Here is a 144,179-nt window from a genome sequence, read left to right as displayed (position 1 = left end):
AAATATCTTCACGATAAGTATAATGTGCTTTGCTAGCTGTATTACATATACATTGAAACCAAACCAACACCAAGACCAAACTCCTTATCCAAGGTTAAACTTACATTCTTGAGGTGTATGATGGAGTAAAAAATTTCAAGCAATGTTTCCAAGTCCTAAAACATATTTTCCCCTTTAAAACCCAAGCCAATAGTTTCCTATATGCATATACCAAGACACTAGTAGATGTATGTCTAAGACACTAGCATATGTATATATTAAGACACTAGCATATAATATACAGAGACGCTAGCATATGTATATCTAACTCTAGCTCATCCTTAACAAGCTTGTACTATGATTGAAAGACTTATCTAGTGTCATGATGGTACAACTAGATTGTGATATCCAAGTATAGGCTAGCTCACTTATGAGGATGCTAACTCCTCATTCATATAAGCCCATGGAAACATTAGAGCTACATCTCACAGAATAGTTAGAGAGGTTGCAACACATTCTACTCACATTTGTTGTAAGTGCAACAAAGGAGTCCCACTATAGGCACTCAGGATTGCACACACAATCATGAAACATATATATTGATAAGTAGTTTGCTACAAAACAAGTGAAGCAGGTTACATTGTGGAAACTCTCTAATGCAGCTAATGAAAAGGGACTCTAACTCATAGAATAAGTCCATTGTGTTGCAAAAATTTGTTGAAAGCTATTACTTTTTAGTGGTTTTAGAGCAATACTGATGCTCTTGAAATACTGAGTAGACTCATGAGACCTCAAATTCTTGCAAAACAAGGATTTTGAGACCCTCTAATCACTTGGTGGGATGGGGATCTTACCTACCACAATGTAATGTGGCAACAACCCTTGGGAGAAAATATCAAAATGCATTTGCATTCTCTACACACATCAAGTAGACATCTGAAGAAAAACATCATACTCTAGCCTTAATTGTAGCTTATTCTTGGGTAATGTGCCCATGTATGTGTGTGTGTTGTTGTATTAAGATAGTACTTATATACAAAAGAACATTTTGGAGGATTGGCTTTAGATATTAGGAAGGTGGTTTGCACAAAAATGATTTTTCATTCAACTCATTTTTGTACAATGTAATCATAATGAAATAACATTCGAGTTAACATACATTATGTCTAAATTAGTAAAAGAGGATGAAATATGCCTTCATCTCGAAGGTCGGATTGCACCAAGACTTAATCTTTTTAAGAAAAGATAGAATTCTCACTTGCATCCATATAGACAAGACAATAAATTTTGTTAGAGTTGGCTACGTATGGCAAGTGTCATCAAACCTATGAGTTGTTATTCATGTCCTACTTAGAAATTATTATCCTAGCTACTATCCTAAAAGTGAATAAGTAAATTAAGTACAAGTGAATGGAGGCCTTTTTGTTAGGGTAAGCCCACACTTGTGGCACCACATGGGAAAGACCCCTTGTCTACTAGGATTAGAGAGACTAGGTTAGGGTTTAGGCTATGCCAAAAGCAAGATCCTAGAGAGAGAGAGAGAGAGAGAGAGAGAGAGAGAGAGAGAGAGAGTATAGACACAATGATAGGACTCAAAGTGCAAAGATCTAGTGGCCGATCGTTGCACAAATATTGTAAAAATAAGATAAGTGGTGAGCCTCTCATCGTCGGCGATCACCTACACATCTATTGGATCGACAAGCCCGGTCCATGACTCTACCAAATACAAGAATCTATTGAGATGAAGCTCGTTCATCGAGGTGGAAGAGCATTTGAGATGAATGTCCCTAGACTTCTTTAGTCACTACAAAATCAAACAAAATTGGCATAGTAATTGCATTCTCATATACAATTAAAAAGCATATGCAGTTGTAGGCAGACAAATTGATTGGTAACAAAATATTAAACAATTTGTTAGCAATAAAGATTAAATTGTAATATAATCAAACTCATAAACAATTGTAAAGGTCAAAAACTAAACAAGTCTAGGGTCGCTAATTTAATGGTTGAAAGGGACTAGAGGTCAACTATTAATACCATGGGCAAGCTTCTCGATTTTCTCTGGTCTATTAAGTTGTTTAATTGTGAGAGCCAAGCATTTCATGTCCGAGGGCTGACTAGAGGCTATACTTAGAAGACCTTGTAGTTAAGTTACGAGAAAAGGAATTACTCATGAAATCATCGCTTGACTATTTTCTTTTCTTTGACTCCCCAAAGTCTTTTCACATTGATTCAATTTTGATGTGTGTGCTTATTTTGTATGCCTTGGGTTTTTTCTTTTCAAGGAATAGCACCCACACTGGGAACCTCTAGGGCTCTAGTACCATAGGTGATACATGTGAGTGAAGTACCAAATCAAGATGAGATATCTCTTCCACCTTTAGATTCTACATTGTGTCACTTTGATTTTTTTGCTTGTTCGTTTTTAGCATTCTAATTTTGTAACTTTGGGGGGTCATATAACATTGTTACCCTCCCCAAGCTCATCACACTAGTAGACTCTCTTTACAATAATTAAGCTAAAGGTCAATAGGGACTAAGCCCACTAGAAAGCCCTAGTACATTGCACACAATGCTGCCTAAATCGGATTAAGAACCTAAAGTAACCATTGATTATTAGGAAGGCATTCCCCATGGTATTACGAGAAGATCTCAAACTAGCTTAGTCAGACTACTTGATTCTGAAAACCTCTATACAAGGGATTATGACAAAAAATTATATAGAATATAATGTTTAATCTAAGAAAATGTATGGAATATTATGCTACAGATCACAATTAATGCAGACAAACATGGATTGCAAAAAAGACAAGGGGCAATGCTAATGGACAAGAAACACTTGTTCGTGTTGATGATCATGCTTGATTGAAGAGTGAATGAGAGAAAGACTCCATGAAGGTCCAAATCCTAACAACAACAACACGTTCTTGTACATACTAGAAAACACAAATAATACCTCTAGGAGGCACATTAGTGGGAAGAGACACCAACCCTTATTGAACACAATCAAAGAACATAAGGAACCCTAACCTAATTATTTGAACTCCCCCTAGAGAGTCAACGGAATAGGAATTGTAGAGATTGGGGGGGGGGGGGGCTAAGGCTAAACCCCTATCCTTGTCATCATCAAGATAAAAAAATTCATCATCTGTGAGACCATATATGCCATCCGTGTAATCATGTAGCTCTTCCTCATCATTAGAGGCACAGATGTTCACTAAGACCATCACTAGACATCTATTTTCATCTTGATCAAGAGGGTAAGTTTTTGCAATTGGAGAGACGTCCTCTACTAAGTATGGATCAATCATGGTCAAGAGACGTATCAGCCATTCTAACTCCTCGCGATTCCTCTCACACACTAGCGTATCTACAAAATTCCATTCACATGCAAGCACCGGGTAGACTATGTGAAACACTTGTGCAAAGTAAAGAGGGTAACTCTGACCCAAGGTTGGAGTGGATGACTCTATCATCCTATCCATATATGTACCATTAGGCAAAATTTGGACTCACAAAGGGGCCCTTTGAGAAGTTTGACTTTACCTCTCTCTACCAAAACAGGCGCATGGATAAATTTTTGCAAAAAAACTCCAAAGTTGGCGGAGGTTTGACAGTTAGAATTTCCTCTTCAAGCTCTATCTATTGATATATAGCACGCCATGAGATTCCTCATATTTTAGAAGATTCTTTTTTTGATTCACCTATGATGTGACAACTCTGTCGGAATCTAAGTGAATAAAAAAAAGAATCTTCTAAAATATGAGGAATCTCATGGCATGTTATATATTAGTACATAAAGCTTGAAGAGGACATTCTCACTGTCAAACCTTCGCCAACTTTGGAGTTTGTTTGCAAAAATTTATCCATGTGCCCGTTTTGGTAGAGAGAGGTAAAGTCAAACTCCTTAAAGGGCCCCTTTGTGAGTCCAAATTTTTCCTAATGACACAGATAGATGATGGTTAGAGTGAAAATATTATAAGGGTCGTGTCAAAAGATCGTGTCCTTGTGCATAATGTGTTTTTATGATTTTATGTTATGTATAGAACTCATAGGTTTCCAGATTTTTGTTTAGTGGCTCTTGCTCTTTTACTTTTTTATTTTTATCTTGTGAGTATAAGGTTTATATATACATTTCCTAAGATTGGAGATTGAGAGGTCAAGGAGGAAGGTTAAGAGGGGAGTAAGTGAACGATGGCTCTTAGCAAACACTCCCCCCTTCCTTAGGTAGATCATACCTTTTGGAATGATGTCGTCACCTTTTGAAACCAATTGTTCCAAGTTGTTATGGGTGAAGGCTTTAACCAATAGTTTTTGACCACCCTATGTGTATCATCTAGTTGCAAGGGTGGTAAGGTACTCTCCCATGATTCTATTTGCAATGTTGTTGTAGGTGGTGAACTTACAACGGGAGGTGTAATTTCTTTTTTGTTTGTATGGATATGCACAATGGTAGGTGGAGGTTGTGTCGAAGCTTCTATTTTCATATATGAACTACATGAAGAGCAAGAAGCTTCATTTGACTTCCCAATTCCTAAGCTAGGTGGAACAAATTTTTCTTTCTTCGGTACCCAAACTAGCTCTCGAGCAAGTGTGTAGCATTTTGTGATTTTTTCCTTTCCGTGATCTTCAATTCATTTTGGAGCTACAGGATTGGGCTCACATGGGTCAGGTGGTGACAGGTAAGAGCACAATTTACATTTTGGCACCCAGATTTGAACATTTCCTTCATAGTAGCCTTGGGCTTCCAAAAGTTTTTTAGGAATCCAATGCAACGTTTCTTTATATTTCTTGGGACAAGTGGGACTGAAGGAGTACGAGCGGAAGTGCGACGCGAGAGAGAGTGCAAGAAGAAGAGCACGACGATATGGTGAACTCGCTCTACTATAATGTGTAGAGCATAGTGAGTTCTTATTAGGTTTTTACAAAAGAATATGTGTACATACCTAGTGGCCCGCCCACTTACCTGGGTGACCACATTGGGCTTTATACCCCAACAACCTCCCACTTAAAGTCCAATGTGGTACTTTAAGTGTGAGAGAAGCTACTATACAAGCTAATATACAAGAGATGTAGAGAAGTGATGTACTACCCTACACCTAACTGCTTGCGAAAATGCGCAAAGCTCTCTGAGGGAAGTCCTTTTGTAAGTAGATCAGCAGGATTTTTTGTGGTGTGAACTTTGACAAGCTGAAGTTGCTTATCCTCGAGCATTTCCCTGATGAAATGATACTTCACATCCACATGATTTGTCTTTGAGTGATAAACTGGATTGCGAGCCAATTGTATAGCACTTTGACTATCACAATATAACACAGGCATCTCTTCTTTGATTCCCAAACCTGTTACTAGTCGATTAAGCCAAATTGATTCTTTGCATGCCTCTGATGCTGCAACATATTCAGCCTCTGTAGTAGACTGAGTAACACAATCTTGTAATCTAGAACGCCATGATACTGCTCCACCAGCCAGTGTAAAGACATACCCTGACGTAGACCTTCGGTTGTCTAAGTCACTTGCATAATCTGAGTCTGTAAAACCCTTTACACTTTACTCCTGACTCCCATAGCGTATACGCATACTCTTTGTAGCTTTCAGGTATCTCAATATTCCTTTCACTGTCTTGTAAGCATAGACTGCGACAATGCCTCAACGGCAGTAAAGCAAAGATGCAATCCCAACTGTCTAACTCATAGTCAATACATCCTAGCTGCCTATCTAAGGGTGCTCGAGGGATCGCTCCAAGACCTGTATCACTGAAAGGATCTCAACATTTGAGAATCCCCCAGCTCAATAAAACCTCACTTGACCCTCAACAAAGGCTGCAGTAAATCTGACAGTACATAGACTTCCCACAAAGTCATACATCCACAAATTTCCACTGTATGCTGTAACCGCTGCGGCGGTTGTTTGCTGCGTGACTCACAGCCAGCAAACCCTCAACAAACATACATCATCTCTGACAATACATCCCATGTGGAAGTACCTGCAATGTCAAGATGAAATCTGGAATATCAAGCAGCAAACACAAGCTACCTGATGAACTAGTGGATGTCGCCTACAGTCTGTGTGTAGATGCGCCCGTGTCGTATGTGACACGCCTCCAAGAACTGTGAGCCGTCCTTCAATGTGTAGACAGCCACAAATCAACACTCTGGGAGTGTCGATATCCTGAGCACCTGTAGTCGTAGGCTGAAAACCCCAAATTTGCAGAGTCGGATCTGCACCCGCTGAGACCACGTAGTCGAAAATGACCTGCGCAGAACTTTATCGAAGCCGAATGGTGACCAAGATGACCTCAGAATGAAATTCTAAGCACACCAAGCCCTACGGGTTCTCCCATAAGATTTGGGGCCGTGTCTTTGCCTGTCGAATTTCACTCCAATCTGAGCTGGTGACTCTAGCCTCCTGCAGTGTTGCCCCGAGCCTCGATCTGAGCTCTGATACCAGTTGAAGGAGTACGAGCGGAAGTGCGACGCGAGAGAGAGTGCGAGAAGAAGAGCACGACGATATGGTGAACTCACTCTACTATAATGTGTAGAGCATAGTGAGTTCTTATTAGGTTTTTACAAAAGAATATGTGTACATACCTGGCGGCCCGCCCACTTACCTGGGCGACCACATTGGGCTTTATACCCCAACAGGGACGTCTCTTACTAGGCTCCTATTTGATAGCACTAGCTATGGTCACTAAAGAAGCTTTAGGGACCCACTTGTATGTTTTTTGTGCTATATTAGGATGGGTCTTGTGTATCTCAAGCTTTTACAGAAGTTGAAACTCTAGAGAGTTGGGCTACACGGACATATGATTCAACCTCTTAGACATGCAATGTTTTGGGTTTAAATTCCTTAGAAGTCAATATCTCAGGGACTATGGCTTGAGTGGCAGGGCTATGAATTGGTTTCTATGTTGTGGCACCCCCAGTCCCCCAATCTATAGTGCATTTGGTGTCTATCATCCACGTGCGTCCTAGGTTTATATTACCCTCCATAGTTCCAACAGGCATGACCAAAAAGTCTTGAGCTACATTGTCATAACTGACAGAAGTGTGCCAGATACCAAAAAATGTGGTTTTTTTCTTGCTAACACCCTTGACTTGGATAATACTCTCATATAGAGATGGATTCCCTAACTGACACCACAGGCCATATGATAGCAGATTATACTTAGCACCCGTGTCCAATAAGGCGTCATATAGCACTTTTCCATACGTGCTATTTAGCTCAATAGGGTATCATAGAGGTGTGTCAGAGTCCAACCAATCATCCTTTGTTTCAACATGGAATGTATGCATAACTCCCAGTTTGGCCTCTCATTGGCGTCTTATATGTTGTTGTCGCTCCTTAGCCTCATCTTGAGCTTATATCTTCTTCAACTTGGCTTGTGCCTTGGCTGCCTTTTTTTTATGGATGGCACGTAGCTCCTCTTGGCTTAAAGGATCATAGTATCTTTAAAATTTGCTCCCATTGAGGAATCCAATGGTTTCAACTCCATCAAGAGTCTCCATATGAATGGTACCTTGTGAGGTGATTTCACATACTCTATATAGTCCTTTTCCCGCATACTTTAACTTTTTCTTGTCATTATGCACTCCATACATAAGGACTTTATCACCAACATTGATATCTTTGTCCTTTAGATGACGGTCAAACCATTTCTTTCTTCTATCTTTCTCCACAAATGCATTTTTCATAGCCAATTGTCTTTTTTCATCTAACCTCTCAAGGATATATAAACACTCAACTAATGGGTTACCGTCCCAACCTTCTTGTAAATCGACGTGTAGACTAGGAATTACAAACTCCCATGACATAACTACTTCTTGGCCATACATACCATTTTGAATGGTATACAATTAATATCCACTTTGTAAGAAGTACCATAATCCCATAGAGATGAAGTCAGCTTCAAATCTGTGTGATGAGCTTCCACCATATTGGTCAAGATAGAAATTAATGTCTTGTTGGTACTCTCAGCTTGTTGGTACTCTCAGCTTGGCCATTTGCTTGTGGATAATAAGGTGTGGACTTATGGTGAGCTATCATGAAGTTGGTAGTGAGTCCTTTTATCACTCCGTTTATAAAATGAGTGCCATTGTCACTCACAATCTCAAAGGGACAACCAAATCTTGTAATAATGTTCTCAAAGAGAAACTTGGCAGTTGACCTTGCATCAGCCTTATGTGTCACCTTGGCTTCCGTCCACTTTGTCACATAGCCACTGGCAATGATATTATATCGAGATTGAGTGTTACGAGATGCCGGACTAATTGGGCCTACAAAGTCTAAACCCCATTTTTCAAATGGTTGAATCACTTTAATAGGATGTAAGGACATCTTATCCTTTCATTGTGTGATCTTGTAATGTTGGCATTCATCACATCCTTTTGCAAAAAGTGATGCATCCTTGAATAAGGTAGGCCACCAACAGCCTCATTGCAACACCTTTCTAGCAGTTAGTTCTCTTGAGAAATGTCCTTCGGCTATACCCATGTGGGCTTCTTGCAGTATGTATATCCTCACAAGCACAATGTCTAAGAATATCATCCTTCCCTAGCCTGTAGAGAGTTCTTGCAATGAGAGAATAAGGTTCACATTCTTGTAACAGTTTTCAAGCTATATCCTTACGAAGCTCTTTGGGTGGAAAACCATTAACTAGAAAGTTCGAAATCTCTCACTCCATTCACACATGGTCTCGATTAGAAATAAGGAAGTATTGGGCAATTCAGCATCGACTCCAGTAGGGGCTTCACCATTTGGTATGCAAGACAAATGATCCGCCATGGCATGTCTTTTACCAGGTCTCACCACAATGATAAAATCAAACTCAAGGAGAATTAACAACCATCGTGTAATTGTTCCCATGGAACAAAGTCTATTTACTAGATACAAAAAGGCTTGATGATCCACATAGAAAACAAACTTGTTGGCAAGAAGGTAATAGCAAAATTTCTTCATTGTGTAAATCATATAGCTAAATCTTCCTACTCTGTAGTGGTGTAGTTTCTCTCGGCATCATTCAATTGATGACTTGCAAAGCTAATGGGGTAGTCCAATTTATGTTCTTCTGGTTGAGCTAGAACACACCCAATAGAAAAGTTTGATGCATCAATATGCACATGGAAAATTATATTCCAATCGGGCACTCATAAAATAGGAGCGCTTGTCAAGGTCTTTTCAATGACTCATAAGCATGATCATACTCCGCGGTCCAGTGGAACTCAATAAGAAGCTTGTACAAAGGACGATCTATTTTGGAAAAGTTTAAAATAAATTGTCGGTAATAGCCAACATGGCCCATGAACCTTTGAAGTCCTTTATAGTTTGTAGATGGTGGCAATTCAGCAATGGCTTTAATTTTTCCTTCATCTGTGGAAATCCCATTGTTGGACACTATATGTCATAAAATGACTCCATGTTTAACCCAAAATTGGCATTTGAAAGGTTTTAAGGATGTTAAGAGGGTGGAAACACCTCTTATGAGACTGTTCTCACAGAAATGTAGAGAGAGAGAGAAGCACAGCATTGGAGAGAGAGAGTAAGAGAAAGGAAGACATTAGCTTCCATGATAACTAAATTATTAGAAAGCCCGATACAGCGTACAAGGAGGACTCCTCCCTTATATAAAATAAAGGCACCCTTTGATATCCAATTGTGACCTGTCAAGATGCCCTTTGGTTACACTCTTTGAGATCCCCTTCTACTAAGAGTGCATTCCCACATGAAGGTACGAAGGCACTCCCAACACTCCCAATATACAATGCGGTCATGTGCGGTAGATTTTGGGCACATACACTTGGCATGCATGGTGGACTGTGCGAACCCTCAAGTGCATCCCTTGATTGGTTCTTGTGAAATTCGAGAAGTGTGATGCAAGTATGATCATCGAGGCCGCACACTGGCACTTTGGCTCTTTGCTCCCATGCTGATCATCTCCATCTACGCCGCAACCCGAACTCAAACCAGAAATCTCCACCACAAACTTGGACTTGCAAACTTGTTGCCCATACTGCCGCATTGATGCACAGATTGCCTTCAATATGTGCACATGTTTTATTTACATCAAACCTTTTTTCTACTTCTCCTTTGATGAAAAATTGCAACGCTCTCGGCTCCTGTAGGCCTCGTCCTCCATCTGCTTCATCTACCCTCAATTTCCTCTTCCAACTTTTGCTCCTTCTTTCGCAAGCCCTTCAATAGCTTGTATTTCATATTACCTTTTTCTTTGAGCTCTTGAACAAAGCCCTCAATGTCCTTCTCTTTGTCTGCAAGCTGCTCCATCACGGTTTCTACATGACTTACCTTGTCAGCCACCACCTCCGCATACTTCTCATTCTTCTTCTTGATTTGATCTTCCTTGGCTTTCATTTCTTGCTTTACCTCAGTCATCAGAGTAATGGTTTGAGCGACCTTATTCTCGAGTACTTTGTTTTCCTACCTGAGAACCTCCGATTGGAGCCTTGGGTTATCCTGTAGGATGGATGATGACTCCACAAGTAATCTTCGGAGTCTTTCCATGTCATTCTGAATTTCGTATGCTAAACCAAGAGCATTTGTGTCCTCAATGTTCTTGGGCACTACATCTTCCTCTTGAGTTTCTGTGAATGCTCCATGCGGATCCAACCCTCTCTTGTAAGACACAATGCACTGCCGGCACGACACTATTGAATCAACTAGCTTGTCCTGAGAGGCCTTCAAGTCAGACAACTCGGCCTCTCTCTCCTTCACAGACCCCTCTAATTCCCCGCCCTTCTTTGGCACCTCCTCAATGCTGCAATCTAGACAAAGAGTCATATTGTGACCATGCATAAAGTTCCCACATGCTGGAGGAACCCCACAATGCAACAACACCCGCATGCTTCTCCTATTTCCTTTGACTTTCATGCCACTTTGCAATAGCCTGGAACGATTTTTTCCTCCTGGTCTCCTCACACATGCGCTTTCACTGGAACAGGCCTTATTATAGAGTAGAAAGAGCGCACACACCTTCTTGTTCCAGAACACAGAGATGGTTTCTCACCAAAGGAAGGAGATTCGAATGTACATGGTCGCCAAGTGTTCAGAGGATGGCAACACCTCTTATGAGACTATGCTCACAGAAATGTAGAGAGAGAGAGAGAGAGAGAAGCATAGCATTAGAGAGAGAGAGTAGGAAAAAGGAAGACATCAACTTCCATGATAACTGAATTATTAGAAAGCCCGATACAGCGTACAAGGAGGACTCCTCCCTTATATAAAATAAAGGCACCCTTTGATATCCAATTGTGACCCATCGAGCCTTTGGTTACACTCTTTGAGATCCCCTTCTACTAAGAGTGCATTCCCACATGAAGGTACGAAGGCACTCCCAATATACAATGCGGTCATGTGCGATACATTCTGGTCACATACGAAGGAGATGCGATACAATCTGCACTTCTCAAACACTTTTTGTAAACATGATAGATGTTCTTTCCAAGAAGAATAAACATAAAGTTCATCCAAGAAATCTTCGCAAAACTCCCTCAAATATTCTCTAAAAGCGGTGTTTATTAATCTTTGGAAGGTAGCAGGAGCATTGGTTAAGCCAAAAGCCATAACACAAAATGCGACCACTCCAAATTCGGTTATAAAACACATTTTAGCTTGGTCCTCTAGCACAATTGTGATTTGATTGTGTCATAAAATCTAATATCTAACCAACCCAAATGATTTTCTCATATTAAATTGATCACTTAATGTGGGAGAATAAATGGGAACAAGTGTTAAGATATAGATATGTGCTTATAGATCTATCTCAACACGGGGCCAATAGTAAAGGGGCCCAAATGGGAGATGGTCTATCAAGAGCAAGGCTAACCAATGGAGCATAAGACCTTAGGGTTAGCTTCATTGAAGACCTCCAATAATGTGTGTAAAAGCACTTTGACCTTAGGTAAGCTAGGGCTAAGCTTGAGGTGGGAACCCGGCCCAAGCTCGAGGTGCTTGTCGTGCTTGAGGTGCTTGTCCTGCTTGAGGTGCTTGACTTGGTGCATGATTAAGGTGCTTGAGGTGCCTTGAGAAGCTTGCCTGAGATGCTTGTGGGAACACCCCCTACTTCAAGTGCTTAGTCATGCTTGATGACTAAGGGGCTTGCTCATCCAAAGTCAAAAATATCCCTACAAGGAGGGGGCGAGCCTACAAGGGGGGGGGGGGATGAGAGAGAACACACACACACAAGGGAAACCCCAGCTTGAAGAGGCAGCAAGGACACTTGTCAAGTTCCTCCCCATGTTGCCCTCATGGTGTACTTGAAGCCTATTGGTTGGCCACCCAAGGGGTCCAATGATAATTTAGGATATTTAATTAATTGATTTTGCATTTATCAAGTCCTCTCTCTCAAAGGGGAAAGGGGGACACTTGTCCCAAGGCTATTTTGCATTAATTGATTGATTGATTAATTTAGGATATTTAATTAATTGATTTTGCATTTATCAAGTCCTCTCTCTCAAAGGGGAAAGGGGGACACTTGTCCCAAGGCTACCCATGTTGCTTGTAATGGCTCCTGCTTGTGATTGGCTAGGCTTGGAGGGGTCCAATGAGCTTCAAGCATGAGCTACAAGGGGGGGTCAACCCAAGCAAGCTAGGGGGGTGCTTAGGGGGTATACTCACCCACACACACTCACAAACACTCTCATTGTGTACTATGCAAAGTCCAAGAGCTCCCTCTCCTGCTCCAAGCAAGTAGAGGTTGAGAGCCTACACCAACACTCTTGGCTATGGAGTGCAAATCCATCCAAGAGCCATGCTTCAATGCTTGAGCTTGCCATCTATTTCTTCTTCCTTAGTATGCTATTATGTATGCTAGCACAAGAGTTATGATAAGTGAGGAACTAGCTCTTTCTCGTATGAAATGTTTCTTCTTCCTCTTCCCTACCCTCATTCCCTGCTAGCTCTCTCCACCTTCGAAGGTGTTTGAGGTCTTGGGACTGAGGCTTGGTATAGTTAAAGATTTCTTCAAGTTTAGGTTATGCTATGATGGTGATGCATGAACCTTTCCATCTTCATTGCTTCACCTAGGTCACAAGGAACACAAAGAATGTATTGTAACAAGTCTCTCTTTATGGGAGAGATCATAATACAAATGCCTATTGGAGGGGGGACCGGGTCCACATAAATCCGGTCCTCAACTGTTGTCATGTTCTCTAAATTCTCTCTCTTGCAAAAGTATTGTCCATGCCAAGTTAACTAATTGCTATAATTATGTTGCTATCTTCAATTATGTCTACCCGCTATGCTCACAAAATCATTTCTTGAAAGTACTCTCATTAAATTCCGCTACTCTCAAATTGAATAGGCAAATTCCATTACATTGGTATCAGAGCATTTGGTTTCTCTTTTCTTGCTTAAGAAGAGAGTTCCTTAAGTAGCCTATAAATGGTTGATGTTGTTAATTATAATAGAGTAAGTGGAACTGGGATCTAATATCGGTTTTGTTAAGCCCACTATGTGGGGGATGGTGCACACCTCGGGAGCTATGGACTTAATAATGGAGTCTTTTTAGACTTGCCTACAGCTTTACCATTATTGAGCCATAAGAAGTCCGAAAGGAGCTAGCCCTTGGCAACTCTGCTTTTAGACCTACTCCTCTACTCTCTATAATTAACCACTTTGAGCCGTGGGTGTAGATACTTAAGAGCCAATTTTCAAAGGCTAAGAGGAGTGGCAACTAAGGTTTTGAACTGCCAAAGCATACACTAAGTATAAACATAAATTTTGTTAGCATGGCTGACAATAATCAAGAGAGTAGAATGAACATTGATAGCTTTGATTTTTCACATGAAGGTGCTAATGATGATGCTCCCATGTTTGTGAATTATCTCGTCGCTAGGTTGCAGCAAGCTATGGGCAACCCTGCTTTGCAAGCTGAAGTTACTCAACAACTTCGTGCTTATGGAATATCCCTTCCTCTCCCAGAGGAGAGAGAGCTTAGGAGGCCTCTTGAAGAGACCCCCAAAAGAAGACTCTCTCCCATTCGAGAGGAGGAATCCAAAGAGAAATAAAGCAATGAAAGTCTAAGTTCTTCTGAAGAGGTGGCTCCACGAAGACGGCGGTCTAGACGATCGCCTACTCCTCCCAAGAGGAAAAGAGCAAACTATAGTCCTTCTCCTCATCACTCTGAAAGGCAAGAGAGGAAACAAAGGAAGAAAAGGACTAGGAAGAGGTCACCCTCTTCTCTTTCTTCTTCACCTTCCTCCTCTTCCGATGAAAGTTATGGCTATGCTCCTAGAGAATACAAGAGGGGAGGACATCGCAAATCATTTCCTGCATGGCGAAGGTCACAAAAGCTAAAGAAGTTCAAGGAGGGAGGAAAGAGTATCTCTTTTCTCACCTACGATGGCACCTTTGGTGCTACCGACAAAGTGTTGGCCTTCATCCAGCAGTTCGATGAGGCCTTTGGGGACGAGGGCTTCACAGAGTCCTCCAAGCTACGCCATGTAGCTATGCACTTCCAAAAATCAGCTCGTCAATGGTGGGCTAGCCTTCGTGGCAATGGAGAAGCCCCAAAGACATGGAAAACTCTACGAGTTTCCATCATGAAGCAATTTCTTCCAAGCGATACTAAAGATAAAGTTCTTACCGAATGGCGCCGCTTGAAGCTTCTCTCTCATGAGTCTATCAACAAGTATGTAGACAAGTTTTGGGATTTACATCTCAAAGATACTGTCTTTCAAAAGATAGACTTTGCCAAGCAAAGACAGCAATTCTGTGTGGGATTACCTAAAGAGATGGTCAAATACATCAACTCTCAACGGCCTGGTACTATAACCGAAGTAATCCATCACACCATGGTTGCTTCACGCATCAATTTCCATCAAGGGGCTAGACGTAATGTCAAGCCCATGGAAAACAAAGATAAAAATGATGCAAAGGGGAAATCCAATGCACAAAATAATTCCCAAGGCACTTCCAACAACAACAATAACAACAACAACAACAATCGGTCCAAGAAGAAGGGAGTTTACAAAGGTAAAAACAAACTCTCTCCTGAAGAGCTTGAAGCTTTTCGCAAGGACCATAAATGTTTCAAGTGTGGGGAGCAAGGACATGGCTATCGTTCTTGCCCCAAGAAGAATACTCGCAATGAGACTCCTAGGGCTTCCACCATCGAAGCTTCAAAAGAGGATGCTCATTGCAAAGGATCATCACTCTCCTATGCTTGGGGAAAGGTAAGAGAGCATGATGCCTTCATCTTCTTTGACCCTGGCTCTACTCTCAACTTCTTATCAATAGAGTTGGCCACCAAGTTGGGCATTCAAGCTTTTGAGATGGGAGATATAGTAACAGCTGATGCAGCTTTCAAGGGACAACAAGCCTCCGTTACTCCCTTGATTGGGAAGTTGATGCTTCATGTCCAAAGCTATGTCGACAAAGAAGACTTCTTCAAATATCCTCTCCAACATCAGGATGTTATCCTAGGGGCACCATGGTTTGATCGCATGGCTGCCAACATGAAGTTCCTTGAAAGGAGAATTTACTTCACCTACAGGGGAAAGAACATGTATATAGATGCTAGTGAGCGTGGTCGCACTATTCCACTTGTAAATCCTCTTTCTTTTGATAAATCAATGAAGAGCTCAGTTTCTGCGTACATGATTTATGTCAAAGAGTCTCTAAAAGCTAATAATGTTTCATCAAATGAAAATGATAGGAATCAAGAAGAGTTAGACTTGTCTACTTTTCTAAAAGGATTCCAAGATGTGTTCATCGATGATATCCCTATGGACCTACCTCCAAAACGAGGGGATGATGACCATCGTATTGAGCTCCTTCCAGGAAGCTCACCGCCTAACAAACCTCCTTATCGAGTCTCACAAGCTCAACAAGAGGAGATTATGAGGCAAGTACAGGAATTGGTAGACAAAGGGATGGTGAGGCCTAGTTCCTCTCTCTTTTGTTCTCCAATCCTTTTAGTGCAAAAGAAAGATGGTACATACCGTATGTGTGTGGACTATCGAGCACTAAACCATATCACTATCAAAAATAGATTTCCCGTGCCTCGGGTAGAAGATCTGTTTGATAAGCTACAAGGCTCTACCTACTTCAGTAGGATTGACCTTAAGAGTGGCTATCATCAAATAAGGATAGTGGATGAAGATATCCTAAAGACTGCGTTTCGCACAACATTTGGTCTTTATGAATATCTAGTCATGCCTTTTGGCTTGACTAATGCACCAGCTACTTTCAATCGTCTCATGGAGAAACTTTTTAGACCATATCGTAAATTCACTAGAGTGTTCTTTGATGATATCATCATCTACTCCAAATCTTTGGAGGAACATAAGCAACATCTCCAAGTGATTTTTCAATCCTTGAGGGAAAACAAACTTTTTCTCAACCAAAAGAAAAGTGAATTCTTCCTTCAAGAGATTCAATATCTAGGTCATATTATCTCTCACGATGGTATTCGTATGGATCCATCAAAGTTAGAGGTAATAAAATCATGCCCTAACCCAAGGAATCTACATGAGCTAAGAAGCTTTATTGGTATGTGTGCATACTATAGACGCTTCATAGCAAAATTCTCTCAAGTAGCAGGACCACTACACGACTTAACAAAGAAGAACGTTAAGTTTGTATGGACTGCTAAGGAGAAAAATTATTTTGAAAAACTCAAAGAGAAGCTTACTTCCCAACCAGTCCTCGTGCGTCCGGATCTCTCAAAACCATTTGAGGTCCAATGAGATGCTTGTGGTGATTGCCTTGGAGCGGTTTTGCTTCAAGAAGAGCATGCCATAGCATATGAGAGCCGAAGGCTCAATAGTGATGAACGAGTCTTGGGCATTTATGAGAAAGAGCTTTTAGCTGTTCTACATGCCCTAGATACATGGAAGCACTACCTATTGGGGACTCCATTTATCCTACGAACCGACCACCAAAGTCTCAAGTATTTCATGACGCAAACCAAACTTTCCGACAAACAAATGAGGTGGGCAAATTTTCTTTCGCAATTTAATTTCCATATTGCTCACATAGCTGGTAAGCACAATCAAGTTGCCGATGCACTTTCACGACGACCAAAAGTTAATGCGGTGTCTATAGCTACTCACAATTATCTATCCTCTATGATAGATGAGTATGCTACTGACCCTGACTTTAGAGACATAATGTCAGCCCTTTCTTTGCGGAAGAAAGAGGAACCATTCACCTTGCAGGATGGTTATCTTCTCCACGGCAATAGGCTATGTGTTACCCATTCCCTTCGTGAGAAGGTTATGTATGAATCCCATGCTCCTCCATATGCAGGGCATAGAGGTATTCAACCTACTCTCCGAGGAGTAGAGACATATTTCTATTGGCCTACCATGAAAGTGGACATACAAGAGTATGTTTCAAAATGTGTAGTATGCCAAAAGACCAAGTATGATAGAGGGAAGCAACCTGGATTACTCCAGCCATTGCCTATTCCAAATTCACCATGGGAGAGTATATCCATGGATTTCATCTTTGGATTACCCAAGTCTATCCATGGGAATACAGGAATATGGACAATAGTCGACAGGTTTAGCAAGCAAGCACATTTTATTCCTGTCCAAAAGACTATTAAGGCACATCAAATGGCAACTCTCTTCATATCTCAGATTTTCAAGCACCATGGATTACCCACATCCATCGTGTCAGATAGAGATCCTAGAATGACCAGTAATTTCTGGAAAGGTCTCTTTGAAAATCTAGGAACAAGATTGAATTTCTCTTCGGCCTGTCACCCACAAACGGATGGCCAAAGTGAGATAGCCAATCTTACGATACTCGATCTACTCAAGACTTATGTTACCGAAGTAGATCAACGCTCACAATGGGAAAAGTATTTACCTCTAGTAGAGTATGCCTACAATAATATTGTACATACTTCTACGGGGAAAGCACCTTTCAAGATCATAAAGGAAAGACCTAAAAGTCCCTTGCTACTCAAAGTACATGGGAAGATCTTCGCCGCCGATGAGTATAGCCGTGACCTACAAGAATATTTTCAAAAGATTAGGGAGGCTATAGCCATCTCTCAACAAAGGCAAAAAGCTGCTGCTGATAAGCACAGAAGAGCCTTAATGTTCAAAGAAAATGGTTGGGTCTTACTCAAGTTTCCTAAGGCTTGATTAAGGCAAACAACGGGAAAAAATCCTACGGGCCATCAAAAGTATTATGCTAAACTAGCAAAAAGAGACTATGGTCCTTTCCAAATCTTGAAGCCCATCAATGAGACGGCTTATCAACTCAAGTTGCCCAACCATTGGCTTATACACAATGCCTTTCATGTAAGCCTACTTAAGCCCTACAAAAGAGAGCCACCAACTGAACCAATTATTGAAGACCCTCCCGAAGTTGAAGACCAAGAAGAGGTGCTACAACCCAAAGCTGTCCTTCGGCATGAAGACGAGGTACTACGACATGGTAAGATAATCCGACGGTATCTTATTAAGTTCAAAAATTATCCTTTTGAAGATGCTAAATGGATGAAAGGAGTACAACTTAAGGATAGTATGAACCTTGTCAATGCTTACAATGCTACATTAGAGTAAGCAAATGTACAACTCTCTTTTAAAGGACTCATGTTTTTGTCTTATAAGACTAATCCTCTTTTTAATTGTGCACAAATTTAACTAGTATGCATGCTTAGAATCATGCTTGTGATGACAACGTCTCTCAAACACCAAGTAGAATTTGTCACTCTACTTTGGGAGAATGAAATGGACTAAAGAGCAGACATGCTTGCGGCACATTAGGAGAAATATGAACCTTGCATGGGCCTTGTAAGGAATCCTAATTTTTAGGGATTAACGCTAATATTGTGTGGGGTTTAGGGGGCAAGGGCATTGAAGAAGGTAGTTTTGAGTAGGCTTTTCTAGCCTTTTTTTTAGACAAATGTAGGATGTGGACCTAAAAGGTTGCTTTCTCTTTCTAGCCCTTTTTAAAGTGAAGGAAGCATAGGGGTGTGTCCATATCAGCAATTTCGTGGGTCAAAAAGAGTCAAAATTTGACTTTTTAAAAAAAATTCATTTTTATTTGTTTTTTACTTAAAACTCCCTCTCAACATATATACATATCCAAAAATCATTTTTTGACCCACTTTTTAACCCACAAGCTTAGAAAGTCCATTTTTTCAAAAATCTTTTCCCCCAAAAAGTAATAAACATTTTGTTCTCTCATCCTCCTCCCTCCTCTCTCCCTCTCTGCCCCTACCTTCCTCCTCCTCCCCAATCTCTCCCTCCCCTCCCTCCCTCCTTCTCTCCTCCCATCCTGCTCGGCCTCTCTACCCTTCCCCCTCTATCTTTTCATCATTTGCTTCCTCACGCAACAGCTTCCATGGTGCTCACGGACATCACAAATGGTTTGCTTCCACCACCACGTACTCCGCACACCAAAAGCATACATATTCGCTTACCCACGGCATTTGCACCGAAGACCACTAGTGAAGGTGATCAAAGGTCATCACAGGAACGTCGCACCGCTTGTGAGACCAATGTTGACATTTGGGTGGATGGCCATTTGTACCCTTACGATCCTATAAGCCGCTTCCATCCACCGTTTAATAGCCTTTCCACATTTCTTCAATTTCTTGGGAGGGGAGAAGCAGGCTTGTTAGGCTATTGCAAGCAGCTGTGTATGGGTGCAGGTGCTTCTTTGCATATGTGGATGCACGAATGTCAAGCTCTTCACCTCAAGACGACGGCATTACAAGAGAGTGTTGCCTCTTCGGAGAGGGTAGTTAAAAGTCTTGAACAACAAATGCAAGAAAAGGAGTCCCACATCCAGAAGCTTACCAACACCATCACATACTTGAAAGAAACACCCCTTGGTGCAAGGGAACGCAAACGCCCGTATTCATCCATTGAAACTCTTGCACATTCCGGAGGAGCACGCAAACGACGAGTTACAGCCACAAGGTGATTTGGTCTTTACTTGCATGCTGCATTCTTACTTCACACTATTTTCTAACATTTATGTTTATTTGTTGCTAGAAACTTCATCCAGGAGGCATGCGGTGGAACAAGCCAAGATAATCGAGTCAACCTTCTCACTAGTTGTCTCAATACCGAGGACGTTATTTCTATCTTACAATCACCTGGAGGTAAGCACATTAAGGATGCAGTCACCAAGGACCTTATGCGTAAATTAAGAAATGTGGTAAATGATGATGACGTTCAACAAGCTTGTGATGAGGCTGGAATCAGCACCAAAGCCTATCAGGCTATTTTTCAACTCCTAAAGGATGCCCTCAAAGAACATGGCATTGTGGAAAACCTATTTCCCGTTCCTCACAAGGTCAAGCTCGCAAAGAAGGCCAAAAACAAAGATGTGTTCTCCCGCATTGGGACATACCTACACATTGAGGACACAATGCCAACTTCCCTTTATGCTTCGTGCGCAACAAAGACAAGGGGAAAAGGTAAGAAACAATCCATAAGACCTTCGAATAAGGACTTTCCTTACACAATGTGGAACAATATTTTCGTGGATCTTAGAAGGCTTCAAGAAGCCATGCTTAGATTTTACGAGTTACCTGAAGAAGGTGACACACTTTACTTTTTTCTTTGGTATTATTCTTTTCATAGAAGCTGAAGTTTAAGGTCTTAGCACTATTTATTTTGTAGTGCTTGGCACAAAAGTCCCTTTTGTGCTGAAACTCGATGAGTGTCAAATAGTGAAAGGCCGAAGGTTAGAGAGGCTAAGTGTCACTCTAATGAACGAGGACCTTCTGCAAACCAAGCGAAGGGATTCAGTCGAGCCATATCCCACCCTATCTTTTAGCGTGCAATCAGAGAAAGACATTTGGTGGTTGGGTGCTATTGAGGTGCCCAAAGAGACCAATGGAGTACTTTCGTGGATTTTTGAGAGAACTCCATGGATCACAGAAGTAATACACTCCCAAATTGCAGGTCAGAAGTTGGAGATTGAGGGCTTTGGTAGTTATGATGTGGAGTGGCACTTAGGTGGGGATTTGAAGACCATAAAGTGTTTGCTTGGATGCAAACAAGGGGCTTCTTCTCTCATGCCTTGTCCATTTTGCACTCGAGGGTACAAACCTAATGGACAAAAATCACATAAGAGCACTGCAAAGGCCAGTTACATGCTTCCATGGCAAGGGCATGGAGAACAAGGGTTAGATTGTCATGATGTCGGAGATGAAGGTAGAGAATGGGAAGCGTCTATTCTGAGATGTCCCATGCTCAATGCCCCAGACCGTGATCAAAAGGACCACACTTGGAATCCAATCTTTCGATTTCCTCTATAGAATGTACATTTTTGTACATTACACGCATTCATGCGTATTTTTGATAGGCTATTGAAGCTCCACATTGACTATGCTTTCACAATGAAACCGTTGGAAAAGTCCCAGGAAGCGATCGAAAGAGTGGAGGTACTCTTGAATTCCATTGGCTGTCATGGTGGAAATGTGTCTATAGTTGCTGCAAAGAACACAGGGGAGGCCCATGAAATTGCTCAACAAGTGTCAATGAGTGGACAAAAAGCTACACACTTTTTGAAGAAAGTTTCCCAAGGAAAGCCAAGTCGATATGATGCTCAAAGCAGCTCCAACCAGCAGGCAGGTAACCTTTGGGAGCTTTGGAAGGAGTTATGCAAAGCTACTACTGACAATGATTCAAATGGCGAGCTTGCAAACAAGCGCAAGCAAGTTTGGGCCCATTTTGATAAAATGGTCAAGCTTATGAGCCTTAACAGCACAACAGAAGAACAACGGCAATCATTTCAAGAAGCTTTGGCGGATTTTACCAAGGTCTTCACCCTTTCTTGGGGTGAAAATAACATCACACATTACATGGTAAGTCATTCATGGTGTATTCATTACAAGGGATTGTTTTTATTTACTAATGTGGATCGCTTGCTCATGTGAACAGCATATCTTGTTTGTGCATGGTGCATTTTTTATGCACAAGTATGGATCGCTTGAAATTTTTAGCACTCAAGGCATGGAGAAGTCCCATTATCGAGCAAGGGGAGTGTACTTCAAAAATACTCGACATGGTGGTGGAATGGTGCAATCCAATTATTTGGAGGAGATGTTCAACTGGTTTTTTCGCACAACATTTGCTCGTAAGCTCACAATGGAGCGTGCGCGACAATCCAAGATTTCTATTGAAGTGCGCAAATGGAGTCGTCAAGAGCATAGCAACAAGTGGAAAATGTCGCAAGGTCCCACCAAGCATGCTGCATGGCGGCGATGCAGAGTGCGACAAGGATCAAAGTGGATACTGCGCGAGTCACTAAACGTGAACGCAGGGTCCAACTCTTAGCGACATGTTTATTTAAAAAATAATACTTCTTTTAAAAAAATTAGTGTGAACAGGGCCCTTTTTAAATGGGCCCTTATAAATATTGCATGCTCTCATAAATCACTCATTTCTTCAGAACAGGTGAGCTCTTACCAACGAAATGGCGCGCACCAAACAAACCGCGAAAGAGCATCCGCCTGCCAACAAAAACACCCTCCAAGGATGTGAGAAGCCGTCATGGCTTAAAGGCACAAGAACTCTTCTGGTAGTGGGCATGGTGGTAGGGCACGAGAGTCATCAAGGACTGTTGAATCTCCACCTCCTCAAGATATAACACCTAGAAAGAGAATGAAGCAACGTGCCCAGCGCTGGAGAGAAGCAGAGGGCCAGCAAACATCAGAGTCCGATAGGGAGCAGCCGTCGCACCCCCAATCACAAGCAGGACCATCCAGGACTCGGGTGGTCAATACAGACACCGAATCAGAGAGTGAGCCACCATGGCTGCGAGAAAACATACCGCGCACACACCAGGTGGCCGTTGGGGGGAAGACATTGCCTCAAGGCAAGGGAGCTCTCCCCACACAACAAGATCGGCAACCAAGGGAAGAGGAAGAATCAGAACAGGCTGCAGAACCAGCCCCTAAGCATGTAAACAGACGCAAGTCTAAGTTTTTCAAGAAGCCTTCACGCCGCCCGCCAGCAAATGTGCAAGTGCCCCCAAGACAACCGCAGCGACGCCGAAAAATAGCAAGGGCATTTGCAGAAATCCGCCACTACCAGAAGACGACGGAGCTCTTGATTCGACGCGCCCCCTTTGCTCGCACTGTGAAGGAAGTGCTTCAAAGCTATGGAAATCAGTATAGAATGCAAGCAATAGCGCTAGAGGCTATTCAAGAAGCTGCAGAGGCCCACATCATTTCAGTGTTGGAAGATACCAACCTATGTGCCATTCATGCAAAGCGAGTGACAATACAGCCAAAAGATATGCAGCTTGCACGACGATTGCGACGAGACTTCGAGCATTAGCCGAAGTTACCCCTCTTTTTGTATTGCACACCCTTATCTTTGTAATGATTTGACTTTCCAATGACAATATGATCAACAGTTGTGTCTACTCTGTCTATTATCTTTGTAATTTCAAGTTCTGTATGTAATTGTAGTCAATTTCAGTAAATTTGTGCATTTTAAGTAACCTTAGGGGTAGATAAGCCTACAAGGGGCAGAAAAAGGCCTGGCCACAAGGGCGCGCAAATGGCCCATCCAAAACTGATGGATGGGCCATTTGCGCGCCCTTGTGGCCAGGCCTTTTTTTGCCCCTTGTAGCCTTATCTACCCCCAAGGGTACTTAAAATAACCAAATTTACTAAAACCTATTGGTTTTGCATCAATATTTTATATGGATCCTTATGGACACCTTTTTTTGGTCATTTCAAGCTTTGAATTCCTTATAGGATATCAAAACTAATAACATATTGTGAAACCAAGTGTCCAATGTAATTTGACTTTTTGGTGCAAGGGCGTAGTAGGTAGAGCAAGTGATAGTTTGCTGGAAACTTCATTTTATAATTGATTTGAGCTTTTCAAGTGTCCTTGAGTGTGAACATATACTGAAATTGCCATAAAAAGGTTGCATTTAAATGAATGATGCAAAACCAATCCATTGCAATAAATTTGTGCGTTTTAAGTACCCTAGGGGGTAGATTGGCCTATAAGGGGCAAAAAAATGCCTGGCCACAAGGGCGCGCAAATGGCCCATCCAAAACTGATGGATGGGCCATTTGCGCGCCCTTGTGGCCAGGCCTTTTTTAGCCCCTTATAGGCCAATCTACCCCCTAGGGTACTTAAAAAGCACAAATTTATTGCAATGGATTGGTTTTGCATCAATATTTTATATGGATCCTTATGGACACCTTTTTTTTGGTCATTTCAAGCTTTGAATTCCTTATAAGATATCAAAACAAATAACATATTGGGAAGTGTCCAATGTAATTTGACTTTTTGGTGCAAGGGTGTAGTAGGTAGAACTAAAGCAAGTGATAGTTTGCTGGAAACTTCATTTCATAATTGATTTGAGCTTTTCTAGTGTCCTTGAGTGTGAACATATACTGGAATTGCCATAAAAAGGTTGCATTTAAATGAATGCTGCAAAACCAATCCATTGCAATAAATTTGTGCTTTTTAAGTACCCTAGGGGGTTAGATTAGCCTGTAAGCTGCAAAAAATGCCTGGCCACAAGGGCGCGCAAATGGCCCATCCAAAACTGATGGATGGGCCATTTGCGCGCCCTTGTGGCCAGGCATTTTTTGCAGCTTATAGGCTTATCTAACCCCCTAGGGTTAAAAATCACAATTATACTCAATTTGACTTCAATTACATACCTTGAAATAACAAAGTCAAAAAACAATTCATATCACCAATTGAAACAATTTTCAAGATTGACAAATCAGATTGAAAAGAATTTGCAATATAGAGAGACAATTTCAAATATTTTTTATTCATTCTAGCACGGTGATTTTACATCATGTATCTGAGGAGTTCAGAATTTTTTTGACCATTTCCTGGCGCCTATTTTGCACGTAAGGCAACTCCCCAGTCAAGAGGGACTGCGCTATGGCATTTGGGTCAGTTGAGCCAATGGAAGCATGTATCCCTATCTGGGCAAGCACTTTACCACGAAAGCCAGTGCCAAACGCTGTGCATACAAGGGATCTACGCACTAGGAACACTTGATGCACAGTTTGAGCAATGGTACTCAAACACAAAAACTTGCTCAAAGCTTTTAACGACCAAGTCATAAAATGGGCTTGGGGAGTAAATTCATTATGGATAATGGCCACATCGCCAGGGGGGAGTTGTCCGAGGTAATGCGCAAGGGAAGCTTGAGGTCCAAAGCCCGTCCGCTTGCCACCCGTCCTTGCAGCAAAATCATCAACCCCCACAACATCCTGTCATAAACCGATGAAGGTTGAGAAAAAAGACAACGAAGGATAAAATAGTAACATGAAAATTAGGTACAGTTTACCTCCTGCTCCTTGTCATCCTCCTCCCTGTTGCCCTTTGCATCCAAGTCAATGGTCCCATGCACCACAGATACAAGCTTTGGATCATCAGATGGGAGGTTGCATAATGGCATAGGCATCCTAGCAGCCTCAACCTTGGCTTGCGTGGCTTGGAAATCTTCATCAGCCACGTGCAACTGCTCTGCTGCCAGGACCTCCGCACATACAAATGCAATAGTGTCAGCAACAGAGTCCCCATCAAGCAAGAGCTTGCTTTCTAGGGCATCTGGCATATTGTCTAAGGGACATTTGCTGCTGTTGCATAGCACGCTCAAGCATTCATCCATGCGCAAGCCAAATGCTTTTTCCAAATCATGCAGGAACACAAACTCCTCCCTATCCACTAACACTGAGGAGAAGCGGCTAATTTCTACCTCTAGGATAGCCACATCCGTCAGTGGTAGTGGCACTGGAGTGTCACTAGGGCCAGCCGCAACTATGGATTTCTCAACCACTTCCTCAAGACCCCTAGGGTACTCCAGCTGGTGTGCTTTTCCTTCCGCTGCAGGGTTCATGGGGATAACCTGCTGCTCCTTGGTGTCCTTGATAAAGGACCCAACTTGAAGGTGTGGTAAGCGGAGCTCCTCCAAATCAGGTTCCTCGCTCACCAAGAAGATAAATGTTGCGAGCCGAGAAAGGTACTCCACCCCCAACTTGCGCTTCTTGAGCGCTGACACCCCAGGGGCTTGCTCGTCCAAGTAATGGCCTGCATTGGTTGCAATTTCTTGGAATCGTTGCAACCGCTTGGCGAATGGACGATCACCTTTGTGTATATAGCGCAAAAGATTGCAAGGCACCCAGATCCCTGTATGTGGGGGGATAGATACATAATATTTTATGATGTGCTCCTCCATGAACGCAAAAATCTCCTCAAATGCATCCATGTGAAGGGCAACTGTGGCGTCAAGGTCGGGGAGACGAGTAAAAAAGGTGTGGAGGTCCAACTTCCCTTTGTATTTGGTGTCCTCGAGGAAGAGGATGAAGCGTGACAAAGGGGTGGATGTGGGTACAAATGTAGAGGCTGTGGCAGCATCCATGTTTAGCCTGGGGTGTGGATAGAGAGTGGAGGAGTTGCAAAAGTGAAAATAGTGAATGAGTTAGGTGGCCCCCCTTTTATAATGTACCCTTTTTTTAAGACATTAAAAAAAAAAGCACTTTCACCAAAAAATGATTTGTCATCCCAATGCAAAAAATTATATTCAAAGGCATGATTTGCCGAAGCAAATCATGTTGATTACAGCGGGGATCAATATGAAAATTGCAAGAGTTACAAAGTTATAAGATCGATAGCATAGTTCCATCTATCCCCCAGTCCTCCTCGACCTTCAATTTGTCTTCCATTCTCTTCCCAATCTGCGGACATTCATAACAATAAGCATCTAATGATCGACAAACCATGATGTATTGAAAATGTGGTGGAAGGATTCTCACCTTGTGACCTTGTAAACGAAATTGTGCTTGTTGAAGGGCCTCAAAACCCATAATAACCAAATGTTCTCGAACATTAGTGAGAGTCCAATGCTTGTTCACTTGGACTGCCTCCAAAGCATCGTTGGGCATCTTCACTGCAATGTCAAAGCTTGCAATAGCGCCGTCTACACTCTGTAAGGGAGTCCACACTCCAAGCTTGCGCATCCAACGATCATAGTGAAATCGTATGTACAAGGAGGTGCGGGATTTCAAATAGCGCATTCCAATACCTGAAGCTCCAACCTTACAACGGTACCGGTCCCCGTTGTGCATGCCCTCCACAAAACCCCAGTCCTCTTCTAAAAGCCTTCCTAATTCCTCGTAATGCGCATCTTTACATACAAGCATTGTGGTAGTCTCCACAAATCCAAACTCTTTAAAAATGTGCACAAAACAATGAATAGGCAAACACCAGCTCAAGCCCACAGACCTAGAAGCTTTAGAGTATTTCAAAGATTTTTGAACATCCATTATCATCTTTTGCTTGAAAGATGCTACCGACCACAAATCTGGAACCGGCCACTCCATACTTAATAAGGAAGTTACTTTGATGGGTTCAAGCGTTCCAAATGCTTGTGTAGAAGTAGGGACAATATAGGAGTGAGAATAGAAGAAAATCCTTCTTTGAACCAGTTTGGTTGGGCAAAGATGCGGGAACATTATTGCTCCAATATCCGCATGTATAGCATTGAATGTGCCGGAGAGACTATGTAGTGGCTGCTCCTCCACCAATGTGGATGGAAATATAACTATAAATGCATGACAAATGTTAAGTATGAATCCATAATAACATTACACTGTGATTTCACACCTAGCTTTGTATTCTCAAAACATGTACTTACAATGTGTTGGAAATCGAGGTGGTTGTTGCAAGTGCATGGTTGACATTGAGAAAACATGTTGCACAATGGCTATGGTCCCCTTGTCTTTGCGGTTCTTGAAGCCAAGGAGCTTTCCTTTCCAATGAAGATCCAAGTTTGCACGATTCCGCACACGATGAGGGCCAACAGCAGATGGTTGCATGTATACCCAAGCACCTTTGGTGAACTCTTGTGGCACCCACTCATCATCTACACCTCTAGTGTTGTGGCATGCAAGTGCTGTGACCTCATCCTTTGGTCGCCTTTGCGAAGTAGAGTTGGCCATGGTTGAGCAAAGCAAACTAGGAGGAGGAGAAGAACCTTGCTTGTTGCTACAATGTAGGTGTGATAAAGTGATATGAGAAAATGGTCAACCCTTGTGGCAATGGGAGGAGAAGGTGGACAACCCTTGCTTGGTGTGGCACTGGGAGGAGAAGGTGGATAAGCCTTGCTTGGTGTGGCAATGGAAGGTGGTAGGGGAGGAGAGAGGAGCTTCCTTGCTGCAGCAATGGAGATGGTGTAAAGAGAGAGAGTGTTGGAGTAAAGGATGAGTGTGATGGTTGCAACCAAGGAGGGGTTGGAAAAGAGGTTCTAGAGAGAGAAAATCCCTTTTTGCCTAATAACTAATTTTGGGGAAGCTCTGGATAGCAAAAAAAGATTTTTTAAAAGTTTTTTAAAAATTTTGAATTTTAGGGTTTTTGGATGCACGTTTTGACTTTTTGAGATCAAAAAATGCTTTTTTGACCATAAAATAGTTTTAGGGGGGTTTTCAGAAGATGAAATTTGAGTTTTGAAATTTTTGAAAAATTTCAAATTTTTGGGATTTTTTCAAAACCGGATCAAAAAGGAGGGAAGTTGGAGGTTCCATATGCCCCCCCCCCCCCCCCCCCCCACCCCACCTTCTCACTAGGTAAGAGCCCATTTAAAAAGTGTAAGACTACTTTGTCCCCCTACATTTTTGAGGGCATAGAGTGTGTCCACCACCCTCTTCTCATTGGCTGGCCTCTAATTAACCTTAATCCCAAAGGGCCCCTAGAGGGTTCATATTTTTCCTAATGAGCTATGTCTCCCAAGCACCAAATGGATTAGTCATCCCTCTTGGAAAGATGTCGTAGGGTAAAAAAGGGATCCTCTACCCGCTAAGTACGATTGACTAATGACTAAGGCTTTATCTCTTCTACCTCATAGTCGAGGACGACTATGATTTCAAGAGAGAGGTAATGTCATAAAATCTAATATCTAACCAACCCAAATGATTTTCTCATATTAAATTGATCACTTAATGTGGGAGAATAAATGGGAACAAGTGCTACGATATAGATATGTGCTTATAGATCTATCTCAACATGGGGCCAATAGTAAAGGGGCCCAAATGGGAGATGGTCTATCAAGAGCAAGGCTAACCAATGGAGCATAAGACCTTAGGATTAGCTTCATTGAAGACCTCCAATAATGTGTGTAAAAGTACTTTGACCTTAGGTAAGCTAGGGCTAAGCTTGAGGTGGGAACCCGGCCCAAGCTCGAGGTGCTTGTCGTGCTTGAGGTGCTTGTCTTGGTTGAGGTGCTTGACTTGGTGCATGATTAAGGTGCTTGAGGTGCCTTGAGAAGCTTGCCTGAGATGCTTGTGGGAACACCCCCTACTTCAAGTGCTTAGTCATGCTTGATGACTAAGGGGCTTGCTCATCCAAAGTCAAAAATATCCCTACAAGGAGGGGGGCGAGCCTACAAGGGGGGGGGGGGGATGAGAGAGAACACACACACACACACACACAAGGGAAGCCCCAGCTTGAAGAGGCAGCAAGGACACTTGTCAAGTTCCTCCCCATGTTGCCCTCATGGTGTACCTGAAGCCTATTGGTTGGCCACCCAAGGGGTCCAATGATAATTTAGGATATTTAATTAATTGATTTTGCATTTATCAAGTCCTCTCTCTCAAAGGGGAAAGGGGGACACTTGTCCCAAGGCTACCCATGTTGCTTGTAATGGCTCCTGCTTGTGATTGGTTAGGCTTGGAGGGGTCCAATGAGCTTCAAGCATGAGCTACAAGGGGGGGTCAACCCAAGCAAGCTAGGGGGGTGCTTAGGGGGTATATCACCCACACACACTCACAAACACTCTCATTGTGTACTATGCAAAGTGCAAGAGCTCCCTCTCCTGCTCCAAGCAAGTAGAGGTTGAGAGCCTACACCAACACTCTTGGCTATGGAGTGCAAATCCATCCAAGAGCCATGCTTCAATGCTTGAGCTTGCCATCTCTTTCTTCTTCATTACTATGCTATTATGTATGCTAGCACAAGAGTTATGATAAGTGAGGAACTAGCTCTTTCTCGTATGAAATGTTTCTTCTTCCTCTTCCCTACCCTCATTCCCTGCTAGCTCTCTCCACCTTCGAAGGTGTTTGAGGTCTTGGGACTGAGGCTTGGTATAGTTAAATCTTTCTTCAAGTTTAGGTTATGCTATGATGGTGATGCATGAACCTTTCCATCTTCATTGCTTCACCTAGGTCACAAGGAACACAAAGAATGTATTGTAACAAGTCTCTCTTTATGGGAGAGATCATAATACAAATGCCTATTGGAGGGGGGACCGGCTCCACATAAATCCAGTCCTCAATTGTTGTCATGTTCTCTAAATTCTCTCTCTTGCAAAAGTATTGTCCATGCCAAGTTAACTAATTGCTATAATTATGTTGCTATCTTCAATTATGTCTACCCGCTATGCTCACAAAATCATTTCTTGAAAATACTCTCATTAAATTCCGCTACTCTCAAATTGAATAGGCAAATTCCATTACAGATTGTAACTAGAGTACCCATCTCAAAAGCTATAAGCTTCCTTCCTTGCAACTCTTTCAAGCACATGCTCTAAATATGGCAATGGGTAATGGTCCCTCTAAGTGGCGGCATCGACCTTCTTGAGATCCACGCACACTCTGAGTTTCTCATTATTTTTTGGCACAATAACTATTGGAGACACCCATTCTGAGTGCTCAATAGGGTATATGAATCCGCATTTGACAAGCTTTTCAATCTCTTCTTGAACAATCTTTGCATACTTAGGATTCATTGGGTAGGGTCGCTGTTGGACTGGTTTAGCCATGCTATTCATGGGATTGTGTGTTGCACCACGGAAGTTGGAACACCTTTCATATCATGATATGTTCAAGTAAATATATCCCTGAGTTCCTTGAGAAGTTCTTTAAGTACATACTCCTCAGTCTCTGTCAGATCTTGGGCAATGAAGACAGGTTTGGACTCCTCCATTGGGTCTACTAACTCTATTTCCTTAGCTATTGTTGGACCATCATGGACTCCATTGCTTCCATCGATAGGTTTTCTTTGAGGCTTCGTATACACAAACTTATGCTCCTCTGTGGTGTAGGATTTGAAATGATCGGGTGCAGGGTGTAAGTCTGTGGGGTCCTTTTGTTCTGTGGATTGTGATTTCACTTCTGCTTCCTTTTATTGTTGAGCTAACTCTCGATTTTGTCATCTCCTTACGGTACGGCTCAACTTTGGCTTCTCTATAGCCTCTAGTTGTGCGATATCAATGGGTTGTGGACTACACCACATAACGCTTTGAAGGTATTAACCCCAATTATCTACCAACTTCCGATGAGCATCACATGCCCATATATAATTAAGCCATTCTGCAATAGATTTATTTTCCTTTATTCTAGTACGCACATTTACTCAATAACGTTGCCTCTTATATCTCTTAGTCTTCTTGTCTAATTTTTTATTATGATCGACCTCTAGTGAAGTGTCACTAGATGAATTGCTACTTGTGTCTTCTAGTCCGTTGGATAAATTGTTATCTAGGGTACCACCGGGCCCCGAATGATTTGTCCCCACATTTGCACCAAGATTTAACTCAGATTCTTCGTCATCGAAGTCGATTTCAATTGATGATTCTGACCCTGAATCGTGTGGGCTATAGTCTTGTGAGACGCTACTGGTTCCAATGTCAATCAAGCCTTCATCTTGTAGGTCAACATAAGCTATATGCATTGCTTCTATCATATTTAAAGGCACGAGTGGTGGCATTTTATCCCCCTCAGGTGTTACCCAAGTCGTCCCCCTATTTTCCCAATTGTCTATGGTTGTTGCTAGGTGGACCCAATCCACATTGTCAGACTCAGTCATCCCAGGTAGAACATCCGTATAAGGAGAATCTTCTCCCACATCAATGTCCACTTTACACGTGTAAGAATACTGGAATGGGGCCGAGTGAACTTTGATGTCAGATCTATGATCAATTATGAATTTGTTTCCGAGAGGATGTGCTCGACCAGTTTACAAGATCCACTCGAACGACAGAATCTTGGAACTACAAGTAAACATGGTTTTTAGGTCAGTCATGCACGGTTTTTGCCTCCCTCATGAAAGAGCGTCCTAAGATCATCTCAAATGTCATAGTGTGCTTGGAGAAATTCAAAACAATGAAGGTATTTCTCATTTTGTGTCCAAATACCTTGATATTGAGATCTTCTAGCATCCCAATAGGTTTAACAATAGACCCAATGGACATCTTTACTACTATGGTTGTGGTCCCAAGGTGAGGTCTTCCTATAGTTTCCCAGCAATTTTTAGTCACAATGCTAACCCCAGCGTCACCATCAAGGATTCCCTTCACGGTTAATCCCTTGGTAGTGATTGGTATGGTTGCATTGGATTCATCGCCCTCAAAGTATTGTCCCCACTTGTTAACATGTATTTCTACAACAGGGTTCTCATCTAGGTTGGGTTGTGGATCTAAGTGTTCCTCCTCTATTGGCATCTCCCTAGCTCCATCAATCTGTGCAAATTGTGGTAGCCTGACCTTCAGCTCTCCATTGAGGAAAGCTTGAAGAGCTAAGAATAGCTCGGGGTCGCCATATAGTTTGGACATGATGGTGGTTCTAACTTCTAAAGCCATCAAATCCATCAATTTGGCAATATGTAACGACGCCTTTTGGGCTTCAGTCCCTTGACGTTGGTGCACCCAAACTATGTCCACCCATGGAAGTGCAAGAAACCGAGGCATGGTAGGTTTCGGAAAAATGACAAGGACATTGAGCAGGTATTTGATGCAGCTAGGGGATAGGTACACAGGGATGGAGCACTCTCTAGTAGAAGCTGTAATTGTTTCTTCCTATCACAGGTGACAAGAGCAAGTGTTTATATCACAAGTTTGGGAACGAGGCAAGGGATACTCTATGCAGGTGCTATGGAGTTTATGATATGGGATTTTGATCGAGATGTCTGCAGGAGACTCTACTTGCCAGGATGTGTAGTGGCATTTGGTAGGCCATTTATGGCAACTTAGTGTGTATAGTTTGGGATGGTTGGGTACAGGCTTGGACATTGATTGTTTGCAGATTGGGAGTCTAGGTGTGTTTTTACTAGGGGATATGGGTGCTATGAAATCACTGGGCTTTAGAGAGGCAATCATATTATGTGCTGGTGGTTTTGTCATTTCCCCCTTTCCATCTTGTGGTTCCCCCCATGGAGGAACCACTGATTGCTTCTCAACAAAGTGTTCGTGAGCCAAGATGAAGCAGGAATTTGGTCCGGTGTTCAAAGAAGATCAAGGTGCAGATGTTTGGATTGCCAATTTTGAGCTATTTATGCTGACAGTACTGCAGATGCCAGGCAATGACGCAAATCTCCAGACTCTACCTTTGGTGCTGTGAGGTAAAGCAAAAGCTTGGTTCGATGACTTAGAAGATGCACACAAGCAAAATTGGATCGGATTTTGAGAGCCCTTTCTACAAAGGTATCGAAAGGTGGTGTCGGCTTCGGAAGTAGATGCAAAGATCAAAGGTTTGCATCAGGACATAAGTGCAAATTTCAATTCCTTTGTTGATAAATTTGAAGCTTATTGGGGGGATTTTGCGGCTGCTATCCAAGCAACCAATGCGGGATATTTTAAGCTGGAAATGTTTCTATCTTGCTTGCATCCCTATGTTCGTGAGAGAGTGGATTATGAAGATCCAAGGACTTATGACGATCCTGTTAGAGTTGCTAGGGCAAAGAGTCAAAAGATGAAGAAGAAGATGGAGGCAGGATTGCTACATTCTACCATCACGGCAACTAGTGGACCTAGGCCCAAACAGATGGGTGAATGCCAAGAGGTAAAAGCTCCTTCTTTTATTGATATGAATTTGATCTAAGCACGCGAATCTAATGCCAGGCTAGAGGAGATAGAACAAGTGCCAACCAGGTCTCAAAAGATACAGAGGGGTATATTCAGAGTGCCACCCAGTTTGCTTGCTCAAGAGGACGAGGTGATAAAAGGCCTTAAAGAAGAAGTGTCAGCCAGAACTAATAACGAGGAAGGTAGCAGTGGTGCAAGAATTGGCAAGTTCAGAAGAGGAGTCCGACAGCTCTCATAGCTCTAGCAGTTCTTTGGATGCAGATACTACATGGGCAAGAGATCAATTCATGTCTTCTAGGTATGAAATTTATGATGTTTTTCATGTAGATGAAGTGGAGAAAGATGTATGTGAGTTGCTTGCAAGTCCGCTGAAGGTCAAAGAGGAGCATAGTGCAAGTGTGGAAATGCCTTATGTGAACCAGCCAGTCGAGCAGCCCTATCTTATATCTTGTGGTGGTGAGTCTTTGCTAGAAGAAATATGGTTTGATTGTGCATCCGATTTGATTAAAGAGCAGGTTTCTGAGAGTGTCTTGCAAGAGCTAGAAACAATAGTAGAGGTATGTCATGTTGATTTATCTATGCATGGGGTGGGGCAACCTTGCCTTGATGGGCATATCGAGGTGCATTTTGAAGTTTTGGAGTTGGCATGTAGCCATGGAGAGATGGCTCCGATGAATGACTCTATGGAAACAGATACATGTGCAGCCTATAAGAGTGAGGCTCCATGCAGAGAGGAAGGCGATACCAACCTTGTTGGTGATGAGGTGTTTGAAGAATAGGTTGAAGCTATAGCAGGTCATACTCTTGAGTATGAAAAGGTGGCCTTGTAGCCATTTACAGAGGGTTTGGATGTAGGTATGCAAGGCGGACATGTTTGCTTGGCTATGTAGTAGGTGGAGGCAAATGGCAGGGTCTTGCTATTTTATGTGATGCTATGGATACATGTGGTGTTGAGGGTTGCTTTACAGGTATCTTTATGTCAGTTGCAAGGATTTTTTGAAGTGGACTATACTATGGAGGGTTCTGTAGCGGATGACAGGATAGCTGCATATGGTACCGATGCTTCAAGTGATCAAAAATATGCTTATGGTTGGCAACAAGGATTATGGATATATGCAGGGTGATTAAACTCCATGCTATAAAGGGATAGAAGGGTGGTGTGTCTATTGGCCGACAAGTGCAAATGAAGTCTTGGATATGCATGCTTTACAGGTGGATGGCCACGGCCAATGTTTTGTTTTTCATCCAGGTGGACTTTATGCCATGCTTGGGGAAGCTTCGAGCTTTCCATTTGACCCTGGAGGGTGATTCATTAGCTGACAATTTTCTCTCTATCTCTATCCTATCTATATAGCCACTATATATCTATGTTATATCATACTCTCTGTACAGTCCTATTTTACCTAAATAATGCTATGGTTGAGCATGAATGATCAACAAGGGGGTGGGCAATGATGGCGCACCCAAACTGTGTCAACCCATGGAAGTGCAAGAAGCCGAGGCATGGTAGGTTGCAAGCAAATGACAAGGACATCGAGCAGGTATTTGATGCAGCTAGGAGACATGTACACTTGGATGGAGCACTCTCTATTAGAAGCTACAATTGTTTCTTCCTATCATAGGTGGCAGGAGCAAGTGTTTATATCACAATGTTGGGAACGAGGCAAGGGATACTGTATGCAGGTGCTATGGAGTTTATGATATGGGATTTTGATCGAGATGTCTGTAGGAGACTCTACTTGCCAGGATGTGTAGTGGCATTTGGTAGGCCATTTATGGAATTTTAGCTCTACTCAGTGCAAGGTTTCCAATGCTTGTAAGGATGGTGCTCTTTCCGGTGTCTTTTGCGGCATTGGCTATGGATTACTTGTGCACCATCTAGCTATCCACACTATGATGACTTCTATAAGGTGTTTTATGATGCAATGGAGGCTCGCAATTGAGGGCATGTGGAGAAGGGAATCGAGGTATGCCAAGCGAGCATTCTCTCGTGGGACAAGGGACCAAGAAAGGGTTTTTTTTTTGTGAATCAAGCTGTAAATAGCTTATAGCTATTTTCTTTTTTTAAGTATTGTTTTTGGCTCTACATGCGCGAGGGAAGGGCGGAACCACTGACTAATGCATGAAAGAATCTACAGTACAAGAGCATGAGAGGAAGGGCCGCCATCTGGTGGGCAAGCAAACCGGGAGTTGCACGAGGAGAGTACGCCATCTGGTGGTGGGTAAGGTGAGGCCAGCGGCGGCTCTTAAAAACGCTATCTAGTTGCATGGCAAAGGGGGGGGGGGAGGGGGGGGGCAACTTGTAAAAAAGGAAAAAGAGGTGACCAATAGCGAGGTTGCTAGTGGCCAGAGAAGAGCAGAGGGAGATGAAGGTGGGACCACCATGGCGTAAGTAGGCCTGGGGGAGTTGAAAGCAGAGCATCATGAGATAGCGGGGTTGGTCCTGAGTGTAAGGCTCGTAAGGAGCTGCCCTTGCGAAGAGCACAGGATGGCCAAGAGCTGCAGGTTGGAGGGGCTCCCGAGAGATTCACCATGGAAAACTTATCGCACCACGTAAGTGCAGGGAAGGGGGTTTTTGGACAAGTTACATAAGCGTATAAGTTAGGGGCTGGCCCCCAATAATTTATCACCGAAGCTTAAAAATAAGGGAGAAGGTCTCATATTTAGGGGGGGGAGAAATGAGAAAAGGAAAAATGAGAGGAAGTTTTTGTGTTTCAAAATCATGGCTTCCCAAAAGAGTCTTCCCTCAAACTTGTGAATCAATAGCTACAAAGATACATGCAAGAACTAACACTTCTTTTTATCAATTGCTTATTTTGTGATTATAGTTCATTTATTGAGGGATGAAAGCTATAAAGAGTTTGTATAGATGCAAATTTACACGAAAAACCTAACACAACTTTATAACCATGTTATTTGAGTAATTTAGATGGGTCAAAATTAGATGAGTAGCTAGAGTGCAGGCTGAACGGGCACATAGTTTGAAAGTCAAACTAAGACACATTGAGCATACATCTAGTTATCAATAGAAGTGGTTCCTTAGTACGTTGCCAGTCACTATGCTACACGGTCTTTGACTAGTTTTACTCTGTTAGATCATGTGAGACCTAAATTTTATATGTAAGATAGGGGTATGATAGTTTTTTGCATTGATTGTCTATAAGCATATAAAGGGGATCATATTTTATAAGATGAGTCGTATATAGGGGTTTTATCAAATTTGTTCGCTCGCAGGTGGCATCCTGTTTTGTATATAGAGTGAATCCCCCGGGGAGGGGCTACAGAGGGCGGAGCTTCAGAGAGGGCGAGGCAGCGTGCTTGAGGAGGGTGATGCCTCGGCGATGCCGGGTTTTTCACGGTCCATGCAGAGGAGCACTGAGCTCTATAGGGAAGGAGTGGGTCTAGAGTAAAGGACGCTTTGGCTGCCTTTGGAAGGCTAAGGAGGAGCACTAGGTGTTGAAGGATCGTTGAGGTATATTGGTTGCAGTGCATGAAAGCGAGAGAGGAGGTTCAACACCGTTCCATCATTGTATATGTTCCTTTTTAAGGATTCTACCATGGTTTTTTGTCAACTCTACTTTAAAATCTGTATCAACATTCTCTTCGACCTCTGTGTCCAATGACAAGTCGTAAATGTGAATGGTATCTGTGCGGTCATCATGTGTGCAAAAGGGTAATTGCTAGCTTGTAGGAAAACCTATCATATAGACTAGTAACCTTGGGGTGCCTGAGGGAGTCGGTGGTAGTTATCTATGGTATAAAGTGCAATGAGAGGTCATGGATAGGGCCATGCTTATATGCTTTGCAACTAAGTGTGTATAGTCTGGGATGGTTGGGTACGGGCTTGGACATTGATTTTTTTGCAGATCGGGAGTCTAGGTGTGTGTTTACTAGGGGATAGGGGTGCTGTGAAATCACTAGGCTATAGAGAGGCAATCATATTATGTGTTGGTGGTTTTGTCATTTCCCTTTGCCATCACTTTTTGTCAGATATCACTTTTCCATCACACTCTTCCTGTGTCAACCCATAAAATCTTATCATTGACTCTTGGAGCTCCAACAAGTCAACATACACATTGTTGAAATCATCATAGTGGAAGAATTTGTTGTTTTCTAATTGCATGTCATCCTCTACATACTGAAATCCACCCAACAAGCTTGCAACATCATTATTGGCACACTTTTTTGCAACACGGACACTGTAAGGCGTTGGCAAAAACCTAAACAAACCTTTTGTCCGATGACCGAGTGTGACACTTCTATACAAAGCTTCATAGGCCTTGAAACTTATTCTTGCAGTGTCACACAGCTCCATCATCTCTTAAGGTGAAACAATGCTCTTTAGCTCACTAAAAATACTTCTGCCGCAAAACATTAGCAATGCCAACATTGGATGGATCATCTAGTAGCTCAACCAACTCCTTTGGCTTGATGATATGGTGCAGCAGAGCACGTCCTGTTGTTTGAGCATCAAAATCAATTTCCATCATCATTCAAGCCAAGTTTTTGCGTATTTGATTAATGTTACACCAACCTACAAAACATGTAGGAAATTAGAATCTTGCATTTGTATTCTTATAAAGTTTGACGGACACGTTAACGTGTGTGAGATGATCAATTTGCCGATGCATATTTCGTGAAGTATGTTGTAGTTGAACATAATTGTCTAGTTGACACTCTTGCTCTTCTTTTTGTTGTTGTACTTTTTCATTGAGATTCGCCATCTCAATGTTCAGTTGCTTCGTCTTCTTGAAGGCTTCCTCTCTAACTTGTTGTAGATCTCTCACAGACTTCTCTTGCAATGATGAATAGGAAGCAGAGAAATTTTTACTTGCTTCCCTTTCATTGACCAAAGTTGAATACAATCTCCAGCAATAGCCAAATAGTCCATCTCTTCCATGTCCAATAAAATGCAGAAGCTCAATGACATTAAGAAAGGGTAGTGGTGCATCAGTCATTGGATCACCAGGGTAAATGTGGCCATCAACCCATAAGTTGATTGCCTTGCACCCAATGCTTTGTAGCTAATCTGCAACATTGGAATTCGATGTGCCAAGTCACATAGTAGCATACTCCTACTCCAAATTAGCATTTAATCGACATTGTTTTGGCCTATTAGTAATGTCTTGTAGTGGAGGGTGATTGAATGACATGTTTGTTAGCTAGTTGAGCAAATTAGAGAGATAATGTGTAATGGTGACTGCTGCAAGCAAGGAAAATTGGCTATGGAGGAAAAAAGTGGAGAGTACCCAAAGATAGTAGAAAAGGAATATGTTGTGGAGGAAATAAAGAGAGGGAGTGTAGCTCAATCTCCTTCAAGTTCAAAATGTTGATAATGAGAGCTTTAGAGAGAGAAATGCAGTTGCACATAGAGGTAATGGAGTTTTCCATTGCTCTCACCTAGAGCTGGAGTGGGAGAAGCATGAGAGAGAGAGAGAGAGATAGATAGAGAGAGAGAGAGACATTAAAGGAAGAGAGTGGGAGAGAGCGTAGATCTCCAACCTTGGAGGATCGATCCGCACTTTCTGTCATATTAAGGTAGCATAGAATTTCCTCTTCATTTTTAGGAGGTGGAAGTGACAAGAGAGAAAAGGGGGGGAAAGAGAAAGAGTTGGCTCACATTTCAAGGAGAGAATGTAGTGAGAGAATATGAAAAATCTAATTTTTTGGCAGGGGGAGTTGAGAAGTGCTTCTTTTAATGAGAACTAAGTGAGAGAGAGTTTTTTATATGTTAGAGAGAGCATTTCTTCCAAAAAATCATTGAATTGTACATCGGATGTAGCTTCAGCTTCCTCATCAATCAAGGAGTGAAGAACAAGTTGTTGAGCCACCAACATTTGAATTTTTCTTGGGCCACCCTTTTCTATTTTTAGTACTGCACCTACCACTTTCCGCACTCTTGAAATAGCAGCCCTAGAGGTTCCTGCCTTAACATTATGACAATGTTTACCAACATGTATTGCCAGTCGCGACATTGTACCATCTCTAGGCAAAACATAATAGATTTTGCAGGGACAAGCAGCAACACAAGTAACAACCTTCTGACAATAATGACAAGTTATTGTTGTATTCTCTTCCATTGCAAGGTAGTCCTTTTTCACCTGTCTGTCCAAATATCCATGAAAATCTCTACTATTGAATTCTTGTTCCTTAATATAATGAGGACACGTTGGAGAGAGATGGAAAAAAGATATTTTAAAATTTAGTTACCCACCTCTCTTTTGGGTTAAAATAACCTATTTTCAAATACAAAATATACAAATGGTATTTTTACAAATCTCAGCATAGGCCTTTTTGCCCTCTCTTTTAGGCTTGGTCAAACTTGGCTTAAGCTTTAAGCATTTTCTTAAACTGCCAAATAAAGAGGCCCACCTATACCCCATTTCCTTCCTAATGAATTGCTTGCCTTTCAACCGGATTTCCTCCATGAGAACACGAAGAGTGACAAGATGATCAATGGTGCTATGGCATCGACAAAAACCCGCTTGTCCTTTTGCATGCTTGTCATTCTCTTTAGCCCAATCACTCAATTTCATCTCCATTGTGTCCCCAAATAACTTTTCCATAAGAGACCCAATCATTATAGTCCAATAGTTGTTCACATTCTTTCCATCCCCTTCTTTACGCAAAAGCTTGACCTAATTAGTACTCCAATCATAAGGCATACCATGTTGAAGTGCAAGGTTAAACATATCACACATCCACTCATGTGTAAAATCTTCCATCCATTTAATGATTTCCGGCTTGATACCTTGAAGATCTCCCGCTTTGCAAAGTGGCCAGCTTTTCAAGCGCACCACATACATCCTCAATAGTAAAACAGAGGGCATACATGGGAGTGAACCATAAAATGGCAATTTTCTAGCATATGGTTGCTCATACAGTTGCTTTTACAATGTGTGTACGTACATATCCACAAACCTCAAGTTACTAAAATTCTCAACCCGCTTGTCTCTCAAGTTTCTCCAAAATCTTCCACATGCATGTGCATTTTCTTGGACTTGAGAAAATTGCTGCTTTACTTTCCATCTTCTTCTCCTCTTTTGAATCAATGCCTTGTATGCATGCTAATGACTTTGATAGTTGTCTTTGTCCATAGTTTCATCAAGCTTTATGAAGGACTTTCTAACATCTTGACATTCTTTATCGAACCACCTTTTGCGTGATCTATCTTTGTGGCTAATGAGAGATTTGCGATGCTCCAAAAATGTGGTGATGAGAGTCGCAATGGAGAGAGAGAGAGAGAGAGAGAGAGAGAGAGAGAGAGAGAGAGAAGCTGCTAGAATCAGGAAGAAATAAAAAATTCTTATGAGATGCACCTCCACTGAGTCCACTCCCCACCACAAAACAAAGTAGGAGTGGAATCAATGGATATTATCTAGCAAAGCTAGTGACACCACCATAGACACACACACACAAAGAGAGAGAGAGAGAGAGAGAGAGAGAGATATATATTTTATTATCTACCTTGGAGGTCAAATATGCCCTATGGGACCAAGCTTACATGTGATGTAGTATGTGTGTGGCTAATGAGCGATTCTTGATGCTCCAAATTTGTGGTGATGAGAGTCGCAATGGGGAGGGGGGGGGGGGGGGGAGAGAGAGAGAGAGAGAGAGAGAGAGAAGAGGAGAGAGAGAGAGAGAGAGAGAGAGAGAGAGAGAGAGAGAGAGAGAGAGAGAGAGAGAGAGAGAGAGAGAGAGAATGAAATGAAATGAAATGTTATATTAACGTCTTCAAAAGGCCATAATGACCTATGAGACCCGAAAGTTACAAAGTGGTTGATCTGATACAAAGTCAGAGTAACAAAATAACCTAACAACAGTACAAAACAAAGATATATACTATGGGGTCCTAAGTTGATCGATGTGAACCAAGAAAAAAACCAAGCAAAAAATGGGTGGCTTGTTGGGATATCTGAATCACAAGAGATCTAGCATCGGTCATTGGCGAATCTCATCAATTTCCTCCATGGTTAGTAGTCTGACCAGGAGACGTGCATGTCTGGCCAGCGTGCTCTGAATTTTCTGTCATAGCCTCCGTCGATGCTGTGTAGTTCTTCACAGTCGCAGGCGCCTGGATTTCCCCAGTTCAATCACTCGGTCAATCAGTGTGCCTCTGGTATGAGACGAGGGGGAGCTTTGTTGTGGGAGTGGCTCTTGCGACTGTCTCATGTCTGCTCTGAAGAAGTCTGTGATCCGTCTTTGAGACTGGCTAGCCTCGCCATTCATCAGGCTATCTCTGTGTCTGCACAGCTCGAGCAAGAACAAACCCAGACATCTCTGATCTTCGTATCCCATGACTCTTGAGAGCGGTCCAAAACCTTCTCTGAACAAGCAATGGAAGCGGCCTCGTATCTCATAGTAGACGGGACAGCGACATGTATAGTGTAGCTCTGTCTCAGGTTCCATGTTACACAAGGGGCATGTCCTATCCTCTGCTGGTACTCCGCTGTATCTCCCCGTCTCAATCCGCAACTGGTGAGAAGATGTGCATAACTGGCCAATAGCACATCGTATCCCATGAGACAAGTGGGTATCCATGTATCTGGGTCTCGCCACAAAACCATCTTCCGTAAGCTGGAGAAGGTGGTCTTTGTAAAAAGCCATCTTCGTGCCCAATTCCTATGCTGGTTGTATCCATCTCCTTCTGGTGTCTAGCTGGGTCAGGTCTTGGCATATGATCTTGGTGATCTCTGACTGTGTAAGGGTGAGAGATGGTGCATCCAATGAGTAATGGAATGGTGGCAGCCGGTCTATGTTGAACCCATGTGCTTGAAACCATGATGTCATCTCCGCATACCAGCATGTTGTATCTCCTTGTATGGCTAACTGTCGAAAGGCTTCAAGTGCTATGCAAGCATATCTGTCTCGAGGAAGTGCCCATGTGCGGTTTATGAAGGAAACTGATCTGGTGAGCGCCTCCACCACAAGTGGGGGGGCCGCTAGCTGTGCTCGGATAATGGCCCGTGGTACTGATGCCTTGGCTCTAATGAGCCGCAAAATCATAGAGACGAGAGGTTTCTCCATGTTCCCCCATCCGTCTGAGCGACTCGTCCTCCCGTGGTGATCCAGTGAAGGTCCCCATATCTCGGTTCCATAGAGCAATGCTGAAGCCACCAAGGTGTCACAGAGCCATAGCTTCCTCCAGGGCTCCTGAAACTGAACCTGCGAACACATCCTCTCCAATCTACCCAATGTTGCGTGGGCTCTAGTAAGTCTAGTTTCTGCTGCTCTTCTGAGTGAGAATGTAGGTCCGCTAAAAACCACTCCAAGGTAAGTGTAAGCGTCTGTGTACTCCACAGTCTCCTGGCCGTATGTGAGTGTGGGTGCTGACCTCCTGATCCACTGTGGGGTGGTATTAAACACCATAACCTTGGTTTTACCCAGGTTGACAGACAAACCACTTTCGTGGGCAAACGTATGCAGAGCATCCAATTGACGTTGCATTCCCTCTGGAGATTCGGAGATCAACACTATGTCATCATTATATAACAAAAGTGGAATCCATGTCCCTGCCAACTGAGCACCTTTATCCCCATCGTTGTCAATGTAGTCAGAAATCTCATCCACATACATACCGAAAAGAGTGGGAGAAAGCGGGCAGCCCTATTTCACCCCAATAGTGGAGTGAACCAGTGTAGAAAGTCCATCAAGGGTGTGTACATGCCCTACTACCGATCTGTACAATGCCATGATCCCCCAAATGAGTTCTGTGGGTACTCCCATTTCCTGTAAGCTGCGCATCAGTCTAGCTCTGGGTACCATGTCAAAAGCTTTGCGGAAGTCCACAAAGCTACAATAGATCCTTCTCCAATGCGATCTTCCTTCCTCCATGATGGCCCTGAGTGTTAGGATATGGTCAAGAGTAGAGAAGCCTCTCCTGAATCCTGCCTGCCCACTTGCACATATTCCTTCCCTCTCTGCCCATCTACTCAGCTGTTGCTCAAGAATGGATGCATACAACCATGCCAGTGTGTGCCCAATCATAATAGTGCAATAATTCCCAGGCTCCATGGGGTCTCCTGATTTGAAGATAGGTACGATTGTAGATAGGCTCCAAGTGTCCGGTAGGCCCTCACACATGGCATGGTTAAACATAACTGCTAGAAGCTCTGCTAGTAGGTCTTTGGCATGCATGAAATGCTCAGCTACTAGGCCCTCATGATCATATGCTCTCCCAGTCTTCATCCTGTCAATGGCTTTCTTCACCATCTCAGCAGTGAAAAAGACACATGTACGTGGGCATGGGTCAAGGGGGTTGGGGAGGGGCGGTTGTCCAGGTACTGTGTACAAAGATGATGCGTACTGACCCCAGGTCTCTGTGGAGAAAATAGCAAGGGGGGTGGACTGCTCATGAAAGAGCCGCCACGCCTCACGCGAGTCTTGACTCAAGAATAGCTGATATAGATCCTGCTCGAGTCTAGCCAAAAAATCCCTCTTCTTCCGTCGCACCAGGCGTCGGAAGTCCATCTGTGACTGTTTGTGAGTGACATCCCCCAACAGCACCTCCCTCTGAAGTTTGGCTCTAGTCTGGCAGCACTCCTCATCGTACCAGCTGTTCTGAGGCATCTCCCAAATCGGTGGCTCTGCTCAGGCTGGGTGTGTGGGTATGCTTCATCTGCTGCCTCATGTAATGTCTGTGTCAGTATAGTAGTTAGCTCCTCCAGAGGTCGCCCCGGGTCCTCAGTGCATAGGCGTCTGTAGATTTCGTTCATGTATACAGAGTCCGTCTCCCTTGTGAATGTGTAGCGAGTAGGGACTGCTACTCGTGGCCTCTGTGCTGCACTGAAATGGAAGGAGATGGTCATTGACACCAGAGCATGATCCACCGCCACTTCGACCGGTATGGGCCCCACTGTGAGATCCTCGATACTAGAGATGAGATTCGTTTGTGCCATGACATAGTCCACCGTTCTGGCTTCATGTTTGTGTGCGAAGCATGTAAAGCCTCTCACAGCAGGAAATCTTTGTAGGCCGTTCAAGATGGCCAATCCATGTGCAGTGCCCATCTCTATCAGGTGTCGCCCATACTCAGTATATTCCATATCGTGTGATAGTTTGGAAAGTCCCGTCTTTGACACATCTATCTCTCTTAGCATCTCCTCTGAAGTATCATAAAACACTGCCTGGTGATGGGCAGTCCTAGCATTGAAGTCCCCAAGGATGATAATGTCACCGTCCCTAGAGAACTCCCATATGTCATCATCGAAAATAGAGAAAGGGGAATGTCCTTTGGGTGGTGCATACATTGATGTACTCGGGGGAAAGTAACAAATAGCTAGATAGAGGTATCTGCCTGCCTCTGCTTTCAGTCTCACCCACATGTACCTAGCCTGCTCGTCCCTGTGGGCTATATGTATCAGTGGCTGCAGATCCTCTCTAAATAACACTGCCACTCCTCCCGAGCCCCACCCTCTGTGCTCTAAGCGTGTCTCCTGTATGTAGACTGTCTCCCACCTATATCCACTGATGTGAGGCATGGATTGCCCAGGGGCCTGGTGTGTCTCAAAGTAGAAGATGATGTCTCTTCCAATAAAGCTATCCTCAAAAGCACCCACATCAAGACGCAAAGATCCATTGCAGTTCCAGGCAGCTACTTTGAGTGTGGTCCCATAAGTCTTGCACCGTAATGTGGAGCGTCGCTCAAGTATTACCACTTTTCCGTCTCGGTAAAAAGCGATCTTGCCTTTTCCCCTTGCCGCTCTAATCTCCGGCATTACTTCCTGCATATGAGCGATCTGCAAGAGGGTGAGATCGTCCCCAAGAAAGATGCCAGTCTCTTTAAGAGTTGGTCTTTTCTTCAAGAATGACTTCTTTGCTTCCATGGAGGGAAAACGGAGGATGAGTGCTCTTTCTTTTGAGGTTTCTCCACTGCCTCCATTTTTCTTTATGTTGCCCACTCTCCATGCCCTTGTGTGTGTCGGCTCATGAATCCCCATCAAGGCTGTGAGTTCTTTTACTTCTTCGTCCACATTGCCTTTGTCTGTAAGACCGCAAATTCTCACATGTAAAGCGCGCACCCTTCTCCTCTGCTCCTCCTCTAGTGTCTGGTTAATGATGTTGTTGGGTGTGGACGTGGGCGTTATCTCCTTGTCTTTTCCTTTCTTGGCCACCTTGATCCATTTCTCGGCTTCGTCTGCCTTCTGTTGGGTTTTGGTAAGAACATCCACCCAAGAAGTTGTCATTTCTTTGTGTTGTTCTTCTCCCTCTTTGATGGCCCGTACTTGTTCCTTGATCGTGTTGATTTCTTCAATTACTGAGGGTTGCAATTCGCCCTCTTCCAGTGTGTTTCTTGATCGGGCTTCGGCGAGTTCTTTCTTGAGTGACGTGATCTCTTCCTCTTGGGTCGTCACTCGGTCTTCCAGCGTGCTTATCTTGCTCTCTTGGATCAGCACACGTCCTTCGAGAATGTTTATTGTGCCCCAGAGATTGCGGTTCATCTTGGTGATGGTCTCCCTCATTTCCTCTTTGCATTTTCGAATGGCATCCTCTGTGGGGTCAGCTTTTTCGTTCGTCTTCCTCATGTTTGATCGCCGTCCGCAAGGGGTTTAGATGTGCGTGTGCACCCACTCTAGCAACGGGCGCGGCACTGGATGTACGTGTGCACCCACACTGGCGGCGATCGCAATGAGCGGCGGAGCGCGAGGCGGTGTGGCCCGGTGCCCTCAATATGTTCAGCTCTGTGTGTGTGTGTGCGCGCCTCGAAAACAAAACTGAAGGAGAGGGGGGGGAGGGGGGGTAGAAATGAAATGAAATGTTATACTAAAGTCCTCAAAAGGCCATAATGACCTTTGGGGCCCAAAAGTTAAAAAGTGGTGGGGGCGGGGGAGAGAGAGAGAGAGAGAGAGAGAGAGAGAGAGAGAGAGAGAGAGAGAGAGAGAGAGAGAGAGAGAGAGAGAGAGAGAGAGAGAGAGAGAGATAGATAGTTCTATTATCGTCCTGGGAGGTCAAATATGACCTATGGGACCAAATGAACATGTCACGTGGTGTGAGTGGAGTTCATAAGTGACTCTCGATGCTCAAAAATGGCTGAAATGAGCGTCGCAATAGAGAGTCCACATCGTGGTTGGGAGAGGAAGGTATGTAGGGAGAGCTCATGGCTGAATATATGGGGAAAAGAGGACCTAATGTGGTCAAAAGCTGAGCACTCAAGTAGTGTGTGGTATACTCACTCTCTCGCACTTGACGAGGGCATAAGGTGCAAAGTCGATGACACTCCTCGCCAGTGCCCCAACGTCCTGTCTCGCAGCGTAGAGAATGGGAGCTAAGACGAATGGAGGCAATGGTGCGGATCGCACTCAACGGGATGGGCTCAAGGATGTAGGAATGGGTTCGGTTACCTCGTTCCGAGAAGAAGAGAGATTTGTAGTTTGGGGCAACGTGTGTGGTGTAATGGCTGAAGCGAGAACCTCCAGATTTCTCCCAAGCCATGATACATTGGCGTTGTAAGAAGGCCTCATTAACTTGGGAGTCGATCGACGCATCCTTGACCAAGTGACATGCATCCCATCTTCCAAACCATTTCTTGATATCAAGCATCCACCCCGAACTTAGTATTTTGCTCTTGCATGTCTTTTGAACCTTTTGACTTGCTTCATATGCGATTCTAGGAAGTCGATGCAAAGGGCTACGTTGTGTCTTACGCATGTACTCCACAACCCTTTCCATGCCCAAGACCTCAATGGGAAGCGATCCGGACTCAAGAAGTAAGAGCATGTAGGGTGTTTGTGTCTTGACTTGGAGAAAGTTGGTGAGAAAACGCTTTTGGACATTCTCAAACTCTTTCCAAGTAGACTTCCCGATGCTTCCACCCCACACCTCCACTCCATAAAGAAGCACCGGTGTCACCAATGTGTCAAAGAGGTACTTTTTGAGAGCCCAACACTTGATCTCTCCTGCATTGCACATGTTCTCAAATGCATAATAAGCCCTCTTTCCGGCTTCCAAGCGACGCATTGCACAATCCTTCCATTTATGATTGGATGGAACCTCAAGGCCAAGGTACTTGAAGTGATCTACCACTTCAAGTTTCTCATTGTTGTATACAATGCATGGATTTTCGTCATTGAGGGTCTTTACAAGCATAACCTTGGTTTTGGATCCATTCACGATCAGCCCGCTATGTAGGCAAAAGCGTTCCAAGACACTCATAAGCTTTTGTGCATCTTCTAAGGTATGTGCCAAGAGCACTACATCATCGGCATAAAGCAAAAGCATGATCACCGCATTTCCAATCTTAACCTCTTCTATGCCTTCTTGCTGCATAAAATCAAGAACCATGTATTCCAATTCATCAATGAGTAGCCCAAAGAGGGTTGGGGAAAGTGGGCATCCTTGTTTGACACCAATAGTGCTTGCAAAAAATTCTGAAATTCCATCTCCCATACGTAATCGACATATCACTTTTTGGTAGATGCGAAAGACTGCATGCATAAATTCTCTCGGCACTTGAAGGCTTTGCATACGTCTCCAAAGATTTCCTCGCGGTACCATGTCAAAAGCTTTCTTGAAATCCACAAAGCAACAATACAACTTTTTTCCTTTCAATCGAGACGCTTCCATAAGAACTCGAAGAGTGACAAGGTGATCAATAGTGCTATGATGCTTTCGAAAACCTGCTTGGCCAAGCGCACGTTTGCCATTCTTTTCAGCCCATTCACTTATCTTCATCTCCATGATACATCCAAATAACTTTGCCATCAAAGAACCAACCATTATAGTGCGATAGTTGTTCACATTGTTTACATCTCCTCTTTTGTGCAAAGGTTTGATCCAATTTGCACTCCAATCATGAGGCATGCCATACTGAAGTGCAAGGTTAAACATCGCATATCCAATATCGTGTTTTCTTGCTTGTCCATTTAATCATTTCAGACTTGACACCTTGAAGGTCACCTGCCTTGCGAGTAGCAAGTTTCTCAAGCGCGCGGCATACATCTTCAATGGTAAAGAAGGGAGACATAAATGGAAGGGAGCTACAAACCTCCATCTTATCAACATTGGGTTGCTCATAGAGGTTCTTACAATGCATATACATATCCTCAAGAGTCAAGTCACCAAAGCTCTCAACGCGCTTGCCTTTTAGATTTTGCCAAAACTTGCCACATGCATGTGCTTTCTCTTGTGCTAAAAGAAGTTGTTTTTCGACTTCCCACCTTCTCCTCTTCTTTTGAACAAGTGCTTTGTATGTGTGTGAACATTCCAAGTAAACTTCCTTGTCTTTGATTGCATCCAATCTTAGCAAGTGTTTTCGGGCTTGACTACATTCCATGTCAAACCATTTCTTCTTGGTGCTACCCTTCTTAGACCTTTTGCAAGACATGTGTTTCGCCGAAAAGCATTCCTTCGCACAAGAGAAAATTACTTCTTTGAAAACTTTCCACTTGCATTCTAATGTTGGGCTCCCTTGATGCTCTATCATGCTTAACATTTGGTCCACCATATCAGCATATATAAGTGCTCGTTTGAAGTCTAGACGTAGGTACAAATGATTCACATCATGATTGGAGGCTACATGCTCGGGCCGTTTACCACACTTGAGGTCAATACATAACATCCTATGATCCGATTCCGGATTCCATTCACCAAGTGTAAAGCTTTGTATGCATTCTAGAGTGGCTTCTGAGAACAACATATAGTCAATCACGCTAGCACCATTGTGCTTTCTACATGTAAAGTCATTGGTGCCTTGCCATAGAGATACACCATTTGCAATGAGCATTCCGGTACTATTGCACATATGTAGAAGTGACTTTCCATAGTGATCCACTTCTTTTGCATCATTAGAACTTCGATTATACATGTATGAGTCATCCATTCTTCTTGAGACATGCGGCATGTCTACTTGTTGTGTGTCGTGTTGTAGCATATTTGTGCGAGCATTCATGTCTCCAAAAACAATGACTTCACCTTGATCCTTGTAATGAGCAATGTCTTCCTCTAGTTCAACAAAGGGTTGATCTCTATCCATATTCAAGCAAGCATAAAAGTTGGAGTCATAGTGAGGAATGTAGCAACCGGCCACAAACATGACTTGACCATTTGGTGGGCTGATTTTCAGCCATAAGTAGCGTTTATACTTATCTTCTTTGACAATGGAAACATCTTTCAAACCCTTTTTGGTCATACATGCTACGCCTCCTTGGCCTCTTCGTTGCTTTGCATTTTTGGCCCACATCAAAGAATGCACATTGTATTTATCAAATCCAAGAATTCGTTGCGCATCATGCTCCCATGTTTCGACAAGAAGTATCACATCAGAGTCATTGGTAAGCTCATCAATGCCAATTCCCGCATTCCATGGATACCCGTTACAATTCCAAAAGCTTATTCGCAATCGTGAGTTGGTCTCATAGATCATGTGTCCCTATTTGTTGGGTGGACTTGCATCCTCCTCAAGTGGCTTTTCTTCTTGAGATGATACCTTAACCTTCTTGCTTCTTTCCTCGTATGCTTTGCGACGTACATTTTGTTGCATAAGAGTGCGATCCTCATATACATTACAACCCGTTCCTTTGAGGTAGATCCAACCATTGTCAAGGATGATCTTTCTCTTTACCTCATCAGCCATGGTACATACAATAGGTCTTTCTCCCGAGCGAGGGACTCCTTGTTTTCCAACTCGATGTGCACCATAAGCCATGATTCCTGACATGCCAAAGTGTGTAGCAAAAAACTCTTCAATAGCAACCGCAAGAGATTGGGGTGTTTCCATGCTTTCCTCCTTGATTCCACGAATGACGATGTTCTTTGAGCGTTTTTGTCGTTCTTGCAATTCTTGAGTGTCCACATTCTCTACATTTTTTGCTTGGACAACGGCTTGCGTGATAGGAGATGTAGAAACCACATTATCCTTACATATATCAGCCCATGATTTGGATGCATTTCTCATCTCACATACATCATGTCGTATTGTATCTATCGTTTCCTCTTTCAATACATGATCACTCTCAACTTTGCTCAAGCGCTCTTTCACTACATTCATGTCCACAAGAGAGCGTTTACATTCTTGAACTTCATTCTCAAGATGCATCAAGCGCGTTGTTTGCATTTCAAGAACCTTCTTGAGGTGCTCATTCTCCACAACGAGAACTCTTGAAGTACCATTCTCCATTGCAAGTGCGCGCAACTCTTCACCTTGCTTGTTGACGGTTTCTTGTAACGAGATCAAGTAAGCCATGATCATTGCTTCCGTTGTTGTAGAAGATGTGGTTGGATTAGCATCCAAATTCCTTGGAGATTTTGCATCATTCTCCATGGCGAGTGTGGCTTTTCCACCCTTGCGAGTTTTGTCTGACATTGCCTTCAAGTCGGCAACAAAAATGCAAAGTTTTGACAGTTTTTTCAGTTCTGAGATGTTGTTACAGCAAAGCCTTCCATTACACAGAAAAATTCTGTCTTTACATCAATGCGTAGAGGGCTTCGTGCTCTTCGATTGAGGCTATAGATCACCTAAATCGGAGTTCGGATGAGCAAGTTATGGTCAAAAGAGTGAACTGTTGTCTACTAGGTCAAAAAACGGCTGTGTGTGTGTGTGTGTGTGTGTGTGTGTGTGTGTGTGTGTGTGAGAGAGAGAGAGAGAGAGAGAGAGAGAGAGAGAGAGAGAGAGAGAGAGGCAGCACGATAGAGTAAAACGTGGGGAGGGGGGGGGGGGGGGGGGACAGCGGGTGGCGAGAGAGAGAGAGAGAGAGAGAGAGAGAGAGAGAGAGAGAGAGAGAGAGAGGTAGTACGATAGAGTTAAAAAGGGGGTTAAAAAGTTAGTACATTAAAAAATTAAAAGCTTAAAAAGTTAAAAGGTTAAGGGGTTGAAAGGTTAAAAGGTTAAAAAGAGAGAGAGCGATAGAGAGAGAGAGAGAGAGAGAGAGAGAGAGAGAGAGAAACAGCGCGATAGACTCATCACAATAGAGAGAGAGAGAGAGAGAGAAAACGTGCGATAGACTCATCACGATAGAGAGAGGGAGAGAACGCGCGATAGAGAGAGGGGGGGAGCGGGAAGGGGGGCGGGGGGGACAGCGAGTGGGATAGGGGCGCAAGGGCAGGGCAGAGGGGTGTGGTTGCGGGGCGAAAGAGGGAAAGACTCAGGGGGGTGCGGGTGCAGGGCGGGAGAGGGGGGAGATTTACCTGCGCAGGGGCAGCAGCGGGGGGCTAGGGGAAGCGGGAGCGCAGTGGCCGCAGCGGGGGGCGAGGGAAAGCAGGAGTGCAGGAGCGAGAGACAGAGAGAGAGAGAGAGAGAGAGAGAGAGAGAGAGAGAGAGAGAGAGAGAGAGAGAGAGAGAGAGAGAGAGAGAGAGAGAGAGAGAGAGAGAGAGAGAGAGAGAGAGAGAGAGAGAGAGAGAGAGAGTCACAATGATCTCAATCGTAGGAGCTTGAGAAATTGCAGCTTGAACGGAACCATTCCTGAGAGAGAGAGAGAGAGAGAGAGAGAGAGTCACAATGATCTCAATCGTAGGAGCTTGAGAAATTGCAGCTTGAACGGAACCATTCCTGAGAGAGAGAGAGAGAGAGAGAGAGAGAGAGAGAGAGAGAGAGAGAGAGAGAGAGAGAGAGAGAGAGAATCTGCTGAAGGGGATCGGGGAGCACCACAGACGGAGAGTGAGAGAGAGAAGGAGACACACGACACGATGTGGGTGGGGAGACTGTGAAGTGGCAGCTCCCCCTATACAGTATACTCACTATAAGTATAGGGTAATAGTGGGCGGGCGCCCATGACCTGGGCGACCGGTCAAGGCACATAGGCCTTAACCCCAACAACCTCCCACTTAAAGGCCAATGTGCCTTTAAGCAAGATCTACTAGTGTACAACTAATAGAAGGTGAGAGATTCTCTCAACCTATGCCCACTGACTCTCGATGAGCTAGTGCATCCGGCTCTACTGATAGACAAACATCTTACTGCGGAAGCCACACAGAGCTAGCTCCAAGCTCTGCAAATAGTCTACAATAGCTCATGCACTCCTGCAAGTATCGGTCCAATACCTGCAAACCTCCCCTATGCTCTATGCCGAGATCAGTCATCAAACAACTAATCAACCCTACTGCAAATGCTTCCACTGCAGCTGCTATGTCGGGCCTCGAGATCAGCATCTTGTACATGAGGACACCGAATGTTGATGCAACCCTGGCAACCTCTGCCACCTCCAACTCAGAACTCAACTCATGGAAATCCTGTCCCCTATCATAGAGACCATGGCACTCTGACTCCGAGCTCTGGAGTGACTCCTTGTGCCCACCACATATCACATGTGTACCAAGAGTATCCATCTGTCCTGAATCTGCATCAAGCTCTGGCATAAGCATATCAAGAAATGACTCCACAATAGCCGACATCTCAGCATCCATGTGAGTCATCTCTGTCATCACCTCTGATGACTCATCCTGTTGTGACTCACTAGAGCTGTCCCACTCTACCTATGCATCTGTAGACGCAACCTGCACAACAAAGTCACTGCTCTGCACTCCATGCAAAGCATCCTGCAACCCACAAGCAAAAGAGACTCGCCTGCTCTCTCGCTCTCTACCTGGCTGCGTGATCACAGAGACAACACCGTCTCTCCCCTGATCCACATGCAATGGGTAACCTGTACCACTCCTGGCACCTCTCGCAATCACTAGCGAACCCAAATGCATCACAAAATCTCGCTCTCGTAGCGAAATCTGACATCCATAATCTCTAAGCTGACCAATCGAGATCAAACTCACTGTCAAATCTGGTACATAGCGCACATGTCGTAACAAGTAAGATGCACCACTCGGTAATGATAGTCTCACATCTCCTGCACCTGTTATCGCATGCACCGATCCATCGATCAAACGTACACTGCCAAGCATCCCGCTAGAATAGCTACAAAACCATGCACGATGCGGCGTGACATGAAACATAGCATCTGCGTCTAGCAACCACTGCGAAGGTAGTGCACTATCCACATGTATAGCATCTCGTGCATAGCTCGAGGTAAAAGTGACATCCCCGTCACTAGTATACTCCGACACTACATGTGCCTCAACTGTCAAAGCAACTGAGTCTATGGCATCACTACATACATCTCTGAGACTGCAATGTCTCCTACGATGTCGCATACGACGAAAACAACGCCGTCTAACGTGTCCAGAATGACCACAATACCAACATGTCACCTGTCGGCGTGCTCGTGAATGTACATGTCTCACACAAGTCCGTGATGACTCAGATCTATCATACATATCATGTAATCTGCGCCAAAGTGCTCTCGAAGTAGTCTCATACATGACAAGAGCATATACAGATTCCGCAAGGTGCAAAGAGAGTGTAGATAGTGCCATCTCCTCTAGCTCCTGCCACTGATAGTCAGACATGTTTGAAGGTCTACCTGCATCACCACTCAATGGTCGATGCAACCCTCACTGTGTCAATGCGTCAAGCATACACTCTCTCCATGCCACAAAGTCTGACCCATCAAACATGCGCATCTGTGAGAGGTCACAATCTGATCGATCACCTGTCTCTGCCATGAGCACAATGTAGCAAACTAGAAAGCAAAACCACCTCACCAACAACACCTGGAAATTGTCTACAAATATGGCTAGAAACACAATGTAAAACCTGTGAGACACACTCCAAAATAGAGCTCCCACAATGTCAATACAAGCCTCACCTGCTCTAGTATCACACTGCAATCTGTGAGCTAATCACCAAGCCCACACTGTGCGGTATCGATGCATACACACGCACAAATCTCCCACCTGCAAAGAACACCGCACGCAAATACTGAGTGCAACCCGCAATCTCTACCTAGATCACATAAATGATACGCATAAAACTCTTGGGAAAATTTTGCCAGAGTTTCGACGCACAATGGCTATCAACACAAAATAACCATTGTCCTGCAAGCTCAATACAATGAGCAATCAATGCGCATCAAACTACACTCAACATACATGCATAAGCTCTGCAAAACTATGGCAAACAATGCTCAAGATCACAAGACTCTCCCACCCGAGAGCAAACCACTGTCTCAAGCAAAGAAAGATACACAACTCCTCACTATTGCGAGAGTGGATACAAAAAACACAAAACTGTGTCCAAACTAACAAAACCTGTCAAAGTGAGAGTAAACACTCGATCACAAACTATGGCGATAATTTGGGAAAAATTCGACAGAATTTCCCCTGAAAACTGAGCAAAAAACTCAAGTACAATCTCTACCATAAACCATAACACTACTCAATGCCAATGAGTAGAAATGCCAAAATGGCTCCACATTTTCACATACAATGGCAATCCGCACTCAACATACATCAATGGAGTGACCGCGCATAAGCAAGCGCCAAAAGATTTGCAATCCGGAAACTTATTCAATGCGAAAACAATGCTCTCAAGAGAGCTCACCGGCACTTGAAAGTGCTCGTCAAAATGCATGTATAATGGGCATCAACCATGCGCCATAACCATATGCAAACCATCCGCAAAGACCATGAATCCAAGCACAAAATCACTGCCAAAGTATCCTGTGAAAACCAGTGAAAGAAGCTCCACCTGTGTGCTCCAAAAAACGGTGTCTCTCAAGAGACCGCCTCGATGGTGTGTAAACGCCTCCGTACTTCGTTGCCCAAGTCTACCAAAAAACCCTCAAACCACAAGCATAACACAAGCTGCAATTGCATCTTCAGCTCAGAATTTATGCACTCGACTTCAAGCATCTCCCGTGCTTCCAAAAGTGCATCAAACTCGCACACAATGCGACAACAGAAAATATGGAATTTTTGTATACAGTCAGTCTGAGCTGAATATCAGCAAAACGGTGAGGAATTTGCAAAAAGTTTCTTCTGCAAAGTTGTAGACCACGTCAAAACGAATGGGCTGGGCAAACAGAATTCTCAGATCTGCATTCTACAAGGAGAAAAACGAATTTGAAAACTGTGCTACTGCGCACACAGTTTTAGGGCAGCACCTTCACTTACACACAATCTTCCACACTCCTTTCTAAGCTTCCACGAGAGCATACATCACTCTCAACTGAGCTCACAAGCTCCCATTGCATTCTCACAAATCTTCCAAGCTTTCTTAATCTCTCTACCGTCAAGAGCGAGCGAGCTATCGCCTCGAAGCTCTCAAAGCCGTCGTGCTCTCCGCGGTCACCATAGCTCTGATACCAATTGAAGGGGATCGAGGAGCACCACAGACGGAGAGTGAGATAGAGAAGGAGACACACGACACGATGTGGATGGGGAGACTGTGAAGTGGCAGCTCCCCCTATACAGTATACTCACTATAAGTATAGGGTAACAGTGGGCGGACGCCCATGACCTGGGCGACCGGTCAAGGCACATAGGCCTTAACCCCAACATCTGCTAGAATCAGGAGGAAAAGAAAAATTATTATGAGATGCACCTCCACTGAGTCCACTCCCCACCACAAACCAAATTAGGAGTGGAATCAATGGATACCATCTAGCAAAGCTAGGGGCACCACCGTAGACACACACACAAACAAAGAGAGAGAGAGAGAGAGAGAGAGAGAGAGAGAGAGAGAGAGAGAGATTTTATTATCAACCTCGGAGGTCAAATATGCCCTATGGGACCAATCTTACATGTGATGTAGTATGTGTGTGTGTGGCTAATGAGCGATTCTTGATGCTCCAAATTTGTGGTGATGAGATTGCAATGGAGATCCAACACCGTGGTTTAGAGAGGAAAGTGTGTAGGTCTAAGTCATGGCTGAAAATATGAGGGAAGCAAATTTGGATGTGACCAAAAGTTGAGAATTCTAGTAGTGTGTGGTGCTCATACTCTCAAACTTGCATTGAGCATAATGTGCACAATCAATTTAACTCCTCTTTGTTGCTCCAATACCTTGTCTCGTATCAAAGGGATTGGGAGCTAAGCTGAATGGTTGTGATAGTGTGTATTGCTGATAAGGGGATAGGCTCAAGCATGTAAGGGTGGTATAATGTATGAAGCATGACCCACTGGGTTCCGCCCAAGCCGTAATTCATTGGCATTGTAGAAAAGCTTCATTCACTTGGAAGTCTATTGAAGCATCATGTAGCAAGTGTAATGCATCCCATCTCCCAAACCACTTCTTTATGTCTTGCATCCATTCCATGCTGAAGATCTTGCTTTTATGCATCTTTTAAACTTTTTTTCTTACTTCCCATTCAATTTTAGGAAGTCTATGTACTCCACAACCCTTTCCATGCCCATAAACTCAATTGGAAGAGATTCCAACTCAAGAAGTAGGACCATATATGGTGTTTGTGTCTTAACATGGAGAAAGTTTGTAAGAAAACACTTTTGGACATTCTCAAAATCTTTCCAACAATTAGGTTGAAGGATGGAAGAACTCCAAGTTCTAAGTGAGTTTATGCTTGCAAATCTACGAGAAGGTGATGTGTCAATTGCACATGGGAAGAGGAATTTCAAAAAAAATTGCAAGCACTACTGGGGTTAAACAAGGATGTCTATTGTCACCAACTCTCTTTGGTCTATGCATCGATCAATTGAAACAAATGGTACTTCAATTTATAGGAGGCAATAAGAAGGCATGCATTAAAGAGGTCACTATTTGCAATGCAGTAAGCATGCTTTTGTTGTATGTTGATGATGTAGTTCTTTTGGCACACATTTAGAGGATGCACAAAATCTTATGGTTGTCCTTAAAAACTTTTCCTTGCATAGTGAGCAAATTGTGAATGAATCCAAAACAAAGGTTATGTATGTAAAAACCAACCATGAGGTTCTAGACAATCACAAGTGGCATGAATGTGCTATGCTCATTTGGAAGCTAGAAAGAGAGTGTACTATGCATTTGAGAACATGTATAATGTGGGAAACATCAAGTGTTGGTTTCTCATCAAGAAGTACCTTTTTGACACATTGGTGACACCAATTCTTCTTTATGGAGTTAAATTGTGGAGCGGGATCATCCAACAAAGCAACAATACAATCGATTTCCTTTCAACCGACTTTCCTCCATGAGAACACAAAGAGTGAAAAGAGGATCAATGGTGCTATGGCGTTGATGAAAACCCACTTGTTCTTTTGCACAATTGCAATCTCCTCAGCCCAATCACTCAATTTTATCTGTGTTATGCACCCAAGAAACTTTTCCATAAGAGACTCAATAATTATAGTCCCGTAGTTATTTACATTCTTTACATCCCCTCCTTTATGCAAAGGATTGACCCAATTAGTACTCCAATCACAAGGCATACCATGTTGAAGTGCAACGTTGAACATATTACACATCCCCTCATGTGTAAAATCTCCCATTCATTTAAGCATTTCCGGCTTGATGCCTTTGGAGTGAACCATAAAATTATATTTTTCCAGCATTTGAGTGCTTATATACTTGCCTACAATGTGTTTACATATCCATGGACTCAAGTTACCAAAACTCTCAACCCGCTTGCCCCTTCAGTTTCTCCAAAATCTTCCACATACACATGCCTTTTCTTGGACTTGAAAAAATTGATGCTTTACTTCCTATATTCTTCTCTTCTTTTGAATCAATGCCTTGTATGTATGCAAATAAATTTGATAGTTTTATGTGTCCATAGTTGTATCGAGATTTATTAAGTACTTTTGAGCATCTTGACATTCTTTATCAAACCACCTTTTGTGTGATCTATCTTTGCTGATACCATGGACATTATTTATGGCAAAGCAGGTGTATCATATTGAAGCTTTGTTATCCATAATTTTTGCTCAACATTTTGATATACATTGGTGCCCATGTGAAATCCATACATAGTGATAACTTCTCTTTCCTTTGGCTGAGATTATCATGCTTAGTTTCTTCTCCACATGAAAGGTCAATACATAAGGTCAGATGGTCTGACTTTGGGGTCCATTGGCCAAGCGTAAACATCTTTATGCAATATATGATGGCTTTGAAGAGTAGCATATAGTCAATCACACTAACCCCTTTATGTTTTCTACATGTAAATCCATCGGTTCCACTCCACAAAGATACACCATTGGCAATGAGCATACTTGTGTTATTTCACATGTGTAAAAGTAACTTTCCATGTTGATCCGGCTCTTTTAATGGCATATCAAATTGGTTAGGATCATGTTTCAATGTTTTTGTGTAAGCATTCATATCCCCAAAGACAATAACATCATCTTTGCCTTAAAATAAGAAATGTCCTCCTCTAAATAAAAAAATGGATGATCTCTATCCATGCAAGCATAAAAGGGGGAATCATGATGTGGAATGTGGCAACCGGCTACAAAAATGGGTGCTCTTTTTGGTGTCATAATTTTCAGCCATACATAATGTTTGTGCTTGTCATCTTTCACAAATGATACAAAATATTTCAATTCTTTCTTAACCATGCATGCTACCTCTTCCTTGCTTGGGATTCTTTGACCATGTCAATGAATAATCCTCAATCTTGTTAATCTTTTGTGTATCATGCTCCCAAGTTTTTACAAGAAGTAAAACATCTACTTTGCTTGTTAGTTCATCTATGTCAATTCTCGCATTCCATGGGTATATTGCAATTCCAAAAGCATACTTTCAATTGTAACTTAGTCTCATAGGTTGCATATTCCTATTTGCTTAAGGGACTTGCCTTCTCCTTGGGCACATTTTCTTCGTGAGAGATCTCCTTGTTTTTCTTATTCCTCTCCTCATATGCCTTGCACGCATATTTTGTTGCTTAATAGTGTCATCTTCACATGCAAAAGATTTTGTATTCCTCAAATAGATCCAATTGTTTTCAAGGATAATCTTTTGTTTGATCTCATCCACCATGGTGCATACAATTGGCCATTCTCCCAACCAAGGAGTTCCTTGCTTACCCCCTCTATCAGTGTGCTCCATAAACCATAACTTCTAGCCTTTCAAAGTGGGTTAAAACAAATCTTTGATACCAATATTCCACAAACAACAATGTTCTTGAATTGTCACTCCCGTTCCTTCAACTCCTCTATATCCACATTCTCAAAATTCTTTGTTTGAGCCATAGCTTGCATGAGGGAGAAATTAGGAACAACATTGTTACCACATAGATCAGTCCAAGACATATTTTTGCATACATTTTTCATGTTTCATACGTCTCGGCTCATGGTGTCAAATTTCTCCTCTTTCAATACATGGTCTTACTCTACTTTGCTCATGCCTCCTTCAAAATGTTTAAGTCCACAAGAGAGCGTTTACATTCCTTGACTTCCTCTTCAAGTTGCATCAAATTTGTTGTTTGCATCTCAAGTGTCCTCTTGAGATTCTTATTCTCAACCATAAGAACCCTTAGTGTGCCTTTGAATATGATGTCTTGCAACAATACCAAGTATGCTATGATCATGGTTTCTAGTGTTGTTGGTTGAGTGGTTGTGTTTATATCTTCACACTTGGGAGATTTTGGATCATTTTCTACAAATATTATGGACCTTGTTGAGGAAGAATAATCCTTGCGAGTGCCGAAAGACATTGTATGTAAATTAAGATATGAGAGTCAACTTTTTGAATTTTCCAGTTCAAAAATGCTGCTATAGAGAAACCTTCCATAAATTTTAAAAAAATTGTTTTTACATCAATTTATAGAGGGAATTGTGCTCTTTAATCGAGGCTATAGATCACCCAAAGTAGGTTTTGGATGAAGAAGTTATGATCAAAGGAGTGAATTGTTGTCTACTAGGTCAAAAACGGTTGAGAGAGAGAGAGAGAGAGAGAGAGAGAGAGAGAGAGAGAGAGAGAGAGAGAGAGAGAGATGCATCAACACTCATCAATGATGAGTTTCTTCAACTCATCGTGATTGACTACAGATATGGTGAAGAAAACGGCTTGTCAATGCACACATCTATAGGGGCATTACTGTCATGCTTGGCTACAATTTTTGTTGTTATTATTGTTGTTGTTGTTGCTGCTGTTGTTGCTGTTGCTGTTGTTTTTGTTTTGTGTGTGTGTGTGTGTGTGTGTGTGTGTGTGTGTGTGTGTGTGTGTGTGTGTGTGTGTGTGTGTGTGTGTGTGAGAGAGAGAGAGAGAGAGAGAGAGAGAGAGAGAGAGCTGAGTAATTCGATCGATAAAGTTATATTGAGTCTAATGTCTTGTAGCATGCCATTAAAAAAGAAAAATTACACATGGTAGCATGATGAGAGAGAGAGAAAGAAAGAGAGAGAGAGATCTTAGCTAGTTGTCAGTGATTGTGACTCACAAAAAAGAGTGGGCAAGTGGTGTTGGGATGCATACTGCATAGGAAGCTACTCATGGCCTCCCAAAATATAGCGAACACACCAATTTGCTAGAACATGGTGGCTTGACCACTACAGGATAGATAGAGCTTTGTGTGTGTGTGTGTGTGTGTGTTTGAATTAAAAAATCCCATCATTCAGAACCATATATTGATGAACTTAAATACTGTTTGCAAAAGTACATGTGTATAGACAAAAAATAGAACAATTTCTTGATAAAAAGTACATTACAAGATACTTTGAAACATGACAAAGTAGGAGTTAAAGCCGGAACTCCTATCAAATGAGAGCAGGGATCTTTACCTGCCAACCAACCACAAGTACAATTAATTAGAATTAATTTGCACTAAATGGGTTAAGGTTTCTATACACCATCTCTATGATGAATTGCGATAATTTTCATGAGCGGAGTATACATCTTTAAAACCAAATGATAAACATACACACTGTCATAAAATCATAAGAATTGAGTGCTATAATCCTTTCACACACTAGACACTCAGAAAGGTGTTTCAAACAAATCTTGACTGGTTAATTAATTAAACTTTTGAAAGCATTAGACCACTCTAGTTGTCATATGTTTAGTTATATCATCATGAAAGTTGGGGCATCATGTATAGATATGAATGGTTGCAAAAGTGACATGAGTGCTGCTAAGTATCCTATAATCACCATGGATGGGATTGGCCAACACGTCAAACCATCAACCTGACCATAGTAGATCCTCATCACCCATATTTACCAACTTCCACCAATCTTTTTTCTTTAAAATTATGAACCCCATTTTAGCCCAATGTAAGGTCTCTGACCCGATCACAAGAGCACCCTTGTACCACGAAATGAATACAATGGAATAAGTTACTATTTTTAGTAGTTTTTCAGATTCTGTCAGTGCCATGATGTTTAGAATGTTATAGAGCTTAAAAATGTGAATTAAAATAATTTTTGTGAAAAATTTCCAAAAATAGTAAGTTTTTGGTCACCCGACCCGTCCAGTCTTGACCGTCTCAAAAATCTGCACCCGTACCCCGAATTTGAAAAAAATGCATTTTCGGACCCTGGGGGCTGCTAAATATGGCAGGTACTCGGGCCAGTACGCCTTAGTTAGAGCTTTGTATGGCAATTTACGGCATCAAAATCCGATTCGTATGACCCGTTTTAGCCTAGAACCAAATTTCCTAAAAATTGTCTGGGGAGGCACCGGGGACCCGAGACTGTGTGGGAACAGGTCCCAGGCCACTCCAGATCAGCTTTAGCAGCTAGGGGGCGCCCTCTTGCTTTGTGGGAGTCTTGGGGAAGCTGCCAAGCCTGCAACTCAGTCTCAGAACCAGTTAACCAAGCTAACCTGACACTTGGTGGGCAGAGAACTGGACTTGCCATGCTTAACTGGAGAAGCTCCCACATGCATTTAGCAACCCAGATCGATTTTCAGCCTGTAGGAGCCTATTTAAAGACCTACATACACACACACACACACACACACACTTATGATCACACACACTCACACAGTGCATACACATACACCCACATACATTGGGGAGGTGCTGCCGAATCACACACCTATTGAAGAAGAAGCTAGGAGGGAGGTGCTGCCGAATTTTCATCTCAAGAGGCTCGATTAGATCAGAAAATCGAGAAGATTACCAGCTCTTAATCACGGTAACGACAGTTTAATTAATGCCATCTGAAAATCCCTTTCTCTACCATCAAAATTTCTCATACATTATGTCTATTCCTAACCGAAAATCTCTATGACTACTCTCTAAATTCTCCTTATTCGTACTCTATTATGTAATCATTATCCCATAGCTGAATTATCAGCCATTCTTCACTCTCGATTAATGATTAGAGCATAATTATCAGAATCTTCTCTCTCTAGATAGCATAGTAATTAATCGGTAAGCTAGTATTTGTGCAGATTGAAGAGAATCACTATTGTAATCACTCATTAACATTGAAGCTTAATTGAATTCATTTCTCTTATGCATTAAGACGTAATTAAGGAGAAATTAATCCGTCAATAAGTCTCTAAGAATTGGTTTTTCCTCACACATATGCATAGGGTAAATCTGCATCATCTAATTGCTAGGAAATAGTCTAATCATACTTAATCCAATTCTCTGGTAATTCCAATAGTGAAATCCTAATTATTCTTGATCATGTAAGCCGAATAATTATCTTAGAGCCGGTTCCCATATGATTATGTGCCATCCTTAATAATTGCTTTATGAAAGAAATCTAGACTCTCATATAGGAGGGATTAATTGATGTCACTAATCTACCCATTGGACTGTTATGATGCTGTGAATCTTAGCTCTTTCCCCAAGCTAATCATTTAAAGTAGTGAGAAATGGCCCCGGTTAAGAGGACGCGCTTCGGTGGTGCCCATGATCGCGAAGCAGGAAGGAGCAATGTCAACGGAAAGGGAAAGGCTCCCATGGACGAGCAAATACCGGCCATCTCACGGGCCATCGATGAAGAAGTGGAAGAGGTAGATCATTTTTTTTTATTTTTTTCAAGTTGTTTAAATTAACATTGCATACGCTAGTTAGGAATGCTCATATCCCCAAACATGTTGGAGAAATCCGACGGAAACCTCGGCATTGAAATCATTATACATTAAGTTCTAAAGTAGGAAGGTAATGTTTGATGGGTATGTTGTTTGCAAGAGGAAAGAATGTCTGCTAGGAAAAAATTAGCTCGGCATGTTCATTTTATTTCCAATGTTGAATCAGTCCTGACCCCCCTACTGATCACAGGGGGTAGAGTTCCTCATTAAGGGATCTTGAATCCACGACTTGCTTTTTATGCGGTGGATACCCACGACTTGCTTTCTATGCGGTGGGAACCCACGTCTTGCTTTCTATGCGGTGGGAGTGTCCATGACGTGCTTTCTATGCGGTGGACATACCTAGTTGTATGGGCAACTAGGCGACAACGGGAGGAGTGAACTCTCGCTGGAGGGGGGATGTTATACCTCCAGAACATTGGAATTTTTATGAATAAGTTTGAGTAGAATTTTTACTAGAATTCTGTCTTGGTGTTGTTTGCAATACTGGTTGAAGGGCTGTTTTAACGAACCATGTGATTTGGAATTAAACAAGGAATATTTATGTTGAACAACCTTTGTGGTAGTAATTAGGTCACACGATGAAGTGTGAGTGTGGGGGTGGAAAGTGGGGGCTTGGCTCGGGTTGCCAATGCCTACGAGATGGGTGGTCCCGATTGGTCGGGAACTCTCTGTCCCCATAGTGCTTACTCGATATTAGTATGCTCATTGCCCCTAGAGCGGGGAATTCTCGAGAGTACGTGCCTCTGAAACATGGGGAAAAAGGCACTCGGGGTTTCTCTCCTCTTGGAAGGTGGGTCTTAGGATCGCTAGATAGTTAAGTACGCTTCCCCTGCGAGGTGGAGCTAGATCTCGTTGCTAGTAGGCTCGAACTCAACTCACTTTGTGATGAGAGATTGTCCGCTAGTTGAACCCTGAACCATTTTGTTTGCTTCCGCTATAGATCTAGTGGCCACCAGGTTTACCATCAGATCCGTTGTTTGATACGACGGGGTGGGGACCTCACACCTGGTATCAGAGCCTAGGTTAGGCTGGGAAAATAAAGTCGTATTGTTTGAACATTTAAAAGGAACTGAAAGTATATAGGTAGTTGATCCGAATTCCTTGCATTGGTGCTGCAGGAAGACCCCATGCTCGAATATGGGAAGTTCCAAGTGTTTGAGCTTATTTATGAGCAAGCTCGAAGATCCCCTGTTTACCAATTCAGGCGAGATGTCATGGAGATACTGTTGAAGGCTTATACGCCACACTCCACTCGCATTGACAAAGGATGGCAACTTGATTGGACATTTCCAGGAGGGGTTTACTACATCAATGCTCGGAAGCTAGGATGCCTGGCTACCGACTTGAAGAAGATACGTTGGGGAGAAGAGTTGAGAGTGATAGAGATATTCTACTTGGTGCCCACACGATTGGATCAGACTGTTTTGGGCAACTCCAACCAAACCATCAACGATTGGCTCTTGGAGAGGGTCACCAATGTGATCCCAGCAAACCGAGTCAAAACCTTTGGATTATTTGAAAGCAGAACTCCGGCCCGATATCTTAGTTTATTATCCCCTCAAGAATGTGTATAAGAACTATTACACGAATGAAGTAGTGCATCATGTCAATACCATTTCCTAGGCGTATGTTATACGCAAATCCATAAAGCCATGTAATAAGCGGTCATCAGTCATTCTAAACCTTGAGGGGTTTCGATTGTAATAAATTTCCATCAATAAAGTGCTTTTTGTCTCTGAATCTCTATCTCTTGATAAAGTGGAATTTTGAATTTTATTCAAGTCTCGTGTCTCTTGAAATTCAAGTAATGGTAGCAAGAATTTCGTATAACCCATGTAGGTACCGCCTGTTGCTCTGTACTCGGCAGCGCAAGAGAAGAAGCTTCTCCTCAAACAAGCCCAACCTCCGATCTTTAAGGGCGAGGGGACAAATGTGGAGAGAGATGCGGAAGTATGGATGGAAGCCATGGACGATTACTTTGAAGCTGCGGGAACCCAACCCGTAAAACAGACCATGCTTGCGATGTTCCGCCTGACTAGAGATGCCAAGATATGTTGGAAGCAACATTGCAGGGACATGGATATTGAGGGATCTTCCCAGTCCTAGGAAGACATCAAAGCTGCAATAATGGGACGTTATTTACCACCTGCCTATAGGACCTTGAGAATGAATGAATTCTTTTCACTTCGGCAGCTGAATTCAACGGTCAAAGAATACTATGCAAAGTTTGTCACTCTTCGGAGATATGCTCCTAAGATGACCTTGGAACAACAGGTGGCAAGGTTCTGTCAAGGACTAATCGATCCCTTGAACACTCGGCTGGAGGCTCTCAGGCCGTCAACGCTACAGGATGCCTTGTTGAGGGCTAAACCTCTAGCTCTCGAAGTACAAAAGGCTAATCAGAACAGGAGGAATCATTGGTCAAAGAGGGCAAGGAACACTGCTTGGGACAACAGACCAGCCAACCAAACCTATAACCAGCGCCCTATTGTGGCTACCACCACAACCATGGAGTTCCCTGATGTTCGATGCTATGGTTGCGGCGAGCATGGACACTACAGATCAATTGCCCCAGGAACATTCATGCAACCAACGCCAATGCCATACCCTTGAATACCCGTGGGCGTGGCCAAGCTAATGGAAGAGGAGGACGCGGAAGAATGAACAGAGGGCGAGGGCGTGGAGCTATCGCCAGAGTAAATGCCGCAGTAGTTCAACCAACTGTGGGTGATGAAGCAGTGGAGAGAGAAACCCTACATGCTACAATTGACAATCCCAATGGTTGCGAGCAATACGCAGTCATTCTTACACCAGGATCTCTCAGAGGTGAACAACTTAACTTCCTTATAGATTGTGGCAGTACTCTTTCATTTCTTTCACCCAGATGCATGAGGAAGCTTAAGCTAGATAAGTATCCGTCAAGCAAGCTAGTTGTCGAGTTAGCAAACAGCAAGGAGGTAGTATCTCAACACTCTGCAGGAAAAATTGACTTTGAATTAGGGGGACACCCAACTTCTGCCCAATTTTGAACCCTACCCTTAGGATTCTTTGATGGGATACTAGGGATGGACTGGCTAAAGCAAAATAGGGCCCACATACATTGTGCACAAGGGAATTTTACCTTTACAGATAACTTGGGTAATGAAGCCTTAATTCAGGGGGAAAATGGGAGACCTAAGGCTACTCTAGTTAAGGCCAGCAGACTTTTGAAGGGACTAAGGAAGGGTCAGCAAATATATGCAGTTAAACTCAATAAGGTGGACCAATCAGATACCTCACTTCGACCAGACTGGCTGAGGGAGTATGATGACGTATTCCCCGAGGACCTTACGAATCTTCCACCACACAGAGAGGTAGATCATGAGATTGAGACTATCCCTGGGTGTGAACCTATCTCAAAAAGACCTTATAAAATGTCACTTCCGGAGGCCATCGAACTCAAAGAACAACTTAGGCAACTCATTGAGCAAGGATTCATTCGACCCAGTACTTCTCCTTGGGGTGCTCCAGTTCTTTTCCAAAAGAAGAAGGATGGAACCTTAAGGCTATGCATAGACTATCGTGGATTGAACCAGGTAACTGTCAAGAACAAGTATCCAATTCCAAGGATTGACGAACTTTTGGACAGACTCCACGGCGCCAAAATATTTACAAAGATAAATCTAAGGTCAGGATATTACCAAATCAGGATCAAGGAATCAGATATTCCGAAGACAACTTTCAATACTAGGTATGGGCACTACAAATTCACAGTAATGTCTTTTGGTCTAACAAATGCTCCTGCAAGCTTCAACCGACTTATGCAGGATATTTTCATACCTTACCTGGATGATTTTGTCTTGGTTTTCTTTGATGACATTCTGATCTATTCCAAAGACGAGGGAGATCACGAAGAACATGTTCGCAAAGTACTTGATCTCCTTCGAGAACACCAGCTTTACGCTAAAGAGAGCAAGTGCACTTTCTGCTCACCAAAGGTCAACTATCTTGGATTTGTCATTTCGGATGAAGGGATTTCAGTAGACCCAGACAAAGTCAAGGACATCGTTGACTGGCCTCAACCATCCACTGTCAGTGAAGTAAGAGGATTTCTTGGAATAACGGGATGGTACAGGATTTTTGTCAAGGATTATGCACGTATTGCTGCACCTTTGATGGGACTCCTGAAGAAAGGAATGAGGATCGATTGGAAGACCGAGCACGAGTCTAGCTTTGCTAAGCTAAAAGAGTTCTTGGTCTGAGCTCCTATTTTAAAGCTTCCAGACTTCAGTAAAGAATTCCAAGTAGCGACAGACGCTAGCAAATTCGCTCTAGGTGGAGTTCTTACTCAAGAAGGAAGACCGGTGGCATATACTTCGCGAAAGCTGAGAGATCATGAGAAGAACTATCCTACTCATGATCTGGAACTTTTAGCAGTTATTCATGCACTGAAGTTATGGAGACATTATCTTCTTGGACGCAAGTTTCAGTTGGTTACAGATCACAAGAGTTTAAAGTGGATTTTTACCCAACCCATTCTCAATATGCGACAACGGCGATGGATAGAGCTATTACAGGAATATGACCTTGACATAAAGTATAGACCAGGGAAGGAAAACGCAATTGCAGATGGTCTTAGCCGAAAAATCGTTTCTCAGAGCTATCTCTATTCCAAATAACCCTATTTGGGATAGAATCAAAGAAGCATCCCTCGAAGATCCAGAGTACCAACGTATGGCTTCATTAGTCCAGCAAAATAAGATGCCTGAAGCGAAAGATTACTCTCTTATGGGAGGATGTCTTTACTACAGACATAGACTCTGTGTACCCAGAGACCCAGTTTTAAAGAAGGCCATTCTATATGAAGCACACGATAGCCCTACATCCGGACACCCAGGCTATGCTAAAACTCTTCACGCCGTCAGAAGGAGTTATTTTTGGTCTGGAATGAAAGGAGACATACTTCGCCACGTGAGACAATGTCTTTCTTGTCAACGGATAAAGGCCGAAAGGATCAAATTACCAGGGCAACTTCAACCTCTTGACATACCCCAGATGAAGTGGGAATGCATCAGTATGGATTTTGTTACAGGGTTACCTTCTACAGGAGGTTATGATTCTGTTTTCGTGGTTGTTGATATGCTCACAAAAGTGGCTCATCTAATACCCGTAAAGACAACCTTTACTGCTTCAGATATTAGTCGGGTATTCATCAAGGAGATTTTTAGGTTACATGGTCTACCCAAGCGTATCGTCAGCGATAGAGATGCCAAGTTTACATCAAAATTTTGGACCTCTCTTTTCCAATCTATTGGGTCACAATTAGCCTTCAGCACAGCATATCATCCGCAGACTGATGGGCAAACCGAAAGAGTTAATCAAGTCATCGAGGACATTCTCAGAGCCTATTGTTCGCAAGAACCAAAGAAGTGGTTACAATATCAACCTTTGGTACAATATGCTTATAACTCTTCCGAACACAGAAGCATTGGAATGTCACCTTTCAAAGCTCTTTATGGACAGGACTGTTTAGCACCACTGAACTTTTCAGATCCAACCATCAGAGTAGAAGCCTCTAGAAAGATGTTAGAAGATATGGAAGCCCAGACTAGAGCCATTCGCCAGGACATTCAGGCAGCTCAGGATAGACAGAAGCACTATGCAGATAAGAATCGTTCAGAAAGGACTTTCAAGGAAGGAGATAAGGTTTTTCTACTAGTCCAACCTAAGAAAAGCAACTTATCACTAGGCAGATATAAGAAGCTTAGCCCAAGATATTGTGGACCATTTGAAATCGTTAAGGTTATAAGTGACCAGGCCTACAAGCTAAAGTTACCTGCAAACTTGAAGGTTCATGATGTATTCCATGTCAGCTTACTCAAACCCTATATTCCCAACCCTGATCAATTCTTGGACTCAGATCAGATAGTCATGCCAGCACAAGGAGTTCTCGAACTCCAACCTGACAATGTACTTGAAACAAGAGAAAGGAAATTACGCAACAGAACTATCACAGAACATCTGGTAAAGTGGAAGGATTACCCTGAAGAAGATGCAACTTGGGAAGACAAGTCGACGCTCTTAAAAGATTACCCAAACTCATTCTTGAGATGAGGACATCACAAATTTTTCACGTTGGGGAGGTTGTAAGGTCTCTGACCCGATCACAAGAGCACCCTTGTACCACGAAATGAATACAATGGAATAAGTTACTATTTTTAGCAGTTTTTCAGATTCTGTCAGTGCCATGATGTTTAGAATGTTATAAAGCTTAAAAATGTGAATTAAAAATAATTTTTGTGAAAAATTTCCAAAAATAGTAAGTTTTTGGTCACCCGACCCATCCAGTCTTGACCGTCTCAAAAATCTGCACCCGTACCCCGAATTTGAAAAAAATGCATTTTCGGACCCTGGGGGCTGCTAAATATGGCAGGTACTCGGGCCAGTACGCCTTAGTTAGAGCTTTGTATGGCAATTTACGGCATCAAAATCCGATTCGTATGACCCGTTTTAGCCTAGAACCAAATTTCCTAAAAATTGTCTGGGGAGGCACCGGGGGCCCGAGACTGTGTGGGAACAGGTCCCAGGCCACTCCAGATCAGCTTTAGCAGCTAAGGGGCGCCCTCTTGCTTTGTGGGAGTCTTGGGGAAGCTGCCAAGCCTACAACTCAGTCTCAGAACCAGTTAACCAAGCCAACCTGACACTTGGTGGGCAGAGAACTGGACTTGCCATGCTTAACTGGAGAAGCTCCCACATGCATTTAGCAACCCAGATCGATTTTCAGCCTGTAGGAGCCTATTTAAAGACCTACATACACACACACACACACACACTTATGATCACACACACTCACACAGTGCATACACATACACCCACATACATTGGGGAGGTGCTACTGAATCACACACCTATTGAAGAAGAAGCTAGGAGGGAGGTGTTGCCGAATTTTCATCTCAAGAGGCTCGATTAGATCAGAAAATCGAGAAGATTACCAGCTCTTAATCACGGTAATGACAGTTTAATTAATGCCATCTGAAAATCCCTTTCTCTACCATCAAAATTTCTCGTACATTATGTCTATTCCTAACCGAAAATCTCTATGACTACTCTCTAAATTCTCCTTATTCGTACTCTATTATGTAATCATTATCCCATAGCTGAATTATCAGCCATTCTTCACTCTCGATTAATGATTAGAGCATAATTATCAGAATCTTCTCTCTCTAGATAGCATAGTAATTAATCGGTAAGCTAGTATTTGTGCAGATTGAAGAGAATCACTATTGTAATCACTCATTAACATTGAAGCTTAATTGAATTCATTTCTCTTATGCATTAAGACGTAATTAAGGAGAAATTAATCCGTCAATAAGTCTCTAAGAATTGGTTTTTCCTCACACATATGCATAGGGTAAATCTGCATCATCTAATTGCTAGGAAATAGTCTAATCATACTTAATCCAATTCTCTGGTAATTCCAATAGTGAAATCCTAATTATTCTTGATCATGTAAGCCGAATAATTATCTTAGAGCCGGTTCCCATAGATTATGTGCCATCCTTAATAATTGCTTTATGAAAGAAATCTAGACTCTCATATAGGAGGGATTAATTGATGTCACTAATCTACCCATTGGACTGTTATGATGCTGTGAACCTTAGCTCTTTCCCCAAGCTAATCATTTAAAGTAGTGAGAAATGGCCCCGGTTAAGAGGACGCGCTTCGGTGGTGCCCATGATCGCGAAGCAGGAACGAGCAATGTCAACGGAAAGGGAAAGGCTCCCATGGACGAGCAAATACCGGCCATCTCACGGGCCATCGATGAAGAAGTGGAAGAGGTAGATCATTTTTTTTTATTTTTTTCAAGTTGTTTAAATTAACATTGCATACGCTAGTTAGGAATGCTCATATCCCCAAACATGTTGGAGAAATCTGACGAAAACCTCGGCATTGAAATCATTATACATTAAGTTCTAAAGTAGGAAGGTAATGTTTGATGGGTATGCTGTTTGCAAGAGGAAAGAATGTCTGCTAGGAAAAATTTAGCTCGGCATGTTCATTTTATTTCCAATGTTGAATCAGTCCTGACCCCCCTACTGATCACAGGGGGTAGAGTTCCTCGTTAAAGGCTCTTGAATCCACGACTTTCTTTTTATGCGGTGGATACCCACGACTTGCTTTCTATGCAGTGGGAACCCACGTCTTGCTTTCTATGCGGTGGGAGTGTCCATGACGTGCTTTCTATGCGGTGGACATACCTAGTTGTATGGGCAGCTAGGCGACAACGGGAGGAGTGAACTCTCGCTGGAGGGGGGATGTTGTACCTCCAAAACATTGGAATTTTTATGAATAAGGTTTGAGTAGAATTTTTACTAGAATTCTGTCTTGGTGTTGTTTGCAATACTGGTTGAAGGGCTGTTTTAACGAACCATGTGATTTGGAATTAAACAAAGAATATTTATGTTGAACAACCTTTGTGGTAGTAATTAGGTCACACGATGAAGTGTGAGTGTGGGGGTGGAAAGTGGGGGCTTGGCTCGGGTTGCCAATGCCTACGAGATGGGTGGTCCCGATTGGTCGGGAACTCTCTGTCCCCATAGTGCTTACTCGATATTAGTATTGCTCATTGCCCCTAGAGCGGGGAATTCTCGAGAGTACGTGCCTCTGAAACATGGGGAAAAAGGCACTCGGGGTTTCTCTCCTCTTGGAAGGTGGGTCTTAGGATCGCTAGATAATTAAGTACGCTTCCCCTGCGAGGTGGAGCTAGATCTCGTTGCTAGTAGGCTCGAACTCGACTCACTTTGTGATGAGAGATCGTCCGCTAGTTGAACCCTGAACCATTTTGTTTGCTTCTGCTATAGATCTAGTGGCCACCAGGTTTACCATCAGATCCGTTGTTTGATACGACGGGGTGGGGACCTCACACCCAATGTGTTGACTATGAACAGCATGACAAACCCTTCTTTTACATTACCCTCTTAAGCTCATTGTGAGAGAAAGAAAGGACCTGCATGGTAGAAGGTTGTTGTGAGATAGCAATATCATGAGGAACGGGATTTAAGAGGCTGTGTACTATCCCCACCCAACTCTTTGTTGGCAAAAACGTTATGTGTGCCTTCAGCAGCAGATGGTCCAAAGCCCTTTTGGGCTATCTCCTTGTTCATGCAGCATCAAGACTCCTATTAATGCTCAGCTAAAAGCAAAAGGCAGTGCATTTGGTTCCCTCATGGAAAGGCTAATTTCTTTCCCATTCATGCTAGCTTGTGGCGCTTAACTTGGTCCATTGTAATACCTTCAATTCTTGGAGACATGGTGGCTTGATCATGCCATGTTGGGGGTGTCTGCCCATAGTTTTAAGAGAGAGATAGAGAGAGAGAGAGGGGGGGGGGGGGGGGGGGGGGGGGGGGGGGGGGGGGGGGGCAAGGGGTATTACCTGGAAATATCAGTGCCATTGTCTGCAATTGCTCAGGCAAGTTTATTGCTCTCTCTCTCTCTCTCTCTCTCTCTCTCCAACTTATGGCCCAAGTATGTGTCTTTCTTGAGAAATGCACTCGCAAATATTGACATGTATCCGAGTATCTTGGTGCAAATTCTCCTTTTAAGAATACAAGGTCATAGAGTTGTTGTGCTATTGTATATTCATGTCAACCTTTAAAAATACACATTTGATGCACATGTCATCTTCTTGCCAAAACCTCTTCCCTTCAAGATGCAATCATGGGTTATTGCATTTGGAGAGAGGAGGCTTGCTTTGCATCATGAGTCTGCTTAACAATCTCATTATAAATTTCTTTATCCATCATTAGGAAGAGGATGGGGTATAGGAGGGCCTCTTTATTTGCCATAAGCTTATGGAGGTGATTAACATTTTGACAAATAGGTGTATGCCATGTGTGCAAGAATGGTGGGTGTGCAAGACATATGTAAGAGTGGTCAAAGGATGCACTCCCCCCCCCCCCCCCCCCCCCCCCCCCCCCCCCCTCCCAAACAAAAAAAGGAGATGGACAATTTTATGATTTTTGGCCTTCCATAACTCCCACATATGAGCTCCAATTTGAGCGAAGATTGTAGATCTGCAATCTACACGTCGAGCTCTTTCCATAGATATGCTACATGATATGGTTTTACCCGCTAGATTTTAACTTCCATTTTGGGGGGAAATTTTGAATTCAAATAAAGTAGCCCTTTTTCCTATTTGAATTCAAAATCTATCCTTTGAATAGTATCTTAGTTCTAAGGGTTTGACTTTCTTAAACTGCCAAATAAAGAGGCCCGCCTAGACCCTTCCATTTTCTTCGCATTGTTGACACTTACCTTCGATTGAAGTTTTCTTGTCTTCTTTTTTATTACATTTAGTAAGACCAAATTCTTCCATGCCTCCTTGTTTTGCATCCTATCTTTGCCAATCATAGTATTCTCCACAATGACAGGATACATATACATAACCTTATATGCTCCATGGTACAAATCTTTGAACGATTTCGCATGTGCTTTGATGGCTCCATCTTGGCACTCTCTGGATCTTGTGGTGTGTGAGGCTCAAGGTGTTGGTGGTAGGTACTCGTCTAGGTTCTTTTTAAGCTTTTTTGTTTCTTGTGAATGAGCACTGGTAGCCTTCTGAAAGGGGATCTCGATTGGTGTGGCAACCTTGCTACAGTTTCTTGTTTGTTCATGATTAGGCTTCCCTATAAAAAGTCGGGTTGTTGTATGTTGGTCCTCATGGAAAATATCTTGCATGAGGCTTGTACCTCTCTCAAGTTGTGGATCGCTATGAATCCAGAAGTGATGTATGTGTCTGTTTGTAATACAATAATGATTATTACATTAAAAAATTTCAAGTTCTTTGATCCCACATGGCATGAGTGACTTGGAATGTGAGTTTTATTTAGAAATCTTCTTGTCATTTAAGTTGGGTGAAAACAAGAAAACAAATTTCAACTATTTTAGGTTCTCTCTCTCTCTCTCTCTCTCTCTCTCTCTCTCTCTCTCTCTCTCTCTCTCTCTCTCTCTCTCTCTCTCTCTCTCTCTCTCTCTCTCTCACACACACACACACACACACACACACACACACACACGCACACACACACTTGGTCACTTCACTTGGCTATGATTGCTTCAGTGATTCTTATGAAGGTTACCTTTACTACAAATGGAGATAGTTCTGAAAAGCTATGCAATATGTGCTTTTTTATTGTGTGGTTATCGGATGCTTGAATATAAATACCTTGCTATGGATAAGAATGTTTTAATTGGTCCATACTTTGGTTTATTCTAGCATATTTGACTTCATAATGATAAAGGATAAATTGGATCATGGCCATAACAAACTTAGTTGTACCCAATTTACATGAAATGCAATGAATGTTTGGTGGTGTATGTTGATTCTTGTAATTTTTTATGGTTAAAAAGTCATGTGCTTTGTTTTGATTACTACTTAATGGGCCTTAGGTTTAGCTTTGTGGCTAAACTTTTTGCTTGCACTTAACACAATTAATCTACTATTAATGATGACTTGTGATTCTTCTTAGATCTTTGCTCTAACAATGAATTGGACTTGAACCTTAATATGCTAGTTGGACATATTCACTTGCCCTAGTGGCTTCTATTTTACATTAGATAGATTTTACCTATTATTAATTACTCATGAATTTGGATGCTCTTTCTTTACATTATCTGATTTGATGTTTTACTAAGTCTTGGCACTTTTGTTGTTCTGAGTTTCTTTTGGGCATGTGACTCAGACAAAGGATCTGTAGTCTTGTTACTACATTATCCTCTGGCTCTTAATCAATCTTTTGTTTTCCTCAATTTGGCTAGTTACCGGTCTTATGGCTTGGTTGTTGGTTGATACACCACATGTGTGAGAATCTGAAATTAAGTGGTCGGGGACTAGACATTAATACTAAAATTATGGTTGGACATTGTCCTAGATGTGTTGTTCGATTGAGGCATGTTCTTAGGTTGGTATACTGATTGTACATATGTACTAATTCTTGAATCTTGTTAGTAGTAAAATTGTTTGATACTTCTTTCATGCTAGTATATTATGGTGTCTTGATGACACTAACTTTTTGTTGCTAGATTTTTGTTTAATCTAACTTATCAAACACTTGGTCTAGCTAATTACTTTGACTTGGCCTCGGATCAGTTGGCATTGTTCCTATTGTTGTTCCTGAGTGGTTTCTTCTCACCATAATGTTGATACTTTTCTAATATACATAAAGGAAACATGTGTGAAAGATTGCATGAATCTCCTTTTGAGGCTTGGATTTTGATGTTTTGAGGACATGGAATTCTATGGCTTGATGGGAACTATGACTCCTATTTCACAATCTTGATTCTGGTCATTCTTGATGGTACACTATGGGTTTTATATCTACCTATAATTTAGTCATTGTAGTTGTGTTGATTTTGATTTGTATTGTTGTTGCTTACCCTATCCTAAATTGTGTCACTTCTACGCTCATGATAAAGGACTCGTTTTCTTTCTTGCCTTAATGCCTACCTCTGAAGGTTCTAATTAGCTAAAATGCATGATTTGGATTGTCTTGCCAAAAATTACCAATAAAATATTGATAAAGCTTTGGATCTAGATGAATGCTTTAATACTAAGATAAATTTTGTCTCTGAATTAATTACTTTAGGGGGTGATGGTTGAATTTTCAATAGAAAAAATGAGGTTTCTCCTGGTTTGTTGCCATTAAAGATAGACAAGATTATATGGATTTTACTACCTTGTGTCTTCTTGGATAAAAAAGAGAGAAAAATTTTGATAAGGCTTTTAAATGTTTTATTATCTCAATGATAACTCACATACTGGTGTTTGCTTGGCATCGTAGATTTGTATGGATAGCTAGACATTTGTGAGCTCTTTGATAAAGCAAAAGGTTACTTTATATTAGGTCTTTCATGATCATACTACTTTGAGATAGGTTGTCTTGGACTTTTCAAAATTATTGAAGGGAAGTACTTGAGTTTTTATGAAGAACTAATGAAGCAATCACATGAAAGCTTGACTTATGAAGATTCGGAGCATCTTTAATGGGGAAGCTTTGATAACACTTGGAATGCTAACGTTCTACAATAGGAGTTTAGTTGGTTACTGATTTGGATTTAAAACAATAAGAAAGGGTGTTTTTTAGATATGAAACTCTTGGATTCTATGGTAAGTAAGAACTTCTTGAGATGGCTAGTCCCTAGCTGCTCTTAGTGAAAGAAATATTTGAATTGTTTAGACATGGATTTTTATTGGAGTCAAGCTAGTGCAAAAGGTTTCAAAAATAAAAACAATATTTTTTAAGTAAGAAGAAATTCGTTGAATAATTATTTGGGAAAAGTGTTGGAATAAGGGAGCGGAAGTGTGTCAACCTAATCAACAATGGTTAGCATTGGGCTATGGTGGATGGAGCCTTAGCTTCACCATGGTGTTAAGATTATAGGGTTTTGGCTATGCCAAAAGCAAGATCTTAGAAAGAGAGAGTATGGACACAATGATAGGACTCAAAGTGAAAAGATTAATTACAAAATAGCCTCTAATATAGGCTTGGTAGTCTACATCCATTGGCTAAAGAGGTTGCATCCTCTTCTCATTGGACCATCCAAAATCTCATCCATCCTAGTAAACTAGGGGTCTTTCCCATGTGGTTCCACAAGTGTGGGCTTACCCTAACAATACATTGGCTAAAGAGGTTGCATCCTCTTCTCATTGGACCATACATAATCTCATCCATCCTAGTAAACTAGGGGTCTTTCCCATCTGGTGCCACAAGTGGGGGCTTACCCTAGCAATCTACCCTTAAGCTAATCTTGGGGCAAAATACAAAAGGTTTGATTTTTTCATAAGATACTCCTAGGTCATACCCTGATTCAACATGATTTATCATTATGGTTCAATGCCTCATGATTCATCATAGTGGTTCTCTACCGGATACCTCACTATGGTTCACAAGTGATACTTAAGATAGGTTTTCTAATGACCTAGGGTAATGCATCATTCATGTCATGGGTTTAAATTCATTAATGAAGAAGGGTTGTCGATGTCGCCCCCTTCGCCGCTGATCTTTTTCTTTATCTTCACGTCATTGATGTTGTCATGTGTTCTTGTCATCATCTTTATCACCATGTTGTGATCTTCATATGTTGTCTTCATGTGGTCATGCCGTTCTTCATTGGTCCTTTGTGTTGAGGATGTAATTTCCATGTCCAATGGTGCAAAACACACATACATTGAAAAAGTTTTGTGCATCATGTGTGCGTTCATGTGTGTTGATAAGGTCTTACCATTTTTAATGGCAATGTGTAATCACGTGCCCATGTGTGTAGTGCTTTTGGTTCTTGTAAATAATACAGCTCCAAATGTGATGACACCCAAAATTACCAAAATCTCTCTCTCACTGAATGCTTTCCCAAAGAGCACAACGGGCTTTTTCCTTGAAAAGTACAAGTAGAACCATACAGCCAAAAGTAGCAAAAAGATTATGAGAGAGCGAGGGTGCCACAACAAGCCAATGTACTTGATTGATGTAGATAAAATTGCATAATTGACTAGGAAATAGCTGATATTTTTCTTCATGCGACTGGTAGCATTTACAATGGAGTTAGGTTTGCTGAAGAAATTCTTGTCCATAACCTCATACCAGGGGTGATGCCATGTTAAAACAAAATTCCTTGCCTCTGCAATCTCCCCCGTGAGATCTTTTATGGAGGCAATATAGGAGGATACCGAGGTAGATGATGGCGGTGTTGTAGATGTTTTGGTAGTCGAGTTGTGATAGATCGGCGAGGTGTTGTTACCCACCAATGCCTACAAATAGAGAAGAGAGATTGTGAGGCTTTTAAATCGTGATTGACAGTGGGTTGCAAAGGCTATCGTGTGCAGAGAAATTCGGGAAGTGTGGTTTGAGTCAAAGTAGGGATTTGAGGTTTGGTGCTACTGGGATATGATGAGGCGGCTCGATGGCAGATATTGCAGAGGGTTTGAGGAAAGGATGAGGTGACAAATCTAGGGAAAGGGCAAAGCAAGGCCAAGGGAAGCAGGCAAGAAATAGGACCGAGCTACATTTGGTGAGTGGGGTTGTTTTGTAACTAAGCTTTGAAATGGGGCAAGTGGGCCACAATCCAATTAAAGATGCCTTCCAAAAAGGAGGTTGATTCCTTTAGATGGGTCACACACAAAAGAGCACACACATGATGCACGCAAATTTTGCAATGTATGTTGGTTTATTCCACTGGACATGGAAATTACATCCTCAACACAAAGGACCAATGAAGAACGACACAACCACATGAAGACAACATATGAAATCACAACATGATGATAAATATGATGACAATAACACATGAAAACATCAACGACATGAAGATCAAGACAAAGATCAATGGTGAAGGGGGAGACATCGACAACCCTTTTTCATTGATGAAGTAAAATCCATCACATGAATGATGCATTACCCTAGGTCATTATAAAGGTAACTTAATTCTCACTTGTAAACCATAACAATGTATCCAGTAGAGAACCTCTATAATGAATCATGAAGCATTGAACCATGTTGATGAATCATGTTGAATGAGGGTAGTTGAATCCTATAAACCTAGGAGTATCTTATGACAAAATCAAACCTTTTGCATTTTGCCCAATCTTGGCTTAAGGGGGAAATTGTTAGGGTAAGTCCACACTTGTGGCACCACTTGGGAAAGACCCCTAGTTTACTAGGATGAATGAGATTATGGATGGTCCAATGAGAAGAGAATGCCACTCTGGGTGCCCATGTGTGAATGGACCAAACTCTTATAAAAGGTCCATTTGACCTAAAAATCCTCATTCTCTGAGGTGTAAGCTATGAAGTGCTCTTGCTCCATCCCTGTCTCCTTCTCCTTCTATGTGTGTGTATGCTAGAGAGAGAGAGAGAGAGAGAGAGACAAAGTGATCGAGCATTGCGGCGACAAGGCGGTAGAGTGTGGCATTGGTGGCAGTTCATACAAAGTAATCTTATATAGCCCACGGCAAAAAAGGCCAAATGCAACAATTTCATCACCAAAACTGAGATCATGAACTGTACATCTGTCATCCACAAATTTGACTACAAGTCCAAGTCTAGCAAGTGCGGATATAAACAAAAGATTCTTCTTGATCCCAGGTACATAAAGTGCATCAACAAGTGTGAAAGAATTTCCATTTGCAGCAGTAAGAACAATCTTTTCAACTCCTTGAACCGGATAAGAGACATTGTTGGCACAAGTAACCGAATTCCCATGAGGGACAGACTCAAGTGAGGTAATGTGCTTTGTAGCCACACTGTCAAAATATCACAGGTGTGAATTCACAAGAACTGACATGCATGCATCATGGACAAAAGGATTATAGGTACACTTTGCACTAAAAGCCCATTCTGCATCAACATCAACATCACAATCTCCTTTCACAGAAGACTTCATAATAGCTACACTTGTAGTGGAACCAACATTAGTAGTGGAACCAACCTCTTTCTTCTTAGCCTCTTGGCCTTCAACTTAGGACACTGCTTGATCAAGTGATCATTAGCTTTACAATAATGGCAACACATATTCTTTTTGCCCTTATCACCAAAACTTCCATAAAAATTGTTGTCAGCAGAAGCATTAGAAACAAGTAAATTTCCACTTGTAAAAGAACCATGAGAAGTGGATGCATTACTGTTACCATCTTTTCTTTGAGAAACAATAAAGGCATGTTCAACTGCACGCTACTAGTCCTATTTTTTTTGCAAAGCGACTTCTTGCAACGATAACGTGTATAATGCATCAAACTTGACAACTTTAGGATTTCGTTGGGTCATAAGTCTCCAAGTACTAGCAAAAGTCTCGTAAGAATCTGGCAAGGCATCAAGAATAGTCTGCACAAGGGAACTGTCTGAAATGACTTGAACTGTAGAAAAAAGTTTGCTCATGGTATCCTTGACACCAGCAAGGAAAGTGTCCATATCATCTTCCTCATGCATAACCTTCAACTCCAGCTCCTTACGCAACAATGAAATTTTTGCCTCATTGCGAATTGCATAAAGACCATCCAAAATACACATTAGGAGAAACTTGGACTCAATTTTGGGCCCTGTAAGAAACGCCAACTCAGCATAGAGAGAGGTAATTATAAAAAATACAAAAGTGTTTTTTGGAATTCTATTTCTCGTAGTACATACGTAAAATTTTGCTCAATCACTTAAATGCATGCTCGTACAAAATGCTTTTCGAGAGCCAACTTAAGTGTACACAAAAATCCATGGCTGTGAATCTTAATGAGTGATGTGATGTGTGATGAGAGAAAACAGATAAGAGTTGTTTTCAAAATATAAAAGTAATACCATGATGCATCCGGAACGTCTGAAAACCTTAGGATAGCTCTTTAAAACGTTGAAATCTGACGTCTCTAGCTCAAGATATAGCATTTTGAAGCCTAGGGCCTCATGAGATCAGTACCAAGCAAATAGAGGCCCTTGAGGTACGGACCTCATGAGGCCCTAGGCTTGAAAATGCTATATCTTGAGCTAGAGACGTCAGATTTCAGCATTTTAAAGAGCTATCCTAAGGTTTTTGGACGTTTCAAATGCATCCGTGGGTTTTAAAAATTCTATATCTTAATCCTACGGCCTCATGAGGTCAGAACCAAGCGAATAGAGGTCCCAGAGACCCCTCAAGCGCCTCTATTCGCTTGGTTCTGACTCCTTCATAGTCTTAAATAGTACCTATCAATCACTATCAAGTATGATATGTTCGAATCTAATTTGAGAGTACTTCATAAAAAGGTGATTGATACTTGTGTGAGATGCACAAGTACAAGTACTTCACTTTATAGGATAGCAACAGCGGGTCATAAAAAGGCGTTTGGCGCTTGGGCAAGATGTCATTATCAAGCGCCTTACTTTTCTGATGATAGTGACAATTTCACCAAAATGGTTTTCATGGACATTTTCAAAATGAGAAAAAAGTGTTTTTCAACGTAATGTTAGCCTTCTTCCTATTGGCTAAGGAGCATTCTCTCACTAGAGCTAAAAGGCTCGAAAATGAGTCCATTTCTTTCCTAATGCCAAGCCTGTTTTGCAGATTTTGCTGAACGAATGTGGAGAGTAATAGAATGCTTCACAGAAAAAAAAATCAATGCATGTGATTGCTCATCTTTTACATCCCAACTAGCTTGCTCAGCCGTAGACAAAACAGCTCTAAAAGCAGCAATCCTTGCAGTAAGACGAAGAGGTCCAAAAGCAGCAATCCTTGCGTGTGTTGGAATTATGGTTGCAAAAACACACACACAGCTTGGAGAAGACGAGGGAAGCTCAAGGCACACAATAGAGAGTGTATTACTTAGTGTGCAATGGAAAGATAAGTTAGCCCTAGAGTGATGGGCGTATATACAATGCACAGGGGAAAAAACCTCCTAGTGAGGGAAAAAATGCCTCGGTGGTCCTAAGTGTGTTCACACACATCACTACGACATGTATATGGTAACAAAAAATATTTAGCTAAAATAGAGCATCGAGACGTAGTCTAAAAAATATCACTCTTGGTATTATATAATTCTCCTTTTCTTGACAAATACATCACAATTTTCACATTTAAAAAATGATCATATTTGCAAAACTAAGTGTCTCTAAACTCACTCCTCTACCCTAGCCACTTCTTGGTCACACTACTGTGACACACTTCCTAATAAACGTTGATGAGAGGAAAAAGGTGTTTAATAGTCTTCAAAATTACCCCACCCATTAAATGTGATTGTAAAGGAAAAGGCGTTTTGTTTTGCAACTATCAGAGAAAAAGCTATCTAGAAATCCACACCCCACAGTGAAATCTGACAATTGCATTGAGTGTTGTAGGACATCATTGTAAAGACCACAAGCATGAGAGCAATCCCTTGTTCTGTTGTATTCTAGTTGCATAACATTCTCAAAATTTTGTGATGTCAAGAAAAAATTATGTATGCTTATTTGAACCAAGTTTCATAAATTTGATAGTTTAACTTCCAACTTAGAAAGATTATGCTACAGGAGGGGGCGTAGAAGGCACTACAAAATAATGAAAATAGCATAACACGTGGCATAAAACAACAGAACTAGCTATCTGGCAAGTCGGATATGTGCATAATTGAAGCTATACACAAGCAAAGAGAGACAGGGAGCAAGAGTGTGAAGGAGAACGTGCAAGTGCACCTCCTAGAGCGGAGTGTTGCACTGACACGGCGAGAGAGGAGAGAAGAGAAGAGAGAAGAAGAACACATGCACTGGATGCAATCTCCCTCCGTGCAAGAGTGAGCATTTTCCTCTTACACGTATTTGTTTATAGATTTTTAAATGCTTAAAATGAATACATACTAACTGGCTGGACACAAATGGCCATAGCTCACTTAAATAGTGAAATGTACATAAATGTGATATCCTTTTGCATAAATCTTCACTTTTCCACTTGTCATTTGCAATAAATAAGTGATTTTCCATTTCCATTACATACTTCTCCATTAGAAAGAAACTATCCTCAGTTGCTAAAATAAGAACTTGCAAATCGAAATTATCAAAGACAATGATTAGCATTATATGTCAATAATATCATATATTGAAAGAAAATTCATAAAGTTAAACAACATTGCTTATGCCTATTGTCATCCATATACTGCACATTCTAGTGTCCCATACCACTAGAATAAGCAGTATATGTCATAGGTTGATGTATCAAGATATCATTGGTCAACTCAATATTCAGTAATCAATCCTTATAAATCCCAATTCCAATTTCATACACACTGTCGTGACAGAAAATCATCATATACCAAATCCAATTCCAATTCCAAATATAAGTAGTACAAATCCAAATATCTTCCATTTTATATATCTCAATAACAAAATCATACAAGGGACAATGGTGGCTAGCCACACTACAACATGATTTTGTGATTGGTGTTGCCCAAATCGATGAGTCAACACCAATTGGTGTCACTCAAATTGGTGAATCAACACCAATGAGATGTGCTGCCTAAATCAAAAAACCTACACTAATGCTGCCTAAATTGGTGGATCTGCATTTAGTTTTGTGTTGCCTAAATTGGCGAATCTTCACTTGTGCTACCTAAACTGATACATATGCACTTAATATTGTTTAAAATAATGAATCTATAGTTTATTGGTGTGCTACTTAAATCGGAAAATCTGTACTTGTGATGCCTAAATTGGCGGATTTGCACGGAAAACTGGTGTTGCCTAATCGGTGTATCTACATTGGGATGAATATTTAGACAATGCCTAAATTGACGAATTTGTGTGCGTGTGACCAATGGACTAGACATGGTACAAAAAATGAAACATTTATTACTTGTTTGGTAATGCTGAAATATGTACCAAATGTTGACGATCTTCCCAAATCAACTAAGCTCATGTGAGTAGGTGTATAGTTTCATGAAAAATGGTGTCAATAGAATCTCCAATCAATGTAAGTAAAATCCATGATGTTAGAGATAATTGATTGTACCGCTTATATCACAATGTAGACAAGTAAAATTGCACTGTCTTTTAAAAGTGTCCGGCGATATCTTGCTTGTTGTAAAATTGCTTGGGTATAGCCTCTTGAAAATATCTGTAGACAGATTCACATAAAGAAAACTAAATAAAATGAGCACTAATATATTAAATTGAGTATATTAAACTAGGGCATTGTCATATGAGAAGTTGTTATAACAGGTGGTGGGGAATCTAGAGATCTTAAGATAAATAGGGAATAGTGTAAGCAGTAGGGTGGTGTACTATATACATGGTATCTGGGTCTAAAGATACATAGAGAGAGAGTTTACTCGTCAAAGAAAATTAATATGATCTTGCTAGATGTATATTATTAGAAGGCATTTAGAAATTTCATACTTAGAGCTTCTCTCATATGATAGCATTCTACTTAGCTTCATTTTCAAAAGTGTCTCAAAGAAAAAGTACTAAAGATAATTTGTTGTTATATTTAATCAAAGATTTAACTATGTATTAAATATATTAACACTTGGGAAGTTCTTGATTAGAAAATTGATCAAAAAATTGATTATTTTTAAGTGAAGGCGTTATGTGTTAATAAAAGATTATGAAAAACGTTACACAAATCTGAAAAAAAATTCTTGCAAAATTGGGCAGACATTAGATATTGAGCTTGTATCAAAGTGGTATTAATTTCAAATAATACATGAAAAATAAATCATTGTGATTGATTTTGACAACTATTAAAAGATACATCCTAAATATGACTTGCAATTACATGAATTTATGCTTGGTAACGAGTTGTAAGAGTGATAATCAAAGCATGAAGCTAATCTAAAAGGTTACTTAGCTCAAGAAAGACACAAAGATATGATAATTAATGACCACCTACTTGGATATGCTAAAAAGCAAGGCTTAGGATACAAATATGTTTGGTAGAAAATTTGAGCATAGGAGTCAATACCCTAAATAACCTTAGCCATTCACAAAGGAAAATTAGAAACAATGTCAAGTATGGCGTACACAAGCAAAGAAATAAGTCAACATGGAGAAATTAACCTTAGTACCATATGGTGCAATACTAAAGATTATCGCAAAGATCGCAAAGGGAAAATTACATTACATCACTGAAAATGGATATAATCATGCATCATCAAGCCAATGGTTTGTGTAAGGTGCAAGATAGTTAATTTTTCTTATTGTCTATACATAATTGCGTGCCGAGATGTATCCAAATTTTAATAACCAAAATAGCGATTATTACACATAGTAGGGAGAGTATGAGATGGTTCAAGTGCATATTGACAATCTTAAAACCTAGTTACTATGGGATGTTCTAATTACCAACTGCTATGGTAGCTTGGGAATGAGAATAATGGAAGGTGCGTTTTGTATTGATACATATAAATATCGGCCATAAAAGGGTGCCTAGCCAAATGGAGTTTACTTCCATTCCCACAAGCCATACATAGAGAGCCCTCCATGATGATCATCAATGAGATATCACTGTGATAAAGGTGATAAAGATTTTATCATTGCAATGTGGTTTGGAGTGAGCCGTCAAGGTTGTCTTAACAAGAAAGTGAGGGAGATTCAACATCGATCAATGTTATCATGGGGATTATCCATCATAAATATAAGCTTGCAACCAATATTTTGGTGGAGAGTCCTTCAATTAATACCATTGTGGCTATGATGCCTTCTATATTCTTCGTCTCTATCATGGTGTTTGTGTCTTTTGTACCTTGTCTTGTGGGAGATCCCTAATTGGCACCTTTGAGAGAATTATAGAGAGAAAGTTTAAGTGAAATGGGATTCATGGGGTGACTGGAGTGGTGGCTGAGACAAATGAGATAATCAAGTGAGAGAGGGAAAAGATTTTAAAATGAAAATAATAATATAGAGGCTTTGTGTATGCATGCACCACTTTTTGTTTGCAAAGTGATACACAGAGATGTCGTCTTCATTTCCAAGTGAGGAAATACAACGAGCCAGTGTAGTTCAAGACTTTCTCTATTCTATGATGAAATGGGACATTCCCCATTGTAGTTACTCTCCAAGCATCGGTAAGGGAGTCATACGCAGGGGAAGCTACAATGCGTGTGCATTGCCATTTGTAACACTATCTAGGATGACCAATCTAATGAGGCTATGTAGGGGGAAGTTTAAAGGGAAGGAGACATTCATGGGGGGCAAGCATTTCCACTCTTTGGTGAAAGGGTTATCAACCTAGAGAGAAACTGAGTTCTTTTCAACCTTTACAGAGAAGCCCATATGGTAATGGTAGCAAACGAGACTGCCTCACGGGGAGGTCACCTAATAAAAATGTAACCGATCACGTGAGTTCAACAGAAGGGTATTTAAAGTTCTTGAAACTTAGAAAAATATATATACAGAAGGGTATTAATATTTTTTCAAAATTGAAAAAAACTTACAGATTTTAAAAGAAAAGGGTACATTATACTCTTAACAAAATTCACAGATAAGGGGTTTTACAAACATGTCTTGAACGCACGAGGTATGGTAGTTTTACACATGGTGAAACCCCTCGAGGTCTGCCTATAGTGGAGCTAAGTTGTATTTATATGCCCGTATATTAAAAATTGTATGTAAATTATGTAGTTATACGTTGTATGTCCATATTATAGGCATTTATCTGAATAAAATTTACTTCGATCCAAATATTGTTAGACTTATGAAAAAAAGTACCGCGACAGTTTGAATGAACTGCCGCAATAATGATTGTTAGAGAGAGGTAGAGGCACTTGCTAGAGAGAGAGAATAGTAGAGAGAGAAGGTACAGAGCGAGCAGAGCAACCTGCACTGAGACAGACAGAGTAGGTAATTTTTTTTTTCTGTTTTTTCTTTTTTTTTTTTTTCAATTTTTTTGGTAACACTGTTGTTGTGGAGCTTTGCTCGCACCTCACTGTTATTTTACATTTTGTTTTTTACAAGCATTGTTGTTGTGGAGCTTTGCTCACAACTGATCGTTAGTCTGCAGGTTTAGACACCCGTCCTTGACTGTGTTGATCCTTGTGACACACTACAAGGGGGTTAGACTTTAGACACTTTGTCCTTGAGTGTTGCTGACCTCCGTGTTGTACTATAGGGAGTAGCTTAGGTTGTTCAATTAGACTTTCTGTCCAAGTCGCACTGTGGGGAGGAGTTAGTAACTTCCATCTTTTCTTCCTAGTTGTTGTTGATCATTGCGTCGCACTATTGGAAGATCGGATTTAAAAAAATAGATTCCTTGTCTCTGGTTGTTTTATTGGCCACCATGTCGCACTGCAGGGAGGGGTTTAAGGTTGTTAAATCCATCATCTTTGGTTATTGCTGACCATCATGTCGCACTGCAAGGAGATTGGATTTAATAGATTCCTCGTCTCTGGTTGTTGCTGACCACCGTGTCGCACTGCAGGGAGGGGTTTAGGGTTATCAAATCCATCGTCTTTGGTTGTTGCTGACCATCACGTCGCACTACAAGGAGATTTGAATTAATAGATTCCTTGTCTCTGATTGTTGTTGACCACCATGTCGCGCTGCAAGGAGGGGTTTAGGATTTTTAAATCCATCATCCTTGGTTGCTGTTGACCATCGCGTCACACTACAAGGAGATTGGATTTAATAGATTCCTCATCTCTGGTTGGTGTTGACCACTGTGTCGCATTGTAGGGAGAGGTTTAGACTTTTTAAATACATTGTTCTTGGTTGTTTTTGACCATCGCATCGCATTGCAAGGAGATTGGATTTAATGGATTCTTCATCTCTGGTTGCTGTTGACCACCGTGTCACACAGCAGGGAGGAGATATATATTTTACATCCTTCAATTTTGAATGCTTTGACCTGAAGGGGATCGGGGAGCACCACAGACATAGAGTGAGAGAGAGAGAAGGAGACACACGACACAGATATCACTACAAGAGGCTATTCATATTAGCGACGCTCACACAGCGACGCTCAAAAAAAAAATTCCCGGCGTCGCTATAAGCGTTGCAAATTTCTTTGTAAATTTGCGACGCTCATAGCGACGCAGGCTGGGCTAAAAAAATAACCGAGCACGCCCAAAAACTCAGATCTCAGATCTGAGTTTTTCGGCGCCCTCAAGCAAGGAGCAGGTAACGCTCTCCCTCACTCTCTCTCTCTCTCTCTCTCTCTCTCTCTCTCTCTCTCTCTCTCTCTCTCTCTCTCTCTTTCTTCTCCACATACACACACACACACACACACACACACGAGGAGAGGAAGGAGAGCCAGGTATGCTCCTTCCCTCTCCTCATTCTCATGTTCCCTTCCCCTCTTTCTCTCTCCCTCTCTCTCTCTCTCACACACACACATACACACACACATAGTGTTTTTGAGAGAGAGAGAGAGAGAGAGAGAGAGAGAGAGAGAGAGTACAAACAAAAACAAAAACGCACACACACATACATAAACAAAGAATGCACACACACATTGAGAGAGAAAAAGAGAGAGAGAGCATGCATAAACAAAAAACGCACGCATTGAGAGAGGAAAAGAGAGAGAGAATATGCATAAACAAAAAACGCACACATTGAGAGAGGAAAAGAGAGAGAAAACATGCATACAATCCAAAAAAACGCACACACATTGAGAGAGAAAGAGAGAGAAACTAATTTAACGTCGTAGGAAACTAATTAAAGTTAAAAGACCTAAAGATCTAGCCGACGAGGAGTTGAACTCAAGACCTATTATTCAAGAGGGAGATGGCATAATCAATCTATCATACTTGGCATGGGTGATAGAAAGGTTATACCATTTATCTCTTTTTATTGGCACACACATCCACACACGCGCACACACACAAGAAGAAGAGAGATATAACATCGTAGGAAACTATCTTAAAAGACGTTAAAGATTAGGTTATATGTAGACTTACATTAAATTAGATTTAGGTTTATTTTTAACTAGATTTACGTTTATTTACGCTAGATTTAGATTTACGTTATATTAGATTAGATTTAGGTCTCCATAGACTGCGATGCCTGCATGAAGCGGGTGAAGAAAGCCCTCAATGGAATATAGGGTATTGCTGCCTTCACTCATGGTGGGCTCCGTCGATCCAAAAGTACTGGTGAAATGTCTTCAGAAGATAGGGAAGAAGGTGGATCTTCAGGGCGGCAAGAGTCACTACATCCCCGACACAATGACTATCTAGACAACCTCTAGTCATTCAACAGCAACTTCAAAGTTAGTAACAAGAGCAAGAACGGTCTAAAGGGCCAATTGCTGTCGTCAGATGTGGATGGAGATGAGGCAGCGTCACCGCCGGAAGTTAACTCTCACATCTTTAGTGATGAGAATGCCAACTCTTGCCGAGTTATGTGAAAAATTATGTGTTAAATCAGTTTTAAGGTTCTTATAATCCCTGTTAGTTTAGTTCTTTGTTTTTAATATAACATAATTTACGTTAGATTTAGATTTATGTTATATTAGATTAGACTTAGGTTTATTTAGGTTTACCCACACACACACACACACACACACACACACACAAGAAGAAGAGAGTTTTAACGTCGTAGGAAACTATCCCAAAAGACGTTAAAGATTAGGTTAGATGTAGACTTACGTTAAATTAGATTTAGGTTTATTTTTAGTTAGATTTACGTTTATTTAGATTTACGCTTATTTACGATAGATCGAGTCACGACATTTCCCTCTGCTTCCTCGCATCAAGCATTTCTTCGAATGTAAGTCCATGGCCGCCCTAGCATCATGGCATGAGGAGAATAAATCTTCGGATGGTGTGCTATGAATTCCTGCAGATTGCGTAGCGTGGAAACATATAGATGGAACATGGTCGGATTTTGCCAGGGAAGCTCGAAATTTGCGCTTAGGCCTGGCTATGGATGGCGTAAATCCATTTGGTGGGAGTACTCTCGGGGTTGAGCGACCAAGGGAAGTTTGCAATGTACGACTAGCAAGTGACTTTATTTATAAACGTTTGAACGGCCACTCATAATCTTTGTTCGTTGTAGTATAAGTCATACACAGCAGCATGGTGTAAAGGTCGACATTTTAGGGTGGAACGAATCGACAAAAAGCGTTTTACTCAAGATTGTGGAATCATGGAAAAATTTGAACAGTCTAGTCGACGACGTTCCTCTAATGCAGATCCTGTGGTGGCGGAACTCACTTACTTCGGCACGCTGCAAGAGATTTTGAGGATCGATTACAGAGGATTTTTTGTCGACTTGTTCGACGTGCAATGGTTCAAGATAATCATGGAGGGTCGCAACGCTACTGTGCGTAGAGGAGAGTTTGGTTTTCTTGAGGTGGATTCTACTTAGAAATGGACTGACCTAAGAGACACTTTCGTACTACCCGAGCATTGTGAACAAGTAAGTATGTAAATAGTTAACATCCCCCTTTTACAAGTTATGTGCTTGAAAGCTCTCATGTAAGTTATGTGGCTCTGGCAGGTAATATTTCATCCTACAAAGTCTACATCAAACTGGTGGTACGTCATAGAGGTAGCCCCTCGTAGTGCAAGGACGTACGAAGGCTACCATGTGCCAATCACAACGACATCAATGGAGGAGATCAGAGAAGATGCTCAATCAGAAGCCGCTGCGGTGGTGCCAGACGAGCATCAAGATGCTACTACTCTATATGGGGTGCATGCAGAGGAGCTACAAAATGAAACAGAGGATATGTGTTTAAACGGAGAGCTCTATATAGATATAGGAAGTTATGCTGAGTTATGCGAGGATGAGAGAGAGATCTCTTAAAGCCACAAATATTGTATTTGAACAATTTTGCTCCATGTTGTAAAAGCTCTGGCTCTCTAAGTACCTTCCATGGTGTATAACGCTCTTTTCTACTCGCGCTCACATCTTTTGATTGAAAATTTTGAGTTTTCGACTTGCCTCTTTTATCACTCAATTCATTGCGTCATTGTATTTATATGCGTCATTACGTCATTGTATTTAATGGTCTTTGCGTCATTGTCTACTCTATTCATTCAATATTAAGTTTAAATATTCGTGTGTTTAATGCAGGTATGGATGATGAGGAGTTTCTTTCTTCTTTGTCACCGCAGCAGAGACAGTGGTACGTGGAGCGTCATCGCTTTGGCGCATCATCGCGCGTTCCTACTCCATCCGCATCTCCCTCTCTTTTGGAGCATTCGGCGCGCTCCGAAGCTTCGGCGTCAACGAGACGAGCTTCACACTCATCTAGACACCGGCGCTCTAGTGGTGGCGGTGGCGGTTGTTGTGGGGATTCCGCCACCGATGCCTCCACACCGCCTCATGTTCGACAAGGCTCTTTACCCTCCCCTTCTTTGCCCGCCCCCTCACCAGCCACAGCATCGCCATCTACGCCAGGTTTTTCACGGCTGACTGTTCCTAGAAGCTACACACCTCTACCTACTCCGCCAGGAGCCACCCCACTCGACACTCCTCGCTTCGGGGCCCAGACGCCGGTGGAGACACCTGACGTCCGTACCCCCATCGACACGCCGCTAGAGACCCCTGCTAGGACACCCAGGTTCACGCGTCATCGGCCAGAGGGCTTGCCTTACTCCGTCGACATCAGTGGCGGCATCATCATGGATGATGACGGCAAGAAGGTGATCTCGCGCATGCGTGGTCTTTGCTCTCAGCTGTTTAGACACTACATACTAAACAAATGGAGTGAAGTACCAAGTGATTTAAAAAACAGAGTCATCAGCATACTTCATGATGAGTTTCCCGTTCCAACACGGGATCAGCGCTTCAATGAAGACCTGATGAAGATTCGAATGCGCGAATACTGCAAACACAAGCGTTCCGAAGTGCAAAAAGCAATCAAGAATGGGTGGAACAGGCCAGATTGGCTGGCCAAAGAAGATTGGAAGAATGCGAAGAAAGCAGCACGCGAGAATCCCGACAAGTGGAAGCAACAAAAGGATGCAGCCAGAGCGCGAGTAGAGGCAGGGAGCTCGCACCACTTGGGGAGCGGTGGATGGGCATCATTTGAGGCCGATTTTGTAAGTGTTTTCACATTGCTCTTTATGTTCGATAGTTTAGGATTTATGAGTTTTTTAATTCTAACATAATGAAATCTTTGTATGTTTTGACAGTGGTCAATGACAGGACGTGATCCCACACCGTACAAGTGCGAGTACGCAGGCAGGAAGGGCTTAAACGCCCTGATGGACATTCTCAGTTCTCGCGGCGGCATGGTTAGTATTAGGGTTTACTCTTTTTTATTTTTTGTATTGTTTTATAAATGTCGTTATATGTTTATACTTACTGAAAGCTGTCTTATTGTCTTTTTTTGCAGAATCCGACAGATACGCCGCTTGGACGCGATGAGACGTCTGACTAGATGACGTCAATTTAGCCGTAGCTAGATCGCATTAGTTTAGGGTTTCTCATAGCTTATGTATCATGAGACGGATTTTATACGTCTTTTTGAACCATGTATATTATTACATTTGTCACCGCAGTTTCTTTTGCCAATCAATTCTTTATACCTATGATGTTGTACAATTGTCATTATTACATTTTCCAATCAATTCATTTTGCCTATGATGTGTACAATTGTCACTTTTGCAAACAATGCGTCTTGTGGGTGACTATTTTGGGTCTATTATCTTCCCTTGCACTTTTTTAAAAAAGTGAATCAAGTACAATATGGTTGATGGGTGGCAGGGCATTCAATGCCCTGCCACCAAAAAAAAAATTCTCTCGGGCGTCGCTATAAGCGTCGCTATTTATGGCTCTGTAGCGTCGCTATGAGCGTCGCTACAGTCTTCTGTGTAAACGTCGCTATAACCATCGCTATGAGCGTCACTATATAGCGACGCATATAGCGACGCTCTCGTAGCGACGCTCTTAGCGACGGTTTTAGCGACGCGGGGGGTTATAAAAACCCAGTGTATTTCCGTCGCTAACAGCGTCACAAGAGCACACAACCTCTTGTAGTGTATGGGTGGGGAGACTGTGAAGTGGCAGCTCCCCCTATACAGTATACTCACTATAAGTATAGGGTAACAGTGGGCGGGCGCCCATGACCTGGGCGACCGGTCAAGGCACATAGGCCTTAACCCCAACAACCTCCCACTTAAAGGGCAATGTGCCTTTAAGGAAGATCTACTAGTGTACAAGTAATAGAAGGTGAGATATTCTCTCAACCTATGCCCACTAACTCTCGATGAGCTAGTGCATCCTGCTCTACTGATAGACAAACATCCCGCTACGGAAGCCACACAAAGCTAGCTCCAAGCTCTGCAAAGAGTCTACAAGAGGTCATGCACTCCTGCAAGTATCGGTCCAATACCTGCAAACCTCCCCTATGCTCTATGCCGAGATCAGTCATCGAACAACTAATCAACCCTGGTGCAAATGCTCCCACTGCAGCTGCTATGTCAGGCCTCGAGATCAACATCTCGTACATGAGGACACCGAATGTTGATGCAACCCTGGCAACCTCTGCCACCTCCAACTCAGAACTCAACTCATGGCAATCCTGTTTGCACTCTTGAAAGTGCACGCGCATGCGGACGCGATTTCGGGAATGAAAGTGGCTCTCCGCTGTCGTCATGACTGTGCACACATGCGCTCCCTCCGCACCTACGCTCTGATACCAATTGAAGGGGATCGGGGAGCACCACAGACAGAGAGTGAGAGAGAGAGAAGGAGACACACGACACAGATATGGGTGGGGAGACTGTTAAGTGGAAGCTCCCCATATACAGTATACTCACTATAAGTATAGGGTAACAGTGGGCGGGCGCCAATAAACCTAAAGTGCGACGCGATGGTCATGTTGGGGTTAAGGCCTATGTGCCTTGACCGGTCGTCCAGGTCATGGGATTTAATAGATTCCTTGTCTCTAGTTGTTGTTGTTGACCACTGTGTCGCACTGTAGAGAGAGGTCTTGTCATAATAATCAATATCTAATTCTCCTAAATGATTTTCTCATATTAAACTGATCATTTAATGTGGGGAAGTGCCAAGGGAGAAAAAGCTAGAATATTGGTTAAGTTAAGCAGACCGGCCACAGTAGGGATCCAAAGGAGGGAAAATAGGGATCCAAAGGGGGGGCCATCTGCAAAAGAGCCATGTGAAACAACGGGCTAAAAAGACCCTAAGGTTCAGCCCATTAAGACTTCCAAAATGCTAAGGTTCCAAAATTCAAAGGTTGTGTCCAAAGGTCAACCTTAGGGAAAATTGGATGCTTAGTGTGTGCCCAAAAAGTCTTTCTACATCCCTACATGGGAGGGGGCGAGCCCCAAAGCTAGGGGATGAGAGAGAAAGCCACACACACACACACAGGCTCCCTTTACACAAAGGGAATGAGGGACACATGTCAGCTCCCTAGGCCAGATGCCCACAAGGTATGCCCAATTCCTATTGGAAGACCCTTGAAGTGGACCAATGAGAATTAGGCTAGAGTAAATCTAGTTTAATTAATTTAAAAACATTTAATAAAAGAAACCAATAAGAATTCAGTGTCCTAGAAGACTATTGGGCAGTCTCCCAAGGGGTCCAATGAGCATTCAGGAGCCCCATGGCTTGCCTGATTCCTATTGGCCAGGAGGCAAAGGGGTCCAATAAGAGTTTAGTTTAATTATTTAATTATCTAAAGCTCTCACAAAAGGGGAAAGGGGGACACATGTCAGAAGGCTATCACTTATGCTGCTTAATCCCTATTGGCTTGACCTGGGGAGGTCCAATGAGGCAAAAGCCAGACTAACTTAGCAGCTAGGGCTCGCCCAAGAGAGAGAGGGGGCTGATTTTTGCTTGGCATTGACACACACACTCTCACACTTGACCATGTGTGAAGGGAAAATACTCTATCTCCTCCCAAGCTTTAATGGAGAGCTCATCACCTACTCCAAGCTTGTGAGATAGAAGCCTACATCAACACTCTCTTGGCATGTGGATGCAAATCCAACCAAGAGCCAAGCTTCAATGCATGCTCATCTTCTCTACCAAGCTAATTACTAAGCTAAGCTATGCTAATATGAGTGATTATGTGAGGAGATGTACTTCTTTCTCGTAAGATACTTCTTTTTCCTCTCAATCTACTCTCATACCCTGCTAGCTCTCACCATCTTCGAAGGTGTGTGAGGTCTTGGGTCTGAGAACGGGGATAATTCAAGTTGTGTTTGATTAAGTGTTTTGCTTGGTGTATGAAGCTTCCATCTTCATTGCACTAGCTCGTCTTGAAGGAACACAAAGAATTGTATTGTACAATGTCTCTCTTGATGGGAGAAACCATAATACAAAGCCTTTTGGAGGGGGGACCGGCTCCATGCAAATCCGGTCCTCAACTGTTGTCAATAGCTTAATTGCTCTCTCTTTTGAAAGTATTGTCGATGCTATCTAACTAGGTGTTATGCTTTTTGTTGCTCTCTCCACCCAAGCACTCTTGTAATTCTCATTAGGAATCAACTCTAATGAAATGCTCACTATGTTCATGCTAATTTCCGCTACACATGAGATTTTAGGCCATTAAATACTACATTGGTATCAGAGCTCAAGGTTTCTCTTTTCTTGCTCAAGAAGGGAGGTCCTCAAGCTAGCTACAAATGGTTGGTATTATTAATTGCCTGTGAGTAAGTAGAATAGGGATTTTGCAGCCTTGCAGTGCGCCTGCCTTTGTGCAGTTAACGGGGCATCACCGTCGAGAGCTATGGTCTTAATAGTGGAGTCCTACGGGGCTTGCCTACGGCTTAACCACTATTGAGCTATTAGAAGCTTGACAGGAGCCGGTGCTGTTTTGGTGTCGAAAGACCCTCTCTTCTATTCCTTGCAATTAATGGTATTCGAGCCGCGGGTACAGTAGCTTGAGTGCTTTTTCTAAAGGGGTAAAGAGGAGTAGCAACTAGGGCTTGAAGTGCCAAAGTACACCTAAAAAGTTTACACCTAAAAGTTGTTAGAATGGCTGACAATATTAAAGAGAGTGAAATTAATGTTGATAACTTTGATTTTGCTCATGAGCAAGCTACTAATGATGCTTCAATGCTTGTTAATTATCTTGTTTCTAGGCTTCAACAAGCCATGGGCAATCCATCTCTCCAAAGTGAAGTGCAACGGCAGCTCCGTGATCACGGGATTCTCCAAGCTCATCACCATGACGAGAGAACACCTAGGAAGCCTCCTTGTGAGACTACCAAAAGAGGTCTCTCTCCGATTCGGGAAGAAGAAGAGAATCCATATGAAGGGCTCAAGAACTTACTTCTTGATGATGCATCTCCTTCCCAAAGGAGAACTCAAGAGCCTCCACCGAAGGAACGAGAAAGAAGTGAGTCTCCCGCCACCTCGGCGGAGATGGCTCCACGAAGACGGCGGGCTAAACGCTCTCCATCACCACCAAAGCGGAGAAGACCATCACACTCTTCTCCACGCCATAATTCAAAGAGGGATGATAAAAAGCAAGAGAAGAAAAAGGCGAGAAAGAGGACACCCTCTTATCCATCTTCTTTATCCTCTTCCTCTTATGAAAGCTATGGTGAAGACGACAAAGATCAAGACAAGAAAAAGGCGAGAAAGAGGTCACCCTCTTCTCCACCTTCTTCAAATTCTTCATCTTCTGAAGAAAGTGATGGTGCAACTTTTGAACCATCAAAAAGAAGAGGCCATAGGAAATCCTATGCCGCATGGAAGAGGTCGTCCAAGCTGAAGAAATTCAAAGAGGGAGGGAAGAGCATCTCTTTCCTTACCTATGATGGCACCTTCGGTGCTACAGACAAAGTTTTGGCCTTTATCCAGCAATTCGATGCGGCGTTTGGAGATGAGGGCTTCACGGAGTCCTCTAAGCTACGCCATGTAGCTATGCACTTTCAAAAGTCCGCCAGACAATGGTGGTCTAGCCTACGAGCCAACGGTGAAGCTCCACGAACATGGAAGGCTTTAAGAGCTTCCATTATGAAGCAGTTTTTGGCCACCGATGCCAAAGACAAAGTACTCACCGAATGGCGAAGCTTAAAGCTCTCTCCCAATGAATCCATCCACAAATATGTAGACAAGTTTTGGGACCTACAACTCAAAGCCACTGTCTTCAAAAAGTTGGATTTTGGAGAGCAAAAGCAACAATTTTGTGCGGGCTTAACCGAAGAAATGGCGGAGTATGTCAACTCCCAAAGGCCACGTACCATATCGGCGGTAATACACCATACTATGGTGGCCTCGCGAATCAATTTCCAAACGGGGGGTAAAAGAAATAATAAGCCCCCGGAAAACAAAGGTTCCAATGAGCCTAAGGGGAAGGACAATGTCCAAAAGTCTCCTAAGGGCAATTCCAACAAAGCTAAAGAGAAGGGAGTTTACAAAGGAAACAATAAACTCTCTCCTGAAGAGCTTGAGCGTTATCGTAAAGATAACCGGTGTTTCAAGTGCGGCGAACAAGGGCATGCGTACCGCGCTTGTCCCCAAAAGAACAACCGCCAAGATCCTCCTAGAGCTTCTTTGGTTGAAATCCAAGAGGAGGAGATTCACCAAACTCACCACAAAGGATCTCCTCTATGCCATGCTTGGGGAAAGGTAAGAGAACATGATGCTTTTATTCTCTTTGACCCTGGTTCTACTCACAATTTCATATCTATGGAGTTAGCCACCAAGCTAGGCATACAATCCTACGAGATGGGAGATATCCTACCCGCAGACAGTGCCTTCAAGGGGCAAGAAGCTTCAGTCACTCCCTTAATCGGGAAATTGAGGCTTCATGTCCAAGGCTATGTGGACAAAGAGGATTTCTTTATCCCTCCTCTCAAGCATGAGGATGTAATCCTAGGGGCACCATGGTTTGACCGTCCGGCTGCCCATGTTAAATTTCCTGAAAGGAGAATCTCCTTTAAGTTCAGGGAAAAGGACATGTATATAAATGCTAGGGAGATGGGTAACACCATCCCCATTGTACATACACCAGCTTTCAACAAGTCAATAAAGAGCTCTATTTCCGTGTACATGATTTTTGTTAAAGATTCTCAAAATGAACCTAATGCTTTAGCAAAAGAAAATAAAAGCAACCAAAAGGAATTAGAGTTATCCAATTTTCTCAAGGGGTTTCAAGATGTCTTTATTGACGACATCCCTTCTGAGCTACCTCCTAAACGAGGTAATGACGACCATGCAATTGAACTTCTTCCAGGAAGTTCACCGCCTAACAAACCTCCTTATAGAGTTTCTCAAGCTCAACAAGAGGAGATTATGCGGCAAGTGCATGAGTTAATTGAGAAGGGCATGGTTAGGCCTAGCTCATCTCCATTTTGCTCACCTGTGCTATTAGTGCAAAAGAAAGACGGCACATATCGTATGTGTGTCGACTATAGAGCACTAAATAGGATCACTATCAAGAATAGGTTTCCCGTTCCACGGGTAGAAGACCTATTTGATAAGCTACAAGGATCGTCCTACTTCAGTAGGATTGACCTAAAAAGTGGCTATCATCAAATAAGGATAGTTGATCAAGACATTGTAAAGACCGCATTTCGTACTACATTTGGTCTTTACGAATACATTGTCATGCCTTTTGGCTTGACTAATGCACCAGCCACATTTAACCACTTGATGGAGAAGCTGTTTAGACCTCATCGAACCTTCACTGGAGTGTTCTTTGATGATATTATCATCTACTCTAATTCATTAGAGGAACATAAGCAACACCTCCAGGTAATATTTCAAGTTTTAAGAGAGAATAAACTTTATGTTAATCGAAAGAAAAGTGAATTTTTCTTGCAAGAGATTCAATATTTAGGTCACATTATCTCTCAAGATGGAATCCAAATGGATCCATCCAAGTTAGAGGTAATAAAAGGATGGCCTAAACCCAGGAATCTTCATGAACTAAGAAGCTTTATAGGTATGTGTGCATACTATAGACGCTTCATAGAAAAGTTCTCACAAATTGCGGGACCATTACATGACCTAACAAAGAAAAATGTTAGGTATACGTGGTCTGCTAAGGAGAACAATGCTTTCGAAAAGCTTAAAGAAAAGCTTATCTCTCAACCTGTGCTTACACTACCGGATCTCTCAAAACCATTTGAGGTCCAATGTGATGCTTGTGGTGATTGCCTTGGGGCTGTTTTGCTCCAAGAAGGGCACGCCATAGGCTATGAGAGTCGAAGGCTCGACCCTGTTGAGCAAGCTCTAGGCATATACGAAAAAGAACTCCTTGCAGTTCTACATGCCTTAGACTCATGGAAGCACTATTTATTGGGGACTCCTTTCATTTTGCGAATGGATCACCAAAGTCTTAAGTACTTCATGACGCAGACCAAGCTCTCCGACAAACAAATGAGGTGGGCAAATTTCCTTTCGCAATTTCATTTTCATATTGCTCACATTGCTGGCAAGCATAATCAAGTAGCCGATGCACTCTCAAGACGACCGAGAGTGAATGCGGTTTCCATAGCAACTCACAATGATCTATCTTTAATGATAGATGAGTATGCTATTGATCCCGATTTTAGAGATATGATTTCAGCCCTTGCCTTAGGGAAGAAAGAAGAACCATTTACTTTACAAGATGGTTATCTTCTCTATGGCAATAGACTATGCGTTACTAACTCACTACGTGAGAAAGTAATGTATGAATCTCATGCTCCCCCATATGCGGGGCATAGAGGGATTCAGTCTACCCTAAAGGGAATTGAAACATATTTCTATTGGCCTACCATGAAAGTGAACATACATGAGTATGTTTCCAAATGTGTGGTATGTCAAAAGACAAAATTTGATAGAGGGAAGCCACTTGGATTGCTTCAACCCTTGCCAATCCCTAATTCACCATGGGAGAGCATATCCATGGATTTTATCTTTGGATTGCCTAAGTCTATCCATGGGAATACGGGAATATGGACGATAGTAGACAGGTTCAGTAAACAAGCTCATTTTATACCTGTCAAAAAGACTATCAAAGCCCATCAAATGGCAACCCTCTTCATTTAACAAATTTTCAAGTACCATGGCTTGCCAATGTCCATAGTGTCGGATAGAGATCCTAGAATGACCAGTAATTTCTGGAAGGGTCTCTTTGAGAATTTAGGAACAAGGCTAAACTTCTCTTCGGCCTATCATCCACAAACTGATGGCCAAAGTGAAATAGCTAACCTAACTATTCTCGATCTACTAAAAGCTTATGTAACGGAAGTAGATCAAAGATCCCAATGGGAGAAGTACTTACCCTTAGTAGAGTATGCTTACAATAACACTGTACATACTTCTACAGGAAAAGCACCTTTCGAGGTAATTGAGAGAAGATCAAAAAGTCCCTTGCTACTTAAGGTACATGGGAAGATCTTCGCTGCAGATGAGTATAGCCGAGACCTACAAGAATCTTTCCAAAAGATTAAGGATGCTATCTCTATCTCACAGCAAAGGCAAAAGGCTGCTGCTAACAAGCACAGAAGAGCCCAAGCCTTTAAAGAAAACAATTGGGTCTTGTTAAAGTTTCCCAAGGCTCGATTAAGGCACACGACGGGCAAGAATCCTACGGGCCACCAAAAGTACTATGCTAAACTAGCAAAAAGGTACTATGGTCCCTTCCAGATTCTTAGGCCAATCAATGAGATGGCCTATCAACTTAAGTTGCCCAATCATTGGCTCATACACAATGCTTTTCATGTGAGCCTCTTAAAGCCTTACAAAGGAGAGCCACCTCAAGAACCAACTATTGAAGACCCACCGGAGATCGAGGACCACGAGGAGGTGCTGCAGCCCGAGTCCATTCTCCGACATGAAGACAAGGTATTAAGAGGCGGTAAGACTATCCGACGATATCTTATTAAGTTTAAGAATTATCCTTTTGAAGATGCTAGATGGATGCAAGGCATACAATTAAAGGATAACCAAAACCTTGTCAATGCTTACAATGCTTCCCAAGAGTAAGCAAATGAACAAAAATTTTTGTCTTATAAGACTCTCTTTTTCTTTATTTGTGCACAAAAATGAAGTAGTATGCATGCTTAGATCAAGTTTGCGGAGACGACGTCTCCCGAACACCAAGTAGAGCTTGTCACCTTACTATGGAAGACTGATAGGACTAATGTGCAGACATGCTTGCGGCAGCCTCAGGCTCTCAACCGCCAAATGGACTAGTCATCCATTATGGAATGATGTCGTAGGGTAACATAGGGATCCTCTACCCGCTAAGAAAAGGACTCATGCACATGCTTTATCTTCTCTACACCATAGTCGAGGACGACTATGATTTCAAGAGAGAGGTAATGTCATAATAATCAATATCTAATTCTCCTAAATGATTTTCTCATATTAAACTGATCATTTAATGTGGGGAAGTGCCAAGGGAGAAAAAGCTAGAATATTGGTTAAGTTAAGCAGACCGGCCACAGTAGGGATCCAAAGGAGGGAAAATAGGGATCCAAAGGGGGGGCCATCTGCAAAAGAGCCATGTGAAAAAACGGGCTAAAAAGACCCTAAGGTTCAGCCCATTAAGACTTCCAAAATGCTAAGGTTCCAAAATTCAAAGGTTGTGTCCAAAGGTCAACCTTAGGGAAAATTGGATGCTTAGTGTGTGCCCAAAAAGTCTTTCTACATCCCTACATGGGAGGGGGCGAGCCCCAAAGCTAGGGGATGAGAGAGAAAGCCACACACACACACACAGGCTCCCTTTACACAAAGGGAATGAGGGACACATGTCAGCTCCCTAGGCCAGATGCCCACAAGGTATGCCCAATTCCTATTGGAAGACCCTTGAAGTGGACCAATGAGAATTAGGCTAGAGTAAATCTAGTTTAATTAATTTAAAAACATTTAATAAAAGAAACCAATAAGAATTCAGTGTCCTAGAAGACTATTGGGCAGTCTCCCAAGGGGTCCAATGAGCATTCAGGAGCCCCATGGCTTGCCTGATTCCTATTGGCCAGGAGGAAAAGGGGTCCAATGAGAGTTTAGTTTAATTATTTAATTATCTAAAGCTCTCACAAAAGGGGAAAGGGGGACACATGTCAGAAGGCTATCACTTATGCTGCTTAATCCCTATTGGCTTGACCTGGGGAGGTCCAATGAGGCAAAAGCCAGACTAACTTAGCAGCTAGGGCTCGCCCAAGAGAGAGAGGGGGCTGATTTTTGCTTGGCATTGACACACACACTCTCACACTTGACCATGTGTGAAGGGAAAATACTCTATCTCCTCCCAAGCTTTAATGGAGAGCTCATCACCTACTCCAAGCTTGTGAGATAGAAGCCTACATCAACACTCTCTTGGCATGTGGATGCAAATCCAACCAAGAGCCAAGCTTCAATGCATGCTCATCTTCTCTACCAAGCTAATTACTAAGCTAAGCTATGCTAATATGAGTGATTATGTGAGGAGATGTACTTCTTTCTCGTAAGATACTTCTTTTTCCTCTCAATCTACTCTCATACCCTGCTAGCTCTCACCATCTTCGAAGGTGTGTGAGGTCTTGGGTCTGAGAACGGGGATAATTCAAGTTGTGTTTGATTAAGTGTTTTGCTTGGTGTATGAAGCTTCCATCTTCATTGTACTAGCTCGTCTTGAAGGAACACAAAGAATTGTATTGTACAATGTCTCTCTTGATGGGAGAAACCATAATACAAAGCCTTTTGGAGGGGGGACCGGCTCCATGCAAATCCGGTCCTCAACTGTTGTCAATAGCTTAATTGCTCTCTCTTTTGAAAGTATTGTCGATGCTATCTAACTAGGTGTTATGCTTTTTGTTGCTCTCTCCACCCAAGCACTCTTGTAATTCTCATTAGGAATCAACTCTAATGAAATGCTCACTATGTTCATGCTAATTTCCGCTACACATGAGATTTTAGGCCATTAAATGTTACAGGTTTGGAAGTCTTTCATTTTAAAGTCTTTCATTACTGTTGTTATAATGGTGCATGAAATGTTTTGATCTTTCATTACGGGAGGTTATTATTGTCCATGAAATGTTTTTGTTTAGAATTATTTACAATCATATATGTATTTTCAGGCTTCAATCATGGTAGAGACAAAGTTAACACATCAGCATCTCAAAATCATTAGTGATTCTCTGATTTTGTCTCTCTATGGAGCTTCAGATGATCATTTGCGACGAGCATTTGATCCACTGTGGGCAAAGTTCAATGATTTTTTGATTGAACTTGTGGAACAATGTTGACTGAAGCTGTGTAGTGCATTCCCAGTTTTGTTTGACCCAGCTCTGTGCACTAATGGAGTGATGCATAACACAGTAAAGCAATTATTGGGTCAGGTCACTAGAAGTTTTGAAAGTATGGTTCATCCAGAAATCAAAACCAAACCTGGAATCAAAGAGAGAATGCAGCTTGTAGCACAACTACATTCAGAATTGAAGAAAGATAAGATTGAAGGCTCTTCAAAATGTCCTAGGATAGAAGAGGATGTACCTCCTCCATCAGGTGCTCAACCCTTAGCTGTACACCTAGATGATACGATATGTCCTCCTGTCCTACACTTACTTGGGGAGCATTCCATCTTTCACTTGCAAGCACCCCAATTAGGTGAGGGATGTTTTGCAAATGTGAAACAAGTATCAGTGGCTCATCCTCTCTTCAAAGATCCTCTCTATGTGGCAAAGATGTACAAATACCAAAAAGGAAGCAAGCCGACATCATAGATCGTGCTAGAGGAGGCAACTGCTACAATTGTTCAGCATTGTGGCATGATATTTCCTCGTGCTCTTGTTCAGCATAGCAAAAGACCTATGCTGATCTTCAAGCTTTTGAATGGAGGTCATCTTGAGCAATGGATTTAGGCATGTCATCATGATGGAAGCAAGCCTGCAATCAAAGAGTTCCAACATACGTCTGGAACTGTACAACAATTCACAGACAACATTTTGCAAATCTGTAATGCTCTTCTGTAGACGATTCAATTCGTGCATAGTCATGGATTCATTCACAATGGTCTACACACTAGAAATATTCTACTTCATTTTGGCAAACGAGGAGTGTATGCTGGCATTGCGGACTGGGGGCAAAGCACATCATCAACCACATCTGCAACATTTTCCAAGCTGCCAAATCTCACCCCTCAATACAGAGCTCAATTTGAACGAGATTATCGACGGACTGCCCCTGAAAATATCAGCGCAAATCCTCCTCCATTCACCAAGGCATCTGATAAATATAGTCTCTCATATATTCTTAGATGCTTGATTGTGTGTATTCCAGAGCCCGTTGAGGTTCTCAAGCGTGAATTTTTGTGAAATGTAAATAAACATCTTGCTAATGGAAAATCCCCCAAACCCTTAGATAGACCTAAGATATGGGATTTAAGCCTTTGTTTGAATGGAGGCCATAATGTTGGCTATCATATTGTAACCGAATTTGGCTTAAGGCCTGTTGATGATTAAACCATTAATCAACTTTTTTGACATTAATGGTGTGCAATGTGTGATGATATTTAGTGTGGTGATATTTAAAGTGTTTCATTAATGGTGTTCAATTACGTCTTTAAAGTTCTTTAAGTTGAGGTTTTAAAGTATTTCAAGTTGGATCACTCAATTCTCTAAAACAACTCTCTTTTCCAATTGTTAAGACCTATCTCACTAAAGTTTATTATTTTGCATTTCTTTTATGGAAGATATTGCTCCCAACCAGAATGCAAAGCAGCTAAATGATCCTTTGCTAAATAATGCATTGGCTCAGCAAATTTACAAAGAGGAAGAGATTTGAGTGGCTCAAGGAGATCTCGGTGCTTTGGCTACAAACCAACAAGACGAATCAGAACTTCAAGAGGAGCCACTGAATTACAGGCAAAGCAGACAGCTATGCCCGAATCACTTCATACGCAAGACATTTTTTCAAGTCAGTGGAAATGCTAAACCTTCTGCTCCCTTGAAGGTTTTAGATTTTCAACACACTGTCCTCGCAAGAAATATCCTTGCAAGATTTATCCAAGTGTACAGATTTCCACCAAACAATAATCAAGTGGCAATTTACTTTGTACAACAATGCTATTGCTACTATGTATTGCACCTCAAAGTTGATTGGAACGATCATCCCACTACAGGAGGTGTTGGCAAAGGACATCCAACCGAGAAGATTCATGCATGAGAAGCTAATCAAGAAGACCCTCCTCGCAAGAGGGATAAACATACTTTCCTAAAGAAACCGTAGTCATTGAGTAGCTTGCAACCCAAGTCGTGGATTTGGCAAGTCAAGGAGAGACCCCATCCATGTTGCACGCTCGTATAGCAGTCCTAGAAAGAAAGTTGGCATGGTATGAGGCAAAGTATGGGCCTATTAATGAAGAAGAGATGGGCAATGTCGGTGCAAGAGATTCATTTGGCCAATCAGAATTTCGTGTATCTGACCTTTTAGGAGATGCAACGCATGATTTAAATTAAATCTCCCTCACAATATTAAGCTCTTTTTGTATCTTAAATCTCAAGATTTGTAACGAAAACCTCTTTTTGGTATGTAAATCTTTATTTATTGCAACAAATGAGCATGTCGGCTGTTGTTACAATTGTGTAAGTTTTGTCCTCTCTCCTCTCTTTTTGACAATGATATGGAGCAGATGGAGAGAAAGGGAGACAAGAGGAAGAGAGAGAGAGAGAGAGAGAGAGAGAGAGAGAGAGAGAGATCTTGAAGCTAAACTCTATATAACTTTTGCATTGCAATATTGATAGAGAATACAATACAAACTTTATAGCCCATCCGTCCCCTCAATCATAGGCACCATGTCATCAATTTCTTTAACATCTGAACATTCTAGATCAATATCTTCCGGGTTTCATTCCATTTCATCATCGGAGTTGAGCTCATTTTCAATTGCTTCGTGTGTTTGAAAGCATCCGAAGCTTTCTTCTGTGGCACATGTGGCTAACTTTGCTGGCTTGTGCATAAGTCGGATGTTACAAAATACATAAACCAAATCTGCAGCTCGTTTAGGACTTAATCAATTTTGTTTTTTAGTATGCACGAAAGCAAACGAAGAAAAATTTCTTTCACAACTACCACTCATAGTGGCAATAGACAATACACTCACAGCCACATGTTGAAGTTCCACTTTTTCTCCACCGTACTCTTTCCACCAAACTCGTGCGCTCATCGTCTTGATAGCATCTATATGCCAAGGATCCCCAAACATTCCTTCTGTGCTAGTATATGCCGTCTTCTGTGTATATGCCACCTGTCCATCCAAATTGCCTAGTAGTTGAGCACACACTTTCTTGAAATCACTGATCATTTCATTGTTTGAAGATTGCTTGTGCATCTGGAACTTAGGATCTAAAACAAAACCTGCTCCATGCAAAGGAGTATGCAACTGCTCCCATCGTCTTTTGACAAACGACATCATCATGGCTTTCTCTTTTCCTGCATAATATGTATAGTCTTTTAACTTGTGAGTGGCTTCATGCATGTACCAGTAAACCCGTCCAAAGATAGAGGCTTCTTTGTCCACTAATCATATCAGATGAGTGAGGGTTCTATGTGACAGAAATAATTTTGTCTACATTTCTCCAAAAAACAGGAGAGTTTACAAGCTGATAGCATCTGGCTGCACAGCAGGTTCATACTTGGGATATTTATCAAGCCAAATGTCCCATCTTCTATCTACCACTGTTTCAACGCTTTAACCGACTCTGCAGTGTTGACAGAATGTAATATGCTGTTGCAAAACGGGTCACACAAAAAATCTATAAATTTTTGGTGGGGACTTTGTTCTGAACAAAGCATAAGAAAATGAATGCTCTCTTATAAACTTCACCAAGTGGTTTGCATGTACTAGAAGAGTTTGTTTAATAGAAGGAACTTTCCCAAAGTCCTAAAAGAGTAGGTTTTAAGTGTGAGCGGCACATGGAACCCATGTTATCTCTAGAACCTTTGCTTCAATTGCTTTTCCAGCTGCTTTCTAGTATTATCTGTGACAATGGCTATCACATTTTTAGGTCCTCCTACCCTTCTGATCGAACGCTCATACACACCAACAAGATATCCACTAGTTTTCTCTTTCAAGGATTTATCGATCGCCTCAAGAAAGATGGAACCTCTTGAACAAATCAACATCACATTAATCAATGGTTTCTTCTTACAATTTGTCCAACCATCTAGAGAAATCGTGCATCCATATTGTGGCACATAATCAAGAGTTATGCACTTTAAAATATTTTCTGATGTAGTTTGCACTTTATCTAAGTATTCTATACGCATCTTATTATAATCAGGCACCACAAAACCCTTCTTTGCCGTGCTCATTAAAGAATCTTTGAAGATAGGATTTTGAATGACATTAAAAGGAATTCCACATGCAACAAATGCTTGCATCCACTTAAGATGGAGTTCAAGCAGCCATTGTTTACCAAATGCCCGAGCCAAAGTAGGACCACTTGATGCAGGTTCTCCTCCAGTCCATGCTTCACTTCGGCTTATGTTAGCAGAGCTTCCGATAGGATTAGAGATACAATTCGTAGCAAAGGATGAATGACGCCCTCCTTGACCTGAAGTAGGGGTAGAGGGAGGGCTTTGATCATTATCAAGTTTCATCTCGATGTCCCTAGCCATAGATGGAGCCATCATTTTGGCACCTCCCTTTTTTTGCCTTCAAGAAGTGCCCTCTTTTCCTTGAGCATCGACTTGGGAAATTTTTCTTCAATACCTCTTGGGGGATTTCTGCAAGCTAAAACGTTTCCAAGAATTTTGAACACATGTTCTTTTATCCTGTGCGCATTTTTGTTAAATTTATGGCCGCAGGTCTTACACTTCAACTTTGATGTAGTCTTAAAACTGGCCAATTCGTCTACGTAGTTCCACTCATATCCTTTCACCATCTTCTTAAGATCTGTAAACTCAAATAGAACTAATTACTAAATACACATCCAAAATCAAACTCTCATGCCATTTACATTATTTTATTTATCAACATTTTCAACCTCTTTAATTAATAAATACCAAAAATAGATTTTTTTTCAAGTGTAAGATCTTACTTTACACCTAAATCATGATAAATAAATCGCTTAATCTATCTCAATAACTTCCAAGTGTGAGTAAACTCTACACATAGCAAGTTATTTTTTAAAAACCTATCTAAATTACCTCCAAGTGTGAGTGTAACTCTACACATGTCAAGCAATCAAAATTCACTACTTCTATAAATCTCTTCTAGGTGTGAGAATACCTCTACACAAAGAGATAGATTATTATTTGATCTACCTAGATTGTCTGTAGTGTGAGTACTACTTTACACATGACAGACGATCATTAGATAAATCTAACCTAAGTTACTTCCAGGTGTGAACATAGTTCAACACACAACAAGTAACTCTTCAGTAACTATCTAACTTAAGTTACTTCTAGGTGTGAACATAGTTCAACACACAACAAGTAACTCCTCACTGTAACTATCTAACTTAAGTTACTCATAGGTGTGAACAACTTAGGTTAGATAAATCTAACCTAAGTTACTACTCTACACATGACAGACAATCAGTAGATAAATCTAACTTAAGCTACTACTCTACACATGACAGACAATCAGTAGATAAATCTAACCTAAGTTACTTCTAGGTGTGAACATAGTTCAACACTATTAACCCTCGTGGCTCACGGACACCCTATCGCCTACGACGGACACCGTAACCATATTATTTATTCAAGTAGAGTCAGGCACCGGGCTTGTCGGTCCAATAGGGAAAGATAGAGTGATCGCCAATGAGAGGCGCACTCTAACACGAACATGCTAGGGTTAGTTGGCTAAGCATGGGCGCCCAAGTGTGAATGGGGTGAGCTCACATAAAAGCCAATTAAACCTAAAATTGAGTCATTCTCTCATTGTGCAATAGAAGCTGCTCTTGCTCCATCTCCACCTTCTCCTTCACCATCTCCTTGTGTGTGTGCGTGTGAGAGAGAGAGAGAGAGTGAGAGTGTGTGTGCGATCGAGCGTTGCGGCGGCACGACGGCGGCAAGGCGGTTGAGCACGGCGTAGCGGCGTCTCCCTCTTCTTCGCAGCGCGGGAATCCTTCATTCGCAACTACGCAGGAAGGTGAGTGACACACCGTTCTTCCTTGTGAGCTTGTCTGTTGTATGACTGTGTGCTAGGAGCCTTTGTGGCTCGCACACGGCGCGTAGCAAGTCCCTAGCCTTGACATTTTTGGTGCCTCTGCCGGGGAGCTGCTGCGCGTGAAGCTCCAATGGCGACCTGTAAATTGTATTGAAACTATTTTTTATGTAGGAAAGGCGCGGCTTAAATTTGATCATTGTTGTTATGCAAAAACAGTAGAGAAAGACACAATGTTGTTGACTGCATTCAAGTTTTCTGTGTTATGTTAAGCTCTGTTTTGTTAGTTCTATTAAGCTCCGATTTCAGCTTACACAGTTAGCATTTCTTGCGTTTCTGCGTTTTTTGCATTTTCTGGTTTGCACTGCACAGTTCTGTCAAGTTTCAATTTTCTGCATTCTCTATGTTTTCTGGTTTGTGCACAGTTAGGCGCATAGTTAGTTAATTAAGCAGGTTAGTAATTAGGTGAACCACTGATTAGCAGGTAAGTAGGTAGGTGGGACAGCAAATAGTTACGTGAGGTCAATGCGCACCAAAACGCGTACCAAATAATATCCCACAAAAAAAAATCTTTTTCGAAAAAAAGAAAAAAATCGAAAAATAAAAACGTGAGTGAGGGGAAGGTTAGATTTTCGAAAATAAAAAACGTGAGTTATAAAAATGGACGGGTTGGTTTGTATAAAAGTTAGATCGGGATCGTTTCCCCAAGCCCAAGCCCAAGCCCAAGCCCAGGCCCAGGCCTCAGTCCTATGATATATACTAGACTCACTCTTATATATATACCCTACCCCCTCAAGAGGGAATGAGAGCATGTGGGACAAGTCCTCCACTCTCCTCCCTTCTCTTCCCACTTGCACCCTTAGACTTGCTATTTGGAGCCTAGTTCCCCAGCTAGGAAAAGACTGTTTCGGGCTTTTCTGGAGCAAAATAGAACCAAACGGTGGGATGTAAAGCACAGCGCGTCCCTCCTACCGATACGCTCGTTTCCAGCTATCACACAGCCCATTCCACGACACGCTCTATAAAATCTAGTAAAAAAACAAACAAAAAACACGCAAAAAACTAGTCACAAGGCCTCCTAGAGCAGCTTTTTGACACCTTAGGGTATCAAAAGCACATGCACTTACGGTCTGGGCGGGTGCTAGAACACGATCATATTGAGGGTGCCTCTGTTCATACGGACACCCATTACCCATCCACGATAGGCTCTAGACCCTCAGCAGGGACACAAGGTAGCACCACTCAAGACCCTAAAATAGCCGCTAGTGATTCCTCCTCCGACTCAGAAATCATGGAAGCATACCCTACCCAAAACACTGAGAGAGAAGGCCATGTACCTCCCGAAGCTCCACAGCCTAGTACTAGTATGTTTAGTCGTTTCATGGAAACATTAGGTAGAGCTACTCGCTCGGAACCTGATGCAAATGAAGCACACGAAGGGGGTGGGGAAGTGGACTCTCCTTTCACATCGCACGTGGACCCCACACCCCCAAAGAGTGTCCATGTGGATATCCTGCCAACTTCTTACCAAGAAGGCCCTGTTGAGCTGCCTCCTTCAGAAGTTCCCTCTAGAGTACTGTTGGTGACAAGTAAAACCACCGGGAGCAACATTGCTTCCACCTCACAAGAAACCGTTAACACGTCGACTCTAGAAGGATTGTTCATTAACGATCATTGGACATACGACCTCCACACTGAGGTGTTGACGGATCTACACTCGGGCCACGCCTACCATGTAGGATGGATAGAGATTGTACAATCCACCTCTAGTGCCACGAGCATCAAAGATCAACAGAAAATGATATGTAATTTTATCCATGGCATTATTCAATCGGAAAGGCAAAACCGAGGGGTAAATATACTCTCAACTGGCCCCATGAGATTTTTGGATACGAGCAAGGCTCAACAGCCTACTCTATCACAAATGGAGACTCCTCTAATGAGTCCCATGGACCCATCTTACGTCATTTCACCTGGGGTCTCTATGCAATCTGAGCCTCCGAGCGACAACTTTAGCTTCCCTAACTTGGTTCAACCCTCTATTAAGGAAAACACAGTGCTCACTCCAGGGATAAGCCTGACAGAGAATGTACCGATGACATCTACGGTTAGCGCAGTGCCACTACCTAGTGTCGTAGTACCTAATATGGGGCCTCGACCGTATGTGCCTTTAGCCCCTTATGCACACATGGCCCCCACACCTCCAATTGTACCACTTGTTTATGCTCCTCGAGTGCCACTCCCTAGCCCTTATCCGAGTGGACCTATGCCCGGTTATGTTCCATATCCTGCATCATCCACACATATGCCAAGACCGGTACCCGTCCCTCTCCCACATATGATTCCAAGAGTACCTCCACCGGCCCTGCCTCCTCACATAGGTGACTTGGCAGCGTTTGCTCAAACCATAGGTCGATCTATCGCGCGAAAAATATGCGTCATGCATCTGATAGAGAGCCTAGAAGTAAGGCAGTACAAATTGCCAAACTCACGCAAAAATTCAATGGGGACGAAGATGCTAGAAAACACATTGAAGTGTTTGAAAAAGTATGTGATTCCTTAGGGGAACGCAACGAACTACATAAGTGCAATGCCTTAAGCTTGACATTAAGTGGGAAGGCTGGAGATTGGTATAGAACCCTAAGGGTGGACGAGAAAACAATCTACCCTACCCTTCGAAGGTTGTTTCTAAAGGAGTACATACGAGAAGGTGTGCTTTGGGGTGTAGCATCTCAGCTACAGAAGGCCGAACGTAAGGAAGGAGAGTCAGTAAGGGACTTCATTAGTCGTCTAAAGCACTTAAACTCTCGCTGCCTGTAAATGAGCGCTTCAACAATAACCAACTGCTTGATCGATTCATTCGAGGGTTGAGGAATGAAGGAATCTATAATGGACTAGTGATTAGAGGTATCACAACCTGGGAAGATGTCACTGCCAATGCAATCCAATTAGAGGACAACTTGATGATAGCAGGCATGAGGGTGTCTACTGACACGAGATCCACTAGCTCACAAGCCATTGAGTATGAACCCATGACTGCAAAGCCCATTGCCAATGAGCCAAAGGTATTTGAGACATTCTTGACAGACCTCACCAAGGCAATCCAAGAGTCTCTTAAGGATAATCGACCCCCTCAAAATAGTCACATGTATCCAAGAAGGGAGCAACAATGGTGTTCCATTTGCTTAGGTCCACATAGCACTAGTGAGTGCCCTACGTTTAGAGTAAAATTTAATGGAACTTGCAACGCATGTGGTAGGTATGGTCACCAAGCTAAGGATTGTTTAATGATCAAACGTATGATGGCAAATAGACCACCTGTAGCCTGGACGGATGCACCTCGAGCTCCTGTATTGATGCCTGCTCCACCTGTTGAGCAACTACCGCAACACATGGTCCCTAGATCTCAAAATGTTGTACAAGCTACACCGCTACCACCTCCTGTGCTAGGACCGCAGCCCCCGCATCCAAGAGTCGCCCCTATGAACCAAGTGGGTTGCGAGCCATCAAATGCTTATGCAGATGGCTATGAGGAGGAAATAGACACTAGTATTGCCTATGGACTTGATACATTGGAAGAGTGTCCTATATACTACATGGAAGATTGTTGGGGGCAAGTCAAGCCAGTTTATCAAGCTGCTGCTCTCGCATCCAGAGGTCAAAATATCAACACCCAGGCTAGGAGGCCACCTCTTCAATGCTACGAGTGTGGTGGACCACATCGGGCAGCGGAGTGCCCTATTAGGCTGCAAAAGAATGCTGCACAGATGCAAATGAATCAAGGGAGCACGTCTGCAATGCCAATACTCACATGTAATCGTTGTGGCATAGATCACTTGATTGCCCAATGCCCCTATAACCCAAATGCGCCTAAAATCACACCCCTAAATTTGGTCAAAATTGCTAGTGCGACATCGCCAATACCACCCGTCGCACCCGCTTATGCGAGGTCGCAGAATACGGGAAATTCAAAGCCAAGTTCCAAAACAAACATAGGAACAGGAGATGACCCCATGTATATGAATGACCTCGAGGATGATTCAGATTCAATCGAGACAATGGAGACTAGAACCAATACCACAAAGGGAAAGACCGACAAAGAAAACCGTAACATGGAACCAAATGAAAACCGAATAAGAGAAAACCATAAAGAGCCTCTGAAAACACCACAAGTGTTTCCAAATCCAATCCAAGACCCCCAAGATAAACCGCAGGGGCAAAAAGGGAAGAATCGTAAAAAGAAGATTGGGACGTACCAAACCCAGTAGACGAGATTGAGCAGGTGAAACATCTAAGAGGTTTAGTGGAGGAGACTCAAAGGAAACTAGAACCAGAACCCATGCATGTCAAAATTCATGACACAGTGTTTCCCACGCAAGTTCATCCACCCCACATGAACCATAGACCGTTAGCCATATCTAGTATCATCCAAGAAGGGAGTGAGGACGGGACATCAAAAAGTGAGCATACACCCTTCTTGTTGGAAAGGATGTTTAACGAAGGAATACCTGATTCCATTGAGGAATATGAGATTCCATCCTCACCAGTTCCTATTCAAGGACCTACACCCTGCAAAATGCCAATGAATGTTGCCAAACTAGTGGACTTCATGTCTTCTGAGGTCCGAACCACGATCATAGCAAAGTTGTATGGAGATCCTGAGTTATTCCTTGCACTTCGAGCATTTCTTAACGGAGAGCTATGAACGGGATTACCGCAGTTTGCGCAACCAAATAGGCCTGACTCTATTATGATTGATGAGGAAAATCATGTGCAATCACTTGACTTAGATGGACACGAGTCCGTGATCAAGGTACCCATTAACGAATTAGGGCAGTATTTTGAAGGCGACGAGTCTAATGCGACCCTACCCATCACTACCAAGGGATTAACTATAAAGGGAATTATTGATGGTGGTGCGGGAGTTAGCATCGTTACAAAATATTGTTGGGAATCCATGGGAAAACCCCGCCTCAGTGTTACTAACATTGTGGTAAAGATGGCAAATGGTACCATAGCCAAACCTATGGGGATGCTCAAGGATCTTAAGATCAAATTTCTAGGACACAAGGTACGACATACGTTCATTGTAATGGATTTCTCTAAACACCTTATGTCATATGAAATGATTTTAGGACAACCATTCATGAGGGAAGCACAAATGGTTCATGATTGTTCTAAAAATCGTGTCTATTTGCAATTCCAAGACTCTGTCCTTAGAGTGGATTTGGTGACTGGTAAGGTACACCCCTTAGGGAGTAAAACCATTATTGATCATCGCTCTAACACCACAGTTCACTTGGCCCCACTACAATATTGTTACACTTGTAAAAAGGATACAGACATTGGCCAAGATTCTCCTTACATGGATGTGTTACCGGGTATGATGGAATCAGACAACGTAGACTGGGTACACCTAGCTGCAACCATAGATACCTGGGGAAATAGAGGAACCACTTGGGTCACACCAGAGGGGGAAGAGGTACCACAAATTGCACCTCTGAACATGATAAGTGTCATACATGCATCTTCTAAGGGCAAGGCAATTGTGGACCAATCTGACAGTGACACCGATAGCTCAATAGAAGACTTTAACCAACACGACTCAGACACTGACTTCCACAGTGAAACGAATTCTGAATCTCATGAATTAAAGAGTGGAGCAAGTTCAGAGTCAAAACATTCGGAAGGACCGAGCACATCAACCCATGATAGCTCCTCCGAGAGTGAAGAGGACACCAACGAGGACTCCTTTAGTGAGCCAGATCTAAATGCAAATCAAAAGCAGGTCTCAAATAAGAAAAAGAAAAACTTTAAGAGGCATCGATATCGAGCCAATGTACGTGCTAGGATAAAAAAGAAGAGATCCTCAGCAGAATGGCTCAGTTATATAGGAGCATGTGATGCTCATCGAAAATTGGTAGACGATTGGGGTGAATATCTCCAAAATGTTATGTGGTGTAGACCACGACCCCATGACATAGCCCAATTAGAGATCATAGACAAGCCAAAGTTGAGCCGCACTACAAGGAGGCATCAAAACCAAGAGTTAGCTCGACAACACAAGAAAGCAGAAATGGAAGCGCAGACCAAAGCACAACCAGAATCCACAGACTTGCATCCTGCACCAGAACATTTCAAATCTTACACCACAGGGGAAGCAAAGGCTGTGTACACAAAAGCCCAAAGAATACCTATCAATAGGAATAATGGAATCTATGATGGTCCGGCAATAGTTAAAGAAATAGAATTAGCCGACCCCGGTGAAGAATCAAAACCTGTTTTTATTGCCCAAGACCTCACAGAAGTTGAAGAGGCGGTCCTCAAAGAGCTTCTCAAGGAATTCAAGGACATATTCTCTTGGACATACCATGATATGAAAGGTGTTCCACCTTCTGTGGTCCAACATACAATCCCTATGATTAGCACTACGAAGCCCGTACAACAAAGACCCTACCCGATGAATCCTAAGTACGCAAAGATCATTCAAGAAGAACTAGAAAAGCTTATCAAATGTGGATTCATATATCCTATTGAACACTCTGAATGGGTGTCTCCAATAGTTATCGTGCCAAAAAAGAATGGGAAACTCAGGGTGTGCGTGGACCTCAAAAAAGTTAATGCAGCTACTAGAAGAGACCATTACCCCCTACCATATTCCGAACATGTACTCGAAAGAGTTGCAAGCAAGGAAGCTTATAGCTTTCTAGATGGGTACTCAGGCTACAACCAAATCACGATAGAGCTAGAGGACCAAGCTAAAACTGCCTTCATCACAGAATTTGGCGTGTTTGCATTTCGTGTGATGGCTTTTGGTTTAACAAATGCCCCTGCTACATTCCAACGATTAATAAATACTACTTTTAAAGAATATTTGAGAGAGTTTTGTGAAGCTTTCTTAGACGACCTTTGTGTTTACTCTTCTTGGAAAGAACATCTATCATGTTTGCGGAAGGTGTTTGAAAAGTGTAGGTTATATCGTATCTCATTGAACCCATTCAAATGCCAATTTTGGGTCAAGCATGGAGTTATTTTAGGGCATATAGTATCTAAGAATGGTATCTCAACCGATGAGAGCAAAATTAAAGTGATTCTAGAGTTACCACCACCAACCAATTACAAGGGAGTTCAAAGGTTCATGGGACACGTGGGTTATTATCGACGGTTTATTTTATTTTTCGCTGAGATAGCACGTCCTTTGTACAAGCTTCTCATTGAATTTAAATGGACTGAAGAGTGTGACCAGGCCTATGAACAATTGAAGAAAACACTAGCAAGTGCTCCGATTTTAAGGACACCTAACTGGGATGTCATTTTCCATGTGCATATTGATGCATCAAACTTTGCTATTGGGTGTGTTCTCACTCAACCAGGAGAACATAAATTGGACTATCCAATTAGCTTTGCAAGCCATCAATTGAACGATGCTGAAAGGAACTACACCACTACAGAGCAAGAAGGTTTAGCAATGGTTTATGCAGTAAAGAAATTTCTCTACTACCTTCTGGCAAACAATTTTGTATTTTATGTGGATCATCAAGCGTTGTTGTATCTGGTAAACAAGCCATGCTCCACAGGAAGAATCACACGATGGTTGTTAATTCTTCTGGAGTTTGATTTCACGATTGTAGTGAGACCCGGTAAAAGGCACGTCATGGCTGATCATTTGTCTCGCATACCCAATGGTGAAGCCCCTACAGGAGTTGATGATGAATTACCCGATACTTCCCTATTCATAGTTGAGACTATGCCTGAATGGAGTGAGAACATTGTTAAATTTTTAGTTAATGGTTTTCCACCCAAGGAACTTCGTAAGGATATCGCTCGAAGGCTAGTAAAAGAATGTGAACCCTATTGTTTGATTGCCGGAACTCTGTATAGACTAGGCAAGGACGATATTCTTAGGCGTTGTGCCCGCGAGGATGAATATTTGTATATCTTGCAAGAAGCACATATGGGCATAGCAGGAGGACATTTTTCAGGAGACCTGACTGCTAGAAAGGTGTTGCAATCAGGCTATTGGTGGCCAACTTTATTTAAGGATGCATCAAGATGAGTGCCAACGTTACAAGACCACACAGCGCAAAGACAGAATGCCCTTACATCCTATTAAAGTAACCCAACCATTTGAAAAATGGGGCTTAGACTTTGTAGGTCCAATTAGTCCCGCAGCTCGCAACACTCAATCTTGATATATTCTAGTTGCTACGGACTATGTAACAAAGTGGGCTGAAGCTAAGGCTTCACAAAAAGCTGACGCGAGGATAACAGCTAAGTTTCTTTTTGAGAACATTATCACAAGATTTGGTTGCCCTTTTGAAATTGTTAGTGATAATGGTACCCATTTTATAAATGAGGTAATAAGAGAGCTTACCACGACCTTTATGATATCCCACCATAAGTCTACACCTTATTACCCGCAAGATAATGGACAAGCCGAGAGCACCAACAAGACTCTAATCTCTATTTTAACCAAGACGGTAGAAGCTCATCGCACTGATTGGGATTTGAAGTTGACATCTGCTCTATGGGCTTATCGTACTGCTTATAAAGTGGCTATTAATTGTACGCCATTCAAAATGGTATACGGCCAAGAAGCGGTTATGCCTTGGGAGTTTGTCATTCCTAGTCTTAGGGTAGCTTTGCAAGAAGGATGGAATGGTAACCCCTTAACCGAGCGTTTGTATATCTTAGAAAAACTAGACGAAGAGAGACAGTTGGCTGTGCAAAATGCTCTTGTGGAAAAGGATAGGAGAAAGAAGTGGTTTGATCGCCATGTGAAGGACAAGGACATCAAAGTTGGTGATAAAGTCCTTATGTATGGAGTACGTAAAGAGAAGAAAAAGTTGAAATATGCTGGTAAAGGACCATATAGAGTATGTGAAATTACCCCACAAGGTACCCTTCGTGTGGAAACTCTTGATGGAGTTGAAACCATTGGATTCCTCAATGGGAGTAAATTCAAAAGATATTATGATCCTTTAAGCCAAGAAGAACTACGGGCCATTCATCAAAAGAAGGCCGCCAAAGCACAAACCGAGTTAGACAAGATACAAGCTCAAGCTGAGGCTAAGGAGCGACAACAACGTATAAGACAAAAACGAGAGGCTAACCTTGGAGTCACAAATGCATTCCACGTGGAAATCGAAGAGGATTGGTTGGACTCTGACACCCCTCTACGATACCCTATTGAGTTAAATAGTGCCTATGGAAAAGTGCTATATAACGCCTTATTGGACACGGGTGCTAAATATAATCTGCTATCCTATGGGGTGTGGTGTCAGTTAGGGAAGCCACCTCTATCTGAGAGTATTATCCAAGTCAAGGGTGTCAACAAGAGAAAAACTACGGTTTTTGGAATCTGGCACACTTCTGTCAGTTATGACAATGGAATTGTAGCTCAATACTTTTTGGTCATGCCTACTGGAACTATGGAGGGTAATATAAACCTAGGCCGCACTTGGATGATAGCCACCAAATGCACTACTGATTGGGGGACTGGGGGTGTTACAACGCAAAAGCCAACTCTTAGCCCTACCACTCAAGCCATAGTCCCTGAGATATTGCCTAAGGAAATAAAACCCAAGACATTGCATGTCCAGGAGGTTGAACCATATGTCCCCATAGCCCAACTCTCTAGAGCTTCAACTGATGTAGTTGAAAGAAAGCTTGAGACACACAAGAACCATCCTAATATAACAGAGAAAACATACAAGTGGGTCCCTAAAGCTTCTGTAGTGAGCATGGTTGATGCAAAAAAACGGAAACCTCGTAAGAACCGTCCCACTCACTCCAAGAAATGTAAAGAAACGTTGCGTTGGATTCCTAAATGACTATTGGAAGCCCAAGGATACTATGAAGGAAATGATCAAATCTGGGTGCCCAAACGTAAGGTGTACTCTTACCTGTCACCTGGCCCATGTAAACCCAATCCTGTGGCTCCAAAACAAATTGAAAATCGCGGAAAGGAAAAAATCATGGAATGTTACACACCCGCTCTAGAGCTAGTTTGGGTACCAAAGAAAGAACGATTTGTTCCACCTAGCTCAGGAACAGGGAAATCAAATGAAGGTTCTTGCTCTTCATGTAGTTCCTATACGCAAATAGAAGCTTCGACACAACCTCCACCTACCACTGTACATATCCATACAAGCACGAAAGAGTTTGCACCTCCCGGGGTAAGTTCACCACCTACAACAATGTTGCAAATAAAATCATGGGAGAGTACCTTACCACCCTTGCAACTAGATGAAACGCATAGGGCGGTCGAAAACTATTGGTTAAAGCCTTCACCCATAACAACTTGGAACAATTGGTTTCAAAAGGTGACGACCTCATTCCAAAAGGTATGATCTACCCAAGGAAGGGGGGAGTGTTTACTAACATCAATCATTCACTCGCTCCCCTCTCAACCTTCCTCCCTGACCTCTCAATTCCAATCTTAGGGAATGTATATATATAGCCTTATACTCACAAAAAAAATAAATAGTAAAGAGCAAGAGCGACTAGCAACGAGAGAGCACCCTATCAGATCTTACATATAAGTCCAAATTCACCGTGTCAATTCAAGCAACACACAAAAACAACTCTTATGTTTTAAAGGCCTAACCAAATCTATCTGTATTGTCAGAAATGGCTACTTCACCAGAGGCATGCACTTCTATTTTTGATGAAAGGTACCCTTTGTCTTTTCCTCAAGTGTTCTACGTATGCTACCCTATACTTTCTTGCGAATGGGATTTGATAGAGAGCCTTGCATGTGAGAGAAATTTTGAGGAGTTAGAATGGCTGATACGTCTATGGCTAACTAGTGATCCCTACCCAGTAGCGAATGTGTCTCCAGTGGCACATGCTTATTCTTTTGCACAAGATGAGTATCCACGCATCGCGAGGTTCTTGATTAGCATGCTTGCACAAGAGGATGATGAAGAGAAACTAATAGAGACCGAGGAAGACTATGGCCTCACGGACAACGATTTTATTTATCTAGATGATGAGGATAGAGGCCTAGCCTTAGGGTGGCCACCCGGTTTATATAATATCCTCTTTCCTTGATTCTAAAAGGGGTGACATATAGGTAGGTTAGGGGTTTAGATTGTGTTTTGAGTTTGTTTTTTAGGAGTTTTAATTTTTCACACTGACATGCCTCCTAGAGGTATAGTGCCTGTTTTTGGATGTGTTAGGTAGGACTTATATGGATCTCCATCCACATGGCTGAGGACATCTGCTTCAACGAAATGAGCCACTCCATACCTCCAGGTGTACTACTTTCCATGATTCATGTTGTTGGATATGTGTAATTGCTAATAATGATTTTTCATGCTTTGTTTGAGTGCAATAGTTATGATTGTTATCTGCCATTATAGATGTATAAATTTGTCTTTGCTTAAGTTGATTGAACTCCAGTTTAATCTTATGGATGAGCCTGGAGATTAGGAGACCGTGACTTTAGATTAGCTCATTTACTTGACCACTAGGCCTAGCTAATAAAATTATCCGAGTATTTGAGACCTTAGGAATGTTTTAGGCAGAGAAAGGCTTGCTCACTTAAACAACAAAAAACACTAGTGCGAATACCAAGGAAATGGAAGCAAAAAAAAAAAAACATAAGTGCCACAAATGAAAAATCTTACGCTAGAAGAGAAATCCTGGCTTGAATTGGTACTTCACTCACATGTATTGTCTATGGTACTAGAGCCCTAGAGGTTCCCAGTGTGGGCGCTTTTCCTTGAGAAGCAAAAAACCCCGGACATACAAAATAAGCACACACGTCACATGATTGTGACCCAAAGTAAAAAAGTATTAAAAAAATAATAATTAAAAAAATAAAGAAAAATTAAAAGACTTCCATTGAGCTTACAGTTAACATTTCAAGCTTTTGTTTGCAGTTGTGAGAGCGAGTTGGCTAATCAAAGCTGAAAAGCATAATTAGGGAATCTTGCATTTAGATAATCTTCTTAGCTTAGCTAGTACTAGAGTAGTTGTTTTAACCTTAGTCATAACTAACTAATTGATAGACTCACCCATAAGCTCAAAACTCTTGATTAATTAATTTACTCAAAGTACAATTTATTTGTCCTTAATGGCAGTCTAACATTTCATAAATCTTACATTTACTCATTTCCACATATACTTTACATTCCCCTCATGATTTATGGCAATATAATTCCACTTGCTAAAACAGTGACTTTGCCTTGCAGATTCAAATCTAGATGCTCTACAACATGGACATACCAAGCTTCAACTCAATAGCTTCCGAGGACGGAATCTACATCAAGAAGGGGGGCAATGTTAACCCTCGTGGCTCACGGACACCGTAACCGTATTATTTATTCAAGTAGAGTCAGGCACCGGGCTTGTCGGTCCAATAGGGAAAGGTAGAGTGATCGCCGATGAGAGGCGCACTCTAACACGAACATGCTAGGGTTAGTTGGCTAAGCATGGGCGCCCAAGTGTGAATGGGGTGAGCTCACATAAAAGCCAATTAAACCTAAAATTGAGTCATTCTCTCATTGTGCAATAGAAGCTGCTCTTGCTCCATCTCCACCTTCTCCTTCACCATCTCCTTGTGTGTGTGCGTGAGAGAGAGAGAGAGAGAGAGTGTGAGAGTGTTTGTGCGATCGAGCGTTGCAGCGGCACGACGGCGGCGAGGCGGTTGAGCGCGGCGTAGCGGCGTCTCCCTCTTCTTCGCGGCGCGGGAATCCTTCATTCGCAACTACGCAGGAAGGTGAGTGACACACCGTTCTTCCTTGTGATCTTGTCTGTTGTATGACTGTGTGCTAGGAGCCTTTGTGGCTCGCACACGGCGCGTAGCAAGTCCCTAGCCTTGACAAACACACAATAAGTAACTCCTCATTGTAACTATCTAACTTAAGTTACTTCTAGGTGTGAACAACTTAGGTTAGATAAATCTAACCTAAGTTACTTCCAGGTGTGAACATAGTTCAACACACAACAAGTAACTCCTCACTATAACTATCTAACTTAAGTTACTTCTAAGTGTGAACATAGTTCAACACAAAGCAAATAACTGCTAACTTTACTTTTATTGAATCACTTCCAAGTGTGAGTTTCCTCTACACAATGCAAGTAATCATTAATTAATTTACCTCTTAGTGTAAGATATACTTCACACAGAGCAGATAAAGAAAATCAACTCCAAAATATAAAAACATTTTGTTTAAAGCTCTAAATTTCTATTAAAAAACTCAATAACATTAAAACTCATTTTTTATATATTTTTGTTGTTATTGAGGCTCACCTATAAATGAGAAGAGGGGAAGAGAGCTCAATGGAATGAGCAACATGAGCCGTTTCCACGGTATATAAAGAAACTTACTTCGATCGTAATATTAGTTCGATCAAAATTTTATTTGATCGAAATATTATTCGATTGAAATGCTAATAAATTATATGTTACGGTGGTTTTGTTGATGTGGCACCGTATAATATGGCCAAATAAAATTAGGTATCGTATAATACGTCCGTTAAAGCGTATTATACATACGCCATATAACGTACAATGAAACTTAGCAATGGAGCAATTCAAAATTCAGCCAAAGTTGGGTGAAAAGGGAAGGAATGTATTGAGGAGAGTGATTGTTTTTCTCAATTCTAGATGGAATACAACTGAGAGAGAGCTAATCATGTGAAGACTTGTACTGTGCATGAGGCCTTCCCTGCATGATGAGCCATGTTTTGGGTATCATCATGCATGCACATAGCCTCCAAAAGAGCGATAAAATGGTGCTGCATTCCAAGATCAACACACAGCCCGAAACATGAAAAGGGAGGCCATCAGCAAGCATGCAAGAATTCTCTCTAGGAATTCAGTGGGGGTAGAGAATTCCACACATAGGGATCCAATGTTGGGGCATTGATGTACATCATCTTTGTCAAAATTGACATGGACTCATTCCGATTTTTTGAATTGGTGATGTTGATCACAAGGATGTGCAACATGGTGCATGTGCTTGCACATGCCCATGAGGAGATCAATAAGCTCTAAACTCTTGACATTGGTTTAGCCAAAGTTGTTCTATGATGTGAGCAGGAAAATGCAATGCTATGGGTGCCACATGTGCACAATGGGGTGCTAGTGCATATATAAAGGCCTTGGGCAAGTAGATGGTTGTTGAATGTATGCTTAAGATGTTTTTTAGGCCAAGAAGGTTCCAAAATCGGCCAGTTAAATTGGCAAGTTGAGGTTTTTGAAGTGCTAGGATTGTGCCTTGGAATGTTGTGTTTGAGATGCTCTATGAACCGATCTAAACGGCTCCTCAAACGGAGCTACGGTGTGGAAGATATCCCTGCTCAAGGCTAAAATTATTTGTAGATCCCCAACAGACTAGGTAGGAGGTGGATGATCAGAGCTAATGTCAGTGGATAACTTTATAGTGCTCAAGTGGTGCATGTCGATATTTTTGGATCGTTAATCGGAGTCAGACGGGCAAGTTATGGCTAGTTGAGGTTCTCAAGGGGGCTACTTGTGTGGCAATTTGACTGCCTCAATAGGCATGACATCTGGAATCTTTTGGGATTTCCAAGGTTCTTAAAGGTTTTATGCATTGTAAGAGTTGGCAGGTATTAACGATTTGTTGATCAAAGTCACGGTTGGCTAGATATGTCGAGTCAAAGTTTGGTGCAATTGTGACAGAGGGGCAGTGCTAGATAGTTTTTCCCGGGCACGAAGTCATGGCGGTGTCAAATGGTGGAGGAGAACTGGAATTTTGGAGTTGGCAAAGTGGAGTTCTTGTGTGACTTTACAAAAAGGAAAGTCAAAGTGGGCTCCGGAAAAAGGCTTAGGTGTGGATCTTATGGTGGGCTCTATGAAGTTTTTTGGAGGGTTGTGAGCCATAGGGCACCACATGGAGTTGGCAAAGTGGAGTTCTTGTGTGACTTTACAAAAAGGAAAGTCAAAGTGGGCTCCGGAAAAAGGCTTAGGTGTGGATCTTATGGTGGGCTCTATGAAGTTTTTTGGAGGGTTGTGAGCCATAGGGCACCACATGGTATGACGATAATCTCATATGCAAGCATCATGGGTAGATTTGAGGGATATTTATTGAGATCCCTCTTGCGAGCGATGGCATCAATGCCTGTTGACGCTACGTGTTGTGGCCCGTCGAGCGGTTTTAACGATAATTGGGCGCTACGGCGGCCATGATGTTGGCATGCTGGCAATTGGAGACAGTGTTTTGTGGCAAGGGAGCCCGTAAGGGTCCTCTTCACACTGTCCAAAGGGGCCTAACATTTTTTGAAGGCAAAGGGAGGTCCTCTCCCTTGCACTAGCGACCTCGCTAGTGCAAGGGAGAGGGAGTGAGAGCTTGAAAGGGAGCTTGAGGAGTTACAAGTTGAGAGAGAGAGAAAGAGAGAGAGAGAGAGAGAGAGAGAGAGAGAGAATGAAGTGTCAAATTTCAAACGTGCCAAGGGGGACTCACGACATCACTCCACTCTCTACCTAAGTCCAATGTGCTAACCACTACAACACGTACATGCATTTGCAGATGTAATCACGCCTATTCATTACATCTTGTACAAAAGTGGTGCCTCCCCCAAAAAGTGCCATCATCGGCTGAGCCAGTCATCGCCATGGACACACATACAGCCATGCCAATATTTAACTAGATCCCTCATGGTGTTGGCAAGGTTGGCCATGCCATGGAACTAATGAGACTCAAGAGGTGATGAGGTTGGGGGGTCAATCTCAGGGTGCCTTCAAGCGTCATAATGACTACATCATGGTGAATGAGTCTCATGGCCAAGCGTTACTCTATGGGTTCTTTCAATCCTCAAACTGCCATGTCTCTCAGCGTCTTGTTGTCCTTTGGCTTGATGGAGGCTCAGGTTGCTCGTCTGTTGGCAACAGAGTCCTTAGCAAATTGCAGAATGGGGCTTGTCCATTAAAAAATGCTTGGACCAAAATCGCAAACATCATTTTCTTTGAGTTGTCCTATGGCACTGGCTTTTCCTCCACCCAGACTTCATTCCTATGGTCCTAAATTTCATCCTCTTCTTTTCCCTTTCCTCATGACCTACGTGGTCTCTTGAGGTTATTCCTTTAATGATAAATCTCCATGTCTTCTTCTTCTTCTACCTCGGAAGAAACTAGTCAGATCTCCTCTGCTTATAGTTCTAGCATTTTAGACTTAACTTATATAAGAAATATGATAGCCTAATCTCTTTCTCTCCATGCTTGAGTTTGATTGCATGCCTTAGATTCACTGATGTTATGCTCTAAATTGTACTTATCATATGACCAATTTTCATTCAACCACAAAAATCCAAAATCCCTAAGCAGTCTGAAATACTTGTGATCCAAGGAGATTCATAATAATCATATACATACAATTTTAAATAGGAAAATTTAAGTGCATGTAAGCATGACTTATCTTTGTTCACAATAATCTCCATAGCCATCATCACTGCAAGTCCAAGAGCATAGCCATAGCTCTAATACCACTGCTATAGGTGGGAGCATGGAAGGTGTTGCAAAATAATGAAAATAGCATAACACAGGCCATAAAACGACATATCCACATACTTGGCAAGTCGCACAAGCGCGTAATCAAAGATATACACGAACAAAAGAGATATAGAGCAAGAGAAACTGAGAGAGCATGTTCAAGTGCACCTCCAAGAGCGAGGAGAGAAGACAAGAAAGAAGTAGAAAATTGCCAGTGGGTGCAATCTTCCCCCATACAGAAGTGCATTTTCCTCTTGCACATATTCATTTAGTAGATTCTTGAATGCTCAAAATGAATACATATTGGCCAGCCGGACATAAATGGCCATAGCTCATAAAGAGTACGTAAATAGTGAAATGTACATAAATATGATATCCTTTTGTAGCTCTTCAATTTTGCCACTTGTCATCTGCAATAAATAAGTGACTTTCCATTTCCATCACAAAAAATCATTAACTACTACTATATATGGTTGAAAGTTTACACAAAATAAATAGTTGGCATTCAGATAAGTGATCCTTTTGAAGAGGAGATCATTATGCTTGATTTAGATACTAATTTTTTTTATCATAAAGTATTTGGCAATTATTTGAGTGGGCATGGCAAAGAAGTGGCACTTGGTTACAACCAAAGGTCAAGTGCTTGGGGCATTTATTTTGAGGGTGATATAGTCTACAACCCTTCCTTATCCATCTCTCCTACTATTTTGACTCCTTGGTGCTATCATCTCTTTGACACTTGGAAAAGTTCTTCCTACAATGTGCACATGTTTTTGAGTTTCCAACAATCCTTGGCATGATACCTTTATGGGATGGAAAGATAAATTCAAGATTGGGCAATGCTAATGATGCTCCTCTCCTTGAAGGTGACCCTTCTCTTTCCTATGGTGATATATGTAAAGGTCTTATCACTTGAAGACTCTTCAAGAATAGTGTATACCTCACACATTATTAAGTCATCTCCATAGACAATATCCATTGAGCATGGTTGCAAAGTTTTAATCTTAATGTGTGTGTGTGTGTGTGTGTGTGTGTGTGTGTGTGTGTGTGTGTGTGTGTGTGTGTGTGTGTGTGTGTGTGTGTGAGTGAGAGAGAGAGAGAGAGAGAGAGAGTGTGTGTGTGTGTGTGTGTGTGTGTGTGTGAGAGAGAGAGAGAGAGAGAGAGAGAGAATTTATCCCTTAAAATTCCCTTTGAGGAGTGTTTTTTGATGAAGCATTTGAACTCACACCTTTGTTAATAAGGATTTGGAAGCTAAATAATGTTGCTTTGAATCTTTAGAAAAATCTTAATGAACTTATTCTTGAAGCTTGTGTGAGTTGACCACTAAAAGGCTTTATCTGCAACTTGTTGGAAATCCCTCTATTGAAGTTGGCACCGGACACATTGTGGGAAAGACCTCTTGACAGAGATGGAACCAATGCTATTTGGTAGGAAGTTCTCATTAGGAAGAAGGGGGGCCTTGGGGAGAAAATCCCAACACATGGGAAGGCACCCTAGCAAACCTGACTAGCATAGTAGAGCAAAATATATGCCCATACCATATGGATGTAGCTTGCAAGACTTCTCCCACTGACTCTTTGAGTTGAGTTGAAGAATTGAGCCTCTTGATGTCCACCCACCTTGCTTTGTCAAGATTAAGGTGCTTTAGCCAATGAACTCCTACCAAGAAAGCCTTTTGCCAAGTTCAGGATACCAGAATCCCATGTGGGGTTTGCATGTGATGGTAATCAAAAAATAAGATTTTATGCTTGGCTTCCCTAAGGCTACACATCCATTAAAAAATGGTGAGGAAATTAAATGCTAATTGTTTTGGGAAATGGGCCTCAAATGATGAGGTTAAGGGCTCTATGGAAAGATGATGAGAAGGCGTATCCACACAAGTGATCTATGGAATTAAGGGTGAGAAGAGGAGAGAGTAATTTCTAAATAAAAATTGAAGACTGTACACACATATAAAGGGCTAATTACCCTATGCTTAGACCAATCAATCAAGTGATTAATTAATCACTTCGGAGTGATGTCTATGTGATCAATTGAAGATTAATCAAGATTTTTTTGCCAAGTAGGAATCATGAAAAATGCAGTAGATAATATTCATAGACTTTTCCTAATCAAGATCAATCAACCCTGGAGGATAGTGGCTTACTTGGGTCTTTCAATAGCATGCCCACACACAATTAATCAAACACTCAACTAGTGGTAGTGATTTATCCAGAATGCTACAACATAAGAAGTTAATCACCTCTTATGGATCTGATACCACTTGTAAAGATTATGGTGGTTCATGAGTGTAGCACCTGTAATGGTAATTAAACAAGAACCAATGTCACATTACACAAGATGTAGCAAATGAACTATATTATTGACCACAAACTCATAGTAGAAGCATGTACAAAATGGGGTTACTTAAGTAGAAGTAGCTAGTGTAATATAAGAGTATAGTACCAATCAAGTTGTCTCTAGAAGACACCAAGAGGCACCCCAAATCGGCCCTACAAGTATGGATTTAACCCATGAAGCTAGGGGAGTGCTTTGCCATGATGTACACCTCATTTGGACTCATCACGTGCATATGAAAGTCACATGATTAGATTCCACATCAGATATGACTAGAGAAGATGTATATCACACGAAGACCCTAACAACATACAAAGTGGAGTTCACAAGGAGTAGTTGGTGCCTTGGAACAAAGCTCGCATACCCAACAAAGGGTTGGACAGACAAGACGTGAACCATGTCCGAAAGCCCTTCCAAGGGAATTAAGAGGTTGAGAGGTGAGTCATTATGCCACGTCACTGAGTTTTTCAAGAGGAGAACATCAAGAAGCTACCTCTTGAAAAAAGAGTATATAATCTTCACAATCTACAGATGGAGAGCATGAAAATAGAGAGAAAAGAGCAGATTGGGAACTAGAGCGCTTTGTGTGTGTGTGTGTGTGTGTGTGTGTGTGTGTGTGTGTGTGTGTGTGTGTGTGTGTGTGTGTGTGTGTGTGTGTGTGTTTTGGGAGGACGGGATATATACAATGGGAAAGAATTGGCCAGAGTCAAGGTGGGAAACGATCTTCAAGAACATTTGGGGCCCTCAATGGCCAGATAGGATGTAGGTCTTCTTATGGAAGGTGCTATGGGGATCCTTGCCAACCAGAGTGAAGGTCCTTGCTAGGGGAATTGGTCCACATAAATGCTTGTAATGTAGAGCATCTTGTGAAGATCTCTCCCACCTGTTCAGGGAATGTCTGAAAATGTGTGGACTTGCAGGCAAGATTTGCAAATGGATCCAAAGAACCTGGAAAATAGGATTCTTCAAGAACGATCTCTTCTTGGGAGGGAAGGTGTTTAAGAGTCATACACTGCTCATTGCTACACAAATCATTAGATATTGCTACTTTAAACCCATTTGGAAGGCAAGGAACAATTGAATTTTTGAGAACTCTCTAGAGGCAGCTAAGTTTGAGGAGATAGTCCAAGAAAGTAGGGTAACGATAATTGCCATTGGTAATTAAAGGAACTCAGAAGAGTGGATCAGGACCCTTGGGGCTACTGGAATGGATGTGCAAAGGTGAATGTGGGGGATCATCCATAGTCAAGAGATGGCTCCTCCTACAGTCGATGTATTTAGAATCCTTGATGTGGTCATGGCTCGTCATGAACATGACAAGAATCTATAATTTTTGGATCTGTTAATATAATCCCCTCATCATTACGAGTTTTGCAAAAGAAAAAGGAGGGGATATATACATGTATATATGCCAAGCTATGCATAGGGATTGCCTTGTCGCCCCCGGGTTTGGCAAATGATGTGTGAAGATCACATGTAATCTATATCTATACTATATACAATTGAGCTTAAAATTTTCAAGGAAGGAGAGGGTATCCATGTGTCACTCTCTCCTTCGTTTCAAGAACCTTAAGAAACATTTGGTTTGACATGTAAAAGTGAAAGGTAAGTGAAAAGTCATTTGGTTTAAAATGTAAAAGTGAAGGGTGAGTAGGAAGTACTTTGATGGTAGAAAATGAAAAAACTTAGTTTTGACTTCTCACCTATGTCGAAAAGTCACAATACTTAGTACTATATATATACTTATATTATTTAAGCTCTTTAGTAAAGCCATGGAATTTCACTCCAACCTTCAATGTTGAAGGATGATTACTTTTATTTTTGTAAAGGGTGGCTCTACTTCGTAGCTTGAGAAAATAACGAGCAGCGAGATATACCACGCCTCGATAAGTTGGTCTGCCTCAAACGTCGTGTGTGTGTGTGCGCACGTGTACGCATGTGCGAGAGAGAGAGAGAGAGAGAGAGAGAGAGAGAGAGAAATGCAGCACATCGCAGGTCTAAGAGAGAGAGAGAGAGAGAGATCAGGTTTCATTTTCTATGGCATCGTCGAGTGTGTCGTAGGTGTGTGTGTGTGTGTGTGTGTGTATGTGAGAGAGAGAGAGAGAGAGAGAGAGAGAGGGCCAATCCCATTCAGTGCTGTTGAGGAGTGTGTGTGTCTATTTATGTTTGAGAGAGAGAGAGAGCCATTGATTGGCCTTGGCGCTTGACAGAGAATCCCCCCCCCCCCAAAAAAAAAAAAAAAACTCGATCATGATAACAACCCACCACTTACTTCATGTACAACTTCTCAAATATTGACGCAACAGGTCTCATGTAATCTCCTCTATCAACACTCCTGGCTGCCAACAGCTGATCCACCAAGAGCCCCACACCCTTATACACCCACAACCCTCTGCTGGCTAGGACGTCAAGACTCTGGATGGCTTGCTGAGCCACCTACTCCTCTACCATTGCCTGTCTGCCACCCTTGACCCGAAGAGCTCCATTTTTGCCTAGCTATGGCCCTCCACGAGAGAGAGAGAGAGAGAGAGAGAGAGAGAGAGAGAGAGAGAGAGAGAGAGAGTCCCACATCCGCCTCCACACTTTCTTCGTCTTTTTTTTTGCCAGGCAGCAGTGGATGCTTCAATGTTGAGAGCTCCAACGTGATCATCTAGGCTTTTTAGCTTTCCCAAGTTTTCACATCGATCTTGAACTCCTGACATAGGCAAGAAAATGGGGTTATGCAAGGAGGAAGGTGGCATTGCCTGCTGCTACAGTGCTCACGGCAACGGTCATGCAAAGTGGGTCTTCGATTCAGTGTTTGGGAAAAACGTGTCTCAACTTAATATCATGCCATTTTCAATTTCAAAAAATGCCAGTTGAGGACAAGGGGAAAAGGAGAAATTCCACCCCAAAATAGAGAAAAATAGTGTAAAAACCTGCAAAAATAAACCTAAGTTTCTAGATTTCCTCTTGAAAAATTAAAGAAAAAGAAATTTTGTATGTTTGAAAAAATGATTTTTCGAGAACACTAATGTGATTGCACTAGAGGATGATCATTGCCAATCGAGGGTATTGGCCTTTGTCTTGGAGTTAGCAATCCTTTGCTCATTTGGATCCTCCTTGGTGGTGCATACCTAATGCAAGCCCTTTGCCTCCCCCTAGAAATGATGACTCCGGTCTCTTATAGTAGGGCTGCCTCCATACATGTGTCTCCATTGTAGGACTGTTTCCATGTCATTTTGCTTACATTTAGAGCCTGGTCACTTTGGAACGGCTAAATAGCCTTCCAACTTTGTTTGCAAGTCAAGAAAACTGGCGGCTTCAAAGATTTGACTAAGTGATGAGACAGAACTTGAGCAAGTTCCTGCTAATCGAGAAGGCCTCAAAAGTCAACCATGTGATACTCTATGCCCATTTCGAGGCTCTTAACTACCACGATTAGATAGGTAGAGAGAGAAGAGCTGGCTCGTGATCAAGGACAAAAAGTAGACTCCCTGGTACACGCAACCAGGCTCTTAGACTATCATGTACTTCATTTTAATACTACAAACTAGACATGCAGCTTGAGAGAGAGAGAGAGAGACGTTTTTCTTCCTACTGACGTGGTTTGAGACTCGTTAATCTTGAGACCGACTAATTTGGACTCACAACTATTAAGTTTAGGCAAACATTATCCAATCCAAACATTGTTTGCAACAAGTCGTCATGTTGCATAGCAAGTTAGGAAAGAGAGAGAGAGAGAGAGAGAGAGAGAGAGAAGAAGAAGAAGAAGAAGAAAAAGAAGAAGAAGAAGAAGAAAAAGAATTTTAGCTGATAAATGTTGATTCTTGAATTTAAGGGCTTGCATGCTCACATACTTATACAAGGAGACGGGGACATAACTTTTAATATCATAGAAACAATCACAATGATCTCAAAGGTTAACGAGAGAGAGAGAGAGAGAGAGAGAGAGAGAGAGAGAGAGAGAGAGAGAGAGAGAGAGAGAGAGAGAGAGAGAGAGAGATCATCCTAAAGGTCAGATTGACCTATGGGACCAAGTACAACATGTAACATGCTTGAAGACTATATATATAAGGGTGGCCACTGACAAGTTGAATCCATGAGGTGGCTAGGAAAGAAAGGTATGTAGACCATGGTATGGGCTAAAATGTGGGTAAAGCAAGTTTGATGTGATCAAAAGCTGAGCAAGCATGTAGGGTATGATGATCGCGCTCTCAAAATGTTAAGGGATATAATTCGCGTACAAAAAGAGACTCTCCTCGATGTAGTGCCTCAATGCTCTTTCTCACATTTAAGGGACTAGAAACTAAGCCAAATGGCTGCTATGGTATAAAATATGGGTAAGGGCAAGCATGTGAATGGTTGAATACAGTCTTCTCTCTCAAAGAAGAACATGCATGTATGTATGTATGTATGTATGTATGTATGTATGTATGTATGTATGTATGTATGTATGTGTGTGTATGTATTTTGTAGCACTCCCTTTCTTTTAGCATGATGCCCAAAACTCTTGCGAAGAGAAACGATTGAGTGAACTTTTCTGCTTTCATTGCCCTCACATTTTAAGGTGCCAGTGGTGCCCAAATGTACACAAACAAACAATATGCACCTTATATTATTAACCTGCTTATGGTCAATTGCAAGAGACCTTTACACCCATGAGACGAGTCTTGGTAGATGCAAGTGTACATGCTAGCTAGATTGAGTGCAATCCAACCTATAAATTTTGAAATTTATCCACACATAGAGACAAAGTTGCTATAGCCATGCAATCACCCCCAGGTCACACACCCATCATGAATACTGCCTTTGAGAAGCAAACAACACAATGCTCACCAAATCATTTGTGCATACCAATGGCAAAGTTTCTTCTACTACTATGTGGTGTAATGTTGGCATGTTGGGTCATGGCTGGTACATGCATCCTAAGTGCCAACAAATAGCAGTTGATGACTTAGTTGACTGTGATGCCCCAAATGCAAGACCAAACCTACACGAGAGAAGCATGGAAGAGTTGCTATCATGACCAATGCCTTGATTGGTAAGGATGGTGAGAGGGGATGCTAATGCATCTAAAGAGTTTGTCGTCCAATGCAAACACTATATCCAAAGAAGGATGCTAGCTTTCTATCAGTCTATTTAGAGGGCCACTACCACTCACCAGGGTCCCATATCAATTGTGTGAGGGGGACATCTCTAACCTAATCGCAAATTCGTTGCCTCCTTAGAGAGAAACATAGAATGTTAAGACAAGACATCATGCGAAGGGAGCCCATTACTTAATTCATTCCCAAGAGACCTCAAATTGACCTGATAATTCTTGAACACAACACACACACACACGGATAGAGAGAGAGAAGGGGGGGGGGGGGGGGGGGGGGGGGGGGTAGGGGGGAGGGACAAAATTGCCATGATTAGGAGGATTATGTTGGAGCATGGCATGACCAACTAGAAGGATATTTATCCTTGGTCAATCCACAAGAATCTGAGAGTAACTACACTTCATATACATTCAAAAAGGTAGACATAGTGTCAATCCAAAATATATATTTGTGCTTGGTTGATGTGAATGTGGAGGGCACTTAGACCTTGTGTGTTGTCATACATTGTCATCTAGAAAGTAGTTTTAGTGGTGGTTGATGCACATGTGTATTAAAGAGCTATAAAAGCTCACATGAGAATCATAAGCATTTGCCCACATTTGCTCTCCCTATGAAGGGAAGGAGAACAATGGTTGCTTCAATTGATGCAGATGTAGCCGCGATAATGCGCGGGTCACATACTAGTATAGATTAACTATGAACTTACTTCAAATTTCAAAGTCCATTCACTGATTTTTATTTTATTTTTTGAATTAAAAATACATTAAGTCTAAGAGCAGTTGAAGACCTAAACAATTTCCCATTGTACACCATCACTAATTGGTGAAGGTTTACGGCACAAGTGTTCCTAGCTTCAAATTGTTGTTTCTCGAATCCTCAAATTTTACAAGGTGGAAAAAGTTCTTATGTATAGGTATTGGGAATGCTTTTCTCTTGTTGAGGGCTATGAATTATTTGATATATGGTTAGTAGAATGCTTTAGAATAGAGTTCGATATACCTCTTCTTCTAGAGTGTAATATGTAGACATTGAGAGCTTCTTTGATCCCATTAATAATGATTAATGTTTATGGGATACAACACATTCACTCAGGGATTTCCAATGTGAAAAGGTCCATGGAGACAATTGTGGGCATTGTAGCATTTGCATAGGTAGTAGCATGAGTGAGGGTAGAGGACTCTGTCTTTTTAGCTTCTTCAAGTCCAACATCTATTGCAGATTGGAGGGCAGTAATAATATGGGTTTCAGTTTCAGTCACTGTTGTAATGACAGCCTGAATTTCAGGAGCACAAGTACAAGGGCAAGAACAATGACAATTGCAACCACATGAGCAACCACAACCACAAGCACAACCACAACCACAAGAAACAGAGCAACCACAACTACAGCCACAACTACAATAGCATCCTGTGATTCCGCATCCACAAGAACATCCACAACCACAACCACAACCAAACCCACAACTACACCCACAACTACAACTGCAACTGCATGATGGACAGCTACAATCGCTACAGTCACATGAGCATTCGTCACTGTCACAACTGCAATCATCTGGTGCAACCAACATTGGTGCAGTTTTGCTTGTATTAAGGGTGTTTGGACCCCTCCTTGTTATCCCATTGAGTCCATCTTGTAATATTGCTGACTTACTCTCATTGTTATTGCAATTAAGTTTGAAAAAGGTCTTATTGCCCAATTCATCACTCCTTCCTTGATTTACTTGCAATCTTGTGCCATTTGGAGAAGATAGGGATTTTTTATCCATGGAGGTGGTTCTAGAGTTATAGCTCGTGCACAATGCAGGCAATAACTCAGATCCTGCACAAATCATGAGAAGGCGATCATGAGAGAGAGTTTCTAAGAAGGGAACTCTTATTACATGTACTATTCCTTCTAAGTAAAGTATGATCACATACATCCTTGCTAGTTTTCCTAATAGGAAACTTTTAAAGAGTTGTTATAGATTTACCGTTATCCTATATAAATGGCAAAAAATAATCCCCTCATTTTCTGTCAAACCAACAATTTTCTAATTTCCTACTAGCACAGGGTTGAAATTAAGATACACACCCCCAAACACTACAGAGAAAAATAATCTTATCTCACATCATGGTTACCTGCGACCAATAATATGTGATTGTATAAGGAGTGGCATTTCACTTCGCAACCCTTGGAGCAAAACCCATCGAGAAACCCACAATCCATCATGTCTTTAAATTTCATTGTGTGTTGCAAGACTCCACTATAAAGGCCACAAGCAATGAAGCAGTCCCTTGTTTTGTTGTACTCTAGCTCTATAATGTCCTCAACTTTCTGTAATGCCAAAATTATTCAAACTTTTGTCTCCTTCTCTCAAAGAAATCAAAAAGTTTACGAAGATTAGCAAAAGCCACATGCTAGGGTAAAGGAGCCAATTTAGAGACAACTTTTTTTTGACCCCCAAGTTAGGACAGATCCGCCTCCAATTAGAGACAAAAAATTTGGCATATTTGTAGAATCTTGCTTATGTGCCTCATTGTGATTTGCCGAAACGTGTACAACATTGGGCCTTGAGTGTCTCTAATGCTTCAAAAAATCTCAAAATTGAATTTTTCCAGATGGAGCATTGAAAAAAACCTACACATATCAATCTTGGTGTCATTCGAGTCGACTTTTCATGAGGATTTTGGTGGAAATTTAGATATTCAAAAATTTGGGAACGACAAAATCCTCTAATAAATGTTAAAAATGATTACAAAATTGTCTTGAAATTGGCTCTTTTACCATACGTGCTGCTTGAATGTTGAACATACTTACTCCGATGGGACTTTTGCTGAATGAGTGGGTTCACATGTTTTAAAGAGCCTTAGAGGCCCCATATCCTTTTGTTAGCATGACCATGTCCTTAAGTTTATTTGGCATTTTTCAGAATTAGTTAACCTTACCATTGGCTCTATCACAAAGATGAGGGGTTTAAAGTGTGCCCGCTATGGTTCAACCCCTTCCACATGTGCATGCGTGCACAATCTTGTAAAACTAGGTGATGCAAAGCATAAGAGCAGAGTCCCTCTATGCTGTTAAGATCTCAGTGAAATTAAGGTCCTCCCTCCATCCTTAATTTCAAAATGTTGCGGGATGGCTCCCCTGTGAGCTGGGATGTACTTACAATTGTTGGGAGACATCATGGCTCGGCTCGAGCATGACCTAAAATTGCTATTTTTTTAATTCTGTACATGTTAATATTGTTCACTCACCATTGTGCGTTTTTTTAATAAAAAAAACAAGGTGAAAATTCACTATGGCCTACATGACGCTATTGAGAAGAATTTCAATATAAGAGACGTCTTTTTGTGTGTGTGTGTGTGTGTGTGTGTGTGTGTGTGTGTGTGTGTGTGTGTGTGAGAGAGAGAGAGAGAGAGAGAGAGAGAGAGAGAGAGAGACCAGTATTTCAAAACATGTGGTATCACAATATGATATTATGTTTTTTATGGCAAAAAAAATGTAGCAATGAAATATTTAGACTACAATAGATTCCAAAAAGCATAAAATAGAATGTTTGATACAATACTTAGCCCCTCTTTGAAGACGGGGAGGTACACAAATGTCAACACCTAGCTGGCACTAATCTGCAAGCTTTATCCAATGGTCCAAATATGCACCTAAAATCCAACCCTTTATCCAATGGTACACTTATGTAGTCCAAACAAGATAAAGACTTCACGACGGCCTCAAGAAAGCAAATTCTTTTATTGTGATAAACTGAGTCATTATTAGAACACATTTGACATATTAAAATGGTCTGTGTTCAAGAAAAATGGGTCCTAGCTTAATATCGTGATGTTTTCAATGTTAAAAATGCTGGTTGAGAACAAGGAGAAAAGGAGTAATTCCATCCCAAAATAGAGGAAAATAGTATAAAAAGTTGAAAAATAAATCTAATTTTCTAAAATTTTCTCTTGGCAAATTCAAAAAAAAGAGTTTTGTATGTTTAGAAAAATGTTTTTTCTCAAACACTTTAATGGAGAGAGATTTTAGAGAGAGATAGAGAGAGAGAGAAAGAGAGATGCATGTGCATGCGAGCACACACACACTTTCAAGTCATTTGAAGCCTTGATGTACTTATTGGAACATTTTTCTCTTTCAAAGTTAATATAATGGTGACCATTGGGGATGGGGAGAGGTGCAAAGAAGAATTGTGTTTCTATTCTAGGCCCACTAGACTTTTGTGAAAGAAGCTCTTTCTCTAAATGAAAGGAAGGGAGAACGTGGGCTCTTTCACTCTTTCACTATGGCCTACTCAAACTATTGGAAGTAATTTCATAATAAGAGTCTTCTTTGTGACACTGGTATTTAAAAACATATAATATCACAATAAAATACCATTTAAAAATATATATATATATATAACAATGAACTATTTAAATTACTATATATCTCAAAAGCATAAAAATAATGTTTGACACAATGCTCAATTGTCCCTTTAAAGCGAAAGGTACATATATAATTTAATTACTCACAATTGTGAGTCTTTTGCTATTAAAACAAGTGAAACATTCATGACTGCTTTCAAAAACAATAAGAAAGTGATAAAATTGTTAGGTTGAATTAAATTGGTATCAGTGTTTGGGAAAGGATTGCCTCAGCTTAGTCTTGAGTCGATTGAAAATCGAGACTAGGTAATTGCAAACCATGGTAAATAGAAGAAAAATCGATGAAATATGTGAGAAAATCGTATAAAAATTTTACAAATCTCAAAATTTTTGCTAGTATTTTTTATTTTCTTCTTTGTGAGGAAGAAACTTGATCAGCAGCCGCTTAAGAAAAGAGACTTTCTCGAACGTGCAAGAAATGTAAAGCCATGTGAAGTTGTGAAATGAAAGGTGAAATAAAAAGAACTAATTAATATATATGTATGTGTATAGAATTTATTAAAATTATGCAAAGTGAAGCTTCACTTTAGCTTTCTAAAACAATAATAGAATACAAAAAAACATGTGTATGTGTAAAATTTACTAAAATTTATGCAAGGTGAAGCTTCACTTTAGCATTCTAAAACAATAGAATTTAACAACAACAAAGACATGTCATGATGTGAAATGAAAGGTAAGTCTCCATCATGTAGGGTGTGAAATGAAAAGAATCTCCCTAACCCAACACAACACTAAAGGTTTCTTTTAGAAAGACAAAAAAAAAAGACACATAAATGTCAACACCCTCTCACAAAACCCTAGAATACATAATTTAAAAAAAGTTTATTATCATTAGCTTGTCATGTGGCACTAATGGCACTAATCCACAAGCTTTATCCAATGGTCCAGAAGATGCACCAAAAATCCAACCCTTTACTATGAACTACTCACGTAGTCCACAAAGAAGCACATCTAGTAGGGAATACCGGCTTATGTAGACCAAAAAGAAGCACACCTAGTATGTGCTACACATTTCAAAAAAGAAAACAAGCAAGAATCTTCTACAATGCTTATCATCGAGCACGAGTAGAAAAGCGAAGATGAAGGAGAAATTGGTGGGACAGGAGACACAGAGTGTTATGAGCGCGTATAGAGCTAGAAGAGAGCAAGAGGAGGTGCTCACAATGTACAAGAACTTGAATTTGATGATAAGCTTAATATTGTTAACGAGACTTAATAATTTATTAAGAGAGCTAGATAAAAGATTAGGCTTACATGACGAGTACAAGACAAGGTTTGATTGCAAGGACAAGACTTGAACATAAGGACTAGAAGAGGGATTTCCTCATTGGAGCCTCACAACTGGTGTTGGCGACAGTGAGGGGCTTGTGGCCTAAGATCCCTATTTATACTAGTGCTTGAGGAGGTTACTTGAGGAGGTTAGAACTTTCTAGGTTCTTCTTGAGGAGTTTAGAATCTTCTAAAATTCTTCTTGTTCCTTGTAGTTCTTCTAGAACCTTCTTCAACTTTCTAGAGCTTTCCAGAAACTTCTAGATTCTTGTGGAATCTTCTCCAAGCTTCTAGAATCTTCTACTGATGATACGGGTGATGACATAGGTGATGATGCAGGCAATGACATAGGTGATGACATCAGCGATGATGCAAGTGATGTCATAAGCGATTGACTTCAAGCATGCGCTCATAACAGTTTAGCAAGACTGAGGGGCTTGTGGCCCAAGATCCCTATTTATACCAGTGCTTGAGGAGGTTAGAATCTTCTAGAACCTTCTAGATTTTCAGGAACTTCTAGATTCTTTCGAAATCTTCTCCAAGCTTTAAAATCTTCTAGTGATGATGCGGGCGATGATGCAGGTGATGTCATAAGCGATTGACTCTCAAGCATCCATGACACAGAGACACAGAGGAGTACGTGAGGCACAAAGAGAGAGGGAGTGTAGCTACGTATTGAAAGGAAGACAAAATATTTTATTGTTTTGTAATAGCCTGCTCACAGTGTGGTCAATGAGCTAAGCATGGTGTGATGATTAGTGCATGTGACATCTCCGTGTCCCTGAGCACTCGGGTTCAAGTCTGGCAGACAACAGTTTTGCTTCCTGCGCCCGCTGTTGGGAGAAGATAGAGTGAAGCAAAATCTACGAAGATTCCGTCTAATAAGATTGAGAACTTGGCATCTAGAATGCGGGAGAACTTTTCGTTCTGGATTCTGATTGGTTGATCATCGTAATAACTCCTTGATGTAGAAAAATCATAAGAATTAGTAGCACTACAATCTAGGGTGTTGTCCTAATATTATGTGATCACAATATTTGCAAATTTTATTAAACACCACTGATGTCAATAATGCATGCTGGGGCTTGGCTATAATAGAAAAAAGAGAGACAAGAATAGAAAAGAAGAAGGGAAGATAATTCTTCTGGGGTTCATAATTCCGTGGCGACTTGTGTGTGTGTGTGTGTGTGTGTGTGAGAGAGAGAGAGAGAGAGAGAGAGAGAGAGAGAGATTTTTAATAAATATAAATTGAAGAACAAACCTTGCAGCTACGGGTGACCAATCCGTCAATGTGGCCATCCTTGACAACCACACATTTGCCAGCCCCGAAACCAGAGAATGCACACTCGTCTACTGATAGTTTCGCGCAATCGTCCTCTTTGCCTGTATCGAATCCATAATCTCTCTCTCTCTCTCTCTCTCATGCATACACGCCTGAATTTTGTGCTCACCCAATTGCTTAGTTCACACGGGGCGTACCAGCTATCTGCGCAAAGCCATGAACTGCTGCGTACTCTAAAGCGGATGAAGGCGTGCTAAGCTTCCATGGCGCATCATGAGCTGCTGCAAGCAAAGCAGGGAATGCAAGGAGGAGGTCGATGGACCCCAATATCACCATCGATAACGACGCTGCCATTGTCATAGCGACCTCTGCATGAGCTGCTTGCAGCTTCTACTATTTATACTTAACGTGCCATGAAGCGAGCAACCCTTGGCCCCGGCTTCCAAATTGGGCGATCCGCCAGCTTTTGCAACATCGACTGCCAACGTGCCAAGTCACATACACTGTCGATACCTTATAATCAAGCCAATGAGCTCGTACGATAACCTGTAAGGCATATCCAGACAAAACACATTTTACATTTTGTTATAGAATCTCGTACCATTTCTGAGATTGGCCCCCCTATGGCTCGTAGCATATTATATTCAATTCAGTGTGAGCTTCCCTTTCAAAAGGAAACAAGAGTATAACATTTAATGGCATAGTAACATGTGTGTATAGGAAAATGGCATGAATCATTAGAATAAATTCCTAATGAGAATAATGAGAGTGCTTGAGTGGAGAGAGCAACAAAAGCATAACACCTAGTTAGATAGCATGAACAATACTTCAAAAGAGAGAGAAATTAAGCTACTGATAACATTTGAGGACCTGATTTTCATGGAGCCGGTCCCCCCCTCCAAAAGGCTTTGTATTATAGGTTTCTCCCATCAAGAGAGACATTTTACAATACAATTCTTTGTGTTCCTTCAATACTAGCAAGTGCAATGAAGATGGGAGCTTCAAGCACTAAGCAAAACACGTATTAAACACAACATCAATTCCCTCATGGTCTCAGACCCAAGACCTCACACATCTTGGAAGATGGTGAGAGCTAGCGGGGTATGAGAGTAGATTGAGAGGAAGAAGGAGTAGTCTTACGAGAAAGATATACATCTCCTCAAATAATCACTCGTATTAGGAGATGAGAATGCATTGAAGCTTGGCTCTTGGTTGGATTTGCATCACAAAGCCAAGAGTTGTTGGTGTAGGCCTCCCTTCTCACAAGCTTGGAGTAGGTGATAAGCTTTCCATTAAAGCTTGAGAAGGAGAGAGAGAGAGAGTCTTCTAGGCTTCACACATGAGCTTGTGTGAGTGTGTGTGGATAATGACTTGAGAAAATCAGCCCCCTCTCTCTCTTGGTCGACCCCTCTTGCTGATTGCTCTTGATGGCACCTCATTGGACCTCCCCAGGCTTAGCCAATGGAATTTAAGAAGCATAAGTAATAGTCTTTTGACATGTGTCCCCCTTTCCTCTTTTGTGAGAGCTTTAGGTAATTAATAAATGCAACTATACTCTCATTGGACCCCTTTGTCTCCTAGCCAATAGGAATCGGTCAAGCCATTGGCTGTTGAATGCTCATTGGACCCCTTGGGAGACCGTCCAATAGTCTTTCACAGAGCTTAATTCTTATTGGTTCTTCTATTGAGTGTTTTTAAATTAATTAAAGTAGATTTACTCTAGCCTAATTCTCATTGGTCCACCTCCATGGCCATCCAATAGGATTTGAGTACACCTTGTGGACATCTGGGTTAGGGAGTTGACAAGTGTCCCTCTTTCCTTTGTGTAAAGGAAGCTTGTGAATGTGTGTGTGTGTTTCTCTCTCATCCCCTACTTGCAAGGCTCGCCCCCTCCTTTGTAGGAGTTGTGAAGACTTTTTTGGTACACACACACTAAGCATCCAATTTAACTAATCTTTGACCATTAGACACAACCTTTGAATTTTGTAACCTTAGCATTTTGGAAGTCTTAATGGGCTGAACCTTAGGCTCTTTAAAGCCCATTGTTGCACATTGCTCTTTTGCAGATGGCCCCCCCTTTGTATCCCTATTTTCCCTCCTTTGGATCCCTACTATGGCCGGTCGGCCAGCTTAACCAATATTCTAGCTTTTTCTCCCCTCGCACTTCCCCATATTAAATGATCAGTTTAACATGAGAAAATCATTTAGGAGAATTAGATATTAGTTATTATGACATTACCTCTAGTCTCTTGAAATCATAGTCGTCTTTGACTATGGGATAGAGAAGATAAAGCCTATTCATTAGTCCTTTTTCTAGCGGGTAGAGGATCCCTATGTTACCCTACGACATCATTCCAGAATGGATAACTAATCCATTTGGCGCTTGAGAGCCTAAGCTGCCGGAATCATGTCTGCACATTAGTCCTATCAATCTTCCATAGTAGAGTGACAAGCTCTACTTGGTGTTTGGGAGACGTCGTCTCTGCAAACTTGATCTATGCATGCATACTACTTCATTTTTGTGCACAATAAAGAAAAAGAGAGTCTTATAAGACAAAAACTTTGTTCATTTTAAAAATTTGTACATTTTCTTACTCTAGGGAAGCACCGTAAGCATTGACAAGGTTTAGGGTATCCTTTATATTATTGTATGCCTTGCATCCATCTAGCACCTTCAAAAGAATAATTCTTAAACTTAATAAGATATCATCGGATAGTCTTACCGCCTCTTAATACCTTGTCTCCATGTCAGAGAATGGACTCAGGCTGAAGCACCTCTTCTTGGTCCTCGATCTTCGGTGGGTCTTCAATAGTTGGTCCTTGAGGTGGCTCTCCTTTATAAGGCTTTAGTAGGCTCGCATGGAGAGCATTGTGTATGAGCCAATGGCTGGGCAACTTGAGTTGATAGGCCATCTCATTGATTGGCATAAGAATCTGGAAGGGACCATAGTACCTTTTTGCTAACTTAGCATAGTACTTTTGGTGTCCTGTAGGATTCTTGCTCGTCGTGTGCTTTAATCGAGCCTTGGGAAATTTTAGTAAGACCCAATCATTTCTTTAAAGGCTTGGGCTCTTCTGTGCTTATCAGCAGCAACGTTTTGCCTTTGCTATGAGATAGAGATAGCATCCTTAATCTTTTGAAAAGATTCTTGTAGGTCTGGGCTATACTCATCTGCAGCGAAGATCTTCCTGTGTACCTTAAGTAGCAGGGGACTTTTTGATCTTCCCTCAATTACCTCAAAAGGTGCTTTTCCCGTGGAAGTATGTATAGTGTTATTGTAGGCATACTCCACTAAGAGTAAGTACTTCTCCCTCGTGACATAGGCTTTTAGTAGATCAAGAATTGCTAGGTTAGCTATTTCACTTTGGCCATCCGTTTGCGGGTGATAGGCCGAACAGAAGTTTAGCTTTGTCCCTAAATTCTCAAAGAGACCCTTCCAGAAATTACTGGTCATCTAGGATCTCTATCCAAAACTATGGACATTGGCAAGCCATGGTACTTGAAGATTTGTGATATAAGGAGGGTTGCCATTTGATGGGCTTTAATAGTCTTTTTGAGTACAGATATAAAATGAGCTTGTTTGCTGAACCTATCTACTATCGTCCATATTCCCATAATCCTATGGATAGACTTAGGCAATCCAAAGATAAAATCCATGGATATGCTCTCCCATAGTGAATTAGGAATTGGCAAAGGTTGAAGCAATCCATGTTGCTTCCCTCTATCAAACTTCGTCTTTTGGCATACCACACATTTAGAACTATTTGCTTTCATGGTAGGCTAATAGAAATATGTTTCAATCCATTTTAGGGTAGACTGAATCCCTCTATGCCCCGCATAAGGAGGAGCATGAGATTCATACATTACTTTCTCACATAGTGAGTTAGTAACGCATAGTCTATTTCCATAGAGAAGATAACCATCTTGTAAAGTAAATGGTTCCTCTTTCTTCCCTAGTGCAAGGGCTGAAATCACATCTTTAAAATCAGGATTAATAGCATACTCATCTATCATAGAAGATAGATCATTGTGAGTTGCTATGGAAACCGCATTCACTCTCGGTCGTCTTGAGAGTGCATCGGCTACTTGATTATGCTTGCCAGCAATGTGAGCGATATGAAAATGAAATTGCGAAATGAAATTTTCCCACCTCATTTGTTTGTCAGAGAGCTTGGTCTGCGCCATGAAGTACTTAAGGCTTCGGTGATCCGTCCACAGAATGAAAGGAGTCCCCATTAAATAGTGCTTCCATGAGTCTAAGACATGTAGAACTGCGAGGAGTTCCTTTTCATATATGCCTAGAGCTTGCTCAATAGGGTCGAGTCTTCGACTTTCATAGGCTATGGCGTGACCTTCTTGGAGCAAAACAGCTCCAAGGCAATCACCACAAGCATCACATTGGACCTCAAATGGCTTTGAGAGATCCGGCAGTG

General features: G+C 41.9%; 1 protein-coding gene and 1 pseudogene across 1 annotated transcript; both read right to left on the bottom strand.

Annotated features, from left to right (window-relative positions):
* Positions 1 to 77,778: 77,778 nt before the first annotated feature.
* On the bottom strand, positions 77,779 to 85,674 carry LOC147430759 (PRA1 family protein B5-like). The gene is made up of 2 exons (XM_086493583.1): positions 85,633 to 85,674; positions 77,779 to 78,279 (listed from the first exon to the last, which is right to left on the bottom strand). Exons 1-2 carry the CDS (start codon positions 85,672 to 85,674, stop codon positions 77,779 to 77,781), a joined length of 543 nt encoding a protein of 180 aa, XP_086349709.1.
* Positions 85,675 to 85,807: 133 nt separating this feature from the next.
* Positions 85,808 to 140,105, bottom strand: LOC147430758 (uncharacterized; annotated as a pseudogene).
* Between the last annotated feature and the right edge of the window lie 4,074 nt (positions 140,106 to 144,179).

The sequence above is a fragment of the Adiantum capillus-veneris genome, chromosome 21 (assembly GCF_014529385.1).
Source record: "Adiantum capillus-veneris isolate H3 chromosome 21, ASM1452938v2, whole genome shotgun sequence".
In the NCBI taxonomy this organism is placed as follows: domain Eukaryota; kingdom Viridiplantae; phylum Streptophyta; class Polypodiopsida; order Polypodiales; family Pteridaceae; genus Adiantum; species Adiantum capillus-veneris.
The sequence above is the reverse complement of the archived record's forward strand: the minus strand, read 5'-3'. Positions and strand labels throughout refer to the sequence as shown.

Excerpts from the sequence above, each read along its gene's own strand:
- LOC147430759 (XM_086493583.1), bottom strand. The coding sequence starts at position 85,674 with ATGATAGAGACGAAGAATATAGAAGGCATCATAGCCACAATG. Across the intron at positions 78,280-85,632 it reads AAGGCATCATAGCCACAATG|GCATTGGTGGGTAACAACAC; the intron begins GTATTAATTGAA and ends CTCTATTTGTAG.